The sequence below is a fragment of the Vipera berus genome (genome assembly GCF_964194415.1).
Source record: "Vipera berus genome assembly, chromosome: Z".
NCBI lineage: Eukaryota > Metazoa > Chordata > Lepidosauria > Squamata > Viperidae > Vipera > Vipera berus.
In genome coordinates, this window is record NC_138205.1 from 73057126 (window position 1) to 73201304 (window position 144179).

A 144179-nucleotide genomic window follows, 5' to 3' on the forward strand; every position below is an offset into this window, starting at 1 on the left:
GGGGAAAATAACTCAAAAAGCTTGGGAATTTAAAAACAACAACAGTCTAGCACATTACCAACAAATAAGAAAAATAACAGCTCTCAAAAGATACCAGCATGGCTGCATAAAGAACTCTCTGATAAATTGAAAGATAAAAAAGGACAAGTATAAAAAGTGGACAGGGGCACATAACTAAAGCAGAATATCAGCAAATAGTCCGAGGCTGCAAAGGTGAAGTGAGGAAAGCTAAGGCTCAAAATGAACTAAGGCTTGTGACCAAAGTCAAAAATAACAAAAAAGAGCTTCTTTCAACATGTAAAAAACAAAAAAAAAGTTAAAGAAATGATTGTGGCAAGAAGGTGACAAACAACAGGGAGAAAGCAGGACTATTTAACTCTTTTTTTTCTTGCATCTGTCTTTACACAAAGGGAAAGGGAAAAAAGCAGTCCAGCCTATCAAAAACAGTATCATAAAAAATAGATTAGAAACACAAGTTAAGATAGGCAAGAAAATGGTAAGTGAGCACCTATCCAGCCTAGACGAGTTCAAATCACCAAGACCAGATGGATTACACCCCAAGGTTCTCAAGGAACTGGCAGACGTGATCTCAGAACCACTGAACTATATTTTTCAAAGATCCTGGAGCACTGGGGAACTACCAGAGGACTGGAAAAGAGCTGATGTAGTTCCCATCTTCAAAAAAAGAAGAAGAAGAAAAAGATCCAGGAAACTATAGACCTATCAGCCTGACCTCAATACCTGGGAAGAGTCTGGAAAAAATAATCAAACAACAAATCAGCGAACACCTAGAGGCAAACAAAGTCATTACTAAAAGCCAAAATGGGTATGTCAAAAACAGATCATGCTAAACAAATCTTATTGCATTTTTTGACCAAATGACAAAATTAGTGGACCAGAGGAATGCTGCTGATACAACTTACTTGGACTTCAGTAAAGCATTTGATAAAGTTGGTATAGGGTTTCCTGTCTGAGCAGGGGTTTGGACTAGATGACCTCCAAAGTCCCTTCCAAATTTATTATTATTATTAAATGCAAGAGTGAAATTTTTCCAGCAGATGAACTTAAAACATTCTCTCCTGCTAACTTTGGGCTGTTCTTAAGACTACAGAGAGAGAAAGGGAGAAGAAAAACAAACAAACAAACAAACACATTTTTCTTCACTCTGTTTGTTGGCCAGACAAACAGAGTGAGGGTATTTTTCTTTTTATGGCTTATTTTAAGCAGAATTTCTAGCAGAATTTTAAAATTCTTTTCTCTTTGGATTAGAGACAGTTAACAGTCACATTTACCTCACACACAAAGACTTTGACATACATTTACACACAAAGACAAGGAAAAGAGAACAGAATAGGGAAACAGACGTCTTAGTTTTACACATCCTAGTCATTCCCACCATAAATCTCAGATAACTCAAATTAGGGAAAGCCCAAATCTTAAACGTATCACATGGTTTCATAGAGAGAAGAGAGAGAGAGAGAATTGCTATTTCTTATTTTCTTTAATTATCCTTTGAGTACCTTTATTTAGCCAAATTGTTTTCCCAGCAAAGCCCTAGCAAAGTCCATTTTTTATATATAGTTTGTATTGTGTAGTGGGTTCTTGGCCTCATCGTCAGACAACAGACAAAGGATTCAGCATGGCAGCTCTTTATTGGTGGTAGTACTCAAGTGAACAAAGGGGTTACCTGTACCCCCTTAAATACCTGGCCAGGTACACTGGCAGCCAATCCCTTATTTGGGTTTTCCCGCTGAGCGCTTACCAGCCAATCCTGTTACAGCACAGCGCCACCTGATGGTCACAATGAACTGCTGCTTATATTTTTATTATCCCCACACATAACACCCCTTCACCCATAATAAAAAAACAATAAACATTTTTTATTTCTAACACATGCTTCTTGGTGATGCTTAGACACTTTGCGTCCTTCCTTACGTCCTTACATAGTCCTCTAGATAAGCAGGTGGCCTATGAGTCCTGGTTGACCTTCTCAGGGTTTGCTCCCCTCCCTGGAGAGTAGCATCATGAGTTGAGTCCTGGCTCTGGGGCCTTGCAACCCATTGCTGTTCAGGCCTGCCAAAAACCTCAGGCAATAGTACAGAGTCCGGAAGATCTTCTTCCTCCCCTAAACCCAATGTTTGTGGTTGGGTGGATTGGTCGCCCTGTGACCTTTCAGGAACCCGTTTCCTGATTTGGTCGATGTGTCTCCTGACCTGGTGACCCCCCTCCACCTCTACAATGTAAGACAGCGGCCCTGTTCTGTCAATTACCTTCCCCGGAAACCACACATGTCCCAGCCCATAGTTCCTGACCCAAACCAGGTTTCCCGTGTGTAGTTCCCTGGGGGGCAAAGGTTGTTCTGTCTCTGGGGCCACTCTGTCAGGGTGGAGTCTGTCCAACTTTGTGATGAGACGTCTGCCCCAACGCAGTTCAGCTGGGCTCTTGCCTGTGGTTGTGCACGGGGTCGTGTGTTGAGCCAGAAGGAATTGGGCCAACCTCTGATGCCAGTCACTGCTGATGATGCGTCTCAAAGCATCCTTAGTCGTCCTCACCATACGTTCTGCCTGCTCATTAGACGACGGGTGAAAGGGCGCAGAGGTGACGTAGCTAATCAAGTTGGCCCTCGTGAAATCCTGGAAATCAGCAGATATGAATTGTGGGCCATTATCCGAAACTATCACATCAGGCAGGCCATGAGTAGCAAAGAGTGCCCTTAGTACCTGAACCATTTTGGCTGTGGTCATACTGGTCACTGGTACTACCTCTAGCCACTTGGAGTAGCTGTCCACTACCACTAAGAAGGTTTGGCCTTGAAAGGGGCCAGCATAATCTATGTGGATTCTGGACCAGGGGTTGTGTGTCACCTCTCACTTGTGGACCGGTGCATGTGGCTGATCTGGCTTAGATCTTTGGCATGTGTAACATCCCGCTACCTGTTCCTCAATAGCTTTATCCAGGCCCGGCCACCACAAATAACTCCTGGCTAAGGCTTTCATCCTGACTATGCCCGGGTGTCCCTCATGTAATGACCATAAAACCTTATCTCTAAATTTTTCAGGAATGATGACCCTGCTACCCCACAATAGGCATCCCTTATGAGAAGACACCTCATGACTCCTCGTGAAGAATGTCTGAAATTCTGGGCCTGGACTCTTTTCTTGCCACCCTGACGCCACCCACACCAGTACTTTGCTGAGAACCTTATCTGCTGTTTTACCTGCAGCAATGTCCTTAGCATGGAGTGAGCATTCTGGCAGGTCCTGGATTGCCATAATTTGCTCAGCAGGTGCTGGTTCCAGGTCTGTAGTGGCTACTGGTAATCTGCTTAATGCATCAGCATGACCCATGTCCTTTCCTGGTTTATGAACCAGTTTGCACGTGTATGCTGAAAGGAATATGGACCACCTCATCATCCTTGGGGATAGGATTTGTGGGGTTTGCCTGTCAGTCATGAACAACCCCAACAGAGGCTTATGGTCCGCGAAAATAGTGAATTCCCTGCCATATATGTAATCATGAAATTTCTTGACCCCTGACACTATTGCCAGGGCCTGCTTATCTATTTGGGCGTAATTTTTTTCTGCCCTTGACAGTGTTCGGGAGTAATAAGCGATAGGTCTCTGCTCCCCCTTGTCTTCTATGTGACTTAGGACAGCACCCACTCCATAGGGGGATGCATCGCATGCGATGCAGATGGGTTTGGTTTCAATAAAATGTGTGACAGTTGAGTTGCATGACAAAAGGTCTTTTAAATTCCTAAAACTCTGTTCATGGACCTTGGTCCAATTCCAAGGAGTTTTCTTGTCTAAGAGCCTGTGTAACGGCTCAGCAATTGCTGCTTTGTGGGGTAAGAAGGCATGATAGAAATTAAGCAACCCCAAGAAAGCTTGCAATTCAGCTTTGTTCTTTGGAGTAGGGGCCATTTTAATTGCCCTTACCTTTGAATCAGTAGGGCGAATTCCTTTGGCATCAATTCTGAACCCCAGGAATTCAGTTGATGCCACTCCAATGCTGCATTTGTCCTTCTTAAGTTTCAGCCCTGCAGAACGGAATCTGCTTAACATAGCCTGCAACCTGTCAGCCAGGACCTCCTCAGAATCTCCAGCAATGTGGACATCATCAAAGTATGGGCATACTCCAGGTATGCCCTTCAGAGTCCTCTCCATCACCTCCTGAAAGATTCCAGGAGCCACAGAGACTCCAAATTGCAATCGGTTGACTCTGAAGGCTCCTCTGTGCGTTACAATAGTCTGAGCATCTGCTGTCTCCCTGGTAACAGGGAGCTGCTGATACGCTTGTGCCAAGTCGAGCTTGGCAAAGATGGCGCCTCCCTGGAGTGCAGAGAGGATGTGTCTCACCGTCGGAACTAGGTAAGCATGTGGATTTAGGGCCCGGTTCACCGTAGCCTTATAATCCATGCAAATTCTCACTTCCCCGTTGGCTTTGAGTGGGGTGACTATCGGGGTCTCCCACTCTCCCCCGTCCATGGGTTGTAATACCCCTTGACTCACTAATTTATCCAATTCGCTCTCAATCTTGTGCTTGAGAGCAAAGGGGACTCTATGGGGCTTTATTCTTACGGGGAGAATATTGGGGTTTAATTTAAACTTAATTGGGGGCCCTGTGTATTTACCCAACTTGCCATCGAATACGTCTGCAAATGTTTTGCAGATGGATTCGAGGCTTTTGGTCTGGGTGCTATGGATCCCTGAGATCCCTATTCCCAGAGCCTGAAATCAATTAAGCCCCACTAAACTGGTCCTCTGGCCCTCAGCTACCAGGACGTCCAAAGGACCCTGGAAGTTCTTCGACCCCACTAACATGGTGGCCACCTCCTTAACTTTAATGGGTGCATGCTGGAAATCAGCTAACTGAATGTTGGTGGGCTTCAAAGGAGCCCACCGTTTACTCCGGCCACAAACTGCTCTAAATGTATCACTAGAAATGATGGAGACTGCGGATCCGGAGTCGAGTTCCATCTTGCAAGGTACCCCTTGCAACTGGACCTCTAATGTTATTTTTGGTGTGAGAACCCGGTGAATGTCTGTGTGTGAGACGGTCACCTTGTTCCCATGGAATTTAATAGGAGAGGGCTGAGGAGAGTTGAGATGAGGGGACTCAGTACCTTTAGGCCACGCGTCCACTGATTGAAGTTCGTGCAAGTTGTCCCACATGCGATTTCAGCAGACGGCCACAATGTGTCCTGTCTTACCACAGGACCGGCACTTAATAGATCTGAACTTGCAGGTCGCCCTCGGATGGTTTCCCCTGCAGCTAGCGCATTTTTGAGTGGTTTCTTTGCACTTGCAGCTTGTGCATTTGCTAGTTGTTGGTGTCTTCCGCTGACTTCCATTGTTGTTGCACCACAGTTGCTGTCTTCCTTGCTTTTGATGCACGGCATCAATCTCAGCCTCCTCCACTGCTTCTCTGATTCCGCCATCCACAGCCTCTCCATGATGAATGGAACTGCCTGGGCTGCTGGGATGAGTTTGATGGGTCGTGTTTGCTGCTCCCCCAGTGGCTTCGCTGGCCAAGATCTCATCCTGAGCATCTTGTAATGTGATCGTCGGCTGGGCATATAGGCGCTGCTGCAGTTGCTTGTCTCGGAGCCCACACACCAACCGATCCCGCAACCTTTCTTCTAAATTAGTAAAATTGCACAGGCGTGTGGCTTCCCGTAGAGCTGCGATAAATTCGGAAGCCGTCTCACCTGGCCGCTGGCACCGTTGGTCGAACTGGCCTCGCCACGCCAGTTCGGACATTCGCGGCTTGAAATGATTATTCAGCTTCTCCACGATGTCCTTGTATGACACAGTCTCGATCGCTGTCGGCGCGCACAGGCTAACGGCCAGGTTGTGGATCGCAGGGCCACTCAGGCAGGTCAGGAATGCTGCTTTCTGGATATCATCAGTGATCCGGTTAGCCCGCAAGAACCCTTCTACCTGGCTCAGGTGTGAAGCCCATCTCTCAGGATGCCGCATATCGAATGGCAGAACCTGCCCGTACTGCGCCATGGTTATCCTGTTTCTCCGCTTTTTTGACCGCAAGCGCTTGCTTAGCCGGCCGAGGAAGGTTCGGGGAATTGTTTTTCCACCGCTCCTTAGTGACTTCAGCCCTTCAGGAGAAACAGGATCCCATCCTCGTCGCCACTATTGTGTAGTGGGTTCTTGGCCTCATGGTCAGACAACAGACAAAGGATTCAGCATGGCAGCTCTTTATTGGTGGTAGTACTCAAGTGAACAAAGGGGTTACCTGTACCCCCTTAAATACCTGGCCAGGTGCACTGGCAGCCAATCCCTTATTTGGGTTTTCCTGCCAAGCACTTACCAGCCAATCCTGTTACAGCACAACGCCACCTGATGGTCACAATGAACTGCTGCTTATATTTTTATTATCCCCATACATAACAGTTTGTCTACCTATCTCTTTTTCATACCTGCCTGAACGGATAGCTGATTCCTGTCCCAGGCCTCAAGCAACCTTTACTGGGGAGCCTATCTCGACCCTTGAACTAGAACACCCCATGATTCAGGGGTTCACTTTGGTTCTATCGGGTCCGGTGCACTGAAGCCTCCTAGTGAGACTTCCACCTACCACCACAGTTTTGGGTCAAAAAGGAACCCACGGAGCATTCTGGATCCCTCACAGAGAACTGGGACACTCCTTTAGGGATCAACCACCACGGTTTCAGACCAAAAAGTGGTCTGTTGAGGACTCTTCTGCTCCCCTGCAGAAGGTACGTGGATGTTTTCTTACTGGCTGTACCTTCACTTTTCACCACCACTGTTTGCAGACTTCAAATGTGTGGAAGCACCTCTGCTTGCTTTCCAGAAGTAATGAACGCTCCTTGCCCGGGGCTTAATTTTGTAACTTTGTTTTACTTTGCTTACAGGGCCTAACCAGCTATTTGCCCAAATCCAATTCTCTCATTCACTCATTCCATTCCATTTTCACACAGCCTCTCCCTTTTCCCTAACAAAAGGTCCTGCACTCTGGCCAAACCCCCATGCTTTCCAGGGTGTGCCACTTGAACAGATCTTTTCTACTATTTCTAATTCTTTGGATGTATTCCTTATCAATCACATTTTAACTTGTCCATGCTTGATATTATCCAACTGTAAAATGCCCAGATACTTGTAGGCTACATTCTAATGACTCCTGATGATTTGATTTCTGATTTTCCATAAAGCTTCATATCATCCATATAAAGCATTTTTGCTCTTTGACATCTAAGATTAGTTTTCTTCAAACTAGTTCTGCTAAAAGCAGGATCATAGCGGATCATAGGGATCATTTATTTGTTTGTTTGTTTAGTAAGTTATTATTTTTATGCCTTTATTACTTTATAAATAACTCAGGGTGGTGAACATAGCCGGTACTCCTTCCACCTGTTTTCTCTATAACAATAACCCTGTGAAATGGATGGGGCTGAGAGAGATTGAGTGGTTCAAGCCCACCCAGACATCTTTCCTGCTAAAGGCAGGACTAAAACTCAGTTTATTGATTTTTAGGCTGGTACCTTAACCATTCAATATCTCTCATAATGTTTACAAGCCCATATTTCTCATTTCCAATTACAAATTCTATCTTCCACTACTTCAATTTTTCCTATAAAGATTATTTTTTTCTGAGACCAGTTGTTTTCAAACATTTGATGATGCAATTATGTGATAATGAATCAAACAACATTTTACCAAACCAGACCATATGTAAATAGGTTTTTCATTTTTTTGCAATTTTCCAAAAGTATTTTATCAAATGGAAGCCCTAATGGTGCACTGGTTAGAATGCAATGTTGCAAGTTAATTCTACCCACAGCCTCGACTTTGATCTTGACTTGGCTCGAGGTTGACTCAGCCTTCTATCCTTCCAAGGTTGGTACAATGAGGACCCAGAGAAGTGTTGTATCCAATACTATCCAATGCCTATGCATTTAGGTGTCAGTTTTATTGAATCTGACTTCTCAATAAAAATGCATTTTTAGTTTCCAGCACAAAAAATGCAGATGCTTTTCTATTTATTTATATTTCTACCTTCACAAGAGAATGTGGTCAGATATTGAGTAGATTATTGAGTTCATTGAAGTTAATACTAAATGGCTAATAGCTTAATTACATTGTGTGGTAATATAATCAAAAATGGGGGAAAGTAAAATGGTTACCCTTCTTAATTAGGACTGATACAAATATGAGGTACTGCATAGCCTGGAATTGTGATCATAACTGACAACCTCAGTAAAATTATGTATAATCTTCTTGAATAGAAGATTGTACATTTTGAATATTTCACAAACAGTTCTGCAAGATAACTGAATTTGTTTTTTTAGTGGATAGATCTAAAGAGAAAAAGTAATACATTACTAAAAATGCAGGAAATGTTAAAAGAGTTCCAAGATGTAGAGAAAGAGTTCAATAATTGTGGGAATATACAACTGAGGCCATCTGACATCATAAGTAGCCATCCAATGCCAGAGTGAAACACTGAAAAAAAGACTGAAGGACCTGTTCTGCTTTGGGCAAGTGGCTACAAATTGCTAAATGAGCACAAAGTTTAAGCTATACAAAAGCTTCTTCTTAATTGCCAAAAGGGATTGCAAAACAATAGTGTTATTAGAACAGCAGGAGTGGCTGGTTTGCTTGTAACGTGAGATGCCAAAAAACCAAAACCCCACTAAAAACAAAGAACAAAGAGGATTCGTGAAAAGTTAGATGAGAAACATTTTATAAAATATTACTGTATTGTGGCAAAACTTTCTCTGCAACTTGCACAGGGAAACAGGATTTAGCACAGTTTAATGGAGGTAGTTCTTAATATTGAAACTTTGAGACTAATTATGTCTGTGAAGGCCAGGTGGAAATAAATCAGTGCACTGTGCATCAATAAAGGCATTGTTTCATTCATTAGTTCACTATTGAATAACAAATCAAAGGGGATTGAAAATTAATTTGTGAGTGTAAAAAATATCTTTAAAAGAGCTATCAGATAGCATAATGTGGAGTAGGAGGCAGATTTTAAAAGTTAGGTTGTTTTAAGGCCTTTGTCCTTAAAAATGACTATTTTTAAATTGAGATGGCCTGGGGCTGGACTCTTTCAATTGAAAGTATTGTGTAGTGGGTCCGACGCAAGAGAGACGCCAGCCGGTGTGTGAGTTCAGCTCTTTATTGGAAGGGGAAGTGAACTGAGGAATGAGGGCTACCTGGCCTCCTTATATACCTGGCCAGGTAAGCTAACAGCCAATGGGGTTGGCCCTAGGTTTCCCGCCGAAACTGTCCAGGCCAACGCCCCCTGATGGCTGTTGCTATGCAGATGCCTGCATACATAACACCCCTCCCCCCTTAGAGAAGACCCACATAACAACAACAACATGCAACTACTATAACTATGAGTATATATATAAAAAAACAGTGGTGTCCTTGTGTGAGGGTCACTTGCACACATAGTCCGACAGGTAGGCTGGTGTCCTGTGTGGACGGGTGGATCGTCTGGGTGTGCTTGGCCCCTGGGCTTGGACCGTGGGTTCCTGAGGCCTTTGTGCAGGGCTGCAAGGAGCCGGCATCAGGAAGTCCTCCTCCTCTGGTCCCTGCCCTGTGACGTCCTCAGCTGGGTTGACCCCTCCTGGAGTGTGGTCCTCCTGTTGATCGTGTGCGTTGAGTTCAGGGACGTGTGTGACGCGCTCAGGGGCGTGTGTGACGTGCTCAGGGACTCTTCCTCTGAGCTGATCGATGTGTCGCCTTATGCGTCTGTCCCCCTCCACCCCTACAATGTACGAAAGGGGTCCTGTTTTCCCGACCACTGTCCCTGGAACCCAAGGATGTCCAGCCCCATAGTTTCTTGCCCAGACCAGGTCCCCCAGGTTGAGGACCCTGTGTGTGGGTGATGATGGCAATGGTGATGGTAGTGATGCTGGTGGTGATGGTGATGATGGTGATGATGGTGATGTTGCCCTACCGGTTTCGGCTGCTACCCGGTCTGGGTGTAGGCGGTCCAGCTTGGTGATGAGGCGCCGTCCCCATCGCAGTTCTGCTGGGCTCTTGCCGGTAGCCACACATGGTGTTGTGTGTTGGGCTAGTAAAAATTTGGCCTGTCTGTGGTGCCAGTCCCCGCTGATGATGCGCCGGAGTGCGTCTTTGGTCGTCCTTACCATCCATTCGGCCTGCCTGTTGGTAGATGGATGGAAAGGCGCAGAGGTGGCGTGCCTAATCCAGTTCGCCTTCAAGAACGCCTGGAAATCAGCAGCAGTAAACTGAGGCCCATTATCAGACACAATTACGTCGGGGAGGCCGTGTGTGGCAAAGAGAGCTCTGAGCACCTGGATTGTCCTCCCCGAGGTCATGTTGGGGACAGGGACTACCTCTAACCACTTGGAGTGACTGTCCACCACTACTAAAAATAGTTGACCCTGGAATGGCCCCGCATAGTCAACGTGAATGCAGGACCATGGTGTGTGTGTGGCCTCCCACCGGTGTACTGGTGCATGTGGCACTTCTGGCCTGGATCTCTGGCACGTATAACAGGCCTTGACCCGATCCTCAACCTCCTTGTCCAACCCGGGCCACCAGAGGTAGCTCCTAGCCAGTGCCTTCAACCTGACCACCCCCGGGTGCCCTTCGTGTAAGGAGTCCAATACCCTGGCGCGTAGTGCGGGTGGAATGATGACCCTTTGTGTGTGGAGATTTCATCGCGTCTAATGAAATAGGCCTGAAACTCTGGTCCCGGGGATTTGTCCTGCCACCCTGTGCAAACCCATGAGTGCACCCTGCCCATGATGTTGTCTGTGGCTGTGTGGCTGGCAATGTCCTTGGCAAGAACTGGGCACTCGGGTAGTTCCTGCAGGGCTAGGATCTGTGTGGCTGGTGCTGGGTCTGGGTCGTGTGTGTCTAGGGGGAGCCTACTTAGACCGTCTGCATGGCCCATCTCCTTCCCTGGCTTGTGTACCAGCTTGCAATTGTATGCTGCAAGGAAGATGGACCACCGGAGCATCCTGGGGGACAAAATCTGGGGGGTTTGCCTGTCTGTGGTGAACAGGCCCAGGAGTGGTTTGTGGTCCGTGAAGACAGTGAACTCCCTGCCATATAAGTAATCGTGGAATTTCTTGATTCCTGCCACGATTGCCAGGGCTTCTTTGTCTATTTGGGCGTAGTTTCTTTCTGCTCCAGACAGTGTCCTAGAATAGTGTGCTATGGGGACTTGTGCCCCGTTGGGCTCAAGGTGGCTTAGGACAGCGCCCACACCATAAGGGGATGCATCGCAGGCGATACAAATGGGCTTGGACTCGATGAAATGGGTTACTGTGGACTTGTCCGACAGCAATGCCTTCAGGGCCTTGAAGCTCTGATCATGGGTGGCCGTCCAGGCCCATGTTGCCTGTTTGTCTAGCAGCCTGTGGAGCGGTTCAGCGATGGCTGCCTTGTGTGGGAGGAATGTATGGTAGAAATTCAGCAGACCCAGGAATGCCTGAAGCTCTGCTTTGTTCTTGGGTGTGGGTGCTAGTTTGATGGCCCTCACCTTGGATTCTGTGGGGTGGATTCCCCTGGCGTCTACTCTGAACCCCAAAAATTCTGTGGAAGGAACGCCTATGCTGCATTTTTCCTTTTTGAGTTTGAGGCCAGCTGTGCGCAGCCTTGCCAGCACTTCCCTAAGCCTCCCTGCCAGTTCCTCTGCTGATGCTCCTGCGATCAGGATGTCATCAAAATAGGGGCAGACTCCTGGAATGCTCTTGAGTGTCTTTTCCATAACCTCCTGGAAAATGCCGGGAGCAACGCTGACTCCAAACTGCAGCCTGTTCACCCGGAACGCCCCCCTATGGGTTACTATGGTTTGGATGTCAGCTGTTTCCCTAGTGACTGTGAGTTGCTGGTACGCCTGTGCAAGATCGAGCCTTGCAAAAATGGCGCCGCCTTGGAGGGAAGCGAGAACGTGGCTGACTGCGGGAACCGGGTAAGCGTGCGGGTTTAGGGTGCGGTTCACCGAGCACTTATAGTCGGCGCAGATCCTTATTTCCCCATTGGATTTGAGTGGGGTCACGATGGGGGTTTCCCACTCCCCTCCATCTACAGGCTCTAAGATTCCCTGGGCCACCAACTTGTCTAGTTCGCGCTCGATTTTGTGTTTGAGCGCAAACGGGACTCGCCGCGGCCGGACCCTAACGGGGGAGACGTTCGAGTTAAGCTTGAACGATATGGGGGCCCCGGTGTACTTGCCTAATGACCCGTTGAAGACGTCGGCGAACTCCCGGCAAACGGCCTCAACGGAGTCCCCCTGGATCCGATGGATCCCGGATACTGAGATTCCCAGGGCCTCAAACCAGTCCAGCCCGAACAGGCTGGCTCTGCGGCCCTCTACCACTACAACGTCCAGGTGCCCTTCGCGACCCTTAAACCCCACTGAAATGGTGGCCTCCCCCTTCACCTTGACCGGCGAATTCTGAAAATCGGTCAGGATTAATTTAGTAGGCCGTAATTTAATCCGTTGCTTGCTCCGGCTAATTATGTGGTTAAGGGTCTCGTCTGAAATAATCGAGACCGCTGATCCGGAGTCAAGCTCCATGCTGCAAGGGACACCTTGCAAACGGATTGTTAATCTAATTTTGGGTTTGAGCAGCCGGCGGCTACCCGTGTGGTTAATGGCCAGCCGGCTCTCGACATAGCCAATTTTTGTTTTGGTGGGGGCCCCAGTACCTTCGAACGGCGGTTCCTCCGGCTGCAGCTCGTGGATCTCCTCTCGGGGGCGGCGGCTACGGCAGACGGCGGCTATGTGGCCTGTTTTCTTGCAGGCCCGGCACGTGGCGGACCGGAACTTGCAGAGGCTGCGCATGTGGTTCCCACCACACCCTGCGCACCTCTGGGGAACGGCAGTGTTGCTGGGAGGCCTGGGCCTGTCTGGGCATCTGGCTCGCTGGTCGGGGGTCGACCTCCGCTGGAGGAGGTCGATGCTCAGGTCGTCCTCCTCTGTGGCCCCTTGCCAGTAGACGCTGGTTGCCTGGTTGCCGGGCCGGGTTCCCTTGCAGGCTTGGATGGCCTCGCAGGCTGCTTCGTGGGCTAGGATGGCGTCCTCGGCTTCCTGGAGAGAGACCTCCTCTCTTTCGAACAGGCGCTCCTGCAACCGCCTGTCGCGTAGACCGCAAATCAGCCGGTCCCGTAGTCGCTCCTCCAAATTTGTGAACCTGCAAGCGACGGCAGCTTCCCGTAGGGTGGCGAGGAAGTCGGCGCCGGTCTCATCGGGGCGCTGGTCCCTTTTCTCGAATTGTGACCGTGCGGCCACCTTGGAGCGCCAGGGCCTGAAATGTGCATTGAGCCTGGCCACGAGGTCTCGGTACGCGATGGTGTTGATGGCCTCCTGGGGGAACAGGTTCGCGGCTACTTCCAGCAGCGCTGGTCCCCCAAGGCAGAGCAGGGCGGCCGCCTTTGCACCGTCCTCCGATATCTGATTGAACCGCATGTACAGTTCAACGTGAGCCAGGTAAAGGGTCCAGGTTTCGGGGCGGCGGGTCTCGAATTCGCGGGGTTGTCCGGCTCTAGCCATGGCGGCAGTTGGTCGTGGATGTGGCGCTTGGCGTTGCCGGTTCGGCTGGCGGTCATGGGGGGAAGAAGGAAAAATGCCTTTCCCTTCAGCTCGCGGAGCGTTTCCCCAGTGACTTCAGCTCTTGATCGGCAGCAATCCCACCTTCGTCGCCACTATTGTGTAGTGGGTCCGACGCAAGAGAGACGCCAGCCGGTGTGTGAGTTCAGCTCTTTATTGGAAGGGGAAGTGAACTGAGGAATGAGGGCTACCTGGCCTCCTTATATACCTGGCCAGGTAAGCTAACAGCCAATGGGGTTGGCCCTAGGTTTCCTGCTGAAACTGTCCAGGCCAACGCCCCCTGATGGCTGTTGCTATGCAGATGCCTGCATACATAACAGAAAGATCATGCTGTTTAGTACTTAGGATATGAAAAACAAAGAAATGGTATTGCTTTTATAGTTAGAAAGGATATAGCAAGAACAGCAATTGATTACAATGCAATCAAACACTGAATAATATAATTTGAGAACAATCCTTTAATATGAATCCAAATTTATGTTCCAACTACTAATATAGAAAAAAGATTGATGAGTTCCATTATCAAGTTGAAGTTGAAATTGACAGAACATGGAAACAAACATGATTGGAGACTGGAATGACAAAATTAGAAATATTAAGGGGAAAACAATAGTTGAATGCATACTGGATAACTGAGAATAACAAAAAGAAGACAGTATGAAAAACCTTCAGGTTTTTTTTTGAAAAGTTTTACAGTACATTTTATTTTTAACAAAACAAAACAAAACCCCTCCCAACCCCTTCCCCTCTTCCCAACCCTCCCCAACACCTCCCTCCCTCCCCCTCCCCCCTCCCCGACTTCCCAGAGCTAAATACAAGGTATAACAATAAAAACAATCATACTCTACCATATGCAAACAACAGTAACTATTAAATCTGTCGCACTTTAACTCTTATAAAATAACTACAAGCAATATAAATATCACATCAATACTTATTCAAATGCTAAGTGAAACCTTTTAGTCCCATATTTATTCTGGATGTAATCAATCCATTTTTTCCACTCCGCAATATATCTCTGTTGCGAATGGTCTTTCAAGTATGCTGAGATCTTTGCCATTTCTGCCAGGTTGGAAACTTTTAAAGTCAATTCTTCTATGGTCGGCAGTTCCTCCTTCTTCCAATATTGCCCTACTAAAAGTCTTGCTGCCTTAATTAAATTCAACATCAACTTAGTGTCCACAACAGTAGTGTCAGTAGTGATGCCCAGTAAAAACAATTGCGGACAAAACTTTATCCTTTTCTTAAATATCTTCTGCATATTCCACCAAATTTTAATCCAAAATGCTTTAACCTTTTTACAGGTCCACCATATATGAAAATACGTTGCATCTTCACCACCACACCTCCAACATTTAGGCTGGCAGTTCAGATACATACTTGCTAGTTTTTTAGGATCTAAATGCCACCTATAAAACATTTTATAAAAGTTCTCTCTTAAATTTTAAGCTTGCGTAAATTTTACATTTCTCACCCAAATCTTTTCCCAAGTATCCATTGTAACAACTTCTTGAAAATTCTGAGCCCACTTTATCATACAGTCTTTAACAAGTTCTGTCTCTGAATCAATTTCTATCAGTGCAAGATATATCCGTTTGATATGTGCTTGACCTTGATCTCTAATTTGCTTTACCAAATTTTCATCAGTCATTGAAAAACCAATTTTCTGATCTTCTTTCCACCTGGCCTGTAATTGCCCATACTGAAACCAAGTTTGAGCAATCTTTCCTTCTCATAAGATATTATACGGCTTCAAATACCATACATTCCTTTCCAAACTTAAAATTTCCTTATATGTAGTCACATCATGTTTAAACCCAACACTTATGTTTTCTATTGCATGTTTCGGTATTGCCCATAAAGGTATCTTATAATTTAGCTTGTGTCTATACTTTTTCCAAACTCGCAACAGAGCATGTCTTAAAATATGCACCTTGAACGTATTATCCACCTTCTTATCATACAATAGGTATGCATGCCAACCAAATAGTAAATCATGACCTTCAAGATTTAATAATCTCACTTGTGTTAAGTTAATCTAATCACTTATCGCTGACAAAGCAGCAGCTTCATAATATAGTTTAAGATTAGGCATTTTAAGACCACCTCTCTCATGCGTGTCCTGCATAATCTTAAATTTAACTCGTGGCCTTTTCCCTGCCCAGACAAATTTATTAATACCCTTTTGCCATTCCTCCAAGTTTGAATCCTTTTTAAGAATAGGTATCATTTGAAATAAAAATAGAAATTTCGGCAAAACATTCATTTTCACTGCTGCAATTCTTCCCAATAAAGACAATTGTAGTTTTTTCCAGCTATCCAATTCTTTTTGAACTTTTCCCCATAGCTTTTCATAATTATTTTTATATAGCTTTGCATTTGAGGGTGACAAAGATACCCCCAAATATTTAACCCTTTTGACAATTTCAAATCCCGTTAGCCCTTCTAAAGCAGCCTTTTGTAATACTGTCATATTCTTAGAGAACATTTTAGTTTTTTGTATGTTAACTTTGAATCCAGAAACTTTCCCATATTGCATTATTATCTCCATTATTATCTTCAGTTTTGTCAATTACAGCAAACTGTGGAATTTTGTTAGAAATATGGGAATATCAGAACATCTTATTAAAAGTAAAGGTAAAGATTCCCCCGCACATGCGTGCTAGTCGTTTCCAACTCTAGGGGCTCATCTCCGTTTCAAAGCTGAAGAGCCAGCACTTGTCCGAGGACGTCTCCATGGTCATGTGACCAGCATGACTAGATGCCAAAGGTGCACGGAACACTGTTACATTCCCACCGTAGTGGTCCCTATTTTTCTACTTGCATTTTACGTGCTTTCGAACTGCTAGGTTGGCAGAAGCTGGGATGAGTAACAGGCGCTCACTCTGTTACGCGGCACTCAGGATTTGACCCGCCAAACTGCTGACCTTCTGATCGACAAGCTCAGCATCCTAACCCACTGAGCCACCGCGTCCCACATCTCATTATTCTCATGGAAAACTTATATACAGATTGGGAAGCCACAAAAAAATAACATGATGAAACAGATTACTCCAAGTTGGCAAAAGGATGCAACAAGGCCTGACCAATGCTGATGATACTACTATGATAGCTAAAAAAATGCAAAATAAAAGTCAAAGAGACCAAACTAATGACAAAAGGTATAGCCAACCTTAGAACTGTCAATGAAAATGTCAATATGACAGAAGCTTCTGCCTTTTAAGATTATCCATCTACAATAAAGGAACAAGCAATTAAGAAATACGTTGCGGGCTAGCATTTGATAAAACATCCTTGAAAGCCTTGGAAAAGTTTTTGAAATTCCATGATGTGTTTATGCCTACAAATATTTTAGTGCAAGTAATGGTATTCTCTGTGACATTCTGCAAAAGGAAAAATTGGACTTTGAAGATCCAGAATATAGAGTATTAACATTTTTGAACTTTGATGCTCTTGAGTAGACTTCTGAGACTGCCATGGACAGGCAGGAAAACAAAGAAATAGATCTTAGAATTTATCAACTCAGAATTCACTCAAGGCACAAGTGACTAGGCTTCAGTTATCACACTTTAAAAATATTATGTGAAGGTTTTGCTCTCTGAAGAAGGCTTTGAAGCTGAGAAATGTGGAAAGAAGGAGAAGAAAAAATTAGCAGCAAGGTGAATGGACTCATTTACAGTGCACAGACCTGAAAGACCAGTTTAACAACAGATTATCATTGAGAAAATCTGTTTATGTGGTCAGTAAAAGTTGACACCAATTTAATGGCACATAATCAATATCAACCAATCAATCAGACTTTAGTCAACATACTTTCTAAAGATATGTTATTATTCTGGGGATGAACAGTATCCTGACTTGATTGTCTCCAAATGCTGCTGCTGCTACTACTACTACTACTACTACTACTACTACTACTACTACTAGGATCTAGGGATTCAACTGTTTTAACTCTAGTTAAGAACTTTGGGCTCCTTCAATAGAGAATACATTTTCAGATATCCCCAAACTCATGGCATTTTCACAGATTGTTTTAGTCTAGTACGTCATGCACACAATTTTAGGGTTGTGTACTAGATTTTATTTGGATGCTTCCATCAAGCAGCAGGAGTGCTTTTTTATCATTCAAGATGAAAAGGTTGATGGTACACAGCCTTAATACTTCAAGACACTGCTGATTCACAACGGGTTCACTCTGGGTTCACTACACTTTGGAGGAAAAAGTGTAAAATATAGGGATGTTTCTGAACTTCCAGCTAGTATGTGTGGTTGATACCTCTATTTTACTCTGAGATTAGAAAAAAGAATTATTTTACCAAATGACTTTCTATATTGGTCATTTAATGCATAAATATATCATTAAAGAGTGCCAGAAACACACAGCTAATGCAAAAATGGAAAATTCAAAATGGGCACATGTGGAAAACAAATTATTCCACTTAAATAGAAATGCATCTAGCCAGATTGGGAAAGAAATCACTATCCTTGAATCTCATTTGTGGATCTTGATCAATTTCAAGACTACGAGACTAGAAAGTTCTTTATGTCAGATTTAGATTAGTCAGTTCTTCAAAGAGAGGAGTCATTAAACAAAATGTTGTCTTGTGCAGTTTATTTAAATAGAATTAGACTGTTTTCCTAACCTATCTGTAGAAGAAACTTTGAAATTGTAACAATTGACAAAGACTGAAATAATTATGGCAAACAGCTGAGCACTGATTGTGTACACATTACCTTGTATTCTTAATAGCTGTCAACAGGAAAAGTAGTGGACAGATTTATCCGTAAGACCATACATGTTTCTAAAATTAAATGGGAAGGGAGCTATTTTCCAACTTCTTCATCCTTCCTGTAATTAGAATGATTTACACACAGCAAGGAGTTTTCTCAAGTTATTTTTATCAGCAGCATTCCTTGAGAATCTGTGGACACATACATGCATAATTATTTTCATGGTAATAATAATAATAATAATAATAATAATAATAATAATAATAATAATAATAATAATAATAATAATAATAATAATAATAATAATAATAGTAATAATAATACTAGTAATGATAATAGTTGTTGTTGTTGTTGTTGTTGTTATTATTATTATTATTATTATTATTATTATTATTATTATTATTATTATTATTATTATTATTTGGAAGGGAGCTTGGAGGTCATCTAGTCCAACCCCTTGCTCAGGCAGGAAATCCTATACCATTTCAGACAAATGGCTGTCCAGTCTCTTCTTAAAAACATCCAGTGTTGGAGCATTCACCACTTCTGGAGGCAGGTTGTTCCACTGGTTAATTGTTCTAACTGTCAGGAAATTTCTCCTTAATTCTAGGTTGCTTCCCTCTTTCATTATTTTCCATCTGTTACTTCTCGTCCTGCCTTCAGGTGCTTTGGAGAATAGCTTGGCTCCCTCTTCTTTGTGGCAGCCCCTGAGATATTGGAACGCTGCTATCATGTCCCCGCTCATCTTTCTCTTCATTAGACTAGACATACCCAATTCCAGCAACCGTTCCTTGTATGTTTTAGCCTCCAGTCCCCTGATTATCTTTGTTGCTCTTCTCTGTACTCTTTCTAGAGTCTCAACATCTTTTTTACATTGTGGTGACCAAGTATTCCAAGTGTGGCCTTACCAAGGCATTATAAAGTGGTATTAACACTTCATGTGATCTTGATTCTATCCCTCTGTTAATGCAGCCTAGCACTGTGTTGGCTTTTCTGGCAGCTGCAGCACACTGCTGGCTCATATTTAAGTGATTGTCCACTAGGATTCTGAGATCCCTCTCACAGTTACTACTATTGAGCAAGGTACCACCTATACCACAGGTCAGCAACCCGCGGCTCTGGAGCCGCATGTGGCTCTTTCAGCCTTCTCCTGCGGCTCCCAGTTGTGCTCCGCCATTTGCAGAGAGAGAGACAGAGAGAGGCACTTGCACTTGCACTTGCACTTCCCTTCTCTCTCTCTCTCTCTCTCTCTCTCTCTCTCTCTCTCTCTCTCTCTCTCTCTCTCTCTCTCTCTCTCTCTCTCTCTCTCTCTCTCTGTGTGTGTGTGTGTGTGTGTGTGTGTGTGTGTGTGTGTAAAACTCACACTGTTCTCTGAGAAGCTGACAAGTTCTCCACAGGAAGCAGCAGAAAGCAGGGCAGGAGAGCCAGCCCAATAAGAATGTGTGTCAGCTTGTCCGAGAACTGCGTGAAGCCAGCTTGCCAGGTGAGCAGAAGATCGGAGTGAGGGGGATGGAGAGAGAGAGAGAGAGAGAGAGAGAGAGAGAGAGAGAGAGAGAGAGAGAGAGAGAGAGAGAGAGAGAGAACTCATGCACAGCAACCTCTATTTCTTTTTAATTAAACTCTTCAATCAAGCTCCCCCCCTTGTGTGTGTGCACGGGTTTTGTGGCTCCCAGTGTGTTTTTTTCCTCTGGGAAACGGGTCCAAGTGGCTCTTTGAGAGTTTAAGGTTGCCGACCCCTGACCTATACTATACCTGTGCATTTGGTTTTTCTTGCCTAAATGTAGAACCTTACTTTTTTCACCATTGAATTTCATTTTAGTTAGCGCCCAATGTTCAAGTCTGTCAAGGTCCTTTTGTATCTTAAGCCTATCTTCTGGAGTGTTGGCTATTCCTGTAAGCTTGGTGTCATCTGCAAATTTGATGAGTTCCCCATGTATCCCCTCAACTATATCATTGTTGAAGATGTTGAAGAGCACTGGGCCCAGAACAGACTTCCCTCACATGCTGAGTACGGCTGGTCAGCCAGCTACGAATCCATCTGGTGGTGATGCTATCTAACCCTTCTTAACTTCTTAATGTTGTTTTCCCACAAAAGTAATCTCTATCTTGCCCATTCTTAGAAATTATTTTCTTGGTTAGTATGTTAACCTAATTTATGGAGGCTCATTTTATCTTAATCAGTTGGAGAATGTTCATGGTGGGACCTGCATCTGCTTTGTCTTACTCCTGAATCAATGTGGGAACTGTTGAAAATTCCATGAACAATTTCCCAATAAAGCATTTAAAAAAGGGAGAGTGCAATAATTTATTTTGCTTTCACTTCTTAATATAAGATTTATTTTTTTACATTTATTCCTTTTTTAGTAAACAGAGTTGACAGGGCTATTTTCCAGTACACTGATCATCTTAGTTTGTGGAAGGATGCTGAATATTAGGCTTTTCTGCATTGTGTTCACTGGTTCCTTCTTCGGCAGACAACATTTTTTTTCATGATCTTTTTTTAAAAAAAACCTTTCCAATTAGTTTTCCAGCTAATCATAATTCCCAAATCCTTATTCCAACTTCTGAGTCTTTTTCCAGAGATCCTTGATTCATTCACTGACACTTTTTCTTAAATTGTATTAATTATTACTGTTGACAATATTGGATAGTCTAACTGCTTATGACACCTCTCTCTTCTCATCTTGGCCCAAGTTTTATGTTATATTTTATTCCCTAAATGAATCAGATGCTGGATTCATTATTCAATGCTTCCTTTTCCCATTGTTTAACACTACCATTTCCCCTGCAGATATAATTCTCCTACCTAATTAGTTGTATGTGTTGTCTTTGAATTTGAGTTATGTACACTATATTGTTATTAATAATTCAATATGGAAAAACCACTATTATAAGTAGCTGTCTTATTAATTTGTATATTTTCATGTGAAACTAATTATGCTGGCAAATAGTGGGAGATATCCAGTCAGCGGGTTAGTGCATGGCATATCTGGAGAATCCCAAGGGCCATGCATACTGTTGTCTCCTCTGAAGTTTATAGAATGAACCTTGGTTCATAGCCTTGGTTTATATGATGGATCTAATCTACCATAATTTGATATATATTACATAACCAGTTTTGCAGTAGCTATTTTCTCTGAGGTGAGGAAGAACTGGGAAACTACAAATAGTCTGCTTGTACAGTAAGTTTTACTACCCTTACTTACAAAAGATGCAACAAAGTCTAAAATTCCCTTTACTTCTGGGAGAAGATGTAGTAATAGTGTCAACTCTACAATGAACCTGGCTGCAGCATCATGCTTGTTCTAAGTTACAACATGAATGGAGGAAGGTGCAGAGTATCTTTGCTAGTCTAAGCAATTCTGTGTCCAGTGGGAACCAAGGTCATTCTATCGGTTATGTCAGAGGGTTGGGCATTTTGTTATGTGTACCTTGATGATGCTACGATGGTGAACATGGTGGCGGTCAGCTTAGAGGGAGAAGCAGCTGAGTGGGTGACCAGCCTTCACAACTAGGGGGCTCCTGAGTTAATGGATGCAAACCTATTTATGGAGCAATTGAAGGCACAATTTGAGGAGGAATCCCAAGCCCTGCAGGCAGAAAAAAGAGATCTACTGTTTGAAGCAAAAAGGCAGCTTGGCAAAAGAATATGTTTGGGAGTTCCAGAGGGTTGCTGTTTGGTTAGGACAGTGGCCAGAGTGATCTCTGCTCCACTACTTCGAAGAAGGGCTGGACCATGACCTACTACAAGCATGCATCTTACAGTGTTTAATTTCATGATGCAGAAGGGTTCGAGGAAATAAACTTGTAACTTCACAAAGGGCTCCTTGACCTCTCAGGTCTACAATTAATAGGATAAGACACTTATTTATTTATTTAGTGTATGGCAATGTTACATTAGCACCACAGAGGATGGACTAGCTCCACACTCAAAAAGGTTCAATGGCATTCTGCATTCCAAGGCTTCTCCCTCCACCTGTTGCATTACGCTCTGGCATCACATTGGAGAACTGAGACACTACAAAATGCCATTATTTTCTGACCAAAGTGGTATCTATTTATCTATTTACATGTGGTACGTGTCAACCCCGTCCTCGACGGAATCACACTCAGTCGGCCGTGGAATGGGTAACAACGAAGAAATGTTTATTCACACCACAAAAGCAAGGAAAAAGTCAGCATTGGAAGCAACATGCTCCCAACGCTCTTTTGTAGCCGCTTTACACAATGGCCCCACCCCTCCTGGCACAGGCCAGCATCCGGCCATGCGCCCATAAACACCCCTCCCACTTTGCTTTGCCCACACGTGCTCCCACGACCGTGCTCCCCTGCGCGCCGCCCTCCATGAGGTGTTTTGGGCTACCCTTCCTAGAGACCCACCCCATGCGGCCACGCTAACTAGTCCCCACTGTGAAACCACCCCTCTCCAACCGGCCAACCCCCGCTCAACCCTAGCCAGACCCAGCAGGGTACCTGCAACCCCCATCTGCCTGTCCAAGGCTACTAGTTCATTAAGGCTCGGCTCATATTCGCTCGAAGCCGAGGAGGCCAGCCACTCCGAATTACATCCAGACACCGGCTCTTCTGGCTCCTCTGGCGCGGTTCCCGCCTCCAGCAAGCAGGCAACAGTGCAGGCCGGCCTGCCCTTCTGGGTGCCTGCATGGCCTGCCGAAGAATCACTCGGTGCTGGCCTCTCCACAGTCGAGAGGCCCGAGCTGTCTTTTCGGTTGCCTGTGGGGCCTTCTGTTAGGTACTTCTGCAGAGGTGCGTCCGGAGACTGTTTGGCGGTCGGCCTTCGGGGCTGCTGTAATTTGGCGGCCTTCGGACTGTGAGGTGAGTTGATGGGGCTGCTGGGCATGGTTTTGGGGTGGTTTGGAGTTGTGAGGCCGACGCTTGTGGCCGGGACCCCCTTGTAGTGTCAAGCCCCATGGGCCCACGGGGCTCGACAGGCGGCTCCTGTTCTGTTCCAGCCTACTACTGGCCCTGCAGAAAAGCCAGGGACAACCCCTTTACAAAAGGCAACAGGCTGGAAGTACGCCCGCCAAATTTATTTACACAAAACAGATCCAAAACAGAGCAAACTGAGCAAAACAAAATACAAACCACTAAAACAGAAGCTGCTCAAACGGTTGCCTTCAGCAACCAGCCCTCCCACACATTCCCCTTTTAAACAGTTCAAGGCGTGGCTTCCCTCTGCCTCCTTCCGAGGTGCCCCATTGCCTTCCTCTGTTTACTCCTGATTGACTGCCTCCTGCGTCGGGCATCCTTGAACAGGGCCAGCTGTGGGTCATCTTCATCCTCGCTGTCAGGCTTACACAGCTGGGTCTGAGTAGTAACCAGATGGGAGGGGCCTGGCTGAGAGCTCTGCGAAGCCTCAGAACTGTCCTCTGCAAGCTCTCCAAACCCCTCCTCCTCCTCCTCCTCTGAATCATCTGACCCAACTGCCGAACCCACAGGCTGACCCTGAATCACAACAGCTCCCCCTACCAGGGCTCCTCCTGGAAGACAAGAGGAGGATGGTAAGTGAATGTCTACTCGAGCTACAGGCTCCGCACGTCCCCCACCTGGTTTCCCTGGGTATTTACGGTAGAACGCCCGGACCATCCAAGGTGCTTGGACATCCCCTCCACCACCCATGAGGCCTCAGACGCTGGGTATCCTTTCCACAACAGCAGATACTGCACTCTCCCTCTCTGCACTCTAGAATCGAGGACCTCCTGCACCTCGTAATGGTCATTATGAACAGGTCTGGGGGTCCCCTTCTCCCCAGCCCTGGTTGCCACACAGGCCGGTTTTAGCAAGCTGCTATGGAAGAGTGGGTGAACCCTACCTAGAAATTTTGGCAGCCAGAGCTGCACTGTCACTGGATTGATCACTTGGATTACTTGGAATGGGCCTATGAACTTGGGACCCAGTTTCCTGCTTGGCATCTGCAGCCGCAAGTACTTGGTGGACAGATACACCCAGTCCCCTTCCGTTCCTCCTCCCGCACCTTGTCGACGGCTCGGCGAGGCCTGGATGCGTTCTCTGCTCGTCCTCTGCACTCCTGCAGGCCGATATCCAGCTCCACCACAACCCGGAGCCACTCCTGCAATCTGGGCGGAATTCCACGGACAACACAGGCCCTATGGAGAACCCCATCAAGCCCTGCCCGAAAATGGTGTACCAGCAGTCGCTCCGGCCATGAGCGCAGCTTGCCGGCTACCTGCCTGAAGTCGCGAACATAGTCCACCGCAGGCCTGCCGGAGACCAACCACCTCGGCCTCAGCACGTTGCACTCGGGTTACATCCTCAAAACACACCCGCAACACCTCCAAGAAAGGACTGACGTCTCCCAGCCCTCTGGTGTGGTCATTGTACAAGTCAGCGGCCCATACCGCCGCCTCACCTTGTAATGCCATTGTGACCGCCACCACCATTGCCCACTAGGACGGATAGGCTGGGGCATACCTGTCCAGGTGGTGTATGGCATGGCTCAAAAACATGGCCAGGCGGTCGGGATGCCCGTCGTAGGTCATTGGCAGAGGTGGTGGCCCCCAACCCATGCCCATTCCCCAAGGACCCGTCTGAGGGCCCGGTCCTCTTGTAGCAGCCCCCTGATGCCGTGGGTCGGCCGCCTGCCAACCCAGGGTACCGGCTGGCGGTGCTGTTTGCCGAGTGGAACCACCATCTGCCGTCACCGAAACACCTGGGCCTCTGGGTCATTGATGCAGCCGGAGCCTGCGTAACAGGAGCGGTCCCTTGGGATGAACCTTGGCCGGGCGGTCCCCGAAACCGTGGACTGGCCAGGCGAAAATGAGGCGGGCCTGAGTGTGCAGGCAGGGTCCCGTTGTGTGACCATGGTCCCATGTCGTGTTCAGGCTCAGCAGGAGACCAAGGCTGAGGTTCCCCGAATCTGTCCCTCAAAACATCCAACGTGTAGCTACCTGGCACCGTAGAGTAGCTCCACTCTTCCCCCTCGTCTGTCAGACGTTGCTCCCTCCACTCCGACAATGGGCCCCTCAGCCATGTTGATTGTCCTTGGCCGGAGTCCACATGGCCCAAAACAGGGCTTAGCCACCACTCCCCACTACAGGTCTGGTCCCCCACCTCCTGGGTTCTGCTTCCAGTGGCCATGGGGAGAGGGTCCTGGACTTTGGGCCTCACAAACCTTTGCTTTGCCCACACGTGCTCCCATGACCGTGCTCCCCTGCGTGCCGCCCTCCATGAGGTGTTTTGGGCTACCTCTCCCAGAGACCCACCCCATGCGGCCATGCTAACTAGTCCCCACTGTGAAACCATCCCTCCCCAACTGGCCAACCCCCGCTCACCCCTGGCCAGACCCAGCAGGGTACCTGCAACCCCCATCTGCGTGTCCAAGGCTACTAGTTCATTAAGGCTCAGCTCATATTCGCTCAAAGCCGAGGCCAGCCACTCTGAATTACATCCGGGCACTGGCTCCTCTGGCGTGGTTCCCGCCTCCAGCGAGCAGGCAATGGCGCAGGCTGGCCTGCCCTTCTGGGTGCCTGCACGGACTGCCGAAGAATCACTCGGTGCTGGCCTCTCCACAGTCGAGAGGCCTGAGCTGTCTTTTCGGTTGCCTGCGGGGCCTTCTGTGAGGTCCTTCTGCGCAGGTGCGTCCGGAGGCTGTTTGGTGGCCGGCCTTCGGGGCCGCTGTAATTCGGTGGCCTCCGGACCATGAGGTGAGTTGACAGGGTTGCTGGGCATGGTTTCGGGGTGGTTTGGAGTTGTGAGGCCGGCGCTCGTGTCCGGGGCCCCCTTGTAGTGTTGAGCCCCGTGGGCCCACGGGGCTTGACAGCGTGCTTTTGAACTGCTAGGTGGGCAGAAGTTGAGGCAAATGACAGGAGCTCATTCACCCACACGAACTGCCAGAGCAAAAACTGTCTCCAGCTACTATAAGCCAGAATCACTGTGCCTCCTACTCATTTAGTGGAAGAAGAAACACTTAACTATTTTTTTGCTACTGAAATTTGTGGGATATTGGTTGTAGAAGTGACTAACATGTATAATTGATATGATGTTAGAAGATTTTTTAAGATTATTCAATTTTGAAAGTGTATCCCTTCAAGAACTATAACCACAAAATACAGGGCAGATGCTTAACATCACTTAGTAAAGTTTACATGAAAAGGTTGCAGAAAATCCAGGTGCTAGAAATGATTCACAAGTATTTCTTTTTCTGTCAGCAAACTTTCAGAATTGGCCCTTTGGTTTTGTCACTGTTATTTCTATCTTTAATTCAAAATGAATGTCTTTAGCTTTGATGATTCTTAAAATGTTCACTTCACTCTTAAAATGTCTGAAACCCACCTTGCTAAAAGAAATTTTGCTGTTGCCTGCATTTGGAGTGTCCTCATACAATTCTAAGTCCAGTGCTTATGTTGACATTTACATTTCCGAGCCATATATGAGCCATGGAAATATAACAATTAAAAAAATAGGAAAATGTTTGCAAATGAAATGGAGTGAAGCAATCTTCTGTCAAATTTAAATTTGGGGGGAAAGGATAATAATTAAAATGGATACTCTTTCATTTACCACCCATTTCAATATGATTTAGAATAAATTACTCTCCCAGTAATGGCAGATTTGTGGAAGTGTCAAATATAACAGTGGTTATAGTTTACTTGCAGATGTTCGGTATAATAGTTCATCTAGTCTAGAAGTATTTTCTTTAAAAATATATAAGATATTCACTTATGCACTAACAGCTGCAATATTAGATTCTCAGTGTTTCAGGATAATTTTCTTTTTTCTGAAACTAATTCTGAAATTTATATTCAGAACTTGTCTTAACAAACTGAAAAGCTGGACATAATTTGGTCCCTAAACAACTTTTTGCAATCATTTATCTTTATTTTTTTTCCAAAGCGTAAAAATAATGACCAAAACAGTGAAAGGGGAGACAAGAGGACAAGATTTGATTATTGAAAAAAAACCTGTTAAGTGTTGGTTATGTTTCAAAGCAACTCATCACAAACTCAGTTTGATTTTAAAGTATAGTAAATTTTCTTATGAGCAGTTAATGACCAAAGTTACAATGGCCTTGGAAAGGTACTTTATAGAAACTTGGTCATATGATTACATTTCAGGAGTTTGGCCACAGGCTCATATTTATGACTAGTTGCCAAGTGCTCCATGATCATGTAATTGCCATTTGCAACCTTCTCTGCCAGATTTTCCAGAAAATCAATTGGGAAGCTAGCAGGGAAGATTAAGATTGCAAGTAGAGATGGAGAGGAAATTTCAGCAACGTCACAAAGGATTTCCCTCCTATGCATGGAAGGGAGTAGAAAACCTTTGGAGAGATGCCCGTTTGGTTTCATATTTGTGCAGATCTGAAACTCTGCATTAGGCAGTCCACTCTCTCTCTCAAAACAGCTGCCTGTTGGGAGCATTTCAGCTAGACAGAATTGAAATTCTTTGGCAGGCAGCTTTTTTGTTCCATCTGCTTAATGAGCCAGGGGATCACTTAACTGCAATTGGAATGCTGAGATTGTGGTCTTTGAGTGAAATTGTCATGTGATGACTCGCTTAATGACTGCTTTGCTCAATGACTAAGGTGCTAATTGGGCTTGTAAAGTATTTCTCAGCCACTTATCTCACAGATTTGTTGTGGAGAAAATAGGAGGAGGAAGTAGCATTAGGTATGTTTGCTGCCTTCAGTTATTTATAAAAATAATAAAGGAGGGATTTAAATAAAATAAAATAAGTATAAAATGCCAGGTAAAATAGTACCAGTATTTAAAATAATTTCATTTTTCAACTAACAAAATCCTTCAACCTCGAGTATGTTACATCACAACATTGTTTATTATGTGACTTTTTACAGTACAAACAAAAATACAGAAATGCAGTATATGAATACAGCTAAATGTAGAATGGTGACTTTTCTCAAAAGGCCATGATTCTCATTTCTAGAAGACTGACTGCACGCAGATAGAAACAGATGGTGCTTAAATCCACACTGTTTTCTAGAAATGACTTATAAATGCATTTTCCTGCTACTTACCATAATATGTAAAAGAAAAATTAAAGAAAATGTTTTATTCACTGGTTCCTAACATATGGGGGAAAAACTACATTCTATGTAGCAGGGCCAGTATATGGAAATATATCTAAATTATATGTTATTACAAAAATGAAGCAGTAATGAAATCCATCGGGCTAAAGCAATGACTAAATGAGAATAGCATACATTTAACGAATCCCAAACAAACGATTGTTATAAAAAGCTTTTAGGTGCCCCATAAGCCTATAAGTTTGTCTTTCCATGTCTATTTTTAAAACAATGGAAGTGTCAAAAATAGGGTCAACTGTGTTAGACTAAATTACATTGTTATATATGACCTACTGAATGGAATTTTATATAATAGACGCATAGTTCATATTATATTATGGCAATGTATCCTTATGGAAAATTTTCCCAAGTCCTTATATATTGGAATATTCTGTAAACAAATCAAACCACCAGAATATGATTGTACAACAGAAAATTTCTTTACATTTAAATGATTTATGGTTTTTTTTGGATTTTGTAAAAAAAAAAGTACTTAGAGCTGTTTTCCTAAGCTTACAACATTCTAAACAATTCAAGGCATTCTCAAGTGCCATCAAAATTAACACAAAAACTTGTCATGCTGATAAATCCAAACATATGGATACAACCGGTGCAAGATTGGTCAAACAGATCCAAGACACACTGATGTCCAAGGGTAGAATATTGGCAATTAAACATAACTGGTGGTCTGCAAATATCTTTAAAATATCTTCCCTTTCTTTTTGTTTTTTTCCAAAGTTCTGGAGGAGAAAAAAAACACTAGTCAGATATATTAGACACAGTATATATTATAATCAATATTCTCTTTGTATTGTTATACTATCTTATACATAAAATATTTCCTTTCCCAAAACTTGTTCTGAAAATCCGTCAATACTGAACCTTATGCAAATAGAGTGAAGTGATACCGTTTTTGCCTAATAATTAATAAAGATATAGACTGATAACAATAAGTTATATAAGAGAAAAAATTGTCATAAATTATATAGATTATGGCATCAAACATAAAGAGGCTGATGTGGTTCCAATCTTCAAGAAGGGGAAAAAACAGATTCAGGAAACTACAGACCAATCAGCCTGACATCAATAGCTGGGAAAATCTTGGAAAAGATGATCAAGCATTTGTGAGCACCTAGAAACGAGCAAAACCATTACTAGAAGCCAGCATGGGTTTATCAAAAACAGACTGTGCCAAACAAACCTTATTGCATCCTTTGACAAAAGTGGTTAAATTAGTGAATTTAATGCTGTGGATACAGTTTACTTAGATTTCAACAAGGCATTTGACAAAGTAGACCACAACCCACTTCTTAGTGGATAGAAAAATGTGGGATAGACAGTACCACCACCACATGGATTCACAAGTGGCTGACCAACCGCACTGTGTGTGTAGTCCTCAATGGAACTACATTTACATGGAGGGAAGCATGCAGTGGGATACCTCAAGTTGTTTTATATCCAGAACTCTTCTATATCTTCAAAATGATCTAGATGAGGGGATAGAAGGGGAATTCATCAAATGGGGAGATGAATACCTAACACTTTAGATTGACTCAAGATTCAGAAGGATCTTGATAGACTTAAACACTGGGCCCTATACAACGAAATGAAATTCAGTGCTGCGAAGAGGTCCTTCACTAGGAAAGAAAAACCAAATGCACAAGTATAGAACAGGGTACTTGGCTCAACATTAGTAACCATGAGTGGGATCTAGATGTCTTAGAAGATTACCCACAAGAATGAATACTTTATATGAATACCCAGTACTCTTCAACATCCTCATAAATGAGCTAGATGAGGGGATAGAAAGGGAATTCATCTAATCTTAAGAATGACACCAAACTGGGGGAAATCGGTAACACTCTGAAAGAGATTCAAGATTTAGTGGGATCTTGACAGACTTGGACTCTATCCAACGATGCAGTTCAGTGATGAGAAAACTAAGGGCCTGTATTTGGGCAGGAAAAAACAAATGCATAGGTACAGAATAGATAGTACCTGGCTCAACAGTAGTAGCTATGAGAGATCCAGATGTGTGGATCGCTCTCACAACTACTACTGCAGGAGTGTGCTGCAGCTGCCGAAAATATCAATGCAGTCCTAGGCTGCATTAACAGACGGATAACATCAAGATCACAAGAAGTGGTAATATCACTTTATACGGCACTAGTGAGGCCACACTTAGAATACTGCTTACAGTTCTGGTCACCAAAATGCAAAAAAGATGCTGAGACTCTATAAGGTGTGCAGAGAAGAGCAACAAAGAAGATAAAAGATCTGGAGGCTACACTAGGGAGGAAGTTAGCCTATGAAAGAGAAGGACTTGTGGGACATGATAACTGTTTTGAGGGCTGTCGCAGAGGAGAGAAGACTGACTTGTGCTCCAAAGCACCAGAAGGCAGGACAAGAAGTAATGGGTAGAGGAAGCCTGTTGAAGAGAGATTCAACCTAGAAGAAAGGAGACATTAATCAGTGTGATAGCTTGCCTCGTGGAGTTGTAGGTGCTTCATCACTAAAAATTTTCAAAAATCAGACTAGGATGGCATAAAATGTCCTGTCTTAAGCATGTGGGTTGGACTAGAAGACATCTTAAGTCCCTTCCAGCCATCTGATTCTATGCTCTATGAGCCAGCAGTGTGCTTCAGTTGCCAAAAAACCCAATGCAGTCCTAGGCTGCATCAATGAGGATAGTTTCAAGATCATGTGAAGTGACAGTAACACTTTATACTGCACCTGGTGAGACCACATTTGGAATACTGCATCCAGTTCTATTCACCACAATACAAAAAATATGTAGAGTGTGTGCAGAAAACAGCAGCAAGGGTGATAAAAAGGTCTGCAGGATAAATCATGTGATTGAGGGGACTAGGTATGTCTACTCTATAAAAAGGAGGACCAGAGTTGATATGATAGCAGTCTTCCAGTATTTGAGGGGCTGTCATGGAGAAGAGGGGCTATTATTCTCTGAAGCATCTGAGGGCAGGACAAGAAGTGTGGCTGGGAGATCATTTAACAGGGATCCAACCTAGAAACCAAAGAGAAATTTCCTGATAATCGATGGAATGGCTTGTCTCTGGAAGTTGTCAGTATTTCATTACTGAGGGTTTCAATAAGACACTGAATAGCCATTTGTCTGGAATGATTTAGGGCATAGGTTATATACCTACTGTTATCATTAATGACATAGAATATAGGTCTCCGGTTAGAGCAGAGGTCTGGACTAAAAGACCTCCAAAGTCCCTTCCAACCTTTCTAGGTTCTAGAAGAATATGGCTTGCTATAAAAGGGGTGGCAATTTCAGGCATATATAAAAAAAGACAAAACTTGAAATGGGAATGGAAACGGAATAAGAGAAGACAGAGATTTTGATCAGGAAAAAAATTCTTTTAAGAGCAGTTTTAATAAAATAGAGTTTATATTTTCAATAATAATTAGTTCATATAAGTTCAAATATGGCTAATTCATGAGAGGGATACAAATATATTATCTTTTAAATTACAGCCAAATTTAAATTATAGCTTACATATATACAATTCTATTTGTGTCAACCAAAATAAGCAGTCAATTTTTAGATACATTCCAAGTTTTGGTCAGACAAATTTGGTCTATGCAAGATGCAGAACAAGACACTGTCTATGAAATGGGATTCCATCTTTATAATTCAAAATGATATCAAAAAGACCCAGAAAATTACCTTGAAGAATTCTGTTGTTCCAAAATACGTTGTTGAGTTTCCCAATTTGACTTTTCATCTTCAAACTGACGTCGCTTTTCCTCCAGTTCTTTGTGTTGGGCTTCCAAATTCTTTTTCATTTGCTCATGACGTCGTTGGAGCTAAGGAAAAACATATTGAATATGATTACTCGTTTTTGATTAAAAATACATTTTAAATTGTAATTTTTAAAAATTTACTCTTCAATAACACTGTATGCATCTGTGATGGAAGCCCATTCTTCCAATGCTTCAGAAGCTTCATTCTACAAAAGGAGGCTTCTGAAGCAGGGCGAAAATGGAGCCTGCTTAGAGGATGGCAGTAGCAGAGAAAAATGGCAAAGGTAATTGCGGCACCTTGCACATGCTGATGGGTTGGGGGCAAATAATGAGTGGCCTATAATGGACTTCCTATACCATCTTGAAGCACCTGCTCTCCTTACCTGGATCTCCATCTGCTTAACAACTGCAACAGAGAGAGTTGAGATTGCAATCATTGAGCAAAGTGGTGACATGAAATCTTGCTTAGCAACTACTTCACTCAACAACTGAGATTCTGGTCCCAACTGTGGTTGAAAGTTGAGGACTATTTATAATTGTTACTATCAAAAGGCCATAAAACCTGAAAATGCCTGCACAGATCTTCGTAATGTATGATAAATTTCAGTATCATCTAACAGCCTATGCCCTCAAATTAATCTTGACTCTTGGTAATTGCCTGAATAAGTCCTTGCAGTTTTCTTTGTAACATTTTCAGAAGTATTTTGCTTCTGCCTCCTTTCTAGGATTGAGAGAAAGTGATTGGGCCAAGGTCACCTAGCTGCTATGTATTTAAGACAGAGCTCAAAATTTCTACTTTCTATCTGTCACAGTTTCTAGCCTGGTACCTTAACCACTACAGTAGATTGATTCTTCCTATCAGTCTAACAGCTCTATGAAAAAAATTAAAGTTATGGACACGTTAATAAACAAGATTTTAATCAGCTGAACATCTCCCCCCCCTAATTTACTCCTGGGCGGACAATTAATTTTCCCAAGGAGCCACATGAGAAATTGGGATTATTGTAGAGGGGTTGGGCTCTTCACAACCCTCAACCCTACTTGCATGCTGGCCCTGACCTGCATGGTATCTTTTCTACACTCAAGCATCTTTCCTAACCCATACACCACTCCATACACCACCTCCCATTACTGTGATATCTTTCCTATATTTCTGTGACCCCAAAGCACCCTTCTTGAACTATGTCACCTCCCAGTAGATCCTATCTTTGGCATGCATTTCTGTTAACTGACCAACAATTCTTGCAAATCCCTATCCACTCTGTTAAAAATAATATCAAAATTTTAGGAGAAATACAAGCAGTTCTCAACTTAAAAGTATACTTAAGTCTGGAATTATGATTGTAAATCAATATATTGAATGACTGGACCCAATTTTCCAGTATTATGTGAATATTGCAGTCATTAAACAAATCTATTTTCTCCAGTGAACTTTTTTTTTTGCCAGAAATTGAAAGTAAACTCTAGAAACTGTCAAAAAATTTTTTAGTCATGTGACTCTGGGACAGTGCAACCATCTATAAAGGGGAACCGATTGGCAAGCACCCAAAATTAATTCATGTGACCCTGTGAGAGACATGGCTTGTAACTTCAAAATGAGTTACAGTTTTCTGGGATCTGTCAAACTGTTGCTAGGTAACTGGTATTAAGTTAAGGACTACTTGTACATAAATAATTACAATTAAAAGCAATACTAAAGAGACTTTAAGCCTATGTATGGTAGAAGAGCAAAGAGAATAAGATTAGCAATCATGTAGTATATACTTTAAAGTGGTAGCATAAAATTCAAACAAATATATATAAATAAAGCAGCAGAATAATCCAGAAAGGATTTGAGAATAACAAACTTCATTTATAGTCTCTTATTCTAACTTTAAACTCAAAACCCAACATTTCTTCTGATTGAGCCGTTGTATGGTAGATTTACTTTTGTGTTTAAGATCACTGTTGCACTGCATGACTCCTATTTGTTTCAGGCCACTGATAGATAACATTTACATTCTCCCCTAAAGTTTTCTTGTATAACTAAGATTCTTTGTTCCATGAATAAATATGAGCCATCCAGGACCTGAAGTTGCTAACAGCCAGTTGTATCATTCAAATGGTCTTTAGCCAACCCAACACATTACTTTTGTTTAGTACCTTCCTAATGGAAGACTCATAGTAATAAGGAGTGGCCTGCAGATCTTGAAAGTTCTCTGAAGAGAATCTACATTTTTTCTTTCTGGAGACTACAGTGATGTCTTTGGATTGAGGCATTTTTTACTTTCACAAACTTGTGAAAGAGCAAACTCTATGGCAGTAAACAACATCAAACTAATGCCTCCTTAAGTAACACCAGCTGCCTGCAATTAGTGCAGGTTCACATCCCACCAGGCTCAAGGTCGACTCAGCCTTCCATCCTTCCGAGGTAGGTAAAATGAGGACCCAGATTGTTGGGGGCAATTACCGTATATACTTGAGTATAAGCCGACTCGAGTATAAGCCGAGACCCCCAATTTCACCCCCCAAAACTGGAAAAAGTTATTGACTCGAGTATAAGCCGATCCGCCGTTCTGCAAGCCTGAATACACAGGAATACCCTGTGTGGCCGCGGCTCGTCGGCAGGTCTCCGTTCCTCCTGCCGACCTTTGGGGAGGTTTGGGCGCCTCCCCAAACCTCCCCAAACGTCGGCAGGTCTCCGTTCCTCCTGCCGACCTTTGGGGAGGTTTGGGCGCCTCCCCAAACCTCCCCAAACCTCGGCAGGTCTCCGTTCCTCCTGCCGACCTTTGGGGAGGTTTGGGCGCCTCCCCAAACCTCCCCAAACCTCGGCAAGTCTCCGTTCCTCCTGCCGACCTTTGGGGAGGTTTGGGCGCCTCCCCAAACCTCGGCAGGTCTCCGTTCCTCCGCGCAGACCTGCCGACCTTTGGGGAGGTTTGGGCGCCTCCCCAAACGTCCCCAAACCTCGGCAGGTCTCCGTTCCTGTTTGGGGAGGTTTGGGCGCCTCCCCAAACCTCCCCAAACCTCGGCAGGTCTCCGTTCCTCCGCGCAGACCTGCCGACGTTTGGGGAGGTTTGGGCGCCTCCCCAAACCTCCCCAAACCTCGGCAGGTCTCCGTTCCTGTTTGGGGAGGTTTGGGCGCCTCCCCAAACCTCCCCAAACCTCGGCAGGTCTCCGTTCCTCCGCGCAGACCTGCCGACCTTTGGGGAGGTTTGGGCGCCTCCCCAAACGTCCCCAAACCTCGGCAGGTCTCCGTTCCTGTTTGGGGAGGTTTGGGCGCCTCCCCAAACCTCCCCAAACCTCGGCAGGTCTCCGTTCCTCCGCGCAGACCTGCCGACCTTTGGGGAGGTTTGGGCGCCTCCCCAAACGTCCCCAAACCTCGGCAGGTCTCCGTTCCTGTTTGGGGAGGTTTGGGCGCCTCCCCAAACCTCCCCAAACCTCGGCAGGTCTCCGTTCCTCCGCGCAGACCTGCCGACCTTTGGGGAGGTTTGGGCGCCTCCCCAAACGTCCCCAAACCTCGGCAGGTCTCCGTTCCTGTTTGGGGAGGTTTGGGCGCCTCCCCAAACCTCCCCAAACCTCGGCAGGTCTCCGTTCCTCCGCGCAGACCTGCCGACCTTTGGGGAGGTTTGGGCGCCTCCCCAAACGTCCCCAAACCTCGGCAGGTCTCCGTTCCTGTTTGGGGAGGTTTGGGCGCCTCCCCAAACCTCCCCAAACCTCGGCAGGTCTCCGTTCCTCCGCACAGACCTGCCGACCTTTGGGGAGGTTTGGGCGCCTCCCCAAACGTCCCCAAACCTCGGCAGGTCTCCGTTCCTGTTTGGGGAGGTTTGGGCGCCTCCCCAAACCTCCCCAAACCTCGGCAGGTCTCCGTTCCTCCGCGCAGACCTGCCGACGTTTGGGGAGGTTTGGGCGCCTCCCCAAACCTCCCCAAACCTCGGCAGGTCTCCGTTCCTGTTTGGGGAGGTTTGGGCGCCTCCCCAAACCTCCCCAAACCTCGGCAGGTCTCCGTTCCTCCGCGCAGACCTGCCGACCTTTGGGGAGGTTTGGGCGCCTCCCCAAACGTCCCCAAACCTCGGCAGGTCTCCGTTCCTGTTTGGGGAGGTTTGGGCGCCTCCCCAAACCTCCCCAAACCTCGGCAGGTCTCCGTTCCTCCGCGCAGACCTGCCGACCTTTGGGGAGGTTTGGGCGCCTCCCCAAACGTCCCCAAACCTCGGCAGGTCTCCGTTCCTGTTTGGGGAGGTTTGGGCGCCTCCCCAAACCTCCCCAAACCTCGGCAGGTCTCCGTTCCTCCGCGCAGACCTGCCGACCTTTGGGGAGGTTTGGGCGCCTCCCCAAACGTCCCCAAACCTCGGCAGGTCTCCGTTCCTGTTTGGGGAGGTTTGGGCGCCTCCCCAAACCTCCCCAAACCTCGGCAGGTCTCCGTTCCTCCGCGCAGACCTGCCGACCTTTGGGGAGGTTTGGGCGCCTCCCCAAACGTCCCCAAACCTCGGCAGGTCTCCGTTCCTGTTTGGGGAGGTTTGGGCGCCTCCCCAAACCTCCCCAAACCTCGGCAGGTCTCCGTTCCTCCGCGCAGACCTGCCGACCTTTGGGGAGGTTTGGGCGCCTCCCCAAACCTCCCCAAACCTCGGCAGGTCTCCGTTCCTGTTTGGGGAGGTTTGGGCGCCTCCCCAAACCTCCCCAAACCTCGGCAGGTCTCCGTTCCTCCGCGCAGACCTGCCGACGTTTGGGGAGGTTTGGGGAGGCGCCCAAACCTCCCCAAAGGTCGGCAGGAAGAACGGAGACCTGCCGAGGTTTGGGGAGGTTTGGGGAGGCGCCCAAACCTCCCCAAAGGTCGGCAGGTCTGCGCGGAGGAACGGAGACCTGCCGAGGTTTGGGGACGTTTGGGGAGGCGCCCAAACCTCCCCAAACAGGAACGGAGACCTGCCGAGGTTTGGGGACGTTTGGGGAGGCGCCCAAACCTCCCCAAAGGTCGGCAGGTCTGCGCGGAGGAACGGAGACCTGCCGAGGTTTGGGGAGGTTTGGGGAGGCGCCCAAACCTCCCCAAACAGGAACGGAGACCTGCCGAGGTTTGGGGACGTTTGGGGAGGCGCCCAAACCTCCCCAAAGGTCGGCAGGTCTGCGCGGAGGAACGGAGACCTGCCGAGGTTTGGGGAGGTTTGGGGAGGCGCCCAAACCTCCCCAAACAGGAACGGAGACCTGCCGAGGTTTGGGGAGGTTTGGGGAGGCGCCCAAACCTCCCCAAAGGTCGGCAGGTCTGCGCGGAGGAACGGAGACCTGCCGAGGTTTGGGGAGGTTTGGGGAGGCGCCCAAACCTCCCCAAACAGGAACGGAGACCTGCCGAGGTTTGGGGACGTTTGGGGAGGCGCCCAAACCTCCCCAAAGGTCGGCAGGTCTGCGCGGAGGAACGGAGACCTGCCGAGGTTTGGGGAGGCGCCCAAACCTCCCCAAACAGGAACGGAGACCTGCCGAGGTTTGGGGAGGCGCCCAAACCTCCCCAAAGGTCGGCAGGTCTGCGCGGAGGAACGGAGACCTGCCGAGGTTTGGGGAGGTTTGGGGACGTTTGGGGAGGCGCCCAAACCTCCCCAAAGGTCGGCAGGTCTGCGCGGAGGAACGGAGACCTGCGGAGGTTTGGGGAGGTTTGGGGAGGCGCCCAAACCTCCCCAAACAGGAACGGAGACCTGCCGAGGTTTGGGGACGTTTGGGGAGGCGCCCAAACCTCCCCAAAGGTCGGCAGGTCTGCGCGGAGGAACGGAGACCTGCCGAGGTTTGGGGAGGCGCCCAAACCTCCCCAAACAGGAACGGAGACCTGCCGAGGTTTGGGGAGGCGCCCAAACCTCCCCAAAGGTCGGCAGGTCTGCGCGGAGGAACGGAGACCTGCCGAGGTTTGGGGAGGTTTGGGGAGGCGCCCAAACCTCCCCAAACAGGAACGGAGACCTGCCGAGGTTTGGGGACGTTTGGGGAGGCGCCCAAACCTCCCCAAAGGTCGGCAGGTCTGCGCGGAGGAACGGAGACCTGCGGAGGTTTGGGGAGGCGCCCAAACCTCCCCAAACAGGAACGGAGACCTGCCGAGGTTTGGGGAGGCGCCCAAACCTCCCCAAAGGTCGGCAGGAGGAACGGAGACCTGCCGAGGTTTGGGGAGGCGCCCAAACCTCCCCAAAGGTCGGCAGGAGGAACGGAGACCTGCCGAGGTTTGGGGAGGCGCCCAAACCTCCCCAAAGGTCGGCAGGAGGAACGGAGACCTGCCGAGGTTTGGGGAGGCGCCCAAACCTCCCCAAAGGTCGGCAGGAGGAACGGAGACCTGCCGAGGTTTGGGGAGGCGCCCAAACCTCCCCAAAGGTCGGCAGGAGGAACGGAGACCTGCCGAGGTTTGGGGAGGCGCCCAAACCTCCCCAAAGGTCGGCAGGAGGAACGGAGACCTGCCGAGGTTTGGGGAGGTTTGGGGAGGCGCCCAAACCTCCCCAAAGGTCGGCAGGAGGAACGGAGACCTGCCGACGTTTGGGGAGGTTTGGGGAGGCGCCCAAACCTCCCCAAACGTCGGCAGGTCTGCGCGGAGGAACGGAGACCTGCCGAGGTTTGGGGAGGCGCCCAAACCTCCCCAAACGTCGGCAAGTCTCCGTTCCTCCGCGCCCTGCCTGCCTGCTTCTTTCCGCTGCGGAAAGAAGCAGGCAGGCAAGGCGCGGAGTTTGGGGAGGTGCGCGCGCACCTCCCCAAACCTCCCCAAACTTCGGCAGGTCTCGGACGGCGGTGGCTTGGGAGAGGTGCGGGCGATCCCGGAAGCACCAAAGCCTCGGCCGCGCACAAGTCCTCGGTAAGTTTTTTTTGTTGACTGGAGTATAAGCCGAAGTGGAATTTTTCAGCCCAAAAAGTGGGCTGAAAAATTCGGCTTATACTCAAGTATATACGGTAAGCTGACTTTGTAATAATGCCGCTTGGGGTGTGTGTAAAAGCCCTAATAAGCAGGCATATACATAGAATGAAGGCTACTGCTAAGCTTGTAAGCCGCCCTAGGGCGGGATATAAATGGAATTAAAATAAAAATAAAAAATAAAAATCTGACTCATCCCTTTAGAATTGATAATTCTATAGTTTTACCACTTTTTCCAAAAGACAGTGAACGTTGGTTCAATGTATTCAGTACAGATATGACACAATTTACTGTTGTGTTATTATTTAACCAGAATCCCTATCTATTAACAGGACCTAAAAGACACTGTTATTACATTGTAGGTTACAATATTGCAAGATTATAAATAATTCTAAAACCATCACAAATATTTACCATTGTACATGCGATGACCAACTTATTATGTTAAACAAATCTACCCTTAGTGTAAAACAAATTATACTGTACATATACTTAATTAAAAATAAGTCACTGAATTAAATGAGATTATTACAAAGTAAACACGCACATATTTTGCTTGCTGAGTATGTGTCTCATATCTCTGAAAACATGAGAATGTAATTGTCTATGCCTTTGTGAGGCAATGATTTCTGTGCATTTATGAAAAATCAATTAATTTTACAAAGGAGACACTTTATTTTTATAGGCAATTAAAGTTAATGAGGACTAAAAATTTAATTATATCCAAATATTACCCTTTTTGTTCTAACATTCTTTTTCATGTATAGTTTGACTAAGTAGTATTTATATATTAAGTTCCAAACATATATAAATGGACCACATACAAATGTTTCTGGGGGAAAAATCTTTACAGGGAGTGCAGAATTATTAGGCAAGTTGTATTTTTGAGGATTAATTTTATTATTGAACAACAACCATGTTCTCAATGAACCCAAAAAACTCATTAATATCAAAGCTGAATATTTTTGGAAGTAGTTTTTAGTTTGTTTTTAGTTATAGCTATTTTAGGGGGATATCTGTGTGTGCAGGTGACTATTACTGTGCATAATTATTAGGCAACTTAACAAAAAACAAATATATACCCATTTCAATTATTTATTTTTACCAGTGAAACCAATATAACATCTCAACATTCACAAATATACATTTCTGACATTCAAAAACATAACAAAAACAAATCAGTGACCAATATAGCCACCTTTCTTTGCAAGGACACTCAAAAGCCTGCCATCCATGGATTCTGTCAGTGTTTTGATCTGTTCACCATCAACATTGCGTGCAGCAGCAACCACAGCCTCCCAGACACTGTTCAGAGAGGTGTACTGTTTTCCCTCCTTGTAAATCTCACATTTGATGATGGACCACAGGTTCTCAATGGGGTTCAGATCAGGTGAACAAGGAGGCCATGTCATTAGATTTCCTTCTTTTATACCCTTTCTTGCCAGCCACGCTGTGGAGTACTTGGACGCGTGTGATGGAGCATTGTCCTGCATGAAAATCATGTTTTTCTTGAAGGATGCAGACTTCTTCCTGTACCACTGCTTGAAGAAGGTGTCTTCCAGAAACTGGCAGTAGGACTGGGAGTTGAGCTTGACTCCATCCTCAACCCGAAAAGGCCCCACAAGCTCATCTTTGATGATACCAGCCCAAACCAGTACTCCACCTCCACCTTGCTGGCGTCTGAGTCGGACTGGAGCTCTCTGCCCTTTACCAATCCAGCCACGGGCCCATCCATCTGGCCCATCAAGACTCACTCTCATTTCATCAGTCCATAAAACCTTAGAAAAATCAGTCTTGAGATATTTCTTGGCCCAGTCTTGACGTTTCAGCTTGTGTGTCTTGTTCAGTGGTGGTCGTCTTTCAGCCTTTCTTACCTTGGCCATGTCTCTGAGTATTGCACACCTTGTGCTTTTGGGCACTCCAGTGATGTTGCAGCTCTGAAATATGGCCAAACTGGTGGCAAGTGGCATCTTGGCAGCTGCACGCTTGACTTTTCTCAGTTCATGGGCAGTTATTTTGCGCCTTGGTTTCTCCACACGCTTCTTGCGACCCTGTTGACTATTTTGAATGAAACGCTTGATTGTTCGATGATCACGCTTCAGAAGCTTTGCAATTTTAAGAGTGCTGCATCCCTCTGCAAGATATCTCACTATTTTTGACTTTTCTGAGCCTGTCAAGTCCTTCTTTTGACCCATTTTGCCAAAGGAAAGGAAGTTGCCTAATAATTATGCACACCTGATACAGGGTGTTGATGTCATTAGACCACACCCCTTCTCATTACAGAGATGCACATCACCTAATATGCTTAATTGGTAGTAGGCTTTCGAGCCTATACAGCTTGGAGTAAGACAACATGCATAAAGAGGATGATGTGGTCAAAATACTCATTTGCCTAATAATTCTGCACTCCCTGTAGTTTTTAAAGAAATTGGCAACTCTTGTTAGCAAAACAGAGAAGCCAGGAAGTACAGAATAGTTTGGGGGTTTGTTCACTTTTTTTTTAAAAAAAAATCTAATCTTCCTTGGATGGAGAGAACATACCTTTTTCCTTTTGGATTCTTTCTGTTGTATCTCATTTTAAGATGAATTTTATATAAAACCCAATTTAGATGACTAGAACAATGATATTTATGGATGTCTGTTTTTCTTACTCTGACATAAACCTTCAACATCACGTTTAAGGGTCCTTTAATAGGATATCAGCTACAGTCCAAATTCTTATTTTACTGTCTAAACTCTAATCCACTGTGAGGAAAATAAATTTGAAATTCAGCTTAGTGTATTTATTTTTCCATTTTATCGTTTCAGAATCATTTATCCCCTTTCATCAAAAGAGGCCAAATGTTTCACAAAAGCCTTTCCAGTGATACAGTTGTATTACCTCTTTGCCTTGCCACTTGGTGCAATGATAACCCACTTGTTAGAGGCCATTAAGAGTTAGACCTATCTCATAGGAAATTACTCTGATTTCCCTTACACATCCGTGGATGTTTAGTTATCCTTAGAGGAGCACAATTCCCAGTTATATATTAATACTATACTGCTTCTAATTATTACTTTATTCAGTTGATGCTAGATTGCAATTTTTTTTATCAAGCTATACATACCTCAGCTTCAGAGTCTTTCAGTTTCTGAACTTTTTCTTTGACCTTCATTTCAAATACCTGCTCCATTTCCATTTCCATTTTCTTCATTTTTGCCACATGCTCCCGCCTTTCTTCTTCCATTTGTGCCAGAGGGCTCCTGTAATAACAGACCATTATATTCAATTTTATTTTGCAAATACTTCTTTGGTGAGAAACATACACCAATAACAATCAAGCAACATTCTAATGTAAAGTTAAGACGCAGCTAACCAACAGGATTTAAATGCCTCACATTATTGTGTTCTATACTGAAAAATAACATTTTAGGAGAGAATGAAATCATCTGATGTTTTATTTACAGTTGTATAAAAAACAATTATTCTAAAATGTTAAAAATACTATGCTGGACTAGTGGGTATCAATATCATAGGTATATAATAGACATCCTTCAGAAGCAGTGTACTCTGAAATAATCTATATAAATGCTCATTGCATCACTGTTTATCAGTTGGCTTAATTTGGAACCAGAATTCTGTTGCTGTTCCTCTTACATTTAGACACACAAACACACACATACACTGAGGGTTTGAAGCCTGTGGTACCAATTAATCAGTAACCATCCAGTCCGCTGTCAAATTTTTGTGATAAAAGAAAATGCTATCTATTTGGTTGGTGCCACAATTTGACAATTACTGCAGGCAAATGAATTTATTGATGTTGATGTTAGCTAAGACAGAATCCAGGAAAAAAGGGAGGATGAAAGAAAAAAAAAGATTGAGAATAATTATTCAATCAAATCTAAATAGATTGACAAAAATGAGAAGAGACTGAATGAACATAAGAAAGAAGTGGTAAGCAAATATTAGAGAAGATGGAGGAAAAGTAATCAGACAAATATATTTAGAACATGGTGCCCTTAAATACGTTACAACTAAAATTCTTTGGAAGGTGTCAGTTTGGGGAAGGATATGGTCTAGGTCAGGGCTTTTCAACCTTTTCACCCATTGCACCACTTTTAGGATATGGCAACATATGAGTACCACCAGTCGCCTTGCAAGGTGTCAAAAACTTGATGACCAAAAAAAAAGTGATGAAGTACAGGAAGTCCTCGACTTACAACAGTTTGCTTAGTGACTGTTCGAAGTTACAATGGCACTGAAAAAAGTACCCCCAAGCCACAGCTAAGCAAGATACCTGCCTGCCCGCCCGGCGGCACTCTTCCTCCTGTCCGAGGTTTTCATTGTTGTGAGCATTTCTCTTGAGGATTGGCAGCGGGGATGGGGTAGGGGGTGTTTGGTTTTTATTCCCCTCATCTGCTGGGTGGTCGCAGCAGGTTTTGGTCACTTCACATGAGCCTGGGACACTGTGACCATCATAAATATGAATCAGTTGCCAAGCATCTGAATGTAAATCACAAGACCCTGGAGATGGTGTAACATTTCAGCCGATAGGCACTTTTTCTGGGCTCAGAAGCGCCAGGATCAATGCTGAGCTCCAGCTGGAGCCTGGTGCTGAACCTGGCGCTTCCACTGAACCCTGACAGCCCTGCAGCTCCAGCCATCTCACTCAGGCTTGTGTGGTGCTGCCACTGGTTCAGCTCATTCCCCTCCCCCACTACCACTTTGCCAGGATGGTCGCATACCACCTGCCAAGTGCCAATGTACCACAGGTGGTACCCGTACCACTGGTTGAAAAGCCCTGGTCTAGGTTCTCGAAGGAAAATTATTCCAGGTATGCCTTTTTCTATTATTATAGCAGTATGATATAGCAATCTTAACAAAAATTTTAGAAAAGAAAATGGAAAAGAACTTTCTTGGTGTATTGATTATTATCCCCAAGTAAAATAGACTGCAATGTAAAATAAGAAGTTTCATCAACCCGCTTGCAGAGCTTTAGAGTTGTATTAATGAGTCACTGCTTCTGGAAAAAGGGCAATAGAATTTGGAATTTGTGTTTCTAAAACTCAGCCAATAGCTTTATGTATTTGATATACCATAAACAGGTTCAAACAGTAGAAAATGCTCAAGATTCTAATCTGAACATACCAAATTCTGCATACTTTATATTGTTTAAGACAAAAAAAAACCCAGATATGCCCCTAGCCTTGATATTCATGCAACATAAAATATGAAAAAATGTAAGTGAAGAAAAAAAATCAGTCTTTAAAATCCAATCTGATCTTCAAGATGTCACCAGAATTATATTATGCTAACATTTCTTAAAGATTTTGTTTAAAATTGTAGTTAGAGTAAAACTTCAGATAAAGTGCCAGTTTTCTATTTTCAAAATTATCCAGGAATGTAAGGAGAAACTGAATCAATCTATATTCCTAAAATCAGGCTAAAGTGGATAAATTTATTGAAGAAAAGGGAATACTTTTGTTTAGTAATACTATTTATATGCTTGAATATTAAAAAAACAAATAGTTCTTATCCCCTACCAAAATATATAGAGACAACCCTCTTGAACTCAGAGAAAACATTATCATAAATCACAAAACAGAACAGCCACTTCAATCAGAAAAACCTTAAGCGCTAGTTTTATTTCAATGAGGACAAAGCAGCAAGTAAATTAAATATATTCAAATTCAAATGGAGAAAATGGAAGATGAAATGAGATAAATAATGTATTATTTACTAAATTATTATACTGGGAAACTAAGCATATAGAACTAGAGAATGAAGAAGTCACAGGATTCCTGTAAAGAATGAAAATTTTATGAGAACTACAGAGTTTGTATTTTCTAAGACAAATCCTAATTTAACTGAAATATTTTGTACAACAAAATTAAAAGTGTACTTAAAATGGATCAATATATACTCTAGGGATCCCCCCAATGTAACTACTATTTCATTTTCTGTATTTTAATAAACTAGCTCTTTCTGAAGACTGTCATTAGATTTATAGTTTCTAGAATCCAGCACATCTAGAATGTGCTCTGCTAGTTTACACTTCACAAAATAAAAAAAAATCCAAAAACAAAACCATCAACCCAACACTTGATCTTTTAAAACAGATACATTCACTAAAACTAGACAATTTCCAGCAGCTATCGATATGCACAATTTTATCAACTGAACAAAGACGGGGAGAAAAGCTAACTTGCTGAGATTTCTTTAAAATTGTTTTCCCTTTCCCTAATCCCTGACAATAGAAATTATAAAACCTACGCCTTCAAAAGTAATTCTGGAAAATTAACTAAATATTTGACACAAATAAAAATCTATTTGAGTATTTCATCCCAGAAATAATTTCGAATCTGAGCGGAGTTCCTGGCCTCACATGCTAATGAAATGTATAAATGAGCAGGATATAGTATCTTTCACACTCAAATAGCTGTGTATTGAGGAAAAGGGGAAGATTTTAAAAGACACTTGGGCACATTATAATCATATTCAATATTGCTTACTTGTTCTCTGTATTGTGCAAAAATTGGATGCATGTGACCAGTTAAACACAAAGTAGAATAGTAATTATCCTATGAGCATAAAACCAAAAGATGAGTCTTTGTAAACCATTTCTGAGCCTTCTTTGTCTTCACAACATAGTGCTTTTTACATGCTCAGGTAATCTCTTTAACGTAAGAGATAAAATATAAGCTTGACATATTTTCCAAGTACTATTTCATATAATAGAATTAATAATATATTTTATACCCAATTACAGCCAAATCACTTTCTAGACTTTGTGAATAAAGGTGCTCTTTAGTCCTCATAAATGTTTAACCATGTGTTAGGGAAATTTTAGAATAAAAGAAACATGAAAACAAAATAAAATGCACAAGCTGAAATTAAAGTTTTAAATGTTACACTTAACATTAAAAGCCTTGTTTTTTAAATCTCTTAAGTCTTTTGAAAAATGGAAATGACCACTTACATGCCTTCAACTGTGTCAAATCTAAAAAACAAAAATATACAAAAGCTTAGCATGCTTAAATAAAACCACAAAAATAAAAAGCAGCAATTAAAAAAAAAGCAAATTCATTATGGATTTGAAGCTATGCTGTTTTCTGTACTCTATCTCAAGCAAGATTTCCATCATACTGATAGATGGTTAGTTAAAGCTAGGCTTTAAATATTCCGTTAGTCAAGTATTGCACACAATTAATGCAACTGCTGTGCAAAGCTTTCAAACCTCTTTGCCTAGGTTGGTATGCCCAGAATTATGCATGCTTTTTAAAAAGAGGACTAAATATTCATCTAATTAACTACTCAAAGCAAACCTCAATTTACAACTCTCTTTAGGCCTATGCTACTCACAGGTATATTAAAATGCAATATTGCAGACACTTCATTTGATTGACCACATTAAAGGTATATTTCTGGAATATAGTGTAGGTATATAGGTATATAGTGTTATCTGAAATTAATTAATTTCAGATAACACTATAAGCAAAATGCAATAGATATATAAATGGCAACTCTTGTTTTGATAAAACAGAACTCATATTCACTACTGATTAACAAAGCCAGACTAAGAACTCAAATTTAACAGTATACTTTGACTGCAGGTTCACGGTATTGAAACAAATTGAGATAGACTGACATGTCTGACTTAAAAAATATGATTTTCTAAGACAATTGAAAATTTTTATATAGAAACCAATGAAAAAATTCCACAGCCTTAAAAATTACCTCCATTTCTCTATGGCATGTATAAGAACATATTCTGAAGGGTCTAGAAATAATTATAGATTACAAGTATCACTTGCATCAAAAACTTTTCCAATGATAATCTAATTATATCTGATGCTCCATAAATCTGCTATAAAAATGGGTAAGAGGAGGGAGAAATGAACAAAGAATATGCAGCTAGCATGTTTGATTAAACTTTCCTATTATTCCTAAATTGCCAAATTGGAATTGCCATCAATTAATTCTATCATTATAAACTGAGGTACAGCTCTTAGAGGATCACAGATTTCATAATTTTTCTAAAGAAAAACATAATATTAAAATACTCAAAGAGCTAAATCTAAACCAAAAACAAAATGCTGAAAACTGGTCATCCAAATATGGCTGGTGCAATTTTCATCATTTTTCAACTACTGGCTATAATAGTTGTTGTTAGAGTTAACTCAAAATGTTCCTAAATTTTTGCTTTTAGTTCCATGCTATGTTAAGCCCCATCTATTCTTTTTGAAATGGGAATTGTTAGAACCCCAGTGTTTGGTGGTTAAAGCTTTCTTCGTAGAGAATGTTTCTCTTTATTCATGCACTATAATGCAGTTAATAGAAAATTCTTTGGCTAAAATCTCAAATTATTATGCAAATTAATATATGGTAATAATAATAAAATACATTGTACTATTTCTTGGGTCTAGAGTTATTATTAACTCCTATTTCTTGCAATCTGTATGATTTTCTAAAGTAGGTTTAAATTAGGTAAAATATTATGAAGGTGCTATATACTAGGACTGTATTTACTATAGGTAATTCTTGAGTTACGACAGCTCATTTAGCAACCATTTGAAGTTACATCACCCTTCTCAAGTACTTATGACACAGTCCCGAGATTATGTGGTGGTGTAGCACCACGGCAGTCGTTCACCCTTACGGATGACCACACAGGCACTGCAACATTCGCCCTGCGTATGTTCCCCCGAGGGTATTCACAGGGACTGGGCCTATGGAGACTCACTTACCTTGCAAACACCTAGTAAACTGTCTCCTCTCCAGCCTTTTTGCCATGATTTCTTTGCTTCAAGCCTTCTGTGCATTTGCAGAGAATTTGCTATTGATCTCACACTACTTCTGGCCTACATTCTCTGCAAATGGAGGCCTGAATGAGATCTGTGCCAAAAGGCTTTGCAAACGGATGGGAGACTTTGTGTTTCAAGCCTTCTGTCTGTTTGCTGTTTCCTTGTGAAGCCTGCAGGGGTGAGAGTTTCCATCTCTACAGGCTTCGGTCATTTTTGCAAAAAGCTTTTGGTGCGAAGAACAGAGGCCAGAAGGTGTGTGTGTGTGCCGCTCCCAGCCTCCTTTCTTTGCGCCAAAAGCTTTTTGCAAAGATGACCGGAGCCCGCAGGGACACAGGCAAAACAAAAAAAAAAAAAACAAGGCAGAGAGGCTGGAGAGGACACAATTCACTTGATCATGGAGATTTTCAAAAGGTGAATTTGCACAGGCCCAGTGCCTGTGGAGACCCAGTGGGACAGGATGGGAGGGAGAAGCATGAAATATCTCAGTGGGTTGGGGAACATCTTGGGTGGTCAGAAGCACTAGCCTCCCCCTCCCCATGGTCTTCCCCACCATCAGACACCTCAAATTCACTTAACGACCTGAACATTCCATTAGCAAATGCACCGGGTAAATCAGAATTCCTCAGGTTACAAATGTAATTGGCAGGCTCTATTACATTCATAAGTCGAGGACTACTGTTTAATGCTTCACATTATCCATTTTGTATCCCACATTCAGATTGTTAGAAATAATCTCTGAACTCATTTTCCATTTCATGAATGACGATCCATCTTTACAGCACTGTAATTCAACATAGTCCTATTAGTACCTTGTATTGATAGGCCAGCGTTAGAAAAACTTTGTTCTTATATTGCTATGAGGTATTAGAAAACTTTATAATAATTTCAGGGACAAACTCGACAGAGTAGAAGATTGGGAAAAACAAAACTGAAGCTATCAGTCCTAAGCAATTATATCAACTGTATGCAAGACCACAACCCAATTTATCTCAGATGAAGAATTACTAAAGACTATATTATACCAACATGGACAGTAAACAGCAATGAGGTTTTATGCCATATGCAAAACAACACATTAAATCTGTAATGTTTTGTCCTAAACTCATAAATCTTTATAAACCTATCCACATTTAAAGAACCTATTGAAAGGAGTGAGTCAAATTAGATAAAATTATTTAATGACTTAAAAGAATGGTTAAGAAAACTATATGTTTTTGTACTAAATAGTAAACCCTAAAAGGCTATTTTTCAATTATTTTTCAGTCTATACCAAATTTAACAAATTACTGAGATTGCTGGACACACAGAATATCTTCATTTATGATCAGTATTCCAAGATAAAGACGTCAATTAATCTGGGAAATAAAGAAAATTCCACATGAAGCTAGACATGCAGCTATATAAACAAGCATAATTTTTAAAAAGTTTCTGTGATAGGATGTTTCATTTTCAACTAGTTAGTTTAAGTCTGTGCATTGGAAACTTTTAATAAATAAATATCCAATTCCCTTTCTGCCCTATTTGGTCCCCAAAGCATGTTTATTGCTCTGGATTTTAGGGAGGACAAGTAAGAAAATAAATATAGCTTTGATACAGTAGTAGAGAACAATGCACCTAGGCATTTTAATGGTTTGACGAAAAAGGTTCTGTAGAACATTATCTGAGAGCAGTCTTGTTTACATTTTTACATGTAATTGTTCAGATCCCAAATACTTAAAACTTAGCTACTATCAATCACTATTCCCCTTTTTAAACTTTGGTTGCTTACTTGTTGGAGATAAAGTTTTTGATCTAATCATATTTCTTTTACCTGAACTATACTAGCTGTCAATTTGTTTACAGGCTTAATTTAAGGCACCAATATTGACCTTTAGACCTTGCATGTTTTGCATATAGATAATTGCTTCTATATGTTTCTCTCATAATCCAGGATATTACTACAACTGCAAAGCCTACATTTTTTGATGGTGGCATATATTTTATTCTGCCAAAAATATGTGCCATACCTTACATTTTAAACACTGTACGGAATTTAACTCAGTAAAACGGGATTTAGGCTTTGAAAGGGTTGGATGGAATAGTATTTAGTATTTAGTCTAAAAGAGAAATGCTACACTTACAAGACACACACGCACGCACACACACTCACACTTGTGGTACACTGTTATTTTTCTAATGCTATCTATGAATAATATTAAATTCACAAATCAAATTTTTATTTAAATCACCATTGCTATTTCTAATTTTATAGATAAAAATAGAACTACTTTAAAGCAATAGTAATAGCACTTAGCCTCACGGTGCTTTACAGCCATCTCCAAGCAATTTACAGAGTCAGCACATTGCCCCCTACAATCTGGGCTCTCATTTTACCAACCTCGGAAGGATGGAAGGCTGAGTGAACCTTGAGCCCCATCAGAACTTTTATGCACATTTTTGGGGGGGAGTCTTGTTTAATTTGTTTTGTTGTTGTTTTCTCTTTTTTGCTGCAGTTTATATTGTAAGTTTGGAAATAAAATAAAAACTTTATTGGAAAGCATTCATGCCACTATGGATAAGAATAAATAATATTGCTTTATGGGTGAGACATTAATAAAATTCTGAATTGTGATGGAACAAAGAGACTGAAATAGTATTGAAATAAAAATCCATGCTCAGTTAAAAGTCATGTACTTACTGTGATGTTTAATGTTGCAGATATTTGTCAGTATGAAAAGCAAAGGTAATAATATCAGGGTGCAAACACTTTCACTATTGATTTTACACAAATGATTCTCACTAGTAAATGAACAAAAATGCCAGCAACAGTTGAATTTTTAAACTGAAAACATTTTTTATCAACCTGACGTTATGTTAGGGCCAATGAAGTTACATACCTCATAAAGAATTTGTTTTATTTAAAACAGTTCACAAAATAAATAGGATTATTTTTGCAAGACAAATACTCATATAAGATGGTAAAGATAAGTTCAACTGGCAATATAAAATATCAAACATCTTTCCTATTGTATGTTATCTATTAGTATGCAGTGTTGGTCTCTATACATTAGGTCCATAAAAATTTATATCCTGCAATACATTACATTAACCTATTTGGACTAGAATATGGGTGCCTCTGCTTTCAAAATGGCAAGAAGAAGAATCTTTGACAAAAAAAAATGTTCCCACCAGGTTTTCATAAGGAATGCACACACACAAATACCAGAAGTAATTTATGAAATGTGTAGTAAAAATCTTGAAAACAATGGACTGAAATCTGAAGCACATAAGGGAACCAATATATGTATAGCACAAATTCAAGTAATTTCAAATAGCTCATAGTGTGTTGTCTGTAACCTGTTGAAACACTTATAGTATTTCAAAACAGATCAAACTACTAAGTAATACATACACATATTTGAGATTAGGTTTAACTAAAATCAAAACAACATGCACAAGATTGCATTCTGTAGTACAGTCTGTTTGGATGAGATAAATTCTATTTACTCCAATAGATCCTGTTCCTCATTCTGCCAATCAATCATGAGAAGCCCTTATTGAAACAGTAATGTACTTCTACTGTACTCCAACCATTTGCATTTTCAGATAGAATAACCTGGAAGGCAGCATGATGCCTTTAAAAATGTTAACAGGATGTCAGAATATTTATACCCAAATAATTCTCTAGAACCAGGCGGAAAAAGCTATAGCACCATCTAAATTACCACTTACTTTGTTAACTGCCCTTTGTTTTTGTTGTTGTCAACTCCATTGTATGTTACAGCTGCCAATTTTCTGCTTCTGTAATTCTCATAATGGACGTTATTAGTGACATCTTTCAGATCTTGCATGTGAGTTCTAGAAAAGGAATCAAAACCCATCCGCAACTTATTTCCTGAGTAGTAAGTATCAAATAAGTGCCATATATAAGCAATAGCAATAAATAAATTTTGCTTTCATAGAATGTTGAAATTTTTTCAAGAGTTTGTTTAAAAACTGAAATACAGATAGCTCTCAACTTACAAGAGTTCATTTAGTGACCGTTCAAAGTTACAACAGCACTGTGACCATTTTTCATACTTCTGAGCATTGTAACATCTCCATGGTCATATGATCAAAATTTGGATGCTTGGCAAATGGTTCATATTTAGGACATATTTATAAGTTGCAGTGTCCTGGGATCATGTTGAACAGGTTTTGCGATCTTCTCACAAGCAAAGTCAATGGGAAAGCCAGATTCACTTAACAACTGTGTTACTAACTTAACAACTGTAATGATTCACTTAACAACTGTGGCTAGAAAGGTCGTTAAAATGGGGCAAAATTCACTTAACAAATGTCTCACTTAACAACATAAATTTTGGGCTCAATTGTGGTTGAAGATTGAGGACTACCTGTATTGTGGTAACTGTAAATTAGTTCAGGACTAGAAAATTCTACATCTGTACACCCAAAGGGCAGAATACAACATTTTTTGTGGTGCAAACAATATTGATTTTATTTTAAATTATATCCAACAATTTCCCAAATGTATTATATGAAAATGGAAAATAAAAGTGTTATCAAGGTTTTTTTAACTCTTTCTTTCCTACTCTCTCTTTGTGCCACCACGTTACCCTTCACTAAAAATATGAATAAGCACTCTATTATTCCTTATCACAGAATATAGGAAAGATCCAAGAAATGGAATAACTTGGAAAATGTATTGCCAATATTAATGTTATAGACTACTTGTTTACCTTATCAACATGTTCCTTAGAATTGTGAAGTCACAGTGTTCGCCATTCTCAACTGCATGAAAAAAATGCTCATTTTAAAGGCAAGCTGCAAATTAAATTCTGTATTTGCCATTAGTAATTTTCCTTGCTGCTTAGTAATCCAAGGGATACATCCATGTTATTTTTGTTGCAACAATACTGATATGCTTTACCATTGCCTTATTTCAGGAAGTTTTTATAACTTCCCACTCTAGCATATAGCTCTGTTTGCCTATAGATTCCCCATTCAAGTATGAACTAGGTCCAATTCCGTTGAGTTTCTTTTAAGATCAATAAAAAAGGTAAAAACAAACTTAATAAATGTAATGTTGCATTATTAAAATGTCATAATTATCCAAATTTACAATTAGAGAAATAAACAGTGTAAAAAAAACAAACATGAAAGTTAGCTGTAGTCTAACAAATACATAATAAAGTTGTTCTGTGCTTTTGGTTCAAAAGCAAAACGATGCTCTAGACCACAGGTCTGCAACCTGCGGCTCCGGGGCCGCATGCGGCTCTTTCAGCCGTCTCCTGCGGCTCCCAGTCCTCTGCCATGTGCAGTCCAAAAAAAAAAAAAAAAGTGGGACTAAAAAAGTTCAACCGATCAATTCAAATATGCAGGGTAGATGCATATCTCGCCTTGGCTCCACTCTTCAGTCAATCCCTGTTCTGCGTATGCTTGCATGTACGCGCATGCGCACATATTTTTTGAGGCTCCCAGTTTTTCATTTTGTGAGGGAACCGGTTCCGAGTGGCTCTTTCACTGTTTCAGGTTGCTGACCCCTGCTCTAGACTGTTAAAATGAACTGATAATTTTAAAATTATTAAAACACCCACAGTATAATTCTTCAATCGAAAATCTCATGAAATTCTCAATTTACACACCTGTGAGTCTTATAATTTTGTTATAATATTGGTAAAAGATGTAAACTATAATTCAGGGTACTGTTATGTGGAGAGGGAAGGGGAAGTGGGGAAAGTCTGTACCTCTGTCTTGCTTTTCTGAAATTGTAATATTCCTATAAAGGAATATAGGAGCCGTGACTAGGGGGGCTTTTGCCCAGGTTTGCCTGGTGCGCCAGTTGCGACCCTACCTGGACTGAGATGCCCTACGCACAGTCACTCATGCGCTCGTGACCTCCCGTTTAGACTACTGCAACGCTCTCTACATGGGGCTGCCCTTGAGGACCACCCGGAGGCTTCAGCTGGTGCAGAATGCAGCCACGCGAGTCGTGATGGGGGTCTCCTGATACTCCCATGTAACACCTATACTCCGCGAGCTGCATTGGCTTCCGGTTGCCCTTCGGGTGAGATTCAAGGTGCTGGTGATGACCTATAAAGCCCTAAATGGCGAGGGTCCGGGATATTTGAGGGAACACCTGCTGCCAGCATCAAGCTCCCTTCATCCAGTGCACTCCCACAGGGAGGGTCTTCTCAGGGTGCCGCCGGTTAAAGATTGCCAGCGGGTAACACCCAGGGGTAGGGCCTTCTCAGTGGGTGCGCCTGCCCTGTGGAACCAGCTGCCTGCAGAGCTTAGGACTGCCCCCGACCTCCGTTCATTCCGCCGGGACCTGAAGACCTGGCTCTTCGAGCACTCTGGCCCAGGCTGAGAATTTTTTAATTTTAATTTTAACTGGGTTTTTTATTTTTCTCAGGGTTTTATTTAATCTTTTTTAATTTGTTTTAACGTTTGTATTGATTTTCTTTTAAATGCCCTGTAAACCGCCCTGAGTCCTTTGAAAAAGGGCGGTATATAAATCTAAATAAATAAAATAAATAAATAAAGATATAGCTTATTGCCCAATTATGTATCTTACACTTTCTATTCACTTACCTTCTGCAACACCCCAAGGATACTGTCTTCCCCTAACTCTCTTCCCGTTGACTTCAATAATAGTATTACTACCTACTACCGCAAGAGGTAAACGGTCCTACAAAAGAAACAGAACATTTTTTCCTAAAATAACTTATTGACAGGTTGGATAGAAAATACAACTTTTTGCACTGCTCACAATAAAACTAAGTGACAAAGGAGATTAGAAAAAAGAGCTAATACAAGACAAACTATAGCTCTAAAACAGAACATCATCTGGTAACAAAACTAAAAGGTTTTCTGTCCAAGATTGGTAATGTGCTGTTGGAACTGAAGATTATATGTTCACTTTCTTTAATTTTAATCCCATCCACAGGAAGACCTAACTATTGGATTGGTCTGTCCCTGGCAATTAATGGCCACAATTGGATTTCAAAGCAGCTGGGGCAAATACTTGATTTGTTACACACTCCTGCTGAGGCTATGGCTCTGACAAGATAGTGGCTATGTGGCCTCTCTTGGCCCATCACTCCGGATACTCTCTGTGGTTCATGGAGTTGAAAACGGTCAAGAGACATTCTAGAGCACTGCTGGAAGAAAACAAAGAATGAATTTAACCAAACACGAGTTAAAGCTGCTATTAAGGCTTACCTCATGGCAGTAAGAGCATCAAAGCACCAATACTTCTCTGCTCTTATTGCATCCACAGAATGCTCCCCCAATGACTCTGTTTAGGGTCATCCAGACTCTCTTTACGAAGGGGAGCCTGGAAGCAGATCTATAAGATCATATGGAGCAATTTACCATGCATCTGAAGGATAAAATCACTTGAACTTGTCCCCAGTTGGATATCAAGTATGACGTTAAGTCCTGTGGAGATGCCGGATTACCAATTACTAGTTATCTGGGAACAGTTTGAATCTGTTGGATCTGAGGAAGTGGACAGTTTCCTCCAGAATGTAAATGACACCATCTCTGTGTTAGATCCATACCCAGACAGGAGGAAGAGCGCAGGCAGGCGGGCGTCTTGCTCGGCTGGTGGCTTGGGGGGGGGAAGGGGGCAGCTTCACCCCCCTGAAATGCTGCACTCTCACGAAAGCAGGATGAAAACTCCAAAAAACAACCAGGAAAAAAGGTTAAAACAGAAGAGTGTCTCTTCTGAACAAGGAAGAAAAAAAAAAGATCACATCCGCATCCAGCTCTTGGGGGTGGAGTGGGGGATTTTTATTTTTTGCCTTGTTTTGCTCTTTTAAAAAGACCGCCCCCCAGCACCAGAAGTTGCGCGTGATCACCGTTCGCTTGCTGTGCCCCCCACAGACCCAAATCCCTTCTTTCCCTTCCTTTGAAACAAACAACCCCCCCCCCCACACCAATCCTTCCGTTCCTCCTTCTGAATTACAATGAAAGAAAGCCAACTTTTTTCTTTTGTGGTCTTTACATATTTAAACTGCTAGAAGGAAATGGGGAAGCAATCCATTGGGAGACCCTCTTCTGTTTTAACTTTTTTCCCTTGTGGTTTTTTTGAGTTTTCATCTTGCTTTCGTGAGAGGGCAGCATCTGGGGGTGTGAAGCTGCCCCCTTCCCCGCCCAATCCATAGCTGAGTAAGATGCCTGCCCGCCCGCCTGCCCGTGCACTTCCTCCTGAGGTTTTCATTGTTGTGACCATTTCTCTTGAGGATTGGCAGCGGGGGTGGGATGGGGTGGTGTTTGGTTTTTATTCCCCCCGTCTGCAGGGTGGTTACAGCAGGTTTTGGTCACTTCACATGACCCTGGGACACTGTGACCGTCATAAATATGAATCAGTTGCCAAGCATCTGAATGTAAATCACAAGATCTTGGAGATGCCGCAACATTCCAGCTGATCGGTGCTTCTTCTGGGCTCAGCAGATGCGCCGGGATCAGTGCCACTTTCCAGCTGATTGGCGCTTCATCGGGGCTCAGAAGCACCAAGATCAACGCCGAGCTCCAGCTGGAGCCTGGCGCTGATCCTGGCACTTCCACTGAGTCCTGACGGCCCCAAAGAAGCATTGATCAGCTGGAAAGCGACGCTGATCTTGGCGCTTCCGCTGAGCCCTGACAGCACTGCAGCTCCAGCCGTCTCTCACTCAGACTTGTGCGGTGCTGCCACCAGTTCAGCTCATTCCCCTCTCCCGCTACTTTTCCAGGATGGTTGCGTACCACCTGCCAGGTGCCAATGTACCACAGGTACCACCAGTTGAAAAGCCCTGGTCTAAGCGATGGTCAATTCCTCTATGTTGGAGGTGTTCCTGTCTCCTTTTAAAGAAGGAAGCCATCACTGGACACTATCTTTCTGGACAACTTTAATTCAGTCTCCCACCCCCCTTTTTAGAGAAGGTGATTGAGAAAGTGGTGGTATTTCTACTCCAGAGGATCCTAGAGGGAACAGATTATTTGCACCCTTCAGGTTTCAGGCCCAGATATGGGACAGAAACACATTAGTGACACATATGGATGATTCTCTGGCAGGAGCAGGATGTAGTGCATCCATCCTTGCTTTCCCTGACCTCTCAGCGGCTTTCATTACCATGGACTATGATATCTTTTTGGGCTGACTTGGAGTTGGGGATGGGTGGCATAGTTTTTTGCTGGTTGGCCTTCCTCCAAGGCTGGAGGAACTGAGAATTCTAGCTCATGACTTGTGCTTTGTGAAGAGCCACAGGGTTTGGTGCTTTTTCCCACTCTTTTTTAACATCTACATGGAACCTCCGGATGAAACCATCTGTCACTGAGGGATGAGGTATCACCAGTATGCTGTTGATACCCAATTATAAGTCTCAGTCCTGAGCAAAGCGAGTAATACTGTGGATGTTCTTTTGCAGTGCCGAGGCTTTGAGGCCTGGATGGGGAATAGACTTCAGCTAAACCCTGATAAGATAGAGTGGCTGTGGGTGGGCTCTTCTGCATCTAGGAGTTTATCATCTTTGGTCTTGGATGGGTCTGCACTATCCCAAACCCAGTGAATAACCTGAGGATCCTCCTTGACTAACAGCTCCTGTTCACAAAGCAGGTGGCAGCCAAAACTAGGAGGACCTTTGCTCAACCTTTGTGTTGTGTGCCAGTTACACACTTTTCTGAATAGGGAAGCTCTCTGTTCATGGCCTGGTCATATCTTGTTGGGATTATTGAAACACATTCTACATGGGCTACCCAAATATCTGGAAACTTAAGCTGCTGCAGAATGCAGCCGTGTGAATAAAAGAATGGTGCTATGTAAACTGCATTGGATACTAATTTGTTCTAGGTCCAATTCAAAGTATTTGTTATGACCTTTAAAATGCTACAGCATAGGGCCAAGCTACCTACAATCCATCTTCATTCCATTACATCTGCCCCTTCCACCCAGTTAGGGAAGGTATACTGAAGGCCCTGTCAGTTTAAAGAATTCCATTGGCAGGGTCAAGGAAGGGTCCTGGAAGACAGATTTCTCTCACCTCCTGGAGGTGAGAAAATCTCCCCCACTCCTGGCCCTCTGGAAAGTAGTAAATGTGGCTTTGTAGCCTTGCATAAGAAACCCAGAGCAGCACACAACTGTGGGAGTGGTTAGAGTCCTGAAAATGCTCCCTTTACCTTTCAATAAATTTTTAACAGTGTTTTATTCATCTTAACCTCTTTGAAATTTTTAACTTTTATATACTGTTTTTATATATTAATATTTTATTGTACATTGGCCAGAATCTCTGTGTGAGGGAGATGGGCAATTTAAATACGTGATACAACATATAGAATAATTGCTAAGCCTAAATTGCCACACAATGAGTTTCAATATTCCTCTGATTAAAATGATTTTATAACCAGTATATTTCATGCAAAATCTCACACACACAACCATTTAGAACCAAATAATAAAATAATAAAATGAGTAGACAGTTGACTGAGAAATATATAAGAAATATAAATATATTTCTAAGTATATTTATCCTTACCTCACTACATGACAGTGCAGCAATCTACCATAAGAGGGCACAACAGCCTCTCATTTTAAAATCTTACATGTTAAAAAAATAGGAAATATTACAAACTATCCATTAGGCTGAAAATATCAAAATATCAAAAACAAAAATAAAACATTTGAACATGATTGTTAATTAAAAAAGAAGAGAGGATTCAGGTAAGATTCACCATTATTTTCTTTTGTAGCATATTTCCTTTTTACTAACCAGTAATATAGAGTATAATAATAAAGAGTAAAAGCAAGGACATTTTATAAATAAAAATAGTCTAGTAGGCTTGAGATATTAAACAACAACCAAAATGTTCCCTAGTAATCTGATACTATTATATGTCAAAGTGTATAAAAGTTTATATATACCAGTGTTCTTGGTAATTTGACTAAAGCCAAGAGAGGTATCTGATACATATTCTTTTATGGAAAAACTCTATCCATTAAAATAAAACCCAATTGCACAGACATGAAAGTGTAAAAATTTGTTTAAATATATTTTGTACCTTAATCTTTTTAACCAGCTTATTTTCTTCTTCATCATCTGTTTCTGGGAATTCATATATTTTAATTTTGTGCTCTTGGATTTCTTTCATTATCTAAACGTAAACAAATTTTTAACTGTAACAAGCATTGATTATGTTAATAAAATATGCTGATGAATTTTATTTGTATGTATTAAAGATGAACATCTCAAATTTATGTCAGAATATGGATACAACTTCCATAATTATGTCTTTTGAAATTCAGATTATGCATTTGTCATTTTTCAAATAAAGCTGAAGTTTCTGCTTTTCCCATTCACAAAGTCATCCAGCTTTCATTCCAATTCACATAATATAGCAATAAACTACTCAGACACATTACACACAATTCCTATAAAAGTATCAAAGGAGATTTTAATATTCTTCTCATAGTTTTAAGAATAAACTGTAAGTATTCAAACTGATGTCTTTCACAATTGCTTCAAAACCTTATATATGTCTAAATTACTAGATTTAGATCTATTTTTGCATTCATAAAACTGCATATTATTAAACTAAGTTTCCATTCTGACAGGTAAGCGTAGTCATCCTTACAGAAACCTCAATCAAATGCAATGTATTATTTTTCAAATCACAAATACATTATCTCCCACAATAAACATTATAACAGTAGTATGTATTATTGAATACATACTAACTAATCTCTAGGTTTATACAAACATGGCAATTTTTGGTAATTATGCACTCCTATATGTCTGTGTAGGTATCATCTCTCTCTCTCTCTCTCTCTCTCTCTCTCTCTCTCTCTCTCTCTCTCTCTCTCTCTCTCTCTCTCTCTCTCTCTCTCTCTCTCTCTCTCTCTCTATATATATATATATATATATATATATATATATATATATATATATATATATATATATATATATATATATATGAATTTTTAAACTTTGTGCTACTAATTGTTATTTAATCTTATTTTAATTCTATTTTAACTCTTATTTTGTCTTTTAACTTTGCCCTGTAAACCGCCCTGAGTCCTTCGGGAATAGGGCGGTATATAAAATTTAAATATATATATATATATATATATATATATATATATATATATATATATATATATATATATATATATATATATATATATATATATATATATATATATATATATATATATATATATATATATATATATATATATATATATATATATATATATATATATATATATATATATATATATATATATATATATATATATATATATATATATATATATATATATAAAATTCGTGATATAACATCAATATATATAGATAGCCTTGACATGATCAGAATTGGATCCAAAATTTTGGATACTAAGTGATGTGGTCATTAAGTGAGTCACCACATGACCAGACCCAATTTTATATGACCATTTTACCCTAATCATTAAATGAATCCCAGATTTTAAGCAAATCTTGTGGTCATTAAATGATTCAAGCTGTTGTTAAGCAAATCCAGCATCCCCAATTGACTTTGCTAGTTAGAAGTTACAAATTGTGATGTGATAGCAAGATGCTGCAACTATCACAAATGCAAACCAGTTACTAAGAATCTCAATTGTAATCACACGATTATGGGAGCGGTGTGATAACAGCAACTTTTAAGGATGGATTATAAACCACTTTTTCCAAGTCATAATTTCCAAGTCATCAAATGAACAGTTTTAATCAAGGACTATCTGCACATAGGTTTTTTTTTTATCAGAGCTCTATTATATCATTCATGTTTTGCCTTCAGGAAAGAAATTAGCTATTCACCATCGAAATTAAATATGCTTAGATACTATAGATCAGGGGTCGGCAACCTAAAAAAGAAAAAGAGCCACTGGGAACCGGTTCCATCACAAATTAAAAAAAGAGGGAGCCGCGTGCGTGTGTCCATGCACGCGCATGCGCAAAGGTTTTTTGCGCATGCGCGGACGCACGCGGCTGCCATTTTTTTAAAAATGAGATGGAACCGGTTCCCGGTTGCCCGATGGCGACGGCCCGTCTGCCGTGGCAGCTTCCTCAAAGAGCGGCGCCCCTGCCCATTCCGAGAGGTGCGCGCGCACCTCTCCGAACGACCGGAGGTGCGCGCGTACCTCCGCGCGAATGGGCAGCGGTGCCGCTCTTTCAGGAAGCCCGCCGCGGTCCGTCTGTGAAGCTGCCGAAAGCGGCAGCTTAGCAGACGGGCCGCGGCAGCTTCCGCAAAGAGCGGCGCCCCTGCCCATTCCGAGAGGTGCGCGCGCACCTCTCCGAACGACCGGAGGTGCGCGCGTACCTCCGTGCGAAGGGGCAGCGGCGCCGCTCTTTCAGGAAGCTGCCGAAAGCGGCAGCTTCCTCAAAGAGCGGCACCGCTGCCCGTTCGCGCGGAGGTACGCGCGCACCTCCCCAAAGGTTTGGGGAGGTGCGCGCGCACCTCCGGTCGTTCGGAGAGGTGCGCGCGCACCTCTCGGAATGGGCAGGGGCGCCGCTCTTTGCGGAAGCTGCCGCGGCCCGTCTGCTAAGCTGCCGCTTTCGGCAGCTTCACAGACGGGCCGCGGCGGGCTTCCTGAAAGAGCGGCACCGCTGCCCATTCGCGCGGAGGTACGCGCGCACCTCCGGTCGTTCGGAGAGGTGCGCGCGCACCTCTCGGAATGGGCAGGGGCGCCGCTCTTTGCGGAAGCTGCCGCGGCCCGTCTGCTAAGCTGCCGCTTTCGGCAGCTTCACAGACGGGCCGCGGCGGGCTTCCTGAAAGAGCGGCACCGCTGGCCATTCGCGCGGAGGTACGCGCGCACCTCCGGTCGTTCGGAGAGGTGCGCGCGCACCTCTCGGAATGGGCAGGGGCGCCGCTCTTTGCGGAAGCTGCCGCGGCCCGTCTGCTAAGCTGCCGCTTTCGGCAGCTTCACAGACGGGCCGCGGCGGGCTTCCTGAAAGAGCGGCACCGCTGCCCATTCGCGCGGAGGTACGCGCGCACCTCTCCAAAGGTTTGGGGAGGTGCGCGCGCACCTCCGCCCATTCGGGGAGGTGCGCGTGCACCTCTCCAAACGGGCGGTGCCACTCTCCATTTGGAGAGGTGCGCGCGCACCACTGCCCGTTGGAAGAGGTGCGCGCGCACCGGGCGGCTGGGAGCCGCAAGAGACGGCTCAAAGAGCCGCATGCGGCTCCGGAGCCGCAGGTTGCCGACCTGTGCTATAGATTATAGCATTCAGTCTGCTACTATATGATATATGAAAATGGTATTTATAAATACTATCTTCATTGCAGGAGGTGAAGGACTGATATCTCGTCAGTTACCATCCTTTCTGGCTTGATGACCTGGTTGGGGGGAGGGGATAATTCCCTGCAAGTGGCAGGCGGGCACATGCAAGCAGCTCCATTAGTGCAAGCGGTGGCTAAAGGTGCCCACTGCTGGCATGAGGGGAACTCATTCCAACAAGCGGGCCTGGTCTGAACATGGTTTTAAATTTGGTTTTTCATTGGTTTAAATTGCTCTTATTTCTTATATTGTTTAATCCTCTTTTAATTTTTGTATTTATATCTTTTAACTTTTTATTGTTGTGAGCCGCCATGAGTCCTCAGGGAGAAGGGCGGCATATAAATTTAATTAACCTTAAGCTTAACTTCGCACATGAGCCCCAGCAGTCACTGCTCACGAGAGGAAAGCTTTGCGTGAGTGCAAGCGGCCACTACTCGCATGAGGGGAGCTTCGTCCACAGGCACTGCTTGCATGGCCCAGTTTTGAACAGACCACGGGCCCAGTAGTGGGCTGCGATCTGTGGGTTGGGGAACCCTGTGATACCTGAGTCATACAGATATTCTCATGGATGGAATAAAAACAATTAAACAAATCAGAGCAACTAAAAAGAACAATGACAAGAAGAAAAAATATTCTAGGACATCTTGAAAGACTATAAATATCCAGACAGATAGGATTTCTTGCTGTTTTTCATCAGTTTGTTGCACAGAATCATTTTGTTGTCACATGGCCTGCAAGCCTCATAAACAAACAAACAATTGATTGTGAGATCCTGAGGGCATTCACTAAAAAAATCAAATATTTGCTGACCTTCTGAAAAAAATATGTAAACTTGAGCCCCCTGACCAAGTTTCTCAGCAAAGATTATTGAATAAAGAATGAATGACTGCTAATTCATCAACAACAGAAAGCAAAGAATAGGGATAAATGGGAATTTTCTCAATAGAAAAAAGTCAGAAGTAGATTTGTTGGAATTTGTATAGCATAAGAAAAAAAACCCCACAAGTTAATATAAAGTATTGCAAGATATGAAGGAAAGAAGATTAGGTCTACCAGATTTGAAATTATATTTTCTTCCTATTGTTTATCCTGGATGAAAGAGTACGTGTTGCTAAGAAACAGGTTATTGGAGTTAGGAGGACATGAATCTGAATTTTGTCATACTATAGATATCTATAGTATGACAAAGCTAAGATTAATGTAGATTTCAAAAATCACAAGGTCAGGCTGGCCATTTTTAAAAGAATGGAATAAATGTTAAGTACAGGATGTATCTGAAGACACCTTATGGCTTTCAGCACAGAAAGCATTTTATAGACAACAAAAAAGTAATTGGCTAATTTATCATGATATACTAGGATTTTCATGAGGATTGTAAAATAAAATCAAGATCAGATATACTTCTCTATAGTTTTCTAATATACAATTAGAAAGGTTTAAAGCGGATAAAAGATTTTATGATTTTGAACAATGTAAAACTTGAATTTGAAACAGAATTAAACACTAATGATGAACATGCTATGCTAAACTGTATAAATTTTGGTTGAAATACAAGACAAGAAGACAAGTGAAAGAATGTGTAATAAAATGGGCAAAATTTTGGTTACAATATACAAATGGATCAATGGGAAATATGTGGTTGAAAGAATTGAAATTAACATTATGTTCTAACCTTGAAGAGGATTTTATAAAATGATGTATTGTATTATGTATTATGTATTATGCATTTACCACTAAATAAATTGTCTACAAGGTATAAAGGTACTTTGAATCTTTGATGGAAATGAGAATATGAGGGGACATTCTATCATGTTTGATGGATGTATAAAAAAGCTAACAAATTTGAATACAAGTACATATATTAATTCAGAAGATTTTAGAAACTAAAGTACAATTAAAAATCAAAGGCTTTTTTGGGACTAATGGATGAAAAGTAGAAAAAATGGAAATTTGTTTCTATAAATGAACCTTCTTTCTAGTTCATTACTTTTCTGCATTTTTATCTTTTTTCTTTCTTTCTTTATTGTGTATTAGTTGTGTTAAAGTTCTCTTTAAATTTTTTAATATACTTTAAAAATTTCAATACCTTCCTCCACAAAGACAACAGATGCAGAGCCTCTCGTGTATCTCTGTTGGGGAAAGTGCTTTTAACTTCTTCATAAGTGATATTTATAGATAAATAGCAAACTGGTTGTGGATGATACTAAAATAATCAGAACGTCAAAATCAACCAAGACGTGTTAAAATCTCTTTACACTGTGTGACTAATTAAATGCAAATGCATGAAAAATGATATATGATTGGGTGAACCCCCCCCCCCCCCAACTTCATATATACACTGGTAGAGTCTGAATTGTTTATCTCACACAGAAGATGATTCAGGGAGGATAACACAAGGGAGATGCCTGGTGAGTATGCAACAGCTCAAAATATGGATGCAAGAGAAGAAGCATAAGAGGGCAAGTAAAATGATCTGCGATTTGAACATCTTCCATATGAAAAAAGGCTAGGAGGCTGCTTGGGAACAAAGTACCTGAGGAAAGACATTACTGAATTATAATATAAGTTCCAGGGGTCATCCAATGAGCTGAGTGAAAACTTCATTTCTTCAAATGATTCTTCTGTGGAACTTATTATCATAAGATGTGGTGATGGAGGTCATCTAGTCCAACCCCCTGCTCAGGCAGGAAACCTTATACCATTTCAGGCAAATGGCTGTCCAGTCTCTTCTTAAAAACCTCCAGTGTTGGAGCATTCACCACCACTGGAGGCAGGTTGTTCCACTGGTTAATTGTTCTAACTATCAGGAAGTTTCTCCTTAGTTCTAGGTTGCTTCTCTCCTTGACTAGTTTCCATCCGTTGCTTCTTGTCCTACTTTCAGGTGCTTTGGAGAATAGCTTGACTCCCTCTTCTTTGTGGTAGCCCCTGAGATATTGGAACACTGCTATCATGTCACCCCTCACCCTTCTCTTTGTTAAACTACACATACCCAATTCCAGCAACCGTTCCCTATATGTTTTAGCCTCCAGCCCCCTAATCATCTTTGTTGCTCTTCTCTGTACCCTTTCTAGTCTCAACATCGTTTTTACATCGTGGTGACCAAAACTGGATGCAGTATTCCAGGTGTGGCCTTACCATATATATAAAAATTACCTGTTTTTTAAACTGTTGGCATTCTTCAGGTGTGAGTGTGTCGGCCTTGGCAATGAGTGGAATTATGTTCACTTTTTCATGAAGGCGTTTCATAAACTCAATATCCAAAGGCTTAAGCCTAAAATAAATAAAAATTAAAAATGAGATTTTGCAAATTTGGCTTCCAAACACAGCCAAAATTTGAGTCATATAAGGTACAGAAAGTAAAATACAATTGTAATGGAATCTGCCCACTAGGGTTGGGAGTTGGGGCAAACAATGAATTGCCTCTTCCCAGTGCATTCATTAATCAAATGTGTGGTTTATTACATAGAGCACAGAATGCCTCAGGGATATGGGAGATCCTGGGAGGCCTAGTGAAGGCAAAGGGTCCTGCCTCAGGCCTTCCCCACTCTGAGATGCACCACGCTCCATTCTGCCTCTTCAGTGGCTCCTAAGTGCACCAGCCACACAGCTGTCTTGACAGCAAGGAACACTATCTGTGCCTGCCTTTCCCAGTTCTACCACCTCCATTCCTCCTGCCAAGGTGCCCGTCTTTCTGGGGCAAAAGGACCAGTTCCCTAGCTTTGCAGAGCATTCTGATCAGCTGGCCTCCAATCCTTCAGGAGACTGCAAATTTCTCCTGGCTCTTGCTAGCCTTTGGAAAACCAGACCCTGCATGAAAAGGTAACACCTTCAGGATGAGCTTCCCAAAACCCTTCCCTTGCTATAAACCCCCTCCCTCTTCCAGAAATCAGGTTTTTCAATAAAAAGCTATGAGGGACAGCCTTCTTGTTCTTCCCTTTCCCCAATTAGGTGCTAAAAGTAAGGTCCTCACCTTTTAAAATCCTTACCTTGACTCCCCAATGACAAGAAAAGGAAGCAAGCAAGAAGAGAAACTGTGCAGCTTTCTGCCTTGAGAAACTGCAGGGGAAAAAACTCAGCTCGGAAAGTTTAGCAAGGGCAGCAAAAAATAGGACATAAGCTAGGTTGTAAAGTTTTTAGCTGTGGGTCTGAATTCTGTAGGACCCAGCTAGGACTCTAAAGTCAAGATCAAGAAGTCTGTCCCGCCCAGGATCTTTTTTCAATGGAAGAAATGTGGCTTTCTGGGAGAGGGAGAGAGTTAAAGGAAAGGAAAGATTTTGGGAAGCTCATCCTGAAGCTGCTGCCTTAGCATACAGAGTCTTGTTTTCCAAAGTCTAGCAAAAGCCAGGAGAAATTTGCAGTCTCCTGAAGGCTAGCTGATTAAGGCAGAAAGATCCAAAAGCAGCCATCATTTTCCATAAAGAATTGTTAGAGCACTGAAAATGGCAGCTGCTGCCAGGAGACATGAGGAACAAGCCCGAGTCAGTTGTAATGAATGACCCAGGGGCACTGAAGCCATCATAACTTTGAAACAGTTTTGGAGTATCTGTCGTAACTTTGAATGTTCATTAATTGACCTGTCATATCTGGAGGACTACCTATAATCATGTCTGCATTGCAAATATGTATATAATAAAACCTCTGCTTCTGAAAATGGTTTAGAATTTCAAAGCTCGCACAAGCAAAATTCCTTTTTACTAAATAATGTACCTTTTTAAAGCTTGCAGCTCTATTTAAGTTACCCTTGTTCAAGAAGAAGAAATCTTGTGAACTTTTTAAACATTGTATCTATTATCCTTTGAGAGTTAGGGCAATATTTACCATTGATTTCAAAAACAATGTGTTATATAAGAAATTACTAGCACCACAAAATATAATTTATAAATATCTGATAAAAAGCATTTCAAAGCATTGGCACAAATTGAGTCTATTAAATCTAAAAAAATGTCACCATATCTTTTAACTAATCATCTTTATTGTCAGACTATAAACAAAGCATGCATAACTACTTTCAATTCAATCGATTAGAAAAATCCAAAGTACAGACTAATAATAACGTATAATCCCAACTCTTACTCTTCTGGATTCTGTAAAAAGCACTTTTGCTAATATTAGAGAAGGAAATTTATTTACATTAGAATTCAATTCCTTACAATTTCTCTGATATGACATATCTAACAATGTAGTGTAATTGTTTCTGAGTGGAGAAATCGCAATGTAGGAGCCAAAACATTCATCTTTAATACTGACCCATGTCCTGAAGGAGCAATGAAATACAAGCAACACTGGACCCTGTTATCTGGCATCTGTCGTCTGTTCACACGTGATTCTGCATTAAGATAGTCTTCAAATTTACTGTCAATGTAATCAATAACGGGCTGCCAGCTACAATGTGCAAAGATATTTTTTAAAAAGCAGATTAACTTGGAACATTCACTATATTAGTACAAGTTGTACTTTTGATATTAAAAATGACATTACAAATATAATTTTCCTAAAGAAATTTAGTTAGATTGCTCTACGAGAAAAGCAATGCCCATTCTTATAGATGAAACACGAGCAACAAGCAGAAGATTTAGTAGTAAAAGAAAGGGTCGTAGAAATGGTATGAAGGAACACAAAACATACCGTATATACTTGAGTATAAGCCGAATTTTTCAGCCCACTTTTTGGGCTGAAAAACTCCACTTCGGCTTATACTCCAGTCAACAAAAAAAAAGAACTGTCCCTTCGTTCGGAACAGGCTGCTGAGAGAAGCTGCCTCGCCTGCTGCGCCCCCAACAACCGCCGCTGCCGCTTTCCCCCCCCATCGCTCACCCGCTGCCCCCGAAAATGCCGCTGCCGCTTTCCCCCCCCATCGCTCACCCGCTGCCCCCGAAAATGCTGCTGCCGCTTTCCCCCCCCATCGCTCACCCGCTGCTCCCGAAAATGCCGCTGCCGCTTTTCCCCCCCATCGCTCACCCGCTGCTCCCGAAAATGCCGCTGCCGCTTTTCCCCCCCCATCGCTCACCCGTGCTTTCCCCCATCGCTCACCCGTGCTTTCTCTCCCCATCGCTCACCCGTGCTTTCTCTCCCCATCGCTCACCCGTGCTTTCCCCCCCCATCGCTCACCCGTGCTTTCCCCCCCCATCGCTCACCCGTGCTTTCCCCCCCCATCGCTCACCCGTGCTTTCCCCCCCCATCGCTCACCCGTGCTTTCTCTCCCCATCGCTCACCCGTGCTTTCCCTCCCCATCGCTCACCCGTGCTTTCCCCCCCCATCGCTCACCCGTGCTTTCTCTCCCCATCGCTCACCCGTGCTTTCTCTCTCCATCGCTCACCCGTGCTTTCCCCCCCAATCGCTCACCCGTGCTTTCTCTCCCCATCGCTCACTCGTGCTTTCCCCCCCCATCGCTCACCCGTGCTTTCTCTCCCCATCGCTCACCCGTGCTTTCTCTCCCCATCGCTCACCCGTGCTTTCTCTCCCCATCGCTCACCCGTGCTTTCTCTCCCCATCGCTCACCCGTGCTTTCTCTCCCCATCAAAGATCCTTGGAAGTAATGGTTGGAAAAGTTTGCAAGTCTTTGGGAAAGTTCAAGAAGTGAAAGGAATACCCTCCTCTTGAAAGACCAGATAAGGCAGACAGGGAGATGAAGAGTTCAACCGAGTTTCCTCTTTTGTTCAGGCATCTGCACCCGCTGCTTTTAAACTCGCCGGGCGCTGCAACGGCACCCGTTTTCCCCGGCGAGTTTTCCCTACCTGGCCCCTGCAGAATCGCGGCGGCGCCCCCGGAGAAGCCTACCCCGAGGCTGCAGCCGATTTTTCTTTCTCCAAGACTCTGCCGCCCAGAGCGTTGTTTCTCCCCCTCGTGCGTGCGTGGGATGAGGCGAGAAACCAACAGCCTGCGTCCGTCTCTCTTTATGTATATTTCTGTATATATCTTATCTCGGGATCTAGACCTTTCGAAGGAGAAGGGGCGGCTGGAGTTCGTGAGTTGCTGTGGGACCCAAGGGTTGGGGGAAGAGAGATGGGAGGGAAAAGGGGAGAAACCTGCCGCTGGCTAGTTCTTTGTCTGATCGGGGGAGCCTGAACAAAAGAGGAAACTCGGTTGAACTCTTCATCTCCCTGTCTGCCTTATCTGGCTTTTTGAAACGCACCACCGGCTGCTCCGTCCAGAAGCCCAGATTCGGGAGGGCTGCTTGGCTTCCACTTGAGCCCATCTATGTCCGCGGGTCCCCCCCACTACCCCTAGACCTCCGCCGCCGGCGGAGGCTGGATCCGCGCTCCGCAGCGGCAGGGCGCGGATCCAGCCGGCGGCAGAGGCTTGTGGAGCACGGATCCAGCGTCCGCCGGCATGCAGGCAAATCCTGCTAAAGGGCTTTCCCCCCCCCCACTGGATCCGCGCTCCTTTCTGCAGCAGAAAGAAGCAGGCAGGCAAGGCACGGAGATCCGGAGACCTGCCGACGTTTGGGGAGGTTTGGGGAGGTGCCCAAACCTCCCCAATCATCAGCAGGTCTCCGGATCTCCGTGCCTTGCCTGCCTGCTTCTTTCTGCAGCGGAAAGAAGCAGGCAGGCAAGGCACGGAGATCCGGAGACCTGCCGAGGTTTGGGGAGGTGCCCAAACCTCCCCAATCATCAGCAGGTCTCCGGATCTCCGTGCCTTGCCTGCCTGCTTCTTTCTGCAGCGGAAATTAGCAGGCAGGCAAGGCACGGAGATCCGGAGATCTGCCGACGTTTGGGGAGGTTTGGGGAGGTGCCCAAACCTCCCCAATCATCAGCAGGTCTCCGGATCTCCGTGCCTTGCCTGCCTGCTTCTTTCTGCAGCGGAAATTAGCAGGCAGGCAAGGCACGGAGATCCGGAGACCTGCCGACGTTTGGGGAGGTGCCCAAACCTCCCCAATCATCAGCAGGTCTCCGGATCTCCGTGCCTTGCCTGCCTGCTTCTTTCTGCAGCGGAAAGAAGCAGGCAGGCAAGGCACGGAGATCCGGAGACCTGCCGACGTTTGGGGAGGTTTGGGGAGGTGCCCAAACCTCCCCAATCATCAGCAGGTCTCCGGATCTCCGTGCCTTGCCTGCCTGCTTCTTTCTGCAGCGGAAAGAAGCAGGCAGGCAAGGCACGGAGATCCGGAGACCTGCCGAGGTTTGGGGAGGTGCCCAAACCTCCCCAATCATCAGCAGGTCTCCGGATCTCCGTGCCTTGCCTGCCTGCTTCTTTCTGCAGCGGAAATTAGCAGGCAGGCAAGGCACGGAGATCCGGAGATCTGCCGACGTTTGGGGAGGTTTGGGGAGGTGCCCAAACCTCCCCAATCATCAGCAGGTCTCCGGATCTCCGTGCCTTGCCTGCCTGCTTCTTTCTGCAGCGGAAATTAGCAGGCAGGCAAGGCACGGAGATCCGGAGACCTGCCGACGTTTGGGGAGGTGCCCAAACCTCCCCAATCATCAGCAGGTCTCCGGATCTCCGTGCCTTGCCTGCCTGCTTCTTTCTGCAGCGGAAAGAAGCAGGCAGGCAAGGCACGGAGATCCGGAGACCTGCCGACGTTTGGGGAGGTTTGGGGAGGTGCCCAAACCTCCCCAATCATCAGCAGGTCTCCGGATCTCCGTGCCTTGCCTGCCTGCTTCTTTCTGCAGCGGAAATTAGCAGGCAGGCAAGGCACGGAGATCCGGAGACCTGCCGACGTTTGGGGAGGTTTGGGGAGGTGCCCAAACCTCCCCAATCATCAGCAGGTCTCCGGATCTCCGTGCCTTGCCTGCCTGCTTCTTTCTGCAGCGGAAAGAAGCAGGCAGGCAAGGCACGGAGATCCGGAGACCTGCCGACGTTTGGGGAGGTTTGGGGAGGTGCCCAAACCTCCCCAATCATCAGCAGGTCTCCGGATCTCCGTGCCTTGCCTGCCTGCTTCTTTCTGCAGCGGAAATTAGCAGGCAGGCAAGGCACGGAGATCCGGAGACCTGCCGACGTTTGGGGAGGTTTGGGGAGGTGCCCAAACCTCCCCAATCATCAGCAGGTCTCCGGATCTCCGTGCCTTGCCTGCCTGCTTCTTTCTGCAGCGGAAAGAAGCAGGCAGGCAAGGCACGGAGATCCGGAGACCTGCCGACGTTTGGGGAGGTTCCCAAACCTCCCCAATCATCAGCAGGTCTCCGGATCTCCGTGCCTTGCCTGCCTGCTTCTTTCTGCAGCGGAAAGAAGCAGGCAGGCAAGGCACGGAGATCCGGAGACCTGCCGACGTTTGGGGAGGTTTGGGGAGGTGCCCAAACCTCCCCAATCATCAGCAGGTCTCCGGATCTCCGTGCCTTGCCTGCCTGCTTCTTTCTGCAGCGGAAATTAGCAGGCAGGCAAGGCACGGAGATCCGGAGACCTGCTGACGTTTGGGGAGGTTTGGGGAGGTGCGCGCGCACCTCCCCAAATCTCCCCAAACTTCGGCAGGTCTCCGGACGGCGGCGGCTTGGGAGAGGTGCGCGCGATCCTGGAAGCACCGAAGCCTCGGCCGCGCGCAAGTCCTCGGTAAGCTCCGGGCGGTCACTTGCTTCCGTCTCCTGAGGGAAGGGGGGGCGACTGGAGCGGGTGTGTTTCCTCGCCTGCTGGGCGCCGCGATTTGCCCGGGGAACGCGTGGGCCCCGAATGGCAGCGTGGAGCGAGGAAGCGGACAGCCAGGGCTTCCCCGAGAGCCGCGGCCACACAGGGTATTCCTGTGTATTCAGGCTTGCAAAATGGCAGATCGAGCCTCTGCTGGCGGCGGAGGCTTGCAGAACGGCGGATCGGCTTATATTCGAGTCACGAACTTTTTCCAGTTTTTGGGGGTGAAAATGGGGGTCTCGGCTTATACTCGAGTCGGCTTATACTCAAGTATATACGGTACTTCCCAAAGCTATTTGGTAAATAGTCTTTATCAAAGTTCATTTATTGTTAATTATCTACAATAATTAACAGATGAAATATTTGCCACATTAATATTAAAATATTTTTATATAATAACCAGTCATATTCTTGACATCAGAAAATTTATCTCATAGTATTAGTGGTACTTAGTTTTTTGACTTTTCTCAGTAATAACCAAACAATATTTATCTCTGAGCTAATCATAGAGAAACAAGAGAGTTGGATAACTACATCTGGAAAATTATTTTTTCTGTCATTTCTGGCCAACAGAACAGCCAAAAAAGTGCCATACAAAGAAAAAACTGATTTTACTTTAAATATATGCAAATTTTGCAAGATAATAGCCATTACTAATATTAGAATGTATACTTACCAATTGCTATTATCCACTGCATCACCAAATCCTGGCGTATCAACTATTGTTAGTAGCAACTGCACACCGCCTTCTTTAATTAGAACCTTAGACTGTTCAACCTGAAAATTTTAGAAAGATAATGTATGTATGTTAAATATTAAATTCTTTGCTAATAAAAACTTTGAATATAATAATTTTAGATTAAAAAAAATTACGGTAGTACAACTGATCCTAAAAATGTTGCTTAAATTATGATCATAAATGAGTTTTATTAGTTATGTATGCCAAACTGCTCTTCTATAAATTGAGTAATTCTTTTGATTCAGGGAAAAAACTTTGATTCAGTGGAGGAGAGGATGAAGCATTGATGAAAAGCATCCTCCCAACTCTTCAAGAGAGGCTGAATGAATACGCAAGAAAAATACAGAACAAAAATGCTTTTTATTTTCCTCTTGAAAAAGTATCCTATATGTAGATTTCTGGTCATGTCAGTTGAGAATCTAAGTCATGTATTTTTCTGTTCACATTTCTTTGTTCAATTTGTTTTTCCAACTCTAGAAAAAATGTTTTACAATTTAAAAAATACATGGTTTAACAGCACAAACCAAAACTGAGATAGGTTTTCAATGCCTTTGCTTAACACTTTGGCTTTTAACTTATAATCTTTTTGTTTTTTCACCTTCATTCACACATTAAAAATGTTTTCCCCTAATTCCTGCAGGACAAATAGAAGTTGTTTGGGAAATTTTCGAGTTAAGCATCTGTGGTGCTGATGATACAAGAGAATATTTATAACTCAGAGTTGAATTATGGAGTCCTTGGTGCTTTGAGCTTAGTGGTTTTCTTGCAGACATCTCATTACCCAACTAGAGGACATCATCAGTGCTAGAAGAGAATCAGATTTTTTCTATTTTTTGGCTTGCCCTGTCACTGTTGATGTGAATGTTCTTAATGGTTTCTTGAACAGGCTGTTGTGTACTATTAGCTTGTTTGTCTGAGTTGATAGCTCCTTGACAGGGGTATTCTTTACTTGATTGTTTGTCTGGTATTAATCTTAGTGTTAATTTCTGTTATTTGGGTATTGTTTGCTGATGTGCAGATGTTTCAGTCTTTCTGTATCCTTTTTGCTTTTGATTGTCCCCTTTGAATGGTACATAGATTTTGTTTATCTCCATATCCTTGTTGGTGGCTGATTTTCTGAGGAAATAATTCTCTAGTATTTTTAGAGTTGGCTTGGTCAAGGATGCTCACGGTTTCCCAGTTGAAACTATGACAAGGTCTGTTCATGTGTTATGAAATTAAGGACTTTTCATCATGTATTCTGACTCCTAGCTGGTGTTCACAGATGCGCTGTTAGCCTTCTGCATGTTTATTATCCTATATAGTAGCTGTTTCAGTCTTGCACTCCATAATGTGGATCATTCTTATTTTTTCTTCTGGGGCTGGTGTTGTGTTTTTTTTTTTTGGTTTACTTAGGATGTTTTGGAGACCTTTAGTTGGTTCATGTGCTACAATTAGGTCATGTTGTTGTAAAAGTCTGTTGATGCTTTCTGAGATGACATTCGGACAAATCAGCCATCAACAGATACACAGAAATAACCAACTTCTGCATAGATGATCAAAAAGGAAGCAGAAAGACCAAAACACCTCAATTTACATTAGTGTTTTTATTTTGTACTACATCATTACTTAGATACATTATATTTTATTTTAAGCTGCTGGCTTTGGCTTTAATAAATATATTGTTGTTGATGCCTTGGTGGAGCAGTGGGCTAATGCCTACTTAAGTAACACCAGCTGCCTGCAATTAGTGCAGGTTCGCATCCCACCAGGCTCAAGGTTAACTCAGCCTTCCATCCTTCCGAGGTAGGTAAAATGAGGACCCAGATTGTTGGGGGCAATAAGCTGACTTTGTAATAATGCCGCTTGGGGTGTGTGAAAGCCCTAATAAGCAGGCATATACATAGAATGAAGGCTACTGCTAAGTTTGTAAAGCCGCCCTGAGTCTTCGGAGAAGGGCGGGATATAAATGGAATTAAAATAAAAAATAATAAAATAAAAATGATTGTATTTCCTCTACAATTAGCATTCTTAATTTACAACCTCTAAGACTTAGCTTCAAGAATATATGCTCTGAATATAATATACAGTAAATGTTCAAGCTGAATTCATTCTATGTACATTCTGTCTGGTCAATTTTGTCTTTTCTTTAAAAAAATTCTATAACCCTACATGGTCAAATTCTCATAATGTACTACTTTGTGGAAGACAGCCAGAAAACTATTGTAAATAGCATCAACCCCCATTACAAGTTCAAATGAATCCTATTTAGTTTTGGAACTATCCATGGGGATTTAGGAAAAATAAATTAGCTCCAATCTTGGAATGCAAAAGGTTATTTTCCCATGCACTCTATTTAAATAGATCACATGGACCAGATTCACAGGCCACATCAGATCTGTAATTTTAAAGTTGTCTTATCCTTTAGAAGATGTCTATTTGACGTATTTTATGAACAGCTTTCTGTTATTTCTGTTTCACGGGAAGCAGAGATATTTAAAGTGATTTAATTTTAACCCAAAACATATTTAAAGTATAAAAATGTGAATTCTTCTACGCACAACCTAAGATAATCTAAAATAGTCTAAGTATTTCAACTATTAACAAGATAATTAAACTTTACATTTCTAGCACAGAATTCAAAAATTCTTAAAGCTAAAATTTACATAATTACAAATCATTAATATTAAACATGGTAATGTATTAATATCAATAAAAGTTACATATCATAGAAAACTGATAAAATGTTATTTCAAGGTAGCTATAAAGAAACTGAAAACAGTAATATTATTCTAGTCAAATAAGTTATAACAACAAGATTAGTAGACTAAATGCAATAGCAATTTTTCCTCAGTCACTTCTAAGTCTTTGTAATCTTGACAGATAACATTTATTAGGGTTGTCTGTCAGTAATTTAAATTATTTTAAATTCATGCTTACATTGTGATAACAACATTAATTCATTTAGTCTTTCTGATGATCCAGCTTTCAGAGGCATACTTTATAGATGGAAATATTATGGCCTTAAATTATTATGTTAAGTTTGATATTTCTGCAGTGTATATAGTATAACTACCTATCTTGTAGTCTTTCTTTCAAGCACTGATATCTCTTATTTCATAGTTTTCAGTTGTCATCCTTATGAATGTTTGAGCATCGGGATGGCTCTGCCCACTGACATAATCTTATGGCACACTCTTTTTTATCTTCAACAAGACAATTCTTCCTCACTTCTATCCATGTGATAGTATTAGCATATCTGAGATACAATTCCAATTTATTTTCTCATCCAGTCTTTATTATCCCACATATGTTAAGTGAAGAAACAATTTATTATTCTACATCCCATTCTAACTATTGCTTTCCAGTCAACAAAAAATTTCTCAGCAGCATGTGAAGTGGTCTTGAATGTCCATGTTTTTTAGGACTATCCATCATCTATTGGTCTATATAATTAAATAATTAAAAAAACAAAATATACTTTGAAGCATGGTAAAAAGTGCCACTCCTTTTTTGAATTTAGCTAGTACATCTCGAGATACTCATACCATATATTGTTGAAATTCAGACTACAACTTTGTGATCACTATAACAGTAACCCTAGAGATATACCAGTTTCAGCATTCTTTAGGACTTTATCACAGTGTGATTGGGCTCTTTTAGAATTGCTTTTTGTTTGCAAGGATGACAACTGACATAGAAAAACAAGAGAGTGGAGGCTTTTATGCGTTTTTACAATATACTATGAAGTTATTTACAATAGGCATTTAGAACAGATATATACAGCAAGACTCTGGTGCCAGGCTTAGTCTTATGTTTCTCCTCCCCTCTTGCCTACTGCTTCATTCTGTCTCCTTTTCTGGGTTTTTAGGCTTCTCAAGAGGGAATGAAGAGAATGGAATATACTGGATTTACAGCTTACTGTGTGCTTAAAGGTAAAGGTTCCCCTGCACATGCGTGCTAGTCGCTTCCAACTCTAGAGGCCGGTGCTCATCTCCGTTTCGAAGCTGAAGAGCCAGCACTTGTCCGAGGACATCTCTGTGGTCATGTGGCCGGCATGACTAGATACCAAAGGTGCACGGAACGCTGTTACCTTCCCACCATAGTGGTCCCTATTTTTCTACTTGCATTTTTACGTGCTTTCAAACTGCTAGGTTGGCAGAAGCTGGGACGAGTAACAGGTGCTCACTCTGTTACGTGGCACTCAGGATTCGACCCGCCAAACTGCTGACCTTCTGATCAACAAGCTCAGTGTCCTAACCCACTGAGCCACCACGTGCTTAGTGTGATTTAACTCCTCCTGGATCTGGCCATCAGATCTCCTTTATTGAGGCAAGGATCTTCTGCCCAGTCCTTCCCCAGAGACCAGAGTTCCACCAATGACAGCAATCTCCCTTCTCCCCATCTTGTATTTTATATAAAGGGAAGCCACTACAGACTTTTCTTCTCCCTTCTTGACTGGGAACCAACAACATCTCCAGACATTAATGTAACAAATACCACTACTTCTCCAGTCAGGTTCAATAGTCAAGTTTTTACAGGTAGTCCTTGACTTATGACAATTGAGACTGTAACCTATATCGCTAAGCAAGGCAGTTGCTTTTTCATCTACACAGATGAGGTGGTCAATGTGTTGAATCAGTGCTGAAAAATGTATTAGATTGGAATTTATGGAATTCCCTCACCAGAAAAACTCAACTGATATTCACATTAGCATCTTTTTAGCATTTTTCTATTTTCCCAAGCTTTTTAATTGACTTTTAACTGTATTTTAATTCTTAGTTTTTGAATGAATATTAGGCTGCAGCTTAATTTATATATTTTTATTTGGTTTGATTTTAGCATACTCTCAGACTGTATGTTTTAGTCTGTTTTATTGACAACTGCTCAGAGAATTTTGGTTAATGAACATTTTTTAAAAAATAATTGAACAAATAAATAAAATTAAAGTATTTCTATTTCAATTTAGCATATAAAAATGTAATAGAAGGTATACTTTTTCATGCAAACCTGTACAGTCTTTTTAATTCTATGTGAAGGTCCTGGGTATTCTGGAGAATACAGGTCTGTCAGGAATAATGAGTTGATTAATGTTGATTTTCCCAATCCAGATTCACCTATCAAAAAACAAAAATACAATTAGAATTATCACATGACACCTCATTAAGATATGTTTCAAAGTCATTTCATTTTAATACATAATTCATGTTATTTTGCAGTGTTCATAACTATTATTTATTTTGCAGGTTTAAAATAAAAAACAATATGCATAAAATTCTTAATATGATTTTCTTGTAGGGAAGAGTTTCATTCAAATATTTAAGATTTAACATCTAAAAATAGAGCTTGTGACCGATTTTTAAATGTTAAAAAAAGATAATGATTCACAACTCAAAACAATTTCTTTGAGTATTCTCTCTCTGGTCACAGTTATCTCTATTTGTATAAAGAGACATGAATGATAAGTTTTTAAACACTTTTTCCCAGTCTTAGAAAGTTAAAAATGTATGGAAGTTGAAGATCACATATCCTAAAAATTGCTGAAGTTGAAAAATGGTGAATCAGAAATTTAAATGAATTTTTACATTTACAAATAATCCTCATTTAAGGATCATTTGTTTCCTCATTACAATGGTGTTATACTGCTGTAATACATTTCTACACTGAACAGAAAAGAAGGCTATCCTAATCATAATCATCTAATCTTAATCATACCCTAAGTGTGTCAGATGAAAAATTAGGTAAAGTCCCAAAATAAAACATGCTTTTACAAAAAAGATATTTTTGTATGATTTCAGTCTTCTCTATATATTTAGAATTAGCTAAAAACTGCAAAAATATGCAGTACTTAGTTATCAAAGGATTAGTAAATATATAACATCTGTCCAAGTAATAGACTACAAAAAACACTACAAGTGAATGTTTAATGTGCTTTATTATTCTTCTCAAGTAGAATAAGCTTCTAAAAGAACAAGGTATTTTGATTAGGCACTTTACATTCTGCATTTTCAGTGTTTCAATTTATGAAATAAGCGATTGCTTCCACAGATTCAAACTTCCACATTGAGCTTCATAATCTGGCACATTCTTGAAACTGATCTACTATATGCATTTATAAATGAATTAATTTCTGTCACATTCTCTTATACAAGAATTGACAACTTTTTCTGATCACGAGCACATTCCCAAAATAATCTGTTGAAGGCTGAATTTGGGTTAGGAGAAAAACAGTCAGGAATTAAAGCGACCAATCCTCTTTTATTTGCCATTCTTCCTCTCTCTCCTCCTTCACAACCCAGCAGGACTTTATATCAGAAAATACTCATATTATTTTGGGTGACTGGCAAGATTGATAATTTCGTACAGATATAGGACAGTTGCCCATATATTGAGAATGTCTGCTCATACTATAGTGTGGTGCAATCTGAAAAAGAACTAAATTTCAAATTTAAGATTCAGAACTAAATCGTATAAGTTTACAATATATAAGAACTACAATTATCTAACAATATAAATATTTTTATTTAAATACCAATCACTTGCAAGTATTATGTGAAATACATATTTATCTCAAAAGCAATTTAATTATTTTATGAGACGAAAAATTCAGATTTCTATTCCAGTATATTTGGGGGGAAAAAGACTGAAAAAATATTTAGAGAAAAAGTGATAAACCATTCCCCTTTCCAATTTTTTCTGGGTTTTTCCAAGTTAACAATAAGCAGACATAAGCATGTATCATCTTAGATTAAATACCTATAGCCATTTACACAGCTGCATACAGAACTAACAAGTGCCTGACAAATTCCTATGTGGTTAATTAATACTTAGGAATGTGTTTAGGAATTAGCTGATTAAATACAGTGAATCCTTTATTTCAATGGAGTAATCTGCGGAAAATTAAAAGGTGTTTTTCTTCAAATCAACTGATCCGTAATAAAATTAAACCCCAAAATTTGCACAAAGATTAATGGAGAAAGGAATTCTATAACCACAAACTGCTAATGCTTTTATTTGGGCATGTTCCTTTAATCATCCACTCTAAACATTTGATCAAAGGAATGCTATGTGGAAATACAAGATCTTCACCTATGGCTAAAATATCCTATTCTACAAGTTTTATTATACTTAGGGAAACTATACTTTTTATTTTAGTACAGTGCTTGCATTAGCCCTCACAGAAAACCAATTTTAATATAGCAGAAGATAAATGCTACATATCCTATGCCAATAAATACACCGTTAAAATATGATCAATAAACCACAAATAAACTTTTGAAAGTCAATGATGTAAGGAACTCTTCATAACTGGCTCATGACTTTTTTCTGCATGAACCAAAATTATATTAGTCATTGGGTTCCAAATAGAGAGAATTGTCTAGATTATCTACCAGTAACTTGGGTTTTGAGAGTTTTTCAGAGATGTAAGATGCAGATCTGAAGGCAGGTTATTGTCAATGTTTCCCTATAGTAAAGGGAACCGCCTGCAATCTTGGAGGAGATGATTTGAACAGGTTATATCCAGTGGTATTAGATAACTATTGGCTGGTCTACAACCTTCCCTTTTGGAGAAATGTTATTGAGATAATGGTAAAGAATCAATTATATAGTGCCCATAGAAATTTGGATCCTCTCCCAGACCCAAATATGGGACTAAGATGGAACTGGTCTATAATGGTATGTGGAAAAGACCCTGGAGATGTGGCAAAAAGATTAATTAGGGAACAATCTGATAAGAGACAGCATCGCCTACAGTTCACCATGGGCAGAGCAAGAGGCTCAGAATAATCCTTCCTAAATTTTATAGGTAATAGCAGGAAAATGGTATTTTTCAGACTTGCAAGAATCTATTAATATAGCTTTACAATGAACTAGAATTAATTTATCTGGTTGTCTTTCCTGTCTGGTCTACCGGATAAGGTTGATATGGTTATTGTCTTGGATGACCTATATCAAGATCTGGATGTAGGTAGTCATTTCTCTTGGTTCTTCTAGACTGTGGCTTTCAGTATCTTTTATTATGGAATCATACTAAACCCCCTGCAGGAGATTAATGACTGTTTTGCAATAGTTCCATTCTTTCCTCAGTATGAGTTCAATCTATAGTACTAGGGATGAGAAGTCAGCCCAGTAGTTCCTGCTTTACACAATGGCTGGACTTAATCCTGTCTCTGCTGCTTTTTGAGATTTATATGAACCATTGAAAGAGGTAATCCAATAATTTGGGGTATATCATCAATACACTGGTGATATGCAGCTTTTACATCATTACCCCAGGCTGAAGAGGGAATACCAATCTTATCCCAGTGCTTGGAGGTTGTAAGGATCTGAGTGAGAATAACATTAAACCCAAGCAAGATGGGATTGCTGTTTGTTCATTGCAGTTCTCTATGAACACTGTTGTTAGCTCTGGAAAGGCTTGCATTTCCTGTGAAGAAGGTTCATGATTTGGGTGTACTTCTGGAAACCACTGATAGAACAGTCTTTGTCAAGCTTTGATAAGGTGATTGCAGCCTTATCTACTTCTGGAAGATTTGGCTATAACAACTCACATTATTACTCCTCATACTATTGCAATGTACCTAATATGGGTTTGCCTTTAAAGACTATAGGTAGTCAGTCCCCAATTTATAACTGGTCAAACGTATACAGACCCTCTCCCAAACGTATGTACAACCCTGTTCCAAAGTTCCAATGGCGACCCTCCCTTGCAATCATGTGACAATATTTTGGGCACTCAACAACTGGCCAAATTTATGGCTGTTTACAGCGAACCACAGTCATGTCACTGAAATTTATAATGTTTCTACTGAAAACGTGTTTATTTCCAGTTTTTGGCAAAAACACATCATAGCAAACAATGGGTTAATCAGATTCCCTTAACAACCGCCCCAAAAAAAGAATGTAAAATTGGGTCAGTTACATGAGTGACCCACTTTACGACCATCATGACTTACAACTGTAATAGACAAGCTCCATTACAATCAAAAGTTAGGGAATTACTTGTACTCAGAAACTACATCATACTTGTACTCCAAACTACATCTAGTTCAGAATGCAATACCTTTTATGTAAATTAAAACACACAACTGCTGATTTTTATTTATCAAATTCTTTATAGCTTGGCACCACCTGCTCCACATGTATTAGCCTTACTTAATTAATTCAATTACACCTTACTTATTCAAGGTGAAGTTCCTGGAGGTTCTGAATTTTCCAAGAAGGAAAATGAGCTGAAACCTGAAGGCACTGCTTTTTAGTGAAAGTGCTGGTGCTTTGAAGGAATCCCACAAAAGAGATCAGAACTCATGTAAGATAAGCTACAACACATGTGAAACCCAACAATATTTGGATTCACATATTACATGTAAAGATACAAACCAAGAAACCATATTACGACTTAGGATATTATGTGACATCCCATAGATTATGGGGATCTTTAAGACACCAAATCTAAAATTGTATTAATGTCCAGTAAATTTATTCTCTAATTGGAACTTTACAGCAGGACATAGGTATACCTTTATTAAAACACAGCAAATTACCAGGAATTCCAATTAAAAAAACAAATATATAATACCAGACCAGATTTCTCTTTTATCCTGACTTTTTTTAACCTTAATTCTTAAAGAATTTCTGAAGCAAAGAAAATATGTCATTTTTTCAGAAAAATTAAAATATAAAAATAAAACATCTGCCTTTGGATGAAATTGAAAGCAGCAATTTGAGCAAAATAAATGAAATGTATGAAAATGCTGAACAAAAGGTATTACTAATGAGGATGCTCAAGAATTAAAGCCGAGCTGACTTCTGGTTTTTGCGCTGTAGAACATGGCCACGGGATAGTGAAACTCCACATCCTGTGGCTGTTTTCGTCCTGCCAGGGGACCCTAAATGGGTATGAAGTCACCCTGGAAAGGTGGCAAAGGAAGAGGGGCACCCTGCTGATCATGGAACGGTGGTGGTCATTCCGTTTCGATCCGGGGGAAGCCCTCTGACCCGACAGGAGAAAAGCTAGCCACATGTTAGCATCTAGCCCAAGCTACCTGCAGCTGAAGTCCAAGAGCACTCGCCAGAACAATGGTTTACAGCGTGGTTGAAATTGGAAAAGATCCCCAAAGCAAGAAAACCTCCAAAAGTGAGGGGAGGAGACTACATTCCCATTCCCCCATAGACGGAAGCAGCAAATTATCCTTTAAGGAGGAAAGAAACATATTGATATTAAATTCAAAATACTACAATCTGATCAAATTTAGAAACTAAAACAAACTGTTGTTATATTCTAAAGGATTTTGATGAAATTATAAAAAATAAGAGTAATTTCTTGTCTGAAAGAGCTGGAAAACAAATATTTGCTGACATCTAGTGGACAATTAGAATATAGCATATTAAAGACAACCCAGACACAGAAAAATCTGTTTCCGTGAACTCTGATAACCTTTAAGAAGATAGTTGCCAGGGAACAAAGAAGAGATTGTACACTGGGCCAGCTATAAGATTGAAAAGTGTCTGAAGGAAAAGAAATACGACTGTGGTCTAAATTTATGAACTGTTTACAGAAAAACTTTGATCTATGACTAATCTTTGAAAGGGGAAGTTACAGGACGGAAGTAATTGAATTGCAATTCAGAATTGAATTGCAATTCTGACTGGTTGAAATTGATTCCAGAAAGAATTGTTATAAAACATTCATTTTGCAGGTTTCCGGTTCCGGATCGCGGCACGGCCAGAGATGTGAGGGGAACGCTCCCCATGTCATCTGGATTTCTTCGCCGGGGAGCCCCTGTAAAGGGTCGAAAGTTGCCCCGGAAAGGTGATGAGCAAGAGAGAGGACTCTCCGGTCAGCAGTAGAACTCTCCAAACTGATGAAAAAAGGATCAGCCACTCCCATGGCCCATTGTTTCAGCCGTTTCCTGCCAAAGCCAAAATTACAACAAAGCACTTGAAAGGAATTGAAAACTGGCTGAGAACTGCCTTCTTCTTTTCCTAATTGTCTACCTTTTCCTGCTAAAAGCTTCCTGAATTTGTTTCCCCTTGTGAGGAGAGGGCGGTGTCTGTCTACATTGGGACAGGGGGAAAAATCCTGGAACTAAATAATACTAATTAATTGGATTTACTGCCTTTCTATTTTTGGGCCAAAATTCCTAAACTCACAGAAATGGACTATTCTACCTATTTGATTAAAAAGGGGGACAAAAAAGAAAAAAGAAATAAAAAGACTCAAAATTAATAAAATCTACTTTGTCTGAAAGGGATTTTATGTACTCTGTGGACATCTATTATTATTATTATTATTATTATTAATAATAATAATAATAATAATGACGATGATAATAATAATAATAATAATAATAATAATAATAATAATAATAATAATAATAATTTTATTAATAGTGGCCAAGCCTGATACAGCAAGTGAATATTATTGGCAAACAAACTTGTCTATACTTTGGAACTCACCTTGGCATTAAGATAAAAACCTGAAACAGCTGGAGTTCAATTTAGCCTAAATGTGTGGAGGTGGAAACTTACTGACTTTTGCTTGAAAATTAGCCTCCACCAGGGACTATCTATAATTACTACAAAATGGAGACTGATCAGCCACAAACCTCACTTGATTATAAGCTTATACTCGAAACAATCTATAAAGTCACAGACTGAAAAATTTAGGTGCTAACACTAATTCACTAACTGAAACCCAGACTCCAACCAAAGAATTCACAATTCAGAATATAACAAAATTGAAAGCAACTACTATTGAGACAGAGTAATATACGCAACAAGGTACTAGAAAAACTAATATCCAAAACTTGACTCCACTCAAAGAACCTACAATTTTAAAAGTACAAGGAACTATTACGACAGACAACCCTAAAGACCAACAACAAACTATGGAAAAGCTTAATACTCAACTTTCGACCTTTTCTAAAGAGCCTACAATTCCAGAAGTATACTACGCGAAAGACAGAGATGCCAACAAAGAGGATGCTGAAGACAAACGAAGACAACGGAAACCCTGGACAGTCAACTAACAACTATAAAACCGGTTAAGATTTTCTACTCCAAACAGATGAACTCAGATGGAAGAAGAATCCAGACTGAATTGCGGATAAGAGATATTAGAGCAAATAATGAGAGTAGAAGCAACAGGGCAACAATATAATGACTATAAATGGTTTAACCTTTGTGTATTACTGATGGTTGGATGGCCCCCTCTGGTGCAAATAATACACATGAGAGCGAAGGAAGACCTATTTGGCAATCTAAAAGCTTTGGTTTGGAAACCTGATTGGCAAAAAAAGAAACCTAGAGTTAGATTTAAAAAAATGAGTGCCTAGAGAATCATTATAGGCCATTTTGTTAGCAATCAGTGATTCATTAGGATCTCAAATAGAAAATGTTTACGAGATAGAATTAGTATGTGTTTAAGTATTTATTAGGCTTATTTCAAACATTATTATATATTGACATAATGGAAATTTGGCTTATGGACCCTACGTTTGATGTTAAAATTTTGGTTATGTATAAGTAGAAATAGATTGATAAATATAAGTTGTCCTATTGGTAATTTGTGATGTATTAGAATATGAAATAGACAATGTTTCTTAGGCAGAGTCTAGCCACTTAACTATTCTGTGTATGTTAGACGTTACAATCTTTGATGTAATAAAGTAAGGGGAATTTGGGTTGTGAATACTATTTGGGATGTTAAAGGTTAAATTTGAATACTATAATTAATATCAAAATTAGATAAAATTTAATAACAGGACATGGATATATTTCTTTGAAATTGACTGATAAATTTTTTCTTTAATTGACCATGCTATTCTTAGAAATTCGTTAGTTTAAATTTCTAAATGTTGCGTTGAATGTTAAGGGAAATAGAGAAGGATGCTATGATAATGTAACCTGAACTATGTATTGAAAATTCTATTATTCAATTGATGATTACCCAGGTACCATGATGCTTTCTAAATATATAGTTTTTAAACTGGAAAATCAATAAAACTTGTTTTAAAAAAACATTGAATTTACTGAAACAATGACAATTAAAAATACAGTGGATTATAAAAATTATACATAAAGACAAGAGCTATACAAAATTGGACTGTTTGGATTTTGAGTTTTGGCTGGCTTGACAAGGCTAACTATAGAGACTATGGCACTCATGACGGATTACTCAAAAGGGGGAGACAACATGGATTTGACATATTCATCAAAAAATGATAGAAAACCATACTTAGTATCTATTCCTGAAGGACTCAGCCTGAAAGATCAAAGACCTCTAGAAGCAACATTCCAAGATAAGACAAGTATTTTCCAAGAGGAAATTTATGCAATGCTACGACAGATACAAATCACAATAGCTTTAAACGAGATTAAACACAACTTTGATAACATAAATGAATATACTTCTAAGTTAAATTTACAAAAACACCCAAAGAATGAACAAACAAATCAGATAACAGAATGTAAACTAGAAAAAAATGACTTAATTGGCAAAGCCACAAACAAAGGGAATTATAACTTAATACAAACAAGAAAAAACTTACAAGAATTGGGTACAACAATAAATATGGAAAAGATACCTTATGCATTAGAACAGGGGTGTCAAACTCAATTTCATTGAGGGCCGCATCAGCATTGCAGTTGCCCTCAAGGGGTCGGGTGGGTATGGCCAGGGTGGGCGTGGCCTACTGGGTGGGCGTGGCTAGATGCATATGGCCTACTGGGTGGGCATGGCCAGCTCTACATCGTTCGCATCAAGACTGCCTATGGGGGCCTGGGCAAGAGTGGGACAGATCTGAGGGTCTCTGGCAGAAGGAGGGTCTCTGGGCCAGGGCCAAGGCAGTGGGGACCGTTCCCTCACTGTTTCCAGGATGGCTTCGCGGGCCACATGAAACCACTTCGCGGGCCGGATCTGGCCCCCAGGCCTTGTGTTTGACATGTCTGCATTAGAACATCAAAATAAACCTGAGAAGAAAGAAGACTTAACAAAATGGAACCTGCTAGGAGAATCACTGTTTGGGAGACAAAAAGCATACATCGTACGTACTATGTATCATCTACTCCTAACAACTACAAAAATACAAGAATTGTTTCTTCTTCTTGTGCCATATCCATTATCGGACGTTGGCGATCCTGTTTTTATCAGGAGCTGCACGAAAAAGTGCTGCTGAGTTTTGTCCAAACCAGTCCCTTAGATTTTGAAGCCATGATGTTCTTCTTCTGCCTGGACCTCATTTGCCTTCAATTTTTCCCTGGAGGATTAAATGGAGTATGCAGTATTTTTCTGGGTGTTGCATCACATGTCCAAAATATTCTAACTTTCATTTTTTTAATTGTTCTGATTATTTCCCTTGGCTTTCCCAGGCGGCTTATCACCTCTTCTTTTCTGATCTTGTCAACCCAGCTTATATGTAACAGCTGCCTGTAAATCCACATTTCAAATGCTTCTAGTATCTTCAGGTGGCCTTCTGTTAGAGACCAACTCTTTACTCCATAAAGCAGGATATAAAAAATATAACATCTGATAAGCCTGATTTTCAATCTTAGGCTTATGTTGTGACTGCAGAAGACCTTTTTCATTTTGAAGAACTGTTTAACAAGTTGAAAATATTAATTTGGAAAACTATTTGGCAAAGGAAGAAGGCCAGAGATGGACTTAACAGACTTGACTCACCCCACCAGATGGATGAATGAATGAACCTTTATTATCAAAGTACAACATGTGTACAGTGAGATTGGCTGAGACTCCCTTCGTGCCTCCCCCCCACAACTCAGTGACAACAAACCCACCATCTTGTTACACCATGTGAGCTAATTGCACAACGTGCCGGCCCCGAGTTATTTCCCATTCAGGAGCCTGACAGCCCATGGACAGAAACTGTTCCTTCAGCCTGTTGGTGCGGCTGGCTATACTTCTGTATCTCCTACCCGATGGTAGGAAAGTAAAGAGGTACCGACTAGGGTGTGAGTTGTCTGAGAATTTTCCTCACTCCTCCAGGGCAGCGGGCCCTGGCAATGTCATCCAGTGGTATCCGGGGACATTCTACGATGTTTTGTGCTGTGCTTACCACCCTCTGTAGTATCTTCCTATCCGTGGCTGTCAAGCCAGCATACCAAATTACAATACAGTGTGAGAGGACGCTTTCTATAGTAGACCAGTAAAAGAAGGCCATCAGTTGTTGTTCCACCCTGTTCTTCTGCAAGACCCTGAGGAATATTATACGAGCAAACACTTGTTTGAATACGGCTAAATAAATAAATAATTTTGGCTATAAAGGGGCTTTAGAATAAGTGGGATAAGAGATATAAGTAATATAGTATTTTTTGATAAGATACAAAATGTAAAAATACTGGGATGATGTAAGTGAAGGAAAAGTTTAAAATTTTAAAGATAAATTAAGTTTGAAAAGATTTAGGATTAAGGAATGATTGAAATATTGAGGGGAAATTAGGCTTAATAAGAACTTTGAAAAAAAGGATATATAGTGATTTAACAAATCAATTTTTACAAATAGAAATGAAATTTTATTTTATTTATTTATTTTAATTCCATTTATATCCCGCCCTTCTCCGAAGACTCAGGGCGGCTTACAAGCTTAGCAGTAGCCTTCATTCTATGTATATGCCTGCTTATTAGGGCTTTCACACACCCCCCAAGCAGCATTATTACAAAGTCAGCTTAATTGCCCCCAACAATCTGGGTCCTCATTTTACCTACCTCGGAAGGATGGAAGGCTGAGTCAACCTTGAGCCTGGTGGGATGCGAACCTGCACTAATTGCAGGCAGCTGGTGTTACTTAAGGAGGCATTAGCCCACTGCTCCACCAAGGCAAGATTATAAATATATATAAATTGATTAGAAAAGATGTTATAGGTAGATGTTATGACCGATAAGTAGTATAATATTTCTATGATATATGTAATATGAAATACTGGGATGATATATTTAAATGAAAAATTTGGATATTTAGATGTTAATTACTGAGAAAATTATTATTGATAAAAAATTGTTTGAATATTAAGGAGAAATTGAGCTTAAACAAGATTTATGAAAATAAGATACATGGTGAATCAATGACTTTTATGAAAATAATATGTTGATAAGAAAAATAATGCTATATATGGACGCTATTATTGGTATAAATATAGAAAATGTTGAGATTTAATCATTTATATATCAAATATCAAAATGTCAAATGTCAAAAATTATGAAATATCAAATATCAAAATATCAAATATCAAAAATTATATTTGTTTAATGTTGAAGAAGGAGAATACTACTGGGAGAAGAGAAGATCAAGGAAATATATTATTAACTGATATACTAATTATGGAAATATAAAAATTAATTATTAACTGTTAATTAGCTATTATTGATTGTATATTTTTCCTAAAAAAATTATGAATCAAGACAACAAACTGTATACCAGGCACTAAGGTTGTTATTGTAAAAAGTCATTAAAACTTTTACAAAAAAATAAATTAAAGCTGGCCTAATTTTAATCCAAAAAACATAATATAGTTTCCAGAGAAATATAAAATTACAGCAAAATATACTTCTAAAATTACACTGTTCCAAACTGGAAGATAGTTCATATAAAAGTGCCCAAAAACCTTAGAGAACGCACCTTTTAGAATACAGTAAAATAAAAATTAGTAGAAATAGTCCTCAAACTCATGACTGCAGCTGGGGCCAGAATCTCGGTCACTTACCAAATAAATAAGATTTAAATGAGAGTTAAGTGTGTGACTGCTTTGCTCAAGGACTTCAATTTCAACTTTTCCAATTGTGATCATTAAATCAGGTCTCCTCAACCTTGACAACTTTAAGATTTGTGCACTTCAACTCCCAGAATTCCTCAGCCAGCGAAGTCCACAAGTCTTAAAGTTGCCAAGGTTGGGGAGCCCTGCATTAAATGACTGAGCAGGGGTGCCAGAAGAACTGGGAAGCCTGGTACTCACCAGGCATGGAAGCTGCAGAGTCTAGGAGACGCAGCCCTTCTTCCCACCCCATCATAACCAGGAGGTCTAGACCCTAATCTTGCTCTACTCTGCCGGAGACGCCTAGGTCCCCTACCTGCCCCACCACTCCCAGAGGCACCTACTCCTTTACATTTTTCTGCAGCTGCTGATAGACGAACCTAGCCTATGCGAGGTGCAGCTAGAAAGCTAGCAAATGAAATCTTTCTGAAGGCAAAAAGGCTCTTTCTAGCCTTCAAAAAAATTCTGTTTACTAATGTTCTAGCCAGAAAGCTAGCAAACACCATTTTTCTGAAGGCTAGAAAAAGCATTCCTAGCCTTCAGAAAACTGCATTCGCTAATGCATCTTGCATAGGCTGGGTATACCTGTTAGCAGTTACAGAAAAAGTCAAAGGTAAGTGGACCTGAGTGTGGTGGGGCAGGAAAGAGCCTGGACTTCCTGGATACTGTGGGGTGGGCCCAGGCCTACTTAGCATGGTGGGGTAAGGAGAAGTAGCCAGTGAGGACGCTAACTCCTACAGGGCTATGGCAGCCTGTTTCTAGTGAGACAGGCAGGTGGCTGAGATGAGGGTAGATATAGGCAGGGAATGTGGTGCCTCCAGAATTGTAAGGGCAGGTATGCTACAAAGTGCCCAAATTTTGATCATGTGACTGGGCACATTGCAAAGGGGGTAACAATCATAAAACATTTTGCATGAATTTTCATGTAGATGCCTTTGCAATGATCAGAAGAAGTAATGCTGAAACTTACAAGAATTTAATGAATGTAGACAAAAATAATACATATTACAGTGTATACTGTCTCTCTTACTCCTCTGACTCCCTACATATTCTTCTACAATTAATAATTTATGTACTATAAATCAGGGTTCCCCAATCTCCGGTCCACTATTGGGCCTTGGCCCCTTTGGAGCCGGGTTGTGGAAATGGATGGGTAAGCACACGTTCACAGCTCTATTTGTGTGAGTGGTGGGCACATGTGCCCGCCTTCACATAAATGAAGCTGCGCACATGCTCACTTGCTGCTCGTGCATAACCATTCCCTTTCCCTCCCCACGCCACCGATCCACAAAACCGGAAAGGTTGGGGATCACTGGTATAAATTAATTCCTAAGTTTATTTTATACAATACCATATAAATTAATTCCTAAGTTTATTTTATACAATACCATAGCTAAGAACTTACTATGCAAATGTATATGCATTTTTTTTCCAAATCCTTTAAATCCTATTTTCATCTCTATCAAATCCTACCCTTTGTTTACTTGAACTCATTTATAATTTGTAATATTAAATACATACTAATAATTACTGAAGCCTAATGACAAACAATTCTTCATACCATTTCTGAAGAGCACTGCTGAATAGTTACATAACTATATTGACTATCCTTCAGGGTACATTTTAAATGTCAGAAAGCATAGCTAGTTAATCAAGTTGCCATCAGAAACTGAATGTCTCTTATTATTTGCTAAATAAAACAAGAGTAAGCTTCTTTAAACATGGACTGTGTTTGCAAATGTCAATGCCAGATTTTATTATTTACTGTTCTAAATTACAGCAATGACCATCAAGCAGTGGCTTTTAGAAGATAAAATAAATACTCTACCAGTATGAGTATCTACTTATAATGCAGATTTATAAACAAATCTTAAGTTTAAATAAAGGAATTAGAAAAGTGTCTTACCTACTACCATAAGTGTGAATTCAAATCCTCTCTTGACAGATTTTCTATAAACTTGATTGGGGAGATTTGCAAACCCCACATATCCTTCAAGATTCTTCTGTTGCTAAGATAAAACATGTGAAGTTAGGTTACTTATGTTTTAGTATAATTTAGTATATTTTTAAGAACCATATTCTCTAGCTATGACAATGGCTATTTTTTGTACCTCATATTCTAACTACTGAACCTAAACTCTTGCAAAACTTTCAGTCTCGTTATTTTTAATATTTGAATATTCAGTATTAAGGTGTATTCTTAATAAGCGTTCATGATAAGTGAATATTATGTGATCCCAAATGCAATATAGCCTTGGCTTGGAATATTGTATCTAATAAAAACCCTAAGTTCAGATAGCACACATACTATCATCTGGAACCAGAAGGGGTTGCAGCCTCTTTCTGAAGAGTTACCGTATTTTTCGGACCATAAGACACACTTTCCCCCCCCCAAAAAAAAGTGTGGGGGGAAAACGAGGGTGCGTCTTATGGTCCGAAGGTGATCCGTATGGCCGGCCCCAACCTCCGCAAGTGGAAAGCAAGGGAGATTGCCAGGAGCACAAATCGGCATGTGCTGAGCCTGCTTTCTCTTGTAGCAAGGGAAGCTGAAACCGAGCGAGGGAGATTGCAGCAGTGCGAGATCGGCCGATTCGCATTCCTGGCAATCTCCCTCGCTCCATTTCAGCTTGCTTTCTGCAAGAGAAAGCTGGGCCGCAGGGCCGCCTCCACGGGTACTGCTCTAATGCAGAGAGGGAAGGACAAAGAGGGAGGGAAGGAAGAAAGGAAGGAAGGAAACAAGGAAGGGACAATGGGAGAAGGAGAGAGAGAGAGAGAGAGAGGGAGAGAAAGAGGGAGAGAGAGAAGGAGAAAGAAATAGAGAGAGAAAGCGGGAGAGAGAGAGGAGGAGAAAGAAAGGGAGAGAAAGAGGGAGAGAAACAGAAAGGGAAAGAGAGAGGGAGAGAAAGAAAGGGAGAGAGAGAGAGAAGGAGAAAGAAAGGGAGGGAAATAAAGGGAGAGAAAGGGAGAAAGAGAAAAATAGAGAGGGAGAGAAAGAGGGAGAGAGAAAAGGAGAAAGAAAGGGAGGGAAATAGAGGGAGAGAGAGAAAGAGGGAGAAATAGAGGGAAAGAGAAAAATAGGGAGAGAGGGAGAGGGAGAGAAAGGGAGAGAGAAATAGGGAGAAAGAGAGGGAAAGAGAAAAAGAGGGAAAGAGGGAGGAGAGAAAGAGGGAGAGAGAGGAGAGAGAAAGAGGGAAGGGGAGAGAGGGAGAGAAAGAGAAGGAGAGAAATTAAATTAGTAACATGATTGTTAAGTGAATCTGGTTTCCCCACTAACTTTGCTTGTCAGAAGGTTGCAAAAGGCGATCACATGACCCTGGAACAATGTGACCATCATAAATATGAATCGATTGCCAAGCATCCGAATGTAAATCACATGACCGTGGGGATGCTGCAACGGTCATAAGTGTGAAAAATGGTCATAAGTCAGTTTTTCAGTGCTGTCGTAACTTGGAACAGTCACTAAGTGAATCGTAAATTGAGGACCACCTGTACTTTATCATTTTTTTCCTTTTTTGGGGGGGTCAAGTTTTTGACACCTTGCTGGACGACATTGCCTTTTCCTAAAAGTGGTACAATGGATGAAAAGGTTGAAAAGCCCAGTTTTAGTATACCGGTACTATTTGGTTCAGAATATTTTTTTTCTTGTTTTCCTGCTCTAAAAACTGGGTGCGTCTTATGGTCAGGTGCATCTTATGGTCTGAAAAATACGGTATATGATTGGTAAGTACTATCATTTCTCACTAGTAGAATTATAAAAAAATAAATTGTTTCAATAATCCTATCTTCTACATATTTATTAATTTTACTGAACATATGTACATTTCCCCCTCCATTTTCTTAAAGACAGATATGCTATTTAAGCACAAGAAAAAAGCAGCATTCTTTTTAAAGAAAATCTACCTTTAGAAAAGACAAGAATACTTACAGCTACTTTGTAAACAACATATTTCCATCATTTTACATGTCCATAAGTAAGCAAAATACAGCCAAATGTCACAGGAAGGGAGGAATTCCAGTAATATGGTAACACAAGCCAGATTCAGTTTTTATCAAAAAGAGAAAGGAAAAAAAATAGAGTTACTTACATTTGTACAATGATGTGTGTGTGTGTGTGTGTGTGTGTGTAGTTTTACTGCTTAAAGCAATAAACTATTGAGAATCATATAATAAGCAGTAGTAGAACTTTTAAAACAAATTCCAAAATTAAAATCCACCGTGGATCTCACGAAACAGTGCTGCCTACCTGCCTCAAACAAGACAGGGAATAATTGTGCTGTAAAATATAGACACATAATAATAAAAACATCCCATAAGTTAAACGACTTGAAGTGTGTCATGATTTCACTTTTATACATTGAGTGACTATCTTTCACTATTATTCTATAGGAGAAGGAAGATACACGTGCTAAGAACTTTTTAAAAAATAAATTTAAAACTTTACCAGTGATTACTCATTTTAATATTAAAACATCCAGTAAAAAAACAAGTCAGCACATCTTTGTTACCGCAGAACATATAGATAAATTACATATTATATTATTAATTTAATTACATATTAAAACTTTGCAAATAGCTGCCTTTCTTATTTTTTTGTTAGAATAGTATAAGTTTCAGGGCTCATATGGAAGAGCCTTAATTTTCCTTCTCACAGTTATTACACAGATCACAACCTCTTTATGAGAGCTTTAAAAAGGAAAAAAACGTAGCTAAGAAGTTTTAAACTTTTATGTATACACTCATTCAGTCAAGCCATCTATGTTTATATTAGTGTAAACAAAACAAAAAACGGTGCAATTGGAGCACAACATCAAGTTGTGTGAAAGCTCTCCTAACCACAAAGACATCTGCTCTTTGAACAGGATAACTCTAGAACCCCCAAATTGTGCACCAGGGGTACTGCCGCCCTGTCCAGAACTAAAAATAAACCTCAGTAAAATCCAAAATCCCCCACTCCCCTTTTAGTCATCAAGTTTTTGACACCTTGCTAAGCATTGGTGGTACTCAAATACTGTCATATCCTAAAAGTGGTACAATCTGTGAAAAGGTTGAAAAGCCCTGCTATATTGCACTGACTACTGAAGGATAACATTGATCCTATGCTGAACTCACCTATGAGCAGCAAGATAATCTTTTGGAAGTTATGGTCAGAAAGGAGGTGAAAAGTGTTCTTGGTTCTGAGTCTCTCAAGAAAGAAGTATTTGGTGGTAGAATCATCAAGTGAGTTTGGACAAAAAATCTTTTTGCTTTATGCTTGCCTGCATAGGGGTATGGTCCTCAATATTGTTGGTTACACAACTGCACAGAAACACTAAGCTAAAACCTAGTGGCTGTAAAAGAACCAAAACGTAGGAGGAAAAAGATGTGTGTCTACTAAAATACCACACAATCAAAATGGCATAAATACATGCAACTCCCAGTAAACCATGTGATAGTAATGGAATAGCATCTTTGTCTTTCACTACCATAAACAGTCCTGTGACCAGCTGTGTTCCAATCAGCAAGTGTATCCTCATGGTCTCAAACTTAAATCCATCTGTGTTAGCAGAATAGTAGTTAGGGAAGCATTTTACGAACCCATGTCTCTCCTGCAATTTCTTTAGATCTAGCAAAATCTAAACTCCCATCCATTTACTCGGCTGCTATTGTCAGTTATGTCTTCATTCTATCTAATCTGCATATTACAAATGGTACAAGTACAACCATTAGAGAAAAACAATTTTTAAGTTAAAAACAAGCCACCCTACTGCACTAACATGCAAAGCCATGGAAAGCTAGGAATCTTAGTAATTATTCCAGTTATATTAAGGTAAAGGTAAAGGTTCCCCCGCACATCCGTGCTAGTCGTTTCCGACTCTAGGGGGCGGTGCTCATCTCCGTTTCAAAGCCGAAGAGCCAGCGCTTGTCCGAGGACGTCTCCATGGTCATGTGGCCGGCATGACTAGATGCCAAAGGCACACGGAACGCTGTTACCTTCCCACCGTAGTGGTCCCTATTTGTCTACTTGCATTTTTATGTGCTTTCGAACTGCTAGGTTGGCAGAAGCTGGGACGAGTAACAGGCGCTCACTCTGCTACGCGGCACTCGGGATTCGACCCGCCAAACTGCCGACCTTCCGATCAACAAGTTCAGCGTCCTAACCCACTGAGCCACCGCGTCCCTTACAGTTATATTATGTCAATACAAATGGTTAAAACAGAAACTTTGTCCTTTTCATAAAGCATTTTCATGCATCCTAAAATGTGCCACTCTCCCCAGTCACGTCTGAATTTCAGGCACTTGGCAACCTGTTCACCTCTACAATCTATTGTCAAATGCCCTGTGATTATGGAGAAGCTGACAGGGAAAGTTGCAAATGGAGGCGGTCAGAGAATTTAAGATGTATTCCTCAACAACAGATCTCAAATCTTGCACCAAGGGATTTTCCCTCCTCTACATGCAGGAGAAATCCTCCTCAATGCTGAAGAAAAGAACTACCAATCTGATGAAAAATGCTAATGAAGCTGGCACTTTGAATGTTCTGAGCAGGTTCTCTGAGGAAAAGGATGCTAGCAAAAGAAGTCAATTCTGAAGAAGAAAAGCTAAAGGCTCTGAATCCCAGCATTTAGAGCAGGGGTCCCCAATCTTTGGGCTGCGGCCCATGGCCTCTTGGCCAGTGGGCCATGGAAATGGCTGGCTGGTGCGCGTACACTCCCTCCCAGTTGCACTAGCGCCCACAGCCCCTTTTGTGCATGCATGTGGGCGCGAACAGGGCCGCTAGCCCCAGGTGGTTGGCTGTGGCCTGTTTGCACATGTGCAAACGGGCTGCTAGTGCCGGGCGGGGGTGCGCGACCCATATGTGAATGCATGAACAGGGCTGCTACTGCCACACTGGTGTGCGTGGTGCTCTTTGCATGTGCATGTGTGTATACAATTTGGAAACTGCTCTCCTTCCCTCCAAACCGGAAGCCCAGAAAGGTTGGATTTAGAGCCTTTCAGAATGTTGTCTTTGGTAGCATTTTCTTCTCTGAAAGAGAAAACACTAAAACAAATGCCACTGATCTCATGATTGTTTGGAAGCCCTCCCAATTTGGAGAAGGAGCCTTCCAAACCATCACAGGAATATGGAATCCATGCAGGATGGAGTGAGGCAACAGAAAGGTAAGTGGACCTAAGTGTGGAAAGATCTACGCACCAGAAGTCTGACACTTCCCAGCACATGGCACATTTCCATGTGCAGGTGGGCACTGGACCTCCCTGAGGCACAGCCACAACAGGGAGAGCTCAAATTGCAATTGTTGAGTGAGGTGGTCAAATGGGCACATCACTTAATAACTGCAATGACTTACAACCAAAATTCAGGGCACGATTGTGAGTTGAGATCTGTACATTAATTTTAAAACTTTGGTACCAGGAGAAGAATGTTTTTTTTAAAAAAACACAAAACATATGCAATATACACTAGGGCTATTAAAAGATTATTTTACTTACTCTGCAACAGATACATGACTCTGGAGCCATACAGAGTTCCTGAAAATGTTGGATACAACTCTGAAAGCTCCTGTAAGAATTGGCTAGACTTTTTGCAAAAGCAAACTGCATCTCCTTACAGGAAAACTAATATATCATAGTACCTCCCCTATTTATAACAAAGTTACAAACCTTGAGAGAAGAAAGATTTCTCATCTTATCAAAAACAGTTGCTTGAAAATTAGATTAAAATGTGGAAACTGGCACCAGCTATTTAACTTATGTAACTAAAATCATAGTGACAGATTTTATTTTCCTGGGCTCCAAGATCACTGCAGATGGGGACTGTAGCCAAGAAGTTAAAAGATGCTTGCTCCTGGAGAGGAAAGCTATGGTAAATCTAAACAGCATACTAAAAAGCAGAGACATCACCCTGCCAACAAAAGTGCGTATAGTCAAGGCTATGGTCTTGCCAGTTGCAATGTATGGCTGTGAAAGTTGGACCATAAGAAAGCCCGAGCGCCAAAGAATTGAAGCCTTTGAACTATGGTGCTGGAGAAGACTTCTGTGAGTCCCTTGGACTGCAAGGCAATCAAATCAGTCAGTCCTAGAGATCAACCCTGACTGCTCTTTAGAAGGTCAGATCCTGAAGTTGAAACTCAAGATACTTTGGCTACCTAATGAGAAGGACTCACTGGAGGAGAGCCTAATGCTGGGAAAGATTGAGGGCAATAGAAGAAAAGGATGACAGAGAAGGGCCGTTGTCTTACCTGAACACCTTTTCTCAGCGTGATGGAGAATCCACAAATGGGCTAACTCTGTCTTCCTGCCCAATTAGACTAAGCCAGTCAAACTTGCCACACCTCTCCTGGGCCAGGACACCTCCCAGTTACGACAAAGGTGAAGCAAATGACGACAGTCTGACGTGTTGGCTCCCATACCCCTGACACAGGACCTGACGGGCACTAAGGAGTGGGTGTGGATTCTCCATCATCATGCTGAGAAAAGGCGTTCAGGTAAGACAACGCCCCTTCTTCAGCATCATAGATGGAGAATCCACGAATAGGACACACCAAAGCTGCCCCATCCCTATGGGAGGGAATCAGTCTGGGCCTGTGTCCCACTCTGTGGCAGTACCTGTTGCAGCACTCTCCGGCCAAATGAAGTGTCTACGGAGGCAAACCTATCCAGTTTATAATCCTCACGAAAGGGGAAGGCGAGGACCATGTCACCGCCCTACAAATGTCCTTAATGGACCCCTTTGTCGCCCAAGACGCAGAGGTTGCAGCACTAAGAGTGGAGTGAGCAGTGATATGCCTGGGAACTGATAGAGAATGAGATTGGCATGCCCATGCATTACAAGCCCTGATCCACCTGCCTATAGTGGAGGCAGAAACCTTCCGCTCCATAGTAAAGGGTTGAAAGGAAACAAAGAGGGCTTCCAACTTGCAAAAAGATGCTGTCCGCTTAATATAGTGGTGCAAAGCCCTGCGGACGTCCAGATTGTGCCATTGCTGTTCCAAGGCAAGAGATGGATGAGGACAAAAATCCGGCGAAATGACTTCCTGTGCTCTATGAAACAAGGTATTGATCTTAGGAATAAAAGAGGGATCCAATCGAAGGACCACCCTGTCAGCATGAAAAACGCATAAGTCCTGTCTGACAGAGAGCGCTTCCAATTCAGAAATGCATCTAGCCAACGTGTCAGCTATCAAGAAGGCCACCTTAATTGTCAAGAACTGCAGAGTACAGGTCCTGATGGGATCAAATGGAGAAGTAAGGGCCTGCAAGATCCGTGACAAATCCCAAGGGGGATGCCAGTGAACCACTGGAGGTTTGGTGTTGGTCGCTCCTTTGAGAAATGAGCATACCATATGATGTTGAGCCAATGCCTCTGAATTGCCCCATGTAAATATGGTGGAGAAAGCTGTTACTTGTCAGCAGATGATATTGGGTGCTAAGCCCTTGTTGAGCCCCTCCAATAAATAGTCCAAGATCCTCAGGATAGTAATAGCTGAAAGATCTAACTGGTTCTTTGCACAACAACTACAGAAACTCTTCCAAGTGGAGTCATAGATCCTGTTTGTTGTAGGACGTCTGGAGGCCTGAATCATCGTAATTACCTCCGATGAATAAGACTCATATGTCAGGAGCCGCCGTTCAAGTGCCAGGTGGTCAACTGGAGCCACTGGGGTTCTGGATGATGCAGAGCTCCCTGGCTAAGTGAAACGCGATCTGGAGGAATCCTCCATGGGGGAGAGATTGACAGACACACGAGGTCAGCAAACCACAGCCATCTTGGCCAGTGTGGTGCAACAAGTATCACCTTTGCCCGCTCTTGCAGTAACTTGCGGATGACTGCTGGGATCAGAGGGAGAGGCGGAAAGGCATACAGCAAGCCCCCAGGCCAAGGGCTACAGAGGGCATCTGTCCTCTCTGCCCCCGGAGAGGGGAACCAGGAGAAAAACCTTGGAAGCTGGGAATTCGCCGGAGAAGTGAACAGATCCAGTATCAGCCGACTGAACCTCTCCGATATCTCCTCGAAGAGACCGGGATGCAGACACCATTCAGGGTGATCCACTGTCGACCTGCTGAGAAAGTCCGCCTGCTGATTTGCCTCCCCTGAGATGTACTCGGCCCTGAGTGATGAGAGGTTGATCTATGCCCAAGAGCCCAAGAGTTGGGCCTTGGCCATAAGTGACCTGGAACGGGTACCCCCTTGCCAGTTCACATAGGCTTTTGTCGCTATGTTGTCCGTGAGGACCAGGACATGTTGTCTCACCACCCTGCTGCGGAAGTGGCGTAGGGCCAGATGTATGGCTCTGAGCTCCAACCAATTTATGTTGTGCTTCAGGTCAGACCAGGACCACTGGCCCTGAGCCAACTGAGACCCTAGATGCGCCCCCCTACCTAAACAGGCTGGCGTCTGTAGTCAGGGGGATCCGAACAGGGTCCTGGAACGAAGAGCCCCTAGCTACCGCTGGCAAGGTTCACCACTGGAGGGAGTTTAGGGTCCGAGACAGAACCCTTACCCTTTGGTTGGAGGAGCTGGTGCCATGTCTCTGAAACGGGAGCAAAAACCATTGCAGGTCCCTGGAATGTGACCCATGGGACTATTCCCATGCAGGAAACCAACTTCCCTAACAGTTGGGAAAGAACAGCCAGGGTGACTACACGCTCCCTCTGCACCTGAAGGACCAGGGCTCTGATGCTGTCCTGACGTTCCTGAGATAAATAGACCCTGCACAGTTCGGTGTCTATGACCGCGCCCAAATGAAGAAGGGTTGAGGGAACTGTCTGGCTCTTTTGAAAGTTCACTGAGAACCTGTGGTCCTGGAGAATCTTAATAGACAAAGCCAGGTCCGATTGAGCCGCCTGGACCAATAGGGACTGGATGAGAATGTCGTCCAGATAGCACTGGATGCATACAGGGACAGACCTCAAATGCACGGTCAGCACTGCCAAGATCTTGGTAAACTCTCTTGGGGCTGACGAAAGGCCGAACGCTAAGGCTCTGTACTGGTAATGGTGAGTCTTGTAGCAAAACCTAAGGAACCTCCGGTGGGCGGGAAGGATGGGAATGTGAAGGTATGCTTCCGTGAGGTCGATGGACATCAGGAAGTCTCCCCTCCTGACGCTGGCCAAGATGGACTGTAGTGTTTGCATCTTGAACTTCTTGTATGCCAGATGAGTGTTCATCCCCTTTAGATCGAGTATTGCCCTCCATCCTTTAGACGTGTTCGGAACGACAAAGAGGATGGAATAGAACCTCCTTCCTAGCTGGTTCTATGGCCCTTATTTCTAAGAGGTGCTAAATAGCCTCTGACATGAGAGCCTTCCTGACCGCATTTTTGGATAGCGGAGAAGGAATGAAGCGCTCTGGGGAGACGGACATGAATTCTAGGGACAGACCACTCCTGATAGTGTTGAGGACCTGAGCATCTGTGGTGGTGGTCTCCCATTTTTGAACAAACAACATCAGTCTGCCACCAATTGGGGAGACCACCCTGAAGTCATTTAGACTTTCTGAAGGGACAGCCCTCCCTTGCCTCGAAAGGACCGCTTTGCTTGGAATTGCGACCTGGGTCTGTCTCTGGTCCCCGGTTGGTCAAATTGACGGTCAGACCTGGGAAGACTGAGCAAACTCTGATCCTGATCGGAAAAAATGTCTGCAGACATGCAGGGTAGGCTATCTATCTGCCCATCTAAGAAGATGAGACATCACCTTACACTTGTCCTTGTTTTCCACCAAATAAGGCATCAAGGCCTCCCCAAAAAGCTGACCACCACGGTAAGGGGCAGCCTCCAAGCACCACTTGGATTTAACATCCGCTCGCCAGTGTTTGAGCCACAGGAGCCTGCAAGCAGTAACACTGGAGGCTATGACCCTAGAAGAGAACCTGGTGGCATGTAGAGATGCGTCTGCCATGTACTCTGAAGCAGCCATTAACTTGGCTAAGTCCTGGTGCATTCGGACTTCCTCCGGGAGTACTCTGGCCTGAAGTTGGTGAAGCCAGAGATGGGAGGTTGTGGCAAAGAAAGAGGTGGATGTGCCCACCCTTACCGCCCATGCTGAGGTCTGGTGGGTCCTGCGGAAGGAAAGTTTAGATTTCCTGTCCTCCGCCTTCAAGGTCTCAGCCATATCACCGAACACCGTGGAGGAGGAGAAGAGTGAAGTCAGAGGTTCATCCACAGAAGGAACCTCTAGCACTTCTGACAAGGCCGGGTCAACATTAAAGAGCTTCTTGTCCGTCCCCCCTGGAGAGGGAAAAGTGCCAGGTGTTCACCATTGCTTCTGTACATGTTGAGGAAGAGAGGGGGACAGGGGATGTGACACTCAGTGACCACATGCTCTGAAAATACCGGCCTTGCGTCTTGGCTGGTGGATGGACCAGGATGGGGAACCTGGTCAGGACCAATCTTAGCAGTAGCGCTGGCCTTATGAAGCAGAGGTTTAAAAGACCACCGGATTGAATAGGCCAACAAAGGGAGGAAGGTCCGGAATAAGATCCTCTTCCTCTGAGAGCAGCATTTCCATTGGGTCATACTCCTCAGAAAAAGATACTCCGCTGCAAGGAGACCGGGTGGGAGAAATAGGGTCAGAATATTCTGGTGCTCCCAACTGGGGGAGGTAAGGCAGGGTCATTGAGGCCACCGATTCGGGTGCATACCTTTGTTGACGTTGTAAGGCCAATCCCTGGGCCACCGCCTGGGAGATCAGAGCCTGAAACTGCTCTGGCGACCACACTCCCTGCGCCTCTGAGGGCTGAAGACCGACTGCTGTGGGCGTAAAGGTGGCCACGAGCCTGGACTGCATTGCTCTGGGGACTGGAGGCGTCAGTCGGATACCTGGTTCCTGGGTAAAGGAAACCATCTCCTCTTGCTCAGCCCTGGGAAGATAAGGTTGGTCATCATCATCCCCCTCCAGAGACCAGACCCTCTGGGAAGATGAGGGAGGAGGAGCAAGCTGTGGCCCAAATACAGAGTCCTCTGCCAGAGACCTGTTCAGAGCCCATCATGCCCTGTTTCTGGGCCTTGGCAAACTGTCTTTCTAAGGCTTGGTGCCTCCTGCTGGCCTCTTTCTCTGCCACCTTGGAGGACCTTTTGCCAGAGATGGCCTTGGCTTTGGCCTTGGAGTTTTCCAGCAGCCTCCATTTTGGAGGACTTATGCATTTATTGTGCAGGAGTGGTAGGGGCACTGTGTGAAGCCTGAGGTGCAGTGTTGTCTGCCATCACAATTGGGAGATATCTCAGTGGAATGCTGAGAGGGATCTCAAACAGAGGAGCAGAGTACTGATCTGAGGCTGTGTGCCACTCCCAGGGATCAGTAAGTACTCTATGGCAATGGTGGCTGCAAAACCAACTTAATGGACAACTGGCACACCTGCAAAGCTCCTGATGGCCTTAAGACTAGTTGAAACACCTTTGGAGCACAGGCCAAGTCTACTGTGGCGGCAAGATCACCTTGGTGATAACAGCCAGCTCACAGGTAGATACCTAGTGGCGACAAGATCACCTCAGTGATAACAGCCAGCTCACTAGTCCTAGTTGGTGGCAGCAAGGCCAGCACACTTCTTCTGTTGGAATGGACAATGAGACAGCTAGGTTGAGGCCTAGAGCTACAGTTGAAGCCTCCTGCACTTGACCATTCACTTTGAAAGGTTTAGAGCAAGGCAAACAATGATTGTGCTACAGTCAGAGGGTTTCTGAACTCAGAACCCTCTGCAATGATTGGGAGAGAAGCCTGAAAAAGGACCCCTGCGACTGACCAGAGGCTCAGGGACCAACTTCCCTGAGCTAGAAGGCAAGGTAAACCCCTCTGAAGTCTGTGGTTTGGGAGGGGGGCTGAAATCTACTCCCCCTCTCAGAATTAGGCACTGCACTGATCCCAGTGCAGAGGTAACAGAAGAATCCATGAAGGGGAACATATACATATACATACATATATACATATATATATACATATACATATATATATATATATATATCTATACACATATACACACACATACACACACACACACATACATACACACACACATGTATGACCTGCTCAATTACTCAGAAGAGATGATTCAGTAATATTCTGGGAGCCAAAAGTACGACGTCTGTTCTGGGCACAGATTAAGACATGACTGGGAGGTGTCCTGGCCCAGGAGAGCCGTGGCAAGTTTGACTGACTTAGCCTAATTGGGCAGGAAGACAGAGTTAGCAGTCATACCCAGAGAAAAGTATGCAGAGAAGAAAAAAAATGCTTTTGGAATCAGAGCTGCTATACACCATTTTGGGAGGCTTATTCTCTTTGCAGAGCCTTGCGAAGTGAGGGCAGCTCTTTTTTTCTTTTTTTGATGAAGCCCACTTTAGTACCCCTGCCCAAGAGCTTAGGGAAAAGGGACATTTTAAGACACTGCAGCTGAGTGGTCTAGAAAGTTTAAGTCCTGCTTTAGCTATGTAAGCCAGCTGGGTGAAAACTTGAGCCAGTCACTTTCTCAGTCCAACCTAACTCGCAGGTTGTTTTATTTCTAGGAAAAATAGGTGGAGGAAGGTATATTGGATATGTTTGTCATCTTGAGTAATTTGTAAAAATAATAAAGGTAGGATACAAAATAAATAAATAAATGTAAGACATGAAATAGTTATGGGTATCTTTTTGATTTCCATATGGTGCACTTTTTCAATACTTCTGCATAAATATTACCTAAAATGCAATCTGTTCTCCACACAAGCCCTAAAACTAGATAGAGAAAACAGAGTAGTTTATTTATTAGGACTTGTATGGAGAACAAATTATGATTTAGGTTATATTTATGCAAGGTGAAAAAATCAAAAGGATTAAGCCCTACTGTAACTGAGTCACAACCTGTTAAGAACGCAATAAAAAAATAAATGAAATTATTCTAACCACTAATGAAAGATCTGCTTAAAACCTGTTTCCCCTCTATCAAAACAGTACTTTTCTTCTATTGCCAATTATCCTGAAATTGCAGACCAAGGATAATACTCTGGCCTATGCCACAGAAAGGGTGTAATGTTGGGAAGAGATGGTTGTTTACACATTTTTGTTTTATTAAAACTAGTTGCAAATTATCTTGAGAAGTATCACAATCACTCAAAAGGAAGATAAAAGTCCTATAAATATGTGGATATGAACCTTACCTTTCAATTTAATGGAGGAATTTGTTTAGTACAAAATCAAAACAATCTCTGAAATATTGACATTACGTTAGACCGTCTCTTAATCTTAATGCATCTTACCTGTAAAATTTAAAATTCACTTTATTAAGTGACATAAAATTTGTTTAATGAAGTCATAAAAACATATGACCATGGGGCTGGCTGGCTGCAGCAATCGTAATTTCAAAATGGGGTCATTTTATCAATTGGTAGGAATCTATCATAACTTTGAATGGTCACTAAGAGAAGAGACTGTTGTAAGTTTAGGACTATAACGGTTTTAAGGTGCAGATAGCCAGATTTAATTTGAACATAAGGTCCTTATGGTAATATCAACAACAGTGGAAGAATTAAAAGGGGAAGCTGTTAGTACACCATTTCTGATTGCTTTGAAAAAGTTGTACAGCCACTTCTCAAGGGACACATCACTTTTTGTAAAGCCTCAAAGGTTTAATAACTAGCAACAAGCAGTTGCTACAACTGAGATATAATTTATGAATAGTCAAGCAAACCAGCTGCCATTTTCTATGTCAGGTGTAGTGTCTAGATCAGGCATGTCATACTCCTGGCCTACGGGCCGGATGCATCATTTATTTATTTATTTATTAATGGGACTTATATCCCGCCCTATCTCCCGAAAGACTCAGGGCAGCTAACAACAATAACATATAATAAGTACAGAAATTAAGATAAAATTAAAATTAAAGTCCTCTGTGCAATAAATTAAAGTTAAAATTAAAAATAAATTAAAAATTGTAAACATAATTAAAATGCCTGTCAGTCCAGGTCAGCCAGGTGGAAAAGGAGTGTTTTGAGGCCACGGCGAAAGGACTGGAGATGTTGGGCCATCTGAAGCTCAGGGGGGAGCTGATTCCATAGGACTGGCGCTCCCACAGAGAAGGCCCTTCCCCTGGGGTTCGCCAGCCGACATTGTCTAGCTGACGGTACCCTGAGGAGGCCTTCTGTGTGAGCGTATTGGGCGATGGGAATTCGTTCCCGGTAGCAGATGGTCCTGCAAGTATCCCGGGCCTAAGCCATGTAGGGCTTTAAAGGTAAGTACCAGCACCTTAAATCATGCCAAAACTGTGCCCACCCCACTGCCAGTAATGTGGGAAAAGTTGCAATATGTCGCATGATGTCACGGTTTGACATGCCCGGTACAATACAATAATCTAAAGAAGAGGTTATTAGCATTAAAATAACCCTGTGCAGAAAGATGTTTATTGGAATACTAGCTAAATGCTAAAATTATTACAGTCATAGTAGAAATCACTTGCATCTATAGCACGGGTCGGCAACCCGCGGCTCCGGAGCCGCATGCGGCTCTTTGAGCCGTCTCCTGCGGCTCCCAGCCGCCCGGTGCGCGCGCACCTCTTCAAACAGGCAGTGGTGCGCGCACACCTCTCCAAATGGAGAGTGGCACCGCCCGTTCCGAGAGGTGCGCGCGCACCTCTCCAAGCCGCAACCGTCCCATCCGGAGACCTGCCGCGTTCACGGCAGCTGTGCAAACGGGATGGCGGCGGTTTGGAGAGTGCGTGCGCACTCGCCAAACCGCCGCCATTCCGTCCGGACACCTGCCGCGTTCGTCAAACATTGACGAACACGGCAGCTGTGCAAACGGGATGGCAGCGGTTTGGAGAGTGCGCGCGCACCTCTCCCAAGCTGCCGCCGTCCGGAGACCTGCCAACATTTGGGGAGGTTTGGGGAGGTGCGCGCGCACCTCCCCAAATGGGTAGCGGCCCCGCTTGTTGCGAAAGCTGCCGCGGCCCGTCTCCAAAGCTGCCGCTTTCGGCAGCTTTGCAGACGGGCCGTCGCCGTCGCGCAACCGGTTCCATCACACACAAAAAAAGGCAACCGCGTGCGTCCACACATGCGCAAGAAATGTTTTTTGCGCATGCGCGTGCATGGACGCACGCACGCGGCTCCCACTTTTTTTTATGTGTGATGGAACCGGTTCCCAGTGGCTCTTTTCCTTTTTCGGGTTGCCGACCCCTGATCTATAGTAATGATGGCTCTGGAAACATCCTAAGCTATATAACTTAAAGAAGTGTAACTTCATGTAAAACATGAAGATGCTATCAATCTTTTATTCAAAAACTACCCTTCTATAAAGATTCCACGTCTAAATTTATATTCAATTCCTAATAATTGTCACCAAAGTTAAATAGCATTCAGGATAAAATAATACTTTGTGACATGTCACCAAGAATGCAGAAGCACATACTATTTTATTAGAACATTCTTGCAAACAGAAGTAAAACCCACAAATTCACAGAGAGAGTCCAAGAAAATACTATCAATAATGAGGACATAAACTGCAATGTGATCTTGCAGGATTAATATTCGCACCCCTTTATCTCTTTACCATAGCTCAGGGGTGTCAAACTCAATTTCATTGAGGGCCACATCAGCATTGCGGTTGCCCGGGGGGGCGGCTGGGTGTGGCCAGGGTGGGCGTGGCCTACTGGGTGGGCATGGCTAGAGTGCGTATGGCCTACTGGGTGGGCATGGCCAGCTCTACATCATTTGTGTTAAGGGTGCCTATGGGGGCCTGGGCAGGAGTGGGACAGATCTGAGGGTCTCTGGCAGAAGGAGATGGGACCAGGGAAGTGTCAAGGCATGGTCCACTGGAAGAGCCTCACTGTTCCTCTCAGGCCATGGGGAGGGGGGACTGGATGGTGGCACGGAGGTAAAATGCCTAGCCCAGCCTTCAAGCACCCATGGCACTAAGCCCAGCCCCACTTCCCCAAGGGGGTGCCCAGCTGCATTTACCTTCTCCTCAAGGCTGCTGCTGCTATGCTTGCTCTCCTTAGCCAGGTTGCTCATGATGGGTATGAGGGCAAAATCAAGAGGGAGGCCCATGCCCTCTCCATGTGAGGAGACCTGGCTTTGTATCCAAAGCTTCCTTAGCAATAGGGAGACCCCCAGCATAGGCCAGGAGGAGGGGGCAAGGGGATGGTGAAAGGGCAGCATGGCAGGACTAAGGTAGGACTTTCCTCAGACCTTCCCTCTCCTTCCTTCCTTCCAAAGAACAGAGTGGTGGGAAAATATTTCAGATGAGGGAGGGAGAAAAACAGGCAAGAAACACAGCTGGGGAAGTGTCATCCTTCGTGAGGAATGAAGAAATGCACCATTGCCTGGAAATGGCAAGCACATGGCCCTCGCCTACTTCACATATCCAGCTTGGTGGGCTCTATGGGAGGGGATGCCATGAGCAGCGTGAGAGTTGATGTTACCTGTGCAATGCTGCCCAGCCCCTAGCCTGCCCGGTTTTGGCAGGTAGCGGGGTGCTCTACTCACAGTGCCAAGAGGCTGAGCTGGGTGGCATGAATCTGAAGAGAAGCACAACGCTGCCCAACCCCTAGCCTGCCCAAAGTAGGCAGGGCCAGGTGCTGGCCACTTCCAAGCAATGGTACATTTCTTCATTCCTCACAAAGGGTGATACCTCCCCAGCATGCACCGAGGGGACAGTGCCAACATGGCACGGGCTGGTCCCTCGCTGTTTCCACATGGCCTTGTGGAACTAAGACTGAATGTATTTCAGCATAGATGACCACCATGAAATTGTACATTGGCTCCTGGCCAGCCTGGGCCGGGGCCAAGACAGTGGGGGCCGTTCCCTTACTGTTTCCAGGATGGCTTCGCGGGCCACATGAAACCACTTTGCGGGCCACATCTGGCCCCCGGGCCTTGTGTTTGACATGTCTGCCATAGCTGGTCAATTGATCAGAATGACAAAACTAATTCTGTCCTAAAACTATGCCAAAAGCCATACTGAAATCAGTCAAACTAATCATTTTTTCAGACCTCTCCTAAGCAAGTTGGTTCTTCGTATTAATTGCCCATTAAGATATTTTTATATTAACTATACATTTATATACATTATTAATATACTGTATAGTGTTAAAAATGTGTCCCTACATCAAGAAACCCTAAACCATTTTTTAGAATAGATGTTAGAGTATATTAGATTTCCAAGATTACAAGCAAATGAATATTAGGTTTCCAAGATTTGTTGTTGTTAGTTGCGAAGTCGTGTCCGACCCATCGCGACCCTATGGACAACGTTCCTCCAGGCTTTCCTGTCCTCTACCATCTTCTGGAGGCCATTTTAAGCTCACGCCTACTGCTTCAGTGACTCCATCCAGCCACCTCATTCTCTGTCGTCCCCTTCTTCTCTTGCCCTCAATCTTTCCCAGCATTAGGCTCTTCTCCAGTGAGTCCTTCCTTCTCATTAGGTGGCCAAAGTATTTGAGTTTTAGCTTCAGGATCTGGCCTTCTAAAGAGCAGTCAGGGTTGATCTCCTCTAGGACTGACCGGTAATGCATTTGTTAGGAAACAATTCTGATTCAATTTAGTGTCTGATAGGCATTAATGAGCTTTTATCAATCTAAAAAGTTCGCTATATTGTTATGGATATTTATGTTTATTCACTTTGCATCATTTATTTTGCCCATTCCTGAAAAGACTCGTCCAAGTGATGTTTAACATCTGATAACTTCATGAATATAAATATTTTTAGTAGCAGCATCAAAGTGGCTTATCACTACTTGGTCTTAAAATATTTTTTCAACTTTACAGTTGAAGTTGATATGCCCTAATAATTTCCTATTTAAGTAATAGCAGCTACCAAAACTAGGCAAAGATGAACTCAAAAATTCACACTATTTCTCAGAAACATTCCCTTACTCACAAATTCAAATAAAATACTTTCTATAGCCATTAACATAAGAAAAGCTATTCATTAGAAAAGACATATAAAAGTATTTAAATCCAGTAATAGAATGTGCTATAGATATGGACAAAGTGTTTGGATACCAAGTTCCACATAGCTGATAAAATCAAGAAGCAAGAATTACATGGATTTCAGAAAGGCATCTTGAATGCCAATTAGGTAAAAACATAACTTTGAAACTATAAAAGCAAATCCAAGAAGATCAATAACAAGCCAAAACAAGGCAAAGTCTCTTTAAAATATCCCTCTGCGGCTGTACTGCCTCTTCTATGATGAAAATCCTAGAAGGAAACACAGTTCAGCATGCTTAGGAAACCCTGAAAAATGGAATAAAGCTCCAAACAAAAAAATACCATAGAGAAAGAAAAAGAGACATCTGAGGAGTGATTGCTCTGTTTTAACAATTGCAACCAGGTTCTAATTTACTATTGGCCAAGAAGATTGAGTGGGTGGTGGCTAAAAACCCCACTCTGTTTCCGATTGATACTGATTACTTAAGTTTCATTTTAGTCTAAGACACAGCATAAGGACAACTTTTTTGCTCCAATGGGACAGATAATCTGTTGAAAAATTATAATGGATGTGTGTGTGTGTTGCTGTCTATGCTCTTGAGACATTTGGAAGCTTTTGATACAATAATCAGTGTTTCAAATTTGGACCTGGCTCAGAACATACTGGGAAATTCTGGAGTTGGAAGTCCACACGTTAAAATAGACAAGCTTGAAAACCATTGCCATAAATCAATGTACTACTGTCATGTCTCTCTTCTTACCTTATGGCACATTCCTAATACTCATACAGCACTATAATGTGTTACAGTGTATAGACTATAACGCTAATAGATTTTGAACTGCAGGGTGTCACTGAGTTTTATTCCCTTCCCCTCCTATCCCATACATATCTATGTTAAGCTGCTGGTACTTTTATTAAAAATGTGGAGCTGAATGCCTACACATAGTAACTGTATTATTTTCCTATCATATTCAGGTGATAGGTCTTCACAGGGCCAGCTCCTGACTGGAGCATGCTGTGGTCTGGTTAAGGTACAGCAAACTAAAATTGAATCAAGACTTGTAACTAACATATTTTTAACTGCACTAACATCCACCATCTTGAATATACTTTACCTTACATTTTTCAAAATCAAAGACCACTAGTATACAACATTTATAAACAGGCTCAGCTACTGTGTTATGTGGAAATTTTTGAAGAGGATGTGGCATTCACCCTACATTCAGAGACCTACTTTGACAATTCAGCTTGAATTTTTTTCAATCTTCTACATTCATTGACAAAGGTTTCTGCAAGACACAAATATCCTATGTAAGGGGGGAAGGGCTTGTAATCTAATATTGTTCACTCCCACAGAATAGTCTATGATCTATTTTAGAACAGTTAATTCTACACTGTATAGACTGGAATTTTTCATAATGACACTGCATTTAATTATTCACATTTTTAGGTATGCACTCACTATGATCAAGGTATTTCATGTGAATGTATTTTTTTAAATTTCAACCACACATAAATAAAACTCATTATGAACACAGAGATAACTATTTAGGAGGAAGCCATCAAGCAAGCACATTATATCTCTTAACCTATCCTTAATTTGAGATTATCACTCAAAAACCCAGCTGAGAAACATGTAAAAATAGGAAATGGGGAAAATGACTATGTTATGCTGGAATTCTTGATTTTAAACTGAATATATTGGTAGTAAGCATGTACTTTGGACTTTCAAAAAAGCAAGCATTGATAACATGATCAAAAAGAATTTAATGGAGAGGCAAGAATTTATTAAAAATAGATATTAAATTACAATTTAAATAAATTATTAGTTAAAAGAAAACAAGAGACAATGCAGTTAGACAATTATGTAAAAATCTTGAAAATAATATATAGAAGATGGAAAGAGGACCAGAAATAAAAAAGTACAACCAAGTACTAAATGGTTAAAATATTGTGAGATAGTAGAATTTGATCAAGGGGAATATAAAATGAAATCTAAAGAATTAATAAAAGAGGGACATAGATATCAATGGCTTTCTTACAATTATCAGAAAGATTTAAAATAGATGCACAGGTATAGTACAGGTAGTACCTGGCTTAATAGTAGTAACTATTGTAAAGTGAGTAGTAAAGTAGTAAAGTGAAAGGAATCTTGGTGTCCTAGTGGGCAATCACTTAAATATGAGCCAGCAATGTGCTGCAGCTAGGCTGCATTAACAGAGGAATAGAATGAAGATCACATGAAGTGTTAATACCATTTTATAATGTCTTGGTAAGACCACACTTGGAATACTGCATTCAGTTTTGGTCACCATGATCTAGAAAGAGTGTAGAGAAGAGCAACAAAGATGACCAGGGGACTGAAAACTAAAACATTAAAAGAACCGTTGCTGGAATTGGGTATGTCTAGTTTAACGAAGAGAAGGACAAGGGGGACATGATAGTAGTGCCCCAACATCTCAGGGGTTGCTACAAAGAAGAGGGAGTCAAGCTCTTCTCCAAAGCACCAGAAGGCAGGACAAGAAGCAATGGATGGAAACTAACCAAAGAGAGATGCGACCAAGAGCCTTGGTGGAGCAGTGGGCTAATGCCTCCTTAAGTAACACCAGCTGCCTGCAATTAGTGCAGGTTCGCGTCCCACCAGGCTCAAGGTTGACTCAGCCTTCCATCCTTCCGAGGTAGGTAAAATGAGGACCCAGATTGTTGGGGGCAATAAGCTGACTTTGTAAAAATGCCGCTTGGGGGGCCCCAAAAGCCCTAATAAGCAGGTATATACATAGAATGAAGGCTATTGCTAAGCACATTGTGCTTTAGATTGTAAGCCGCCCTGAGTCTTCGGAGAAGGGCGGGATATAAATGGGATTAAAAAAAAACTAAGGAGAAATATCCTGACAGAACAATTAACCAGCAGAACAACTTGCCTCCAGAAGTTGTGAATGTTCCAACAGTAAGTTTTTAAGAAGAGACTGGACAACCATTTCTCTGAAATGGTATAGGGTTTCCTGCCTGAGCATGTGGTTTGGACTAGAAGACCTCAAAGGTCCCTTTTAACTGTAATTCTGTTCGGATAAATGAATTCATGATACTGAACAGTATAAGACAGAATGTGACGGATTGTGTACTAAATTACTAAAATGTTTTTATTGAAATTTGAAACAAAAAAGGAGTATGTCAAAGAATGTACAATAGAGTTGGTTAATTTTTTACTTAAACAAATGGAACAATGGGAAAATATGTGGTTGAAAGGATTAAAATTTACATTATAATCTTAAAGATAATTTTTATAAAGTCACAGACCATTGGTATGACACCAAAAAATTATCTAAGGTGTATAAGATACTTCAAATTTGGAAACTTAAACAATCAGAAGGGTCATTTTATCATGATTGGTGGATATATAAAAAGCTAGGAAATACTGGGTTCCAATACATAGATTTAGAGGATTTTAAAGAATAATATTCAATTGAAATCAGAACTGTTCTTCCTAGAACTAAAGACAGTGGAGGGATTCGGCAGAACCGGTAGCTAATTTTTTGTTGCCCAGGCCCAGAATGGATTTCCGGAAGCAGCATCCACACAGAGAACTGGTTGTTCACATATCTGAATCCCACCACTGACTGAAGGATAAACATTTAGAAAGAACCGTGAAACACTGTTTTTAGATATGATAACTGCAGTGACATTATTTTATGTACAAAAAAGGAAAGAGTTGATAATACAATGGAGAGTTGAAGAAGACAGAACTTGCTTAATTGGATAAATTAACGTTTGATTAGAGAAAATATTTACATTATTGGTAATTGAAAATCTTTTGTTTTTTGGGCAAAAAAAGAAAAAGTGAATGTGATTTATGGCTTTGATGATTAGACAGGATAAATTATAGAAAGAAAATAATTTTAGAATTAGAGATTAACATATAATTGTACCTGTAATTGCTGTGATGAAGATTGCTGGGATTTCATTTTTTCTACTTTCTCTGTTTGCACATTTAATTTTTATTGCTTCCCTTTTTTGTTCTACTTCAGTTTGCTTTTTAACTATTTAGTTTTAACTATTGTTAAAACTTTCAATAAAACATTATAGGTAGAGAGGGGATACAATCAAGTAACAATGTACAAATGATGTCCCAGATCAAAAACTCAGAATAAATTGGAAGTAAAATATACTAGTACTAGTAGAAAGTTTATTCAAGTAGGATTAAAAAATATAGAAGAAAAAATGAACAATTATACCATCTGCCAAATGAAAACCAAAAAAAGGCTGACAAATACTAAGAAACTTTGCTCCTGTTTTGTCTAAGTCTTCTCCAAAAGGATATAATTGCAGCAAGCAACAAAGAACAGGATAAAGAGATAGAATTGACTGAGACGGAATTAGTCAGAGAACACCTAATTTATATAAATTTAAATCGCCAGTGATGGATACGTGGACCAGATTAAAGAAGTGACAAAATTACATCATAATGCAAATACTGCAATTTATAGAGATGTGTCACGACACAAGTACATAATAATTTCACTCTGCACATTATCAGTTTGCTGTTATGCTGCTTGGATACTATGCATATCAGTTTGACTCTGTATTTGAGAGTATTGAAAGAAACAGCTAATGGGGCTGGGACAGACATTATGTATGATCCTATTACCTAGAACAGATGTTCTCAAAGTGGTCTCCAAGACAGTTTCAGGGGGTCACTGAAGTCAAATAAATATGTTGAAATGTCTCAGGTTTTAATTTCTAATATAATGAATATCGATATATTGATATAATCCACAAAATCCAGTGTTTTTTGGGATCTTCAATCAATGTGAAGGAGTCCCAAGACCAAATGTGTGAGAACTGTTGAACTAGAAAATAGATAAAATACCATATGAGTGGAAGAATCAAGTATATGTTTTTAAAAAGGAATTAAAGAACCATAGACCAATCATACAAATGTAGACACCTAGGAAGATTCTATAACATCAAAAAAAAAGTAATTTCCAAGCACCTTGAAACATGCAGTACTTATCAGAAGTCACATAAATTTGTCAAGAACAAATCTTGCCAGACTGGATGTGTTTATGCAAAAGATGAACACCCAGCTGTTCAGAATGCATTAATTAACAATGAGAAGGGGGTTGGACTAAAGTGCCATTTTTAAAAGTATAATAAACCAGACATAAAAATTAGTCATGTTCAAAAATAATTCCACTTTTATACACGAGATTTACTTTAGCATCAGTGAAACCTGGATTCTGATCCATTATTAGTCCAGTTTTTTACAAATATTCTTGAAATATCCAATTTCTATAATTATCTTGGAAAATCTTTGTGTAGTGAATGCAATTTGGTAAAACATGAGTACTTATCTTTCAGCACGCTATTCCTAATTAAATCTAACTTTATGATTGAAAAATATTAACTGAAACCTATAGACTGAAAATCCATGAATTTTGATTCATGTGCATTTAAACAGAAATAGCATTTATTTCATTAAACTGGATCAAAATTTGCCATATAGAATTATTAAAATCAAAAGGCATTTCAGTTCTGTAATTATGAATAAAACCTGATATACCCAATCAAACTTTCTTCCAAACAGCCAATCAGTCTTCCCATCTCCCTGAAGCCAGTTTTAAAATGAAGCAATCTAAGTAGAATACACAACAATTGTTAAGGAATCACTGATAGCTCAAGTAAGCAAATCTGGGAAGTGTTAATACTTTTGTCATATTTAAAGTTTTACCTGGGTCAAATATATTCAAAGCTTAATGATTGAACCTGAAATGTTATACAAATCTTTACAGGAGTAATCTTAAACTAGAAAATGAATCAGTATTTCAGAATAGTTCTAAATATTAGCATGAATACAAAATATTTCTTTAAAATTAGCATTAAAATGTTAAAAAATATTTAAATTTTACAACTTAAAAAAGCCACTTCTAGAAGGAACCACAGTAAGCTAACTCAAATTACCCTACATACCATAGTTATATAGAATCGTCTGGAATGCTCTTTCCAAGGTGTGACCAAACAACCAGAATGGCCACAAGTACAATTAGGAGTTTCCCATCCATACGTAGCTTTTGTAAACGGTAACAACTTTAACTTATAGAAGAGTACTGTAGCTAGAGAGAAAACAGCAATGTGCCCGATTTGTTTATTTGTTTACACGTTCATTTTGGCCTTCCTTTTTCCTGCCTTGGGATTTTTTGATACCTCCCAATCTTCTACCATCCCAAACTTCTACGGTGCCTTGCATTCCTGTTAACAAATTCCATCCATTCCAAAACTAGAAGGCTAAAAGGAATAGTTTCGGAGAACGGACGCAAAGAAAAGGAAAGCACCACAGAGGAGTGGATTCCTTTTTCGAGCGTTTTAGTTTCCTGCATTAAAAATGAGGGGGAGTCGCAGAAAGTACCCGCCGTAAAATAAGACGCAGGAAATGAGTCCGCGCGCCGGGAGGTTCCAACCAGCAATTCTTTCCTTTCAGAGTGAGAGTAATCAAAAGCTTGAATGAAAGCCCCATAGAAAAAAAAGAAAAGAAAAGACGAATAGGGCTGGTAAGGGGAAGAAGAATTTGAATGAGAGAGCAGGGCGGGGAACTGAGAGAGAAATGACCGAGAGGCGTCGAACGAAAGTGGGGACGGAGGGAGACTTTCGTTTTGGAAAGAACGAGCTTCAACCGAGAGCACCAAGGAATTCAGAGGAAGGTTGGGGCGAGCTTTGTCCGTCCCCACAACCTGACTTCTCTCAGCCGAAAGGAGAGGGAGCCAGAAGGAAGAAATGCGTTTTTTGTTAACTACTAGTTGGGCGCGAGCCTCCACTAAAGCAAGCGCGGATAGTTGAGGCTCGGCCCCCGCTATAGCTTTCGCCGCCACGGGAAGCAGCGCGAAGAAAGAAAGAAACTGAAGGTGCCTGAACGGGCCCGGGACCTGCTCCTCCATCTGTCATCGCCCCCGCCCAAGCCGGCATTTCCACTCCCGCCCTTCCCCAGCAGCAGAAAAGTGCTCGGGATGGAGACTCACCCATGGTGCTGGTGGCGGCTGTGGTTGTTCTTGCTTACGTTCTTCCCACTCAGCAGCGGCGGCAAGGAGCGAAATGACCCCCTCCCTCACCTAGTAGTGGTGGGTGCTTCAGTTACTACTCCCGCTGCACCACCAATTCTCCAACCCCCCAACGCTGACTCCGCTGCGTAACCGCCAAACAGCCCAATGACGCCTACGCACACGTACTGAGAGGCCGGAGACTCCGCTGACTCCCTGTCTTTATCCTCTTCCGGCCTCGTCTAAGATATCGCGAGAATTTCCACCCAGAAAATATTTAATCTTGTCCGCCATCAGTTTTCTCCCTCCCTTCTTTTCCATCTCAACCACTCCATCTTTATCTCGGGCATATTTCTCCATCATGAAACTTAAGTGATATCTATGAAAATCTGTTTGTAGTGCTTATATCCTCCCGAACCTTGATATTTACTAATTACTAGTCTGTAGAAAAGTACTTATAGAGGATCGATTTGGGTTTCCGTAAGGGAAGCGACAAAAAAAAAAGATTTTGCCCACCTCAAAGATGGATGCCACAGTTACTACGCAAGAGCTACTTTAGTTGCGAGGTAGGAGCTATTCGTCGGCAGGCGTAATTTTGCGAGGCTTTCATGGGTTAGGCCTCCGGCACCACAGAAAAGTGCAGAAGAAGCGCCAACAGTTTCTCAAGAAAAGTTAATGAGGGAATTGTAGCTGAGAAGGAAGGTCAGCTCTGAATGATGGACAGAAAATCTGTGAGAAATGAAGGTGAAACGGCTGCCTGGGCGCGATCCGCTGGATATGGAACATCTCTTTTTCTGACACATTCTCTATGCGCTTAATAGTAAAACAGCAAGGGCTTCATGTCCATAAAGAAACGCAGTGACATAGTTTGATTTTCACTACGTTGCGCTGTGTTTGTGGGGCATCTTTGGCTCCATTCATGATAACTTCACCTTGTAATCTTTCAACACAAAAACCACAGAAGCTTTTCCAAATTAAGCTCATTCTACTGTTTAAAAAAGCAATACCGTACATTTCTGAATTTCAGCAGATTAACTAACTGAAGAAAATATAAATAATTTAGAGTGCATTGTAACAACCACAAAACATGGAAATATACAGTATTGTAAGTCTTTCGGGCATCATTATGTGCAATCCATTTAGTCCCGACTTTGGATGACTATCCTGATATCTTTCCAGCCCAGAGAAAACAAAGATATATTGATTTTGCACGATTTAGGATTTAAATGTAGTGCTAATCAATAAATGTTAAGTAGGATTTCTAGGACAAAATGGCTAAATTTCATCTCACTAGCTGACATACAAATTTCTTTTACAAATATACCAACACAAAATAAACAAGGCACTTTATAAGTTAGGACATCTGTCCTTCAGTATTTCTCCCCTGCTGTCACAAAGAAGATACAGATTTCTATTCATAAAAGCTTTAACAAACATTCTCTGTTTCTGAAGAAAAATTAAGTGAAAACATTAAAATGGGATGGTTTGTTTTTCTGTTTGTATGAATGAGGATTCTATCAAGCTATTTTTCCAACACAGTCCTTCCAAAATCAGGGTATACTGTAAAACAGTGGTTCTCAATCTCTGGTCCATGGACCTCTGGGGGGGCTGCAATCTCACAAAAAGTGGCCACAAAATGTATTTAAAGGGGGGTTAGTGGTGAAAATGTTCAGAACCACTTCTGTTAAAATACTGACTGTATTCATACCACACGCTGCTTAACTATAGTAAACTTATCCTTGTTTTTAAAACACAATTTTTCTAGGTTTGCTTGATACACTGAGCTATAAAGTTAACAATGCAGTGCAAGTTGCGATTGTAAAATAATGCTAAACTAAAATGTTCAGTAGTGTTACTAATATAGCTATTGTAGGTTAAAGCTGACTGCAATTGGAATTTTTTGTAGGTGATATGAAATGACTAAGCTTACTTCCTAAATCAAAATGCATAACATAGCTGTTTTAGAGTGTTTTAATGCAACATACTAACCTCAGAAAGAATGCACCTTATACACATTTATTTATAATATAATTATTTACTTAATTCATATCATCCCATCAGGTTATTTAAAAGCTGCAATCTTGTGCACATTTTCTTAGTATGTCCATCAAACTCACTTAAACTTTGATATTAGTGTAAGTTTCTTGCATTAATTTCTTTTACTGAGTACAGCAGCCGTGAAGATCTAATACATGGTAGACTAACATTTTTACATCCAACTATGTGCTGATCTCCCTCAAGTCTAATGAACAGAAAATAATGTAATTGCCAATTATTTAAAAGATGTAAACATCAACAAATCGTGTACTGAACAATTGTAACAGAAAAAAAAATCTTGTTTTGAGAAGTGTTTTTTCTGTTGCATTGGTGAATGTCCGTTGCATCATTTATCCAAAGAAAGAAGCTTTGATCCAAAGAAATTCAATGATGTAATCTTGGTGAAAGGCACAGACATATACTTATTGTCTGAAATGGAAAAAGAGTATTTTGTTGTAAATGTAGTAGTAGTAGTAAATCTGTTTTTATGTCATGATACAATAGGACAAACTCTTTCAATCTCTTAATTAGCAGTTTTTAGGTATCTGACTTTAAATATATATTGGGTACTTTAATAATTTTATATCAAGCTTATCTAGAGCATCATTGGCTAAATAAAAATGATGATGATGATGATGATGATGATGATGATGATGATGATGTTGGAAGAGACCTTGGGGCAGTTTTCTGGTCCAACCCCCTGCTCAGGCAGGAACCCTATACTATTTCAGACAAATGATTGTCCAGTCTCTTCTTAAAAATTTCCAGTAGTGGAGCATTCACAACTTCTGGAGACAGGTCGCTCCACTGATTAATTGTTCTAACTGTCAGGAAATTTCTCCTTAGTTCTGGGTTGCTTTTCTCTTTGATTAGTTTCCAACCATTGCTTCTTGTCCTGCCTTCAGGTGCCTTGGGGAATAGCTTGACTCCCTCCTATTTGTGACAACTCACGAGATATTTGAACATTGCTATCATGTTACCAAGGGACGTGGTGGCTCAGTGGGTTAGGATGCTGAGCTTGTCGATCAGAAGGTCGGCAGTTTGGCAGGTCGAATCCCGAGTGCCACGTACCAGAGTGAGCGTCTGTTACTTGTCCCAGCTTCTGCCAACCTAGCAGTTCAAAAGCCCGTAAAAATGCAAGTAGAAAAATAGGGACCACTACGGTGGGAAGGTAACAGCATTCCGTGCGCCTTTGGCATCTAGTCATGCCGGCCACATGACCACAGAGACGTCCTTGGACAAACGCTGGCTCTTCGGCTTTGAAACGGAGATGAGCACCGGCCCCTAGAGTCAGAAACGACTAGCACGCATGTGCTTTACCTTTACCTTATCATGTTACCCATAGTCCTTCTCTTAATTAAACTAGACAACTAGACCTCCAGTCCCCTAATCATTTTTATTGCTCTTCTCTGGGTCTGAACATCTTTTTTACATTGTGATGACCAAAACGGGATGCCGTATTCCAAGTGTGGCCTTACCAAGGCGTTATAAAGTATTAATACTTCACGTGATCTTGATTCTAGCCCTCTGTTAATGTAGCCTAGCACTGTGTTGGCTTTCTTGGCAGCTGCAGCACACTGCTGGCTCATATTTAAATGATTGTCCACTAGGACTCCAAGATCCCTCTCACAGCTACTACTATCGAGCCAGGTACCATCGATACTGTACCTGTACATTTGGTTTTTCTTGCCTAAATGTAGAACCTTACTTTTTTCACCACTGAATTTCATTTTGTTAGATAGCGCCCAATGTTCAAGTCTGTCAAGATCCTTCTGTATCTTAAGCCTATCTTCTGGAGCATTGGCTATTCCTGCCAGCTTGGTGTCGTCTGTACATTTGATGAGTTCCCCATCTATCCCCTTATCTAAATCGTTGATGGAGATGTTGAAGAGCACTGGGCCCAGAACAGAGCCCTGGGGCATCCTCCTACACACTTCCCTCCAGGTAGATGCAGTTCCATTGAGCAGCACACGCTGAGTACAGCTGGTCAGCCAACTCCAAATCAATCTGGCGGTGATGCTGTCTAACCCATATTTTTCTATCTTATCAAGTAGTAGTTTGTGGTTTACTTTATCAAATACCTTACTGAAGTCCAAGTAAATTATACCCACAGCATTCCTCTGGTCCGCTAATTTTGTCACTTGGACAAAGAATGCAATAAGATTTTTCTGCATGATCTGTTTTTGACAAACCCATGTTGGCTTTTAGTAATGACTTTGTTTGCCTCTAGGTGTTCGCTGATTCGTTGCTTGATTATCTTTTCCAGAAGATATTGTTGTCAGGTATTGTTGTCAGGCTGATAGGTCTGTAGTTTCCTGGATCCATTCCCCCCCCTTTTTTTGAAGATGGGAACTACATCAGCCCTTTTCCAGTCCTCTGGTAGTTTCCTGATGCGCCAGAATCTTTGAAAGATATAGTTCAGTGGTTCTGAGATCACATCTGCCAGTTCCTTCAGAACCTTGGGGTGTAATCCATCTGGTCCTGGTGTTTTGAACTCATCTAAGGTAGACAGGTGCTCACTTACCATTTTCTTTCCTATCTTAACTTGTGTTTCTAATCTATTTTTTATGGTACTGTTTTTGATAGATTGGACTGTTTTTTTCCTTTTGTCTAAAGACAGATGCAGAAAACAAGTTAAGTAGTTCTGCTTTCTCCCTGTTGCTTGTCACTAATGGTCCAATCATTTCCTTAAGTTTTTCTTTCTTGTTGTTAGTTTTGACTTTTGTCACAAGCCTTAGTTCATTTTGAGCCTTAGTTTTCCTACTTCATCTTTGCAGGCTCGGGCTATTTGCTGATATTCTGCCTTAGTTATGTGCCCCTATTTCCACTTTTTATACTTGTCCTTTTTTGTTTCAATTTATTAGAGAGTTCTTTATGCAGCCATGCTAGTTTCTTTTGAGAGCTGTTATTTTTTCTCTTCGTTGGTATTGTGCTAAATTGGGCTTTTATAATTTCACTTTTCAGAATTTCAATTTTCAAAGCTTGAGTTGTTTTCCACTTGAGGATTCTCATCCATGTAATCCTTCCCAGTCTCTTTCTAAGTTTATTGAAATTATCTGTCTTAAAGTCCAGGACTCTAGTTTGACTGTGTTCTATTGCTTATGCTTGCATAATGTTGAATTTCAATATTGCATGGTCACTCCCCCACCCCCCAAGGTTCCTATGGCTTCAACACCTCCTATCATTTCATCTTTGTTAGTAAGAATTAAGTCCAATATGACTGATCCCCTAATTCCCTTCTTTACTTTTTTTGAGACAAAATTTTCTGCTATGTTTGTCAGGAATTGTTTGATCTTCCACTTGGTGCAGAGTTTGTCTCCCAGTTGATGTCAGGGTAATTAAAGTCCCCCATTACTAACAAAGAACATTCTGTGACTCTAAAAAAAACCAAATATTTTTTTTATAACTACATCTTTTGATTCTAGACATAACTATTATAGAAACTATTTAATGACAGAGGATTTTTTCTTACATCTTTGAACTGACAGAAATATCTGGATTAGACTTGTGCAGTTGATTCTTTTTTAATGTTGGATTATAGCTTAAAGCAGTTGGCCCTTTTTAAAACTTGGATTATAGCCTAAAACAGTTGGCTCTGTTTACAGTTGGATTATAGCCTAAAGTAGTGGGACTTTTTCTAAAATTGGATTATAGCCAAAAGCAGTTGGCTTGGGGTTTTTTTTCTTCTTTTTTTCTTTTCTCCCTGTGGATTTACAAAACTTGCTTGATTGACCAATGAGCACATCTAATCTTACTAAAATTACAAAAAACCTTCTGCATCCTCTTCTGGAACATCTAGTGCAACAAGTCAGGGATCTATTGAAGCAATGTTACAATGAGAGAAGGCAAACAATTTCCAAAAAGAGATGCACACAACTCCACAACTAATGCAAGAAATGATGCAGCAGAATCATCAAGAAACAAAAAGAAATTTTGATAAGCTAAATGAACAAATGCTTGATATAAAGACACAATTTGAGGCTCATCAACAAATGATTCTTTAAAATGTACAAAGAATTCAAAAGGTGGAAGATCAATCAGAAGATACTGGGGAAAACATTGAAGCACTAATGACAGAGAATGAAAGATTAGAACAAGCAAATCACAACTTAGAAGGAACAGTTGCTGCCTTGGAAATGGAGAAAGCTGTGCACTATTTGAGATTCCAGAATATACCTGAAGATAAAAGAGAAAAATATAGCAGAAGTGATTATCAATCTATTAGCAGATCAATCTATTAGCAGAGGCCTTAAAAGTTGAAAGATTGGAGATGCAGCAAGAAATGGATGAAATATTTAGAATGAATTCAAGCTACACGAGGAAACACAAATGGCCCAGAGAAATCCACATAAGATTTGTGAAGAAAACAATGAGATGAGATATTAAGAAGAGTCAGAGATGACCCATTATAATACAAAAATAAAAAAATAGTAGTGCTGAAACAGATTCCCAGGAGAATAAGAGATACCTCAAAGACAAAATCATTTCTTGACTACAAAGCTGATTGCAAAAGGAGTAAATTTTAGATGGCTGATACCAGAAGGGATTCTAACCAATCGGGATAATACAAGATATTGATTGGATTCAGTGTGGAAGGCAAAGGATTTTGATGAAAGATATAAAGGATTTCTGGGAGAAATAACACAATATCAACAAGAGGATGGAAAAAGCCAGAAACTGACAGAACAAACAATAGAGGAAACAACTTCACAAGTGGAAGAAAAAAAAAGAGAAGATGAATCAAGAGGATGAGGGAACAGTAACAGTAAGAGAGCAGAGGATTACGAGATCAACAAGACCGAAATATAACTAAATCAAAATGGAGAAAGAAAATGGAATCTTTTCAGTAAATATAAATGGATTGAATTCCCCATCAAAAAGGAAAAGAATTTTTAGACAACTACAGAAATTAAACATAATTTGTTTGCAAGAGACACACATAAAAAAACAACATCACAAATTTTTGGAAAATCCAAAACTTGGAAAACTTTATTACACATCAGCTCAACAAAAAAAGAGGAGTAGCTATATATGTTAAAGAGACAATAGATTTTAAAATGATTTAGGTAGATGAAGAAGGAAGAATACTAATGGTAAAAATATTCTTAAATCAAAAACATACTTTTGATAGTAATATATGCACCAAATAAACAAAGAATTTTATCAAAACCTTCACAGAAAAATATTGGAAATGGAATATCAAAATATATGCTTAATTGGGGACTTCAATGCAATAGTAGACAGGACATTAGATTACAAGAGCAGTAAATCAGAGAAACAAGGAAGAAGATTACCTAAGACTTTTTTTAACATGATAGAGGAAATTGGTGTACAAGACATTTGCAGAGAAACGAACCCAGGAAAATCTCAATATATATTTTATTCTAATAGTCATAAATCTTGGACTAGAATTGATATGATTTGGATGATGCCTAAATTAAGGGTTAATATGCAGGAAATTGAAATAGAATTAGATATTTGGGCAGATCATAATCCTTTAAAAAGGACATGGAAAGGAATGCAGAAAAAATTAAGATGGACTTTGAACCAATCTATATTAAAAGAGAAAGAATTTATAGTGTTAGCAACAAAAGAAATGGAATTTTTCTTCATAGAAAATAAAAAAGAAGATACAATATTACAAAATGTATAGGATACAGCCAAAGCATATTTTGAGGCATAGTGATAACATACATGGGGGGGGGGGAAGAGACAACAATATAAGTTGTTAAGAGAAGAATTTTAAAAATTAGAATTTGAACTACAAATAAACCCACAAAAGAAAATATTGAAAAGACAAATGGAAATAATAAAAGATAAATTTAATAGAATCAGAAAAACTGGCATAGCAAATTAAAAGGGCAAAGCAAAACTTCTTTGAAAATGCAAATAAACCAGGAAGATGGTTAGCTTATACGCTCACACAGAGAAGGCCTCCTCAAGGTACCGTCGGCTAGACAATGTCGGCTGGCGAACCCCAGGGGAAGGGCCTTCTCTGTGGGAGCGCCAGTCCTATGGAATCAGCTCCCCCCTGAGCTTCGGATGACCCAAGATCTCCAGTCCTTTCGCCGCGGCCTCAAAACACTCCTTTTCCACCTGGCTGACCTGGACTGACAGGCATTTTAATTATGTTTACAATTTTTAATTTATTTTTAATTTTTAATTTTAATTTATTGCACAGATGTCTTTAATTTTAATTTTATCTTAATTTCTGTTATATGTTATTGTTGTTAGCCGCCCTGAGTCCTTCGGGAGATAGGGCGGGATATAAGTCCCATTAATAAATAAATAAATAAATAAATAAATAAATAATAAACTTAGAAACAGAAGGAGAAAAAATTGATAAACAATTTAGTAGATGAAAAAGGCTGTTTACAATTTTAAAATAAAGTAATAAAAAAGATAATTAAAGAATACTATGAGAAACATTATGTTAAGGAAGAAATTCCATGGGAGAAAATGACTTAATATATGGAAGAAAATAATTTACCAAAAAATCCAGAAAATTTCAAGACTATGTTAAATGAAAAAATAACGATAAAACTGATAGAGGCAATAAAAAAACAAAAAAATGAAAAAACACCAGGACCAGATGGACTCCCGGCAGAGTTATATAAATGCTTACAAGATACATTAAGTTTACCATTGAAAGATATATGTAACAAACTTTTTTGGGAGGCAAAACTCCGAAATACATGGACAGAAGCAAATGCTATTTTGATACCAAAAGAGGATTCAGATTTGACCTAGATAAAAAAAAACTGTACACCAATATCACCATTAAATGTGGACTACAAAATCTTCACTTCAATAATAGCTGAGAGGCTGAAAAGATTTTTCACTGAATTTATACATCCAGACCAAAATGGATTTTTGCCAAAGAGACAAAGAAAAAATAATTTGAGACTAATATTAGATATATTGGAATATTATAAATTGCATCCAGGAAAACAACTGGCATTAGTATTTTTAGGTGCCCAAAAGGCATTTGATAATGTTTCTTGGCAATTTATGATTCAACAACTAAAAACAATGGACTTTGGTCAAAACTTTGTAAATACGATTCAGACAATATATAAGAAACAAACAGCAAAAATGATTGTAAATTGGGATTATACAGAGAATTTTGATATATGAAAAGACACAAGACAAGGATGTCCATTATCCCCACTGCTATTTATCTTAACTTTGGAAGTTTTAAATAGAAACATTAGGCAAGATCCAGAAATTAAACGATTGAAAATAGGTGAAACCAATAAATTGCAAGCATTTGTAGATGATTTGGTATTCATTCTAGAGGAATCTTTAGAGACGATTCCTAAACTGTTGAAAAAGATAGAACAATTTGGAAAGATAGCAGGATTAAAGATAAATAGAAAAAAAATTAAAGTGATAGTTAAAAATCTTACAGATAAACAAAAAAAGCAATTATCAGAAAAAATAGAATTGTAAATAGCCAAAAAGGTCAAATACTTGGGAATATATTTGACAACAAGATGTTCAACAATAAAAGAAGATAACTATATTAAATTGTTAAATAAAGCTTGATTTTGAAAAATGGAAGAATCTGCAACTGTTGATTTTAGGAAGAATTGCTACAATGAAAATGAATATACTACCAAAAATTTTAATTTTGTTTCAAATGATACCTATAAAACTAGAGAAAAAATTCTTTGAAGATTTAAACTCTCTAATTCAAAAATTTATCTGATAAGGAAAGAAAGCTAGAATTAAATTGAAAATGTTACAAGAAGCTAAGGGAAATGGAGGTTTTGGCTTGCCAGAATGGGTTTTATATTATCAAGCATCAGTGCTAACATGGGTAAAAGAATGGATAATTCTTAGAAATAAAAGATTGCTGTACTTGAAGGGACATGACCTACAACTTGGTTGGCATGCCTTTTTATGGTATGGAAAAAAAATGCATAAATACTTCCAAAACCACTATATTAGAAATGCACTATTATTAACATGGGAAAAATAAAATGTAAATTCTATTTGAAAATTCCAAGATGGCTTTCAACAATGGAAGCATTTGTACATCCAAATTTAGTCAGTTTCGATAAAATATGGCCATATAAGATATTCTAAATTCTGAAGGGAACTTAAAATCCAGGCAAGAGATGGAAAATCAGGGCATTGATTTAACATGGTGGTCACATTTACAAATGCAAGTGAGATATGACAAAAATATTAAACAGTATGGATTTTATAAAGAGCAGACTCTGTTTGACCAGACATTATTACTTCCAATGAAAAGTTAATTTAAAAAATGTACAATTTCTTATTAAATCTGAAAATGGAAGATGAAAAAGTAAAAGAGACAATGATAGTATGGGCCAAAAATTTTGGATATAATATAGAGTTAGAGAAGCGGCAAGGTTTGTGGGAAAGAAAGTATAAATTGACTGTCAGCTTCACATAAAGAAAACTTATACAAAATGTTCTATAGATGGTACTTGCTACCAACAAGATTAACAAAAATGTTTAAAAATATGTCATAGAAATGTTGGAAATGTAAACATAAACCAGGTACTTATTATCATATGTGGTGGACATGTGTTAAAGCAAGGTGATATTGGACAAAAATTCACACTTGGTTAGAAAAATGTTAGAGAAACACATAGACTATAAACCTGAATTTTTTTACTAGGTATAATGCCAGAAAAACTTGATAAGCAAAGTACATATCTGATTTTACATGTGATAACAGCGGCAAGAATTATATTTGGTTTTTGGGCACTCGGTCTCTAAAAGGTTCGCCATCACTGATATAGACATTAGAGTCCTTTATGACTGACCCTGTGTTTACTTTCTACATAACCTGTGTGGTGCCTAAGTTCCCCTATTTCTTTACTAGCTGTTTGATTAGTGCACTTGGTATGGCACTCACTATTAAAAACTTGATTTTGTTTGACAGCAAGGTAAATATTCTTATCTGCACACACATCTATGTTACATGCACTGATAACCTTATTAGTTTTAGATTGCTGGGGACAGGAATGTTCTATATCAATTAACTCACTGTCCCTTTTGCTCAGTTTAAATATTTCTTCAAAAACTCTGTGAATTTAATGCCAAATAGCTCAGGAACTCAGCTAGATTCAGATTTCTCCCTTGTCTGCACTGCAGTGGGAGAGTTTGGTCCAATCATGGTATCTAAGTTCAACCTACCTTTATATGTTTGTTGTAGATGATAATACAGAAGAGGATCCCATGCAATCTGTGCTCTTTATGGGTTTCAATAAACAGATACGTGTAGTATATAGTAATAAATAGTCATTTCACAATCTCTAAATATTGACTAATGGACTTATGAATAATAGTGTTTATCACTTGAATATCAGGATGGAAACTCTCTGGGTACTCTCTGGTGGATCTGGTCAGGTGCTGACTTTGCAATGAGAAGTAGCTTTATTATGAAGCAGAATACTTGGAAAATTTATTTTATCAGGATCCCAATTTCCTGGGGAAATAACCTCTTTCAGTAGCCCACAGCAGCAGTGGAATGGGTTGTCATTTGTTATTTTTCTCTTCCAGTGTATAAGTGTCTAAGGGAGGAATTACACAGCTGGCTTCTTTCAGTACTGCTTATCTTTTGCAGGATATTTTTTACATTCTTGTTATTGAATACCAAACCAAAAATGAAGAATGTTATTTAAGAATGCCTGTTTCCCAAATGTTCTGGGTTGTTATTAATACAGAGATATCCAAATTTTTCTTTTATGAGCATTGGCTGACATTTTATCAGGCAGCAAAAAGAGTTGAGATGGGAGGCAGAGCTAACTGAATATCCTTTCTGACAGACTAGCTCTACTTAGCTGTCTGTTCCTGAACTGTATTGATGTGTTCATTTATCTGAAAACTAAATTTTTGTTTTATGATTGGGTAGTATTGTTTTTTTTAGCTTGTAAGTGATAGTATGTTTTTTCCCCCCTCAGAAGTGGTTCAGTCCTTTGCCAGCTAGATATAATTCTTATCTGATGGTATACAGCAAGGGCTGGCAACCCAAAACAGTGAAAGAGCCACTCGGAACCGGTTCCCTCAGAAAAGAAAAAACTCGGAGCCGCAAAGAAGGGTGCGCATATGTGCGCATGCACGCGCATGCACAAAACAACAGGCTCCAACTCTTCCCCCCAGGAAACGAGGTTCGCAGACCAGTTTTCACGCCGCCTTCCAGCTGCTGCCACTACTGCTGCAAACTGGAAAGGGCGGTTCGTAGCTTCAGAAGCCCCCTAAGCAGGAAAGCGTGTCTCGATGAAACCTTTTCCTACCAGGCTTTGCTGCAAAACCCCACATTGTCCAGGACCCCCATGATCGCCCAGAAGTGACCCAACAAACAGCACACCTTTCTCGGCCTGCAAAACGCCACAAGCGCAGCAAATGCCCTCTCTGAAGGGAACCGGGAACCCTTCTGCTCCCTAAACCCAACGATTGGCGAATGGCGTCGGGTGGTCTTCTCGCTCCTTTCCCTCCCTCCCTCCCTCTGCCGTCTGCCATTCCCACGTCACCTTTACTTCTCGCCTTTACCTTTGCTAAGCCTGCCCGTGACGAGTTTGAAGAGGGTGCGGGCAAATTTCACGAGGCCGCGCTTGCACCACTTCCCACACCTGCTCATGGCTCCCGAGGAGGAAGGGCCCGGCTTCTCTTCTGCTAGCTAGCCCGAAAAGTCCTCGCCAACTTCGAGACCACAAAACTCCCAACTGAAGCCGGGTGGGGAGAAAGGGAGTTGGCCCTTTCGCTGCCGCTTCCCCGGACGCCGGGCTTCCTGTGCGAAGCTTGCAGCCTTGGGAGGCACCTGCGTGGCAGCGGCGGCGAGTCTCCCTAGCGCTGGGCGCTGGGTCGCGGCGCCGTTTTCAGCCCGGGCGCCACCAGAGCCGCCCGAGCACCCTGCCCCTCCCCCCAGGGCCTCCAAACCGCTGCCACCGGTTTGGAGATCATGTTTGACGAAGGCGGAAACTCTGCAAACAGGACGGTTGAGGTTTGGAGAGCTGCTCGTTTGGAGATCTGCTGCCACCGTCAAACATGGACGAAGGCGGAAGCTCTGCAAACGGGATGGTGGCGGTTTGGAGAGCTGCACAGGCAGCTCTCCAAACCGCCGTTGCCCCGTTTGGAGAGTTGCTGCCTTCGCATTTGAAAGAAACGCAGAAGGGAGCAGCTCTCCAAACAGGGCGCCGGAGGTTTGGAGCTCCTCCGCCCATTTGGAGATCTGCCGGCTTCGTCCATGTTTGAGGAAGCCAGCAGCCCTGCAAAAGGGGAGGAGGAGGTTTGGAGAGCTGTGCGCGCAATTCTCCAAACCGCCACCGGCTGTTTGGAGATCTGCTGGCTTCCTCAAACATGGACAAAGCCGGCAGCCTTGGAAACAGGGCAGAGGAGGTTTGGAGAGCTGCGTGCGCAACTCTCCAAACCGCCGCCAGCCGTTTGGAGATCTGCTGGCTTCCTCAAACATGGACGAAGCCGGCAGCCTTGGAAACGGGGCGGAGGAGGTTTGGAGAGCTGCGCGCGCAACTCTCCGAACCGGCGCCGACCGTTTGAAGATCTGCTGGCTTCCTCAAACATGGACGAAGCCGGCAGCCTTGGAAACGGGGCGGAGGAGGTTTGGAGAGCTGTGCGCGCAGCTCTCCAAACCGCCGTTGCCCTGTTTGGAGAGCTGCTGCCTTCATTTGCATTTCTTTTGGCCCCGAAAGGCATCAGCTCTCCAAACCTCCGCCGCCCCATTCTCTCAATGGGACTTTTTTGCAGAATGGCAGAGGAGGCCTGGGAGCCGCATGAGACGGCTTAAAGAGCCGCATGCGGCTCCGGAGCTGCGGGTTGCCAACCCGTGGTATACAGTATTCATTTGGGCTCTGCTTTGTACTGTACTGTGACATAACTAGTGCTGTCTGTTTCAGTTTGTAGCTTCCCAAAATTAGTTTCTCTCCTTTAGTTCCTCTAGTTGTACAGTTACAGAATGCTACTTGCACAGAATGCTACTTGCTACTGCACCATTTTCACTTTGAAATAAAAAATATCCATGGCATCTCTATGTCCCCAAATTTCAACCAAAATAATAGAGTCAAGCATTATTTTAGGCCCTGGTTTAATCATGAATATATTGTGACCAAGACTAATTAACAGACATATAGGACATATAGAGCCAATAATATATGCTACTTACAGGGACTGGATCATGCAAGGAAAAAAATCTTTAAAGAGTTTGCTTAAATAAAAATGCTGGAAACTGCAGACTCAACTGAACATTGGTAGAGTTCAGCTGGAGAGTAAATTTCTTCTGTTTTCTGGTACTTTAGCCTTCTTTCCATAAAGCTACAATTGAGCAATTCAACCTTGCTTCTCTTGAAGTCTGGATAGAATATTTCCAGGCTCTATTCAGTGATACCTACAAAGCCTCAAATCTTGCAACATATGACTATGTTCCCAGAGAATCTTTGGCTGCCTCCTCCAGTTATCCAGGCCTAATTTTCTTGATTATGCGATGTCATGATAATAGTTTATGTAGGTCTGTTAGAGCGTTGCTGATTTTCTTTCCAGTTTCCATTCAGAACAAAACAAAGCAAGGATGCATTTTTTCACAGGCTTTTTTTTATTTATTTAAAAAGTTTTACAATACATTTTAACTTTAATCCCCCCCTCCCCCACCCCCACCCAACCCTCCCTATCCCTTCCCCCCATTCCCTCCTCCCCCCCCCCGACTTCCCAGAGCTAAATACAGGGTATAAAATCAAAAAACAAACATAAGCACCCCTATGTTATCAGCAATAAACTATTAGTTCTATCTCCCTCTAGCTCATGTAAAATGAATACAAACAATATTAATATTATAAATAAAGTAAAAAAGAAAAAGAGAAAAACAAAAAAAAGCTTTACTCAGAATAGATTTTCTTAATCCCAGTCCTTATTCATATTAATTTCAAAGAAAAAAAAAACAAATTCTCAGTTACGCGCCAAAAGCGCCTATTTATTAGGTTTTAAATATCTATTTTAGTATGTGGGCATTTATTTAATTTAGTTTTAACTTTTGTAATTTGTATTTTTATTCTTGCCCTGTTCACCGCCCTGAGTCCTGCGGGAGAAGGGCGGTATAGAAATATTATTAAATAAATAAATAAATAAATCTATTAACCTTAATAATCTCCAACCAAACTAAACCATAATCAAAAATAATTCTTGCATGTATCACACCAAATGTCTCGCAGTTCCAGGTCATCCTTGAGTTCAAATAAAAAGAGTAAAAAAAAAAAAGGGTTAAGCAGTCTGTAAGACAACTTATTGTTAATTAGGAGCTTGCATACCCATTCTTAGTTCAACACACACTTTTAGTCCATAACCCTAATATACTTTTCTAACAAGCAAATAACATCCATCTTAAATTGTGTTACATATTAAAAAAAAACTTTCTTTCTCCTCTATGATAAATTTAATCCATTAAGATACTAATTTAAAAGTTTAATCAGCAATCTTAACGCCCCAAAACTTTTGGAGCACGTCTGTCATGACCCCCAAAACTTCTTTGGACCGCGCCCCTCCCACATCTTCACTGTAAATACACTTTGGAGATTCCATAACTATCTGCTGGTCTTGCTCTTGCTCTCGTCTCGCTCTTCTTAAGGCGGCACGCGTCTTCCTCTGGCCTCCTGCAACATCCAATGAAACTGTATCTTGATCCCCTCCAACACCATTGTCCTCTATCTGTCTGTCTGCAACATCTTGAAGCTTTCCCTCGCCGTATCCCTTAACAGCTTCCAAAAATGATAGGGGGGTTGCTTTTAACACATTGCTATAAAAATCACGTGCCTGGGCCACAGTAACCAGACGATGTCTTTTACCTTCATGCGTCACCACCAGTCCAACTGGAATCTCCCATCTAAACTTAATATCACATTTCTTAAGTTCCTGTACTAAAAATGCAAAATCTTTCCTTCTCCTTAAAATCTTCGGAGGAATCTCTTTTAAAACCAAGACTTCTTGCTCAGCCACTACCAGTTTAGTATCATAGGCAGCTTGAATAACTTCATCTCTAATTACTCTCTTTGTAAAATAGACCACCACATCTCTGGGTAACTTCCTTTGTCTTGCAATCCATGAATTTACACGAAAAATTTTGTCCATATTTCCCTCAATTTCAGATGCTGGCTGGCCCAATACCCCTTCCAGAGCCTCAGAAATCAGCTGCTTTAAATCTTCTTTACAGTTCTCCTTTAAACCCCTGATTCTAATAGCATACTGCATCTGATGATACTGAGCAAGGCTCAATTCTCCGTCCATTTTATCCCTTATATTTTCATTTTCTGATACTTTTGCTTCTAATATAGAGTTCTTTTGACTGAGATCCTTCATTTTTTCATCCAGCTGTTGCACACATTCAGCTACAGATTCAATCATAGACAACATGTCCACCCTCATTGCTCTAAACTTCTCTTCCATCTTCTTCTCCAGTTTCTCCTCCAACTTTTTCAGCTTTTCATCCATCATGTCAGACATCAATTGTGAATGCTTTCCAAGAGCATCTTGTAAATCCTTAAGCGTCAATGCCGGAGGAGGTGCAGGAGGAAGCAAAGCTTGCAATGAGGTCTGTTGCACCAGGGAAGACCCCGCACTCCGAAGAGCTTTAGAAGTTTTAGCCGCCATCTTCCCCCACTTTCACTTATTGCGCACTTTCACTTTGAAGCTATAAAATCCATTGAGCTAGAGAGTAAAGATAAGAGTCCACATCACCTTGACCTCCTGTACCGCTCTGCCTGCATCTTGATAATCAAAGGTATTTCCTTTTGGCAGGGGTGGTTGCTAACGCCTGGCTCTGCTCCATAAATCCCGGAGCAGGGGCGTTGCGCAGCTTGGAGCAACCCAGGCTTCGGGGGGGCTCAATCCTTCAGCCGCCCAAACTCTCAGCTCAGGCGGCCCCGGAGAGCTCAACCCCTACCTGGGGCCTCACCCCCTCCTCTTCTCCCGAGGAGGGGGCTTCAAATCCATCTAAACAGCTGATCGGCGCTGTTTACGATGGAAAAACACAGCTGCGGAGCGGGCAGCCCGAAAACGGCTGTCTTTGGCGTCGCGTCGCCACCGGAAGTCCATTTTTTTTTCACAGGCTTTTTATGTTTTACAGTAATTCTTTAGTTGAACACTGACAAAATTTTGCTCCTGAAAAATTAGCAAGTAACTTATTTGGTTCTCCTTTATGCAGATGATTATTGTCTCCAATACAAATGGACTTGAGATGGATTCCTTGCTATTTATTTTAAACAAGAACATTACCCTATTTCTAACTGTTTATTAAATATACAGATTGGAATGATCTCTATATTTACCTGTAGCTTTGCAACATAAAATTCTAACTCAAATTATACTTTTATCAATACAGGTAGTCCTCACTTAATGAGCACAATTGGGACTAACAACTACTGCTAAGCTTGTAAGCCGCCCTGAGTCTTCGGAGAAGGGCGGGATATAAATGGAATAATAAATAAATAAATAAATAAAAATAAATTTTTTTGCTAAGTGTTAGTTATGAAGTGAAACATCACATGACTGCACTGGACTTAGGATGTCAGTTAGGCTTAAGTAAATCATCTGGGGTCATTAAGTAAGACTTCATATGAATTAACTTACAATTTTATTGCTAGCTTCACCATTCACCTAGCTTATTTGAAACCAGCTGTGAAGCTCAGAAATGGCAATCATATGACAGAGGGACACTATTGCCGTCATAAACGTATTCTAGTTGCAAAGCACTCAAATGGCAATCATGAATGCAGGAATGTTACAACAGTTATAGGCTTGAGGAGCAGACAAAAAGTAATTTTTTCAGTGCTGTCATAACTTTGAACAGTCACTAATTAGGGTAGACTCTAGAGCATGGGTGTCTCAAACGCCACGTCACGTGATGTGTTGTGATGTATCACAACTTTTTTTTGCATTGCTGGAGCTGGGGTGGGTGTGGCCTCCACATGATGCAACCGGTCCACAGGCCGACAGTTTTGACACCCCTGCTCTAGAGGATGACCTGTAATCTAGCTTCCCTGTTATTACAGGATGGTTCAGGATACAAGATATCAGTATGGAAGATAGATTTGGACTGAAACTTTTGTAGCTTGTCTGCTCAATACTTGGCATTGCTCAGCTTTGAGACAACCTCATTGGAACTGATAATAGTCTAAATTCAATTTTCTATGGCAAAGACTTCATTGGAATACTATTCTATGATAATTAGGAAAATGCAATATTGTCTTACAGAAGATCTTTCACACTTGCCAGATTTGCTCTGCCTTGCCTTACTATTTAAAAGGAGATTTAATACTACTACTCTGCCAGGAATATCTATATCCTTACCACGAAGTTCAACTTAGGAATAATATTGACTCTTTCATGTATGCTTTTCTGTCTGATAGCCATGCTTATTGAAAGAAGAATACAGTATTTTTCTTTTAGATGATAGATATCCTTCAGTTGCCAGAAAAGTAGTCTAATTTTGCTCATCATCATTGAAATTCACTTAATAGTATGATTGCTTTGTTGATGTTGGATAAAGTTTTGGTTGCTATAACCACTGATTAATTGTTCTAACTGTCAGAAAACGTCTTCGTTCTAGGTTGCTTCTCTCCTTGATTAGTTTCCATCCATTGCTTCTTGTCCTGCTCTCAGGAGCTTTCGGGAATAGCTTGATTTCCTCTTCTTTGTGGCAACCCCTGAGTTATTGGGACACAGTCATCATGGCACCCCTAGTCCTTCTTTTCATTAAACTAGGTAAAGGTTCCCCCGCACATGCGTGCTAGTCATTTCCGACTCTAGGGGCCGGTGCTCATCTCCGTTTCAAACCGAAGAGCCAGCGCTTGTCCGAGGACGTCTCCGTGGTCATGTGGCCGGCATGACTAGACGCCAAAGGCGCATGGAACGCTGTTACCTTCCCACCATAGTGGTCCCTATTTTTCTACTTGCATTTTTACGTGCTTTCAACCTGCTAGGTTGGCAGAAGCTGAGACGAGTAACAGGCGTTCATTCTGTTACGCGGCACTCAGGATTCGACCCGCCAAACTGCCAACCTTCTGATCGACAAGCTTAGCGTCCTAACCCACTGAGCCACTGCATCCCTATTCATTAAACTAGACATACCCAATTTCAGCAACCATTCTTTATATGTTTTAGCTTCCAGTCCCCTCATCATCTTTGTTGCTTTTCTCTACACTCTTTCTATATCATGGTGACCAAAACTGGATGCAGTATTCCAAGTGTGGTCTTATCAAGGTATTATAAAATGGTATTAACACTTCACATGATCTTGATTCTATTCCTCTATTATGCAGCCTAGAACTGTGTTGGCTTTTTTGGCAGCTGCAGCATACTGCTGGCTCATATTTAAGTGATTGTCCACTAGGACTCCGAGATCCCTCTCATAGTTACTACTATTGAGCCAGGTACCACCTATTCTATACCTGTGCACTTGGTTTTTCTGGCCTAAGTGTAGCACGTTACTTTTTTCACCATTCAATTTCATTTTATTAGATAGGGCCCAATGTTCAAATCTGTCAAGATCCTTCTATATCTTGAGCCTATCTTGTGGAGTGTTGGCTATTCCTGCCAGCTTGGTGTCATCTGCAAATTTGATGAGTTCCCCATCAAAATCAGTCCTCTGGTAGTTCCCCAGTGCTCCAGGATCTTTGAAAGATATAGTTCAGTGGTTCTGAGATCACATCTGCCAGTTTTTTCAGAACCTTGAAGTGTAATCCATCTAGTCCTGGTCCTGGTGATTTGAACAATAATAATAAATTTTAATGTGCTCACTGATTTGTTGCTTGATTATTTTTTCCAGAATCTTCCCAGGTATTGATCACTTTAAGTATCCTCAGTTTGTTGCTTCTGATTTATAATAGTAGCATCAAGCTACAAAATCTACTGTCTTTAGGACCACTCTAATGCTTCTAGCTTATCTACAGTTAGGGGGAGGGAAGAGGGGAGAGTTTGAGATCCACAGGTGTTCCTTATCAACATGCGAACCAAAGTGGCTGAAAGAGTTGAAGTTTCTTCTCATAACAATTGCTGGAAGATTTATTGGACAATGTGACCCAAACAGTCAGAGAGGGGAAGGTAAGTTTCACTCTTTTAATTATATGTTTCCTGCCATATTCTCAGAGCTAGCTTCCTTCCTATCTTACTGGTTTGCTAATGCCTAATAAAGTTTACATTAGGGAATGCAATGTCTCTGGTGTTTTGCTTCGTTGAGCTTCTCAGCTGGAACTTGACATTAGGCTAGCTCTTTAAATTCCAATTCCATTAAGGGGTCCTGAGCCTCTATGCCTTTCTGGTAGCCTCCAGAGGTGTGGTGAAGACTCAGTAGAAGATACCTGAAAGAGAGCAGCTGGCTAGAACCTGGTCAGGACCAACCAGCAGGACTACATCTCGGACTGAAAGCAGCTTCGTAACCCCAGCGTCCTCAACACGCCCCAAGGAGTGAGTTGAACGAAAGGAACCAACCCCAACCCTGGAGTGGATGGGTGGAGCAGTCGCGTTCAACCAACATGAGCTGGAAAAGTGGCCAGAGGGGCTGCAGAAAGCCGATGAAGCCGAATTCCCATTGTACTATCCTCAACCCGAATGGAGAGGAGCTTCGGAGTGGACAGCACCCAGGAAGCTCGACTTTCCAAGGTGCGGCAGCTAATTGGTGAAGCAACTGAGGCAGAATTTTAGCAGCCTAGAAGTCCAAGGAGGAGAGCCAGTCCCATGGCTAGATCTAGACCCCGAGAGGGCTCTACTTCGCTTCCAGTGCCATCATCGGCTCCTTCACCCCAGCACTCAGCAGGAGCAGCAGCTGCGGTGGCTGGAGGAGCAGTTAGCCCACAGGAAGAGTTGCCTCTCTAGCCCAGTCCCAGTCCAGGGCAGAGAGTCTGCAATCCACCAAGGGCATCTGCTCAGCTTGGGGGAGCAGATTGGCATCCACTGCTGGCCTCCAGCTTCCTTACTATCTTGTGGTTTGCTAATGCCTATTAAAGTTTACTTTAGAGAACGCAATGTCTCTGGTGTTTTTCTTCGTTGGGGTTTTCAGCCGGAACTTGACAAGTACATCATAATGGCATGATTTTCCAATACTGAATAAGACATGCCATGGCTATTAGATATCAAAAACATCTGAAATAGAAACTATGCTAAAGAGTGTCCACATATACAGTCAAACTATTGCAATGAAAAAGCACCTGCCACACAACACCCCAACTTAACATTTGTTGATAAGACAGACAAGAAAGTCTGGATAGTGTAAATGGCAGTACCTGGAGAAAGCAGAAGAGAAGATAAACAACTGGTGAAGGTAACAAAATACAAACATCTGTAAAAGAAGTGGAATGACTGGCAAAAGAAAGCAAAAATAATATTAATAGATGCTTTGAGTGCAAACCAAAACAACTAGAGCACCACTTCAACAACATTGGCATTGACAAAATCATCATCAGTCAATTGCAAAAGGAAGTTTTATTTGGAACAGTTAACATCCTTCAGTGAAACCTTTAATACATCAAAGAGCAATATCTCTCTATCCCAGGTCCTTGGGAAGGACTTGATAGATTGATAAAAATGCCAAATCCCAGTCTAAACATCTGCCTGAACTATGGAACCAACAAAAGCTAATAATAATATTCCATTCAACAACCAATATTCTGGGCAATTTACAAATTGTTAAAAACATGGGCAGAGTTTACTTGTACTTACGGTATTTAAGCACATTAATTATTCTTTATTTTTTCAGAAGTAGCTAAGAAGACATAGTTGAATTAAAAGTAAAACTTTCATCTGGCATTGGACTGTTTATTCACAGTGGGCAATCAGTCAAATTCTTGAATTCTTTTGCAGGCAGGCGGAATTGAAAACCCACATGATTGCTCTATTATTAAGTTAACACAGCAAAGGCCTCTATAGCAGTTATCCGGAGGTCTTTGAGCCAAATCTGGCCTCCTTAGGGAGCCAGTGTTCCTCTGCACAAACAAAGAATATATAGATACAGTGGTGATAGTATTCTGGGAGGCCACTTTGATTATAGAGCTTAAGCACACATTTTATGACTTAATCAGTTTTCAGAGTATAGTAATTGTTTCATCTTAGCATTAGGGTATACATATTGACAAAATTGGAAAAAGTGAAGGGTGTCTTAATATTTTGTATGCGTGTGTATCATTTAGAAAGTATTCAAGACCGCCTTCATGTTCTCAATTTTGTTACGCCTCAGCCTGATTCAGTAGTTGTTGAAACTCATTTTTTCTCATTAATCTATACTCAGTACCCCATAATGACAAAGTGAAAACAGTAGTTTAGAAATGTCTGTAAATTTATTAAAAAGAAAAAACTGAAATATCACATTGGCATAGGTATTCAGATCCTTCACAAGGTACTTTGCTTTTTTTATATATATACATTTTATTAGACTATACCAGGCATGTCAAACTGCTGGCCCACGGGCTGGATACATCACGATGAAACCGCGCCCTCCCCATTGCCAGCAATGGGGGAAAAGTCACAATACATCATGCGACGTCACTTGACATCGCGAGTTTGACATGCCTGGACTACAAAGCAAATAGACACAATGGAGAGGGAAAAGGGAAAGGAAAATGAGGGGGAGAAGGGAAGAAGAAGAAAAAAGCATTGACTTCCGAATTCCTCTCTTGCAGCAGAATGAAGTATTAACATTGAGGCTCAACTTTTTATTTTTCCATAATAGTATAAACTAGCCATTTCTATAACACAATACATTTCTATAACAAAGGTGTTAAAGCACCTTTGGTAGTGATTACAACCTTGAGTCTTTTGGGGTATGGTGTGAAAAGCTTTGCATGCCTGGATTGGGGAATTTTCTGCTATTCTTCCTTGGTGGACAGCTATTTTCAGGTCCCTCCAGAGATGTTCAATAGGGTTCAGATCAGGGCTCTGACTAGGCCACTCTAGGACATTCATAGAGTTGGCTCCTGTGTTGTTTTGGCTGTGTGCTTGGGATCGTTGTCATGGTGGAAAGTGAACTTTTAGCCCAATCTGAGGTCCTGAGCGCTGTGGAACAGGTTTTCATTGAGGCTATCCCTGTACTTTGCTCCATTCAAATTCCCTCAACCCTGACTAGTTTCCCAGTCCTTGCTGCTGAAAAACACCCACAGAATGCTGTTGGGATAGTATTGGACAAGTGATGAACATTATCTAGTTTCCCCCAGACATAACATTTAGAATTGAGGCCAAACAGTTCAATCTTGGTTTCACCAGACCAGAGAATCTTTTTCCTCACACTCTGTGAGTCTTCTGAGCTCTGTAGGCAGTTCCTTTGACCTAATGGCTTTTGCTCTGCTATAGTATGCATTATCAGCTGTGAGGCCTTCTATATGTGTGCCTTTCCAAATCATGTCCAATTAATTTAATTTACCACAGGTTGACTCCAATCAAGGTGTAAAAACTTGTCAGCAACAATGAAGAGAACTGGGAGGCACCTGAGCTAATTTCACAGGTTGTTGCAAAGGTCTAAATACTTATGCCAATGTAATATTTAAGTTTTTTCTTTTTAGTAAAATAACAGACATTTCTAGAATTCTGTTTTCACTTTGTCATTATGGGGTACTGAGTGTAGATTTATGAGAAAAAAATGAATTTCAACAACTAGAATCAGGCTATAGCATAACAATATGTGTGTGTGTGTAATTGTTTGTATTCTGTTTCAATAAAAAATTAAATTGTTTCATTATGGAAATCTACAAGGAAGCAAGATCACATGCATTAAACAATTATGTGACCAATTCATGCAAAGACTGAACCTCACAGTAGTGCTAGCAAATGTCATTTCCAGGCCAGCAGTATTTGGGTCTGCAATTTATAGTAGGCTTAAATCACTTTGCTAGCATTTGGACTTGCTAGGCTGCCAAAAAAGATGTCTGTTCAATTTGCCACTTTATTGTACTCCCTTTTGGCAGTATGTCATGTTGCATAAATGCATGGTTCTGCACAATCAGCAGAGCTGACTACATTGGAGCTTAATCCTTTTTGACAGATTGTTGCATCTTATACCATTTCCACAGTCAAGGAGGTAAAATAATTAAATACATATCTGCATTACAAATTCAAAAACAGTGTGGTACCTAGATCAAGAAACATTTATTACCCATCTAAAGTACTTTCCCTGAAGAAAATAGCCTTAATGCAAAAGGGTCACATGTTCACACACAACCTGGCACCACTCCAGCTATTTCCTTTTGAACTTTTTCCCTTCCCACTCTCCACATGTCCAAGCTGCATTCTTTAGGATTGTGACTCATGAGAGTTCATCACTGTTCACAACTGTTTTTACCTTCTCTTATTTCAATGTACAAGTTAGTAATTTTTAAAATAGGGTGGTTTATAGATCTATATGCAAGCTACAGCAAACTATATGAAGCAAGATTTGGAAAGCTGACATTGATTTCAAATGTTATGATACCCTGATTACTAGAAGTATCATTAGATCCTTAGTGCAATGAGGAATTCTTAGTATATTTAATAAGAAGTGAATAATGTTGTTTTAGTGAGGCTTTGTTGGCTTGTAATTTGCACTGAATTGCAGACTTAAAACATTCCTTCCTGCAGGCCAAACTTATGCTGTACTTTACTAATGTTTTTTGGAAATATGTTACTGTCCTATGACTCTTATCAGTAATAACACAGTGAAATAGAGGATGTCAAACCACTCGCAGAAAGTACTTTCCCAAGCTAACACCAACTTTCAGCCTTTTTAATGGATTTTAAAATATTCTCTGCTGTACTTCTAAATAAATAATTCACAATCTAGTTATAATAAAACAACACAGTATTAAAAAAATAGGCTGAGCTATTCAGTTTGACAACATAAGGGTATTAAAATCCATGAATGAGTATGCTTTAATATTTAAATAACTTTATACCTTAAAAATAAATATGACCAGATTTAAAGCCAAACTAGAAATCATTCTTAAACAATAATCTTCTAATACAGGCATGTCAAACTGCCGGCCCGCAGGCTGGATGCATCATACTGACACCATGCCCACCCCTTTGCTGGCAATGGGGGAAAAGTCTTTTTTTTTATTAAAGAGTTTTACAAAAACAAGATTTTACAATATATCCCCAAATCCCCCCCACCCCAAACCCGCCCACTTCCCAGAGCTAAATACAGGATTATAGTTATAATAATCATATTCTAAATAAAAATTATGCATAATATACAATTAACCAAATTCATAATGTGCTTTAACTCCCCTTTAACATAACTACATACAAAGTACCAATAACAATATCCCACTAAAATCTACTCCTAAGCTAAATGGAACTTTTTAGTCCCATATTTATTCTGAATATAATCTATCCATCTCCTCCAAACTGAAATATATCTTTCCTGTGAATGATCTTTCAAGTAAGCAGAAATCTTAGACATTTCTGCAAGATTCAAAACTTTAAACACCCATTCTTCTATAGTAGGCAAACTATCCTTCTTCCAATATTGTCCCACCAGTAACCGTGCTGCTGTTATCATATTCAACATCAAATTAGTTTCTTTAACATCACAATCTACCACAATACCCAATAAAAACAATTGCGGAGAAAACTTTATCTTTCTCTTAAAAATCTTTTGAGTGTTCCACCAAATTTTAATCCAAAAAGCTTTTATATTTCTACAAGTCCACCACATATGAAAATAGGTGGCTTCTAAACTACCACATCTCCAACATTTAGACTGTAAATTAGGATACATGTTAGACAACTTCTTGGGATCCAGATGCCATCTATAAAACATTAATGGGGGAAAAGTCTTGATACATTGTGCAACGTCGCGAGGTTGACATGCCTGTTCTAATACTTTTTTTTTCCAACCAAGGTACCTCAAATACCCAGCAAAAAGAATGCTGGGAGCCATTAGTGCTGTGGGAATGAAATTTCAGAAAGTTCTTGCCCTTTCAGTGTTACTGTGCTGTTGCTGTTTAGTGCTGCCACTCTGCTGGCATGATCACATGATCCTTATTTACAGTGATCCCTGATGCCTTCCCACAAATAAGTAGGGAAGCCTGGGAAATTTGCAGACAGAGTTAAAAGGTAAAGGTAAAGGTTCCCCCGCACATGCGTGCTAGTCGTTTCCAACTCTAGGGGCCGGTGCTCATCTCCGTTTCAAAGCCGAAGAGCCAGCGTTTGTCCGAGGACGTCTCCGTGGTCATGTGGCCGGCATGACTAGACACCAAAGGCGCACGGAACGCTGTTACCTTCCCACCGTAGTGGTCCCTATTTTTCTACTTGCATTTTTTTTTACGTGCTTTCGAACTGCTTGCAGACAGAGTTAGTGGCGATCAAATGACAGCAGGAGTTTGGTGGTGGGTTTGCACTTGCATTCTTTGTTTAGGTAAAGAAATGTATCTGAAAGATGACTCAGTGGATCATAGGTTGCCTAGTCAAATCTAAAATATGGGATGATTTAGGTATAGCATCTACATATATCTCAATTTTACAAGATACCTAAATCAGAACACTATAGATTTTTAATAATATGGACTGAACTTATTGCAGAATGTGAATCCATGTGGTGATTTATATTGTGTTGTCTATGATTCTTGATATTCATTTTAACTCAATAATAGTAGTGACTATTTTAGTCTTTTTTATAATACAGTATATACAATATATTTAACTATGTACAGCTAATCAATTACGGATTGGTATTGACACTGATGTTGGTATTTGAACATAGATATTTTTAACAGATATATTTTATTGTGCTTTACTAAGTGAAATCTATGAATCCATGTATGATATGCCATACACTAAATAAATAAATAATAATATATTAGAAAGTTATAACTTCGATAACATTTTAATTCTTTGGTTCATTCATTTTATTATTTTATTCTTTTTCATGTTCTTTTTCAGATAGATAGATAGATAGATAGATAGATAGATAGATAGATAGATAGACAGACAGATAGATAGATAGATAGATAGAAGTAATTGGCTTTAGTATGGATCACAGTTAATTCTTTTCTTGATCTTTTCAATTTTTTAAAAAAAACCTAAGGACATTTCTGTGATATATATAGACAGTTAATAATACTTCATTGTATAAACCAGGGAAAGCCGCCTGACAGAAAAACACGCGGGAACTTGACAGCTGTCAAAGTTCCCCGCACTGCGCAGGCGCCACCACTGACAGCTCGCGGCTGTCAAACTCCGGACCATGTGGAAGCCTGAGCTGTCAAAGTTCCCCGCACAGCGCAGGCGCAACCACTGACAGCTCGCGGCTGTCAAAACACCAACCCATGCGGAAGCCGGAGCTGTCAACAGAAGACGACGCGGATTGGTTCCGGTTTGACACGGCGCCAAAATGAACACTCCTGATTGGCCCTCGCTGCCAGCTGCCGGCTATAAAAGCCGGACAAGTTATCCTATGTTTGTCTTGCTCTAAATAAACCTGTTGTTAACTAGCCTGTCGTCCCGAGTGGTCCTTAGGCTACTTCACTGGCGACGGTGGGATCGCTCCGGAGCTGAAGTCACGGCCGAGGAAGAGAGTTCCCGGCAAGAGCTGTCACGGAAGTTTTAACTTCCATCGGAGCAACCCAGGACCGGACGACATGGCAAACTTCGGGCGTGTGAGGGAGTTTGATACCCGCCATCCCGAGAGATGGCAATCACACCTAGGCCAGGTCGAGGGATTCCTCCTCGTCAGTAAAATCACTGACGACAGAGCAAAGGCCGCCGCTCTACTATACATCAGCGGACCACCAGTGTACGATGCTGCCGTTGGCCTGTTCAGCCCGGTACCCATCACCGAAGTCTCCTACGCAGACCTGGTGGACCAGCTGAACAAGTACTACATGCCGGCTCGCTCTGAACTGTACTGGCGAGTGCAATTCGCCCAAAAGAAACAGCGACTGGACGAGCCCGCCAACGAGTTCATCGCCGGGGTCAGACACGCCGCACGGAACTGCTGTTTCCCCGATCTGGAAGACCGCATCAGAGACCAGGTGGTGATCGGTCTGAGGGACGAGAAGCTGCAGAAGAAGCTGACATCCAAACCCGACATGAGCCTGGCAGAGCTGACCAGAGAAATCATGGCCTACGAGCACAGCCACAAGAAGAAGCCAACAACCACGACCCCAGAGAGCCCAGCGACCGTCTACCAAGAAAGCGCAACCTTCAGCGACAGCGGAGAATCGGTGGATTTCACCGACGGAGATGCCCTG

General features: G+C 41.6%; 1 protein-coding gene across 2 annotated transcripts; it reads right to left on the reverse strand.

The window, feature by feature from the left end:
* Positions 1–28099: 28099 nt before the first annotated feature.
* On the reverse strand, positions 28100–91061 carry SEPTIN7 (septin 7). 2 transcript variants are annotated; one of them, XM_081343637.1, is made up of 13 exons: positions 90965–91061; positions 77299–77405; positions 72247–72347; positions 67272–67406; positions 65178–65295; positions 58788–58880; positions 54342–54438; positions 52487–52538; positions 51480–51605; positions 45944–45964; positions 42089–42224; positions 32064–32203; positions 28100–29109 (listed from the first exon to the last, which is right to left on the reverse strand). In XM_081343637.1, exons 1-13 carry the CDS (start codon positions 90972–90974, stop codon positions 29070–29072), a joined length of 1176 nt encoding a protein of 391 aa, XP_081199763.1. In that variant the 5' UTR covers positions 90975–91061; the 3' UTR covers positions 28100–29069. The 2 variants fall into 2 exon arrangements, with proteins under 2 accessions (XP_081199763.1, XP_081199764.1); XM_081343638.1 differs by lacking the exon at positions 45944–45964.
* Positions 91062–144179: the final 53118 nt, after the last annotated feature.

Bases quoted from the DNA above. Each gene is read 5' to 3' on its own strand.
- SEPTIN7 (XM_081343637.1), bottom strand. The intron at 51,606-52,486 runs GTAAACAAGTAG...TTCCTTTTCTAG, and splicing joins CTAAGGAACATGTTGATAAG to AACTCACATGCAAGATCTGA. The intron at 29,110-32,063 runs GTAATTTTCTGG...TTTCTCCTCCAG, and splicing joins GAACAACAGAATTCTTCAAG to AACTTTGGAAAAAAACAAAA.